The sequence below is a fragment of the Sarcophilus harrisii genome, chromosome 4, assembly GCF_902635505.1.
Source record: "Sarcophilus harrisii chromosome 4, mSarHar1.11, whole genome shotgun sequence".
NCBI lineage: Eukaryota > Metazoa > Chordata > Mammalia > Dasyuromorphia > Dasyuridae > Sarcophilus > Sarcophilus harrisii.
In genome coordinates, this window is record NC_045429.1 from 98,366,161 (window position 1) to 98,510,339 (window position 144,179).

General features: G+C 40.7%; 1 protein-coding gene across 1 annotated transcript; it reads right to left on the reverse strand.

The window, feature by feature from the left end:
- Positions 1–6,326: 6,326 nt before the first annotated feature.
- LRRN2 (leucine rich repeat neuronal 2) lies at positions 6,327–109,031 on the reverse strand. Its single transcript, XM_031937206.1, has 2 exons — positions 108,566–109,031; positions 6,327–10,273 (listed from the first exon to the last, which is right to left on the reverse strand). Exon 2 carries the CDS (start codon positions 9,989–9,991, stop codon positions 7,850–7,852), a length of 2,142 nt encoding a protein of 713 aa, XP_031793066.1. The 5' UTR covers positions 9,992–10,273; positions 108,566–109,031; the 3' UTR covers positions 6,327–7,849.
- Between the last annotated feature and the right edge of the window lie 35,148 nt (positions 109,032–144,179).

The following is a 144,179-nucleotide window of genomic DNA, read 5'->3' on the forward strand; positions in this document are numbered from 1 at the left end:
GTGAAGGGGTTGCCATTTTTCCAGTGGGGGAAATCATGGACCTTTGTAGTATTACAGAACTTTAAAAAATAGTTTTGAAAGAAGCCCTAAATTAAGAACCAAAGTAATAGTTTAACATTTTTCTTAAAGTCTTGTTCACGATTGCTTGAATTTGGCTAAGTTTGGATTTAGATAGAGGGAGGGAAGAAAAGGAAGACTTGAGATAGGTGGATCCTAGAAGGCCCCAGGAATGAACCCCGAGTCTGTGTGCCCTGTCTTTTTATACATATAATGGTGTTATTTAGTCAAAAGTCCCTGGGAATCTCAGGCCAAAGATGATCTTTCTCTTTTCCTTTTGGACCAGAGTGGAATTCCATCTGGGGCCCCATTTGCTTATGCCCCAAGGGGAATAAAGGGTGTCACATCCCAGGATTCATTCCAAAACAGTTTTATTAGGTGCTTAAAATAGATTCTGGCAGATGGTGTTTGGGAACTGAAGACTATGATGTAAAGATGAAGATGTCGTTCACGATGTTGTGTACATGGCAAAAGGGGAGAGAAGCACCATTTCTCTGAAGATGCATCTCCTAGCAGCACACATTCCCTGCAGTTGGACCAATAATTCACTGAAAAACAAAGATGGGGCAGGCAAGGGGTCTCTAGAAGAAATGAGGGGTAAACTCCCAGAGTTCAAGAGAAGTCATGTCTTTCTCTTATCTTCCATAGCAATGAGCACAATGCTGGGCACGTAGTTGGTATTCAACTAGTTGAATGGACTCTGGTCAGTGGTATTGAGAGCTATAAGGAATTAGTAGGGCTTGGAAGAGACTAATGGGATAACATTTTTAGGACTGGCTGGGCATCAATATTGCAGATGAAAACTCTGAGACTGTTTTTTTCCTCTTTCTCTCTCTCTCTCTCTCTCTCTCTCTCTCTCTCTCTCTCTCATTCTACCCCTAGCTTTGGAAAATTTTTTTGCTTAGATCCATCTCTAATAGCTTACTGTGACATGGACCCCCATGTTCTCAGAATCAATACCAGTAAATTCTACGATATTCCATCAAATTGTGAAGATCGGAGGCTCAAGCTAGCTAAATTCAGAGAGACTCATTACTAGGAGGCTGAGCAATAGCTGATCAACATTTTGGCCACAATAACTCAAAAAGACTAGTTACTAAGATGCAGAGGGGCTGCCATCTTCATTGGTAGAGGAATTATTTGTAATCATTTTCTGAAAAGAGGCAGCTTGGCATAGAGGGAAACATGCTGATTTTGAAATCAAAGGACTTAGGTTGGCTTTATTACTATTGTGTATCTTTGTTTGACTTAACCTCCCAGGACCTATTTTCTCATCCATAAAATGGAAGGGGGTGGACATCTTAAATCCCTTCCAACTCTGTGATCCTGTGAGGTATTGGAAAAATCTATCTATTCAATCCAGAGACAAAGAGAGTAACCTTCATTAATCAAATCACTATGTCTAGGATGTTTAGGGCTTCAGATATTTCCTACTCCCTGGAGGAATCCCTGATGGCTCTTCTCACCACAGGTAAGTCAGAATTAGAGTTATCACTTTCACACTGCAGGGGTGAGAGGTACAATGCTGTCTTGATCTGAAGAATTTATGTAAAAATTTTTCACCCTCACTTCACACCATAGAGGTAGTCTGAATTTTTTCTTTTTCTTTTATGGGATGTTTACAGTACCTTATTGTAAAATTTGGGCATATTTATATTAAATGATAAAATATGTTGATATTATATAATACTATCCATAAAATTTATGCATTTTTGAGTTTCTAAGCTTTTTCTCTGTTGTCTGCAGTTTCTGTAAAACCTCCCAAATTCCCATTTAATTTCTTATGCTGACTGTGATATATTTAAACCATGGTGGGAAAAGTCCCAATGTGGAAGAGATAATTGTAGTTGTGCCCCTGTGCTCTGTGATTGGAGCCAGCTTACTGGGATGCCCTTTTCCTTAATGGACTTTCATCCTAAATTCCCTCCCAATGATTCAGGTCCAAGGTCTTGGGACCTATTAAGGATTTCCTAAAGTGGTAGTCTAGAGAGTGATTAAAAATACAATTTCATCACAAAATGGAAGTGGTACATATGCTATTGTTCCCTTTAACCCTCTTCTAACACCTTTAGGCAGGGAGTAGTAGCAGAAGGGTTCTCAGAAATGAAGGAAGCAGCCATGATTATAGTAGAAAGGACTTAGAATTGAGGTGTGAGGAATGATGATTTTATTTATACTTCTGACTAGCAAGTCAATTCCCTTTTCTGTTTTCATATATAAAATTATGGAGTTAGGTTAGATGTGCTCTAAAACCTCTTCCAAATCTAATATTCTTTGATCCTATGAAGTGATCAGGGAAGCAAAACAGGGTAGCTTAAAAGTCATCACCTTTGATGCTTCAGAGGACTGTACAAAAAATTATTTTCAAAGAAAATAAGATTTGGCTCCTGAATGAACTTAGGCTAAGAGAAACTGAAGATATGTACTTCTAGGATATCTCTAGAACTAAAAGGCATTCCCCCCTCTTCTTGACCCTCTCCACCTCGCTGTAATCCCTTTCACCTACTCTCAGTATAAAGATCTCCCTCTGTTCTCTGTACCAACCTCTTTCCCATCTGCCCTGAAGCCCAACTTGTAATAAAGGAAAAGTCAGGATCTAGCCTGTGCCCTGACTTTTCCTTTATTACAAGTTGTGCTTCATCTCCCAGCTTTGAGAAGCAGGTGCTCATCCCCTTCCTGGTCTTTATGCCCCAGTAATTACTGGTGGCAGAAGTGCAACATGGTGCAGCAACCATCTTACATTTATATGGTGCTTTGATATTTGGAGGTTTCTCCTTGTTCATTAGAGATGTTTTAAAGAAAGCAGGGTAAGGAGCTAGAGTTCAGGTTGACTCTGTTAGTAACGGTGTGACTCTAGACAAATAACCCTAGCCTCTCTGAGACTCAGTTGCTTCATCTATTAAACAATAATACCACTTGTTTGAAAGCATCAAAGTAGACCAGATAGGTTTTATATCTAACTGAACCTCTTCAATTTCCAAATATGGAAACTAAGGGCCAAAGGGGAAAAGGGACTTACAGAAGGTCACATGGATAGGTAGTAGAGAAAACAAAATTTGAACCCACAAATGGACTCTAAATGATGTGCAGAAGTAGTTGTGACTCCTGTACTTTGAGACTGGAAACAACCTACTGGGATGCCCTCCCTTTTCTTTAATGGACTTTAATCCCAAATACCTGCCCAGGGTTAAGGTCTGGGGACCAGTTAGGTCACTTAGCACATTTCCTAGCACATAGTAGGCACTCTATAAATGCTGACTCTTTCCCTTCCTTTTCTTTCCCTTCTGCCTATCTTGGTGCTTATCCAATTCCTCACTCTTGAAGTCCCTCCTTGCTCCAATCTCTGTGATGCTATTAAATATTGACACCCATTTTGTGGTCTTCCTTTCTAGATTCAAGCTGCTTTCTTCCTCTTCACACAGTTCTACTTGTTTCTGGCCCAGATATGATTAAGATCAGTCTATGACTGTGTTCTCAGAGTTGGTGCTTCAAATTTCAGATTTTGATAGACAAGATAATAGTCTCAAAATGGTGTACTGGAAAGTGAGGATGAGGTGAAACTTCAGTTCTTGGAAAGCCATCCACTCTGAAGAGTAGTAGTTCTAATGTATTAAATACCAGGAAAGTCAGTGAGGGGCTTCTGAGAACTGAAATAAGAAACTCCCTAGAAGTTAGAGGCTGTAACTTTCTATAGCTTTAATGTTCCCATCAGTACCCCATATAGATACTGAGCTGGTCCAAATGTGGTAGAGATGGGTTTGAGCTCAATTGTATGATTTTGGCCTTAGTTTCCTCATGTGTAAAATAAGCCTAATATTGCTACTATCTACTTCATTACACAGATAGTGGCAGTGATGTGATGGGAAGGGCTCAGGTGGGATTGAAAGGCTATAATGTGGCTAGAAAGGTGGGGCTGGAAGGGATATTGGAAATGCAAGAATAGGGAAGTCTTTATTTAAACAGAACCCTTTCCCATCCCCTTCCAAATCCCCAATACAGTGAAGGATTTAATCAAGAACTAGGGCTTCATTGTAAATCTCTGAAAGATGTCTTTTGTTCTTCCTTATTATACCTTTAGTATGAATCCAGGCCGAGATTGAGCATTTTCTTTTCTTCTTATTGGTTGATGGTCTTTCTCTTTAGCTCTTGAGGATAGAATGGGATCCCAATAGGGTAGCGGTTGTGGGTTGTTTCCTGAAGGACTCCAATTAGTGGCTGAGATGCCCCTGATAAGAAGGCAGCAGCTATTTCTAGAAAAACTCTTCTAAAGTTCAAGCCTTGTGTTCAGGTCCTCCTGGCTTCAGGGCTGGTGCTCTATCCACTGAGCCATCTAGCTGTCCCTAATATTGAATTAGGCTTCTAATGGTAGACAGGTAGTTTGGTAGCCAGGAGATAAGATGGAGAGACTCCTCCAGTTCCTTTGGCTAGTGATTGAAAATAAAATGGGACAGAGAAACTTGGCTCCCAGCTCCACTGCTTCAGGCAGCTAGAAAGCAGGTAGAGACTAGTGGATAAAATGCAAACAGCCAATAAAGTTTCAGCATTCTTTCTTTAGGACCCTGGATATCTCATTCCTACTCCCATCAAAAAACCACAACAGTACCCCCACACAAACTTTCCTGGCTGAGCATCTTGGAAAAGCAGCCTGTGGAAAAGGTCATTCGAATCAATCATTCCGGGAAAGAGGCAGATTATGAACAATGGGGAAAAACAATCTGCCTTTTATCCCTTCTTTCCCAAATGCACATGGCACCTTGGTTGGTATTCTGAGATCCCATCTTTCTATGAAAGATACATGGGATCTTCAGCCATTCTGACACTCACGCCAGCTCACTGATTAGTTTACCCATGAGAAGTTATTGAGAGAATGGTTTTTGGAAGATGGGGTAGATGAATACTTTTCAGAATGTTTATGTTAATTATATTTTTTCCCTCTCTTCACCCCCAAATAACAGGATGGAGGAAAAGAGAGACTAGAAGACCTAGAGCTTCATCTGTTATGGTGGGATTTCTAGGATCCTTTTCTTTAGGTGCTAATTGCTCTATCTTCTTAGCTCTCTCTCTCTCTCTCTCTCTCTTTATGTATATATATATACATATACATATACATACATACATATATATATGTATATATATATATATATATATATGGTTAAGGCCTCAGGGAGGGGAAAGTGGGCAGGAAACAGCAACCAAAGAAACCCTTGCTTAGCTATGGGAGACCCCGCACTTCATGACCTTGTTTTAATGCTCCTGGTTCAACCACTGAGCAGGCTAGCCCCATAAATCTTACATTCTCCTATTTGTACCAATCCTAGATTGAACAAGTGGCCTTGGGACAGTGTTGGGATTGGATTAATGGGTTTTAAGAACTTTATAGCTGTTTTTTTTTTCTGAGGCAATTGGGATTAAGTGACTTGCCCAGGGTAACAGAGATAGAAGTGTTAAGTGTCTGAGACCAAATTTGAACTCAGGTCCTCCTGACTTCAGGGCTGGTGCTCTATATACTGTGTCACCTAGCTATCCCCCATAGCTTTTTTCAGGGCATCTAGGGTCTTCTTCCTCAGAAGGTTGGATTATTGATTCTCCTGACTGAGACCACTTGGTTGGGAGGGCTGTCATGTGGTGGAAAATCTCTGCTTTGTTCCTCCATTTTTCCCCCTCCCAGGAAAAAGTGATTAGGCCTGTTTCAATATTCTCCCCAGTCCTGGATCGCTTTTGGTCTTGGGATAAATATCCTTTCCTTCCATGGAAAGTTCTCATATAAAAAAAAATTAGCAAAAGAAAGGATGATGTCCCAAGGAAGCAAGGGGCAGTCTGTGCTTCAAAGCAAGGATGCAGAGACAGCCCCACAAGTTCAGAGGGGGAACCTTAAACATGCTCTGTTTATCAGTGTCTGCTTGTCCCCAATCCTTCTTAGATGATCCCCAGGCTATCTTATTGCCAGTAACAGAAAGCATGAAGGAAGGAAGAAGGGGGGGGGGCTCCTCCAGAGGATGATGGAGAGCAGTCTTAAACTCAACGCATATGTCTAGGGCTAAGATGGGAAGAAAGGAATAGTAGGGGGCCTAGGACCCCTGTTCAGTAGCCTATTTGTCCTCCCCAGGTTGCCCAAATGGGCTGGAAAGCTTGTTTATGAGAAATTTTCCCATGTGGTGCTGGAAACTTTAGATATCTGGAGAGATTCAATTTCAAGTTTTTTGTTTTTGTTTTTGTTTTTTTTTGTTTCAGGCTCAAGAATACCAGGGCCTCCCTTAACCCACTTGGGGAGAGAAGCAATATTCACAACCACCTCCTGCCCTGACACGGTCTTTTCACTGGGGTTCACAGCAGCCCCCTTCCCCTGCTTTATTGGCAATGCTCTTATAACAGTGGGTTATCAACAAATGTTCCTGTTCACATTTGGTCCTAAGAAGTCAATCAGATAAATAAAAAGCAAGTTGGGCTCATTACAAACAATACAGAAACTGAACAGAAAGAAAATTGCAGCAATTTTCTCATCCTACACCCTTCCCCTTGCCAAACTCCCATCCCATTAGCCACTCCTACCCCTCCCAGAGTCAAACTGCCAACTGTTTTAGGATTGCGAGCCTCCTCCAGGCTGGGAAGTGCTTCCCAAGCAGTGGTAGTTTGCATTTGCAATGTTATTTGCTTATCGGAGAAGAAAGGGTGACAATGTTGAATGGTGGAAATTTCCTGTTTCTCTCTTGCTCTGTTTCTCAGCTTTGTTTTCTTTCTCCCCATCTCTTCTTGGCCTGGGCCTTCCTTCTCCCTGTCTCATCCTTCAGGAGCTAAAAGCACCTTGTGCATCTCCCGGGATTCAGGGGGGTTTACTGGCAGGGGAGCAGAGGGGTTTAGAGTATCATATTTGGGAAACTGAAATGAAAAATCAATCCTTCTCCATTCCTTTCTCCCTATCTCATCTCAGACTTCTTTGTCCTGGTTTTGAAGTGGTGATTTCTGAACAGGGAATTAACTAGCTATACACTGCAATACAAAGGATTTTCTTTTCCCTCTCTTTCTCTTATCCTCTTTTCTTTCTTTCTTTCATCCTCCTTCCCTTCCTTTCTTTCTTCCTTCCTTCCTTCCTTCCCTTCTTCCTTCTTTCTTTCCTTCTCTTCTTCCCTTCCTTTTCCCTTTCCTTTTCCAAGTTAGAAGAGAGTGAATTGGAGAAATAGGAGAAAGTGTCATGTTTCTCCCCAAAGATACAAAACTGTTTCCAAAGTCAGCTCCAGAGTGACCTAGTCCTGCGGGCATCTGGGTGATAAAGGTTCCCCCACAGTACTACAGGGTAGTTCCTTCCTCTCCATGTCCCCCAGATGCAAGGTATTTCCTTGCCCTTCAGAGAAAGCTCCTGGGGGTGGAAGGAGACTAGCCCTAGCTAGGCTAGGAGGAGTAAGAGCAGGCAAGTGAAACTGTACAGAGGAGAAAAGAAAGGCTGGGCTCCCTTGGGGGGTTGGGGGAGGGCCCAGGGCCCAAGCTGAGTCGAAAGGGGCTCTCATATGAATGGGGTAACAGGCTGGGGTGGGGGTGGAGAAGGTTAATAGCCAGAGCACTTCCTGCTCTTGGGAAGTGTCCTCATGAAGGCAGCAGGGAGGTCCCGCAGAGGACCGGTGGCAGTGTTTTGAGGGGCAGGAGAATGTGAGGGGGTTCAGGCCGTCCATGTCCAGCTGCCAAGCCATAAGGGTGTGGGTCTGTGTCACCTTTACAGTGGGATGTCTGGTCCAGCCCTCTTCCCTTTTGATAAAAAATAGTCTTAGTTATTCCCCTACCCCCAAGAATAAGATGAACTTCAGGAATCATAGAGCATTACTGGTGAAACCATCTCCCCTTCTGCAAGTTCTGTGGGCTTCCTCCCTGGATTCCAGTGCTTGACAAAGGGGGGTGATACCACTCGGACAGAAGGGGCGCTCCGTCCCCATGGAGCCCAGGACGGAAGGAGAGGTTTTTCACCCACCCTCCCGCTTGGTTTAGTAGGGCAAAGGCCGCAGTGAATGGCCAGCCCAGCAGCTAGCAACAGGGCGGTGAGCCCCAAGGCGGCGAGAACTCCCACATGGCTCCCCAGAGCCCCGCGGTGGGGGCTGGCTTCCTTAGTCCTAGCCCAGGTGCAGGCCACCTGGGTGCGGGCATCAGCGAAAGCCAGCTGCAGGCAGGCCCAGTACTCGGTGGCCTGAAGGAGGCGGGTGATGTTGTAGCTGTGGGTGCCCCCAGGCAGGCGGGCCAGGGCGGTGGTCCCCGGCCCTCGGAGGGAGGAGGAGCTGGACCAGGTAAGGTTGGTGGAGATGGTGTTGGGCAGCGGCTCCCAGCGCAGCAGGATGTGGTAGGGGTGAACTTCCTGCACCCTCAGTTCCAGCTCCGGCTCCTGGGGACCGTCTCTGGAGAGAGAGCTGCCCACGGCCAGGCTGACCGACTTGGTGTCGGCCCCGACCAGGTTCTGGGCCACGCAGGTGTAGAGCCCGGCTTCGCCTTCAGTCACCTCTCGGATCTCCAGGGTGCCCTCCGGGTGCACCCGGTACCTGCCCCCTGCCCAGGCATTGGTCAGTCGCAGCCCAGCCGGAGTCACCCAGTATATTTCTGGCTCTGGCTCAGCCAGAGCCCGGCAGTGGAGGGCCAGGTTCCCCCCGCTGGCCACCTGAAGGCTTGGGGGGAAGCTCCGGGGAGAGATGAGCGGCAGGCAATGACTGGTCATCTCGCGGAAGGGCACGTCGCGGACGGGGCAGTGCTGGAGGTCGGGCGGCTCGGCGCACAAGGTGGACTGCGGTTCGATGAAGCGGACGTGGGTGCCCGTGGTGTTGGCCCAGCGGATGACGCAGTCGCAGCGAATAGGGTTGCCATGGAGACCGATTTCCTGGAGGTTGGGCAGGGATTCCACGGTCTGCTGGTGCAAGGCACTAAGGGCATTGTTGTTGAGCATGAGGGTTTCCATCTGGGGCAGGTGGCGGAAAGCGCGGGGGTGCACAAAGGAAAGCCGGGGGTTGTTGGTGATGTCCAACTTGGTGAGCTCGGGGAGGTTGACGAGGGCAAATTTGTCAATGGAGACCAGCTCCTCCATGTTGTTCAGCCCCAGCTCTTTGAGGTGCAACATGTTGGTGAAGTCACCGGCGCCCACTCTCTGCAGCGGGTTCTTGTTCAGGTCTAGGAATTTGAGTCCAGGTACATGCTCCAGTGCCCTTTTAGGCACACGGGCCAGTTTATTGTCGTAAAAAGAGAGGCTCTCCAGGCTCCGCAAGCCCTCCAGGGCGTAGTCCGAGATCTCCCGCAGGTTCATGCCCGCCAGCACCAGGCTGCGCAGGTTGCCCAGAGGGCGAAAATTCATGTCCAAGATGGCATCCACCTTGTTGCCCCCTATCATGAGGACCTCCAGGCTTGGAAGGACCTGGAACCACCGGCTGTCTACAGCCTGCAGCAGGTTGGAGTTGAGGTGAAGCCGCAGGAGGTTGCCCAGCCCCGTGAAAGCCCCGGGAGAGATTCGGCGAAGCTGGTTGTGGTTGAGATAGAGCTCTTGAAGGTTTGCCAGCCCCACGAAGCTGTTGTCCTCCAGCTGGGTCAGCTGGTTCTCTTCCAGGTGAAGGCTCAGTAGCTGGGGCAGGGCCCGAAGGCCAAAGTCACCGGCATCGGAAAAGCTGTTTTGGGACAGGTCTAGCTCGGTCAGGTTCGTCAGGTAGTCGAGCTCGTTTTGCTCCACCCGAGCAATATTGTTACTCTGCAGGAGAAGGGTCTGGGTGCCTCCAGGCAGTTCCGGGGGCACTGAGGATAAGAACAGGTCATTGCAATCCACGGTGGCAGCCTCCCGGTACACCGATCGGGGTGTGTACCAAGGCCGGATCTGGCAGGTGCACTGTGGCGGGCATGGGACCCTCCAGGGTACCACAGGCACAGCGGCGACGGCCCCTGCCACCCACGCCAGTAACAGGTAAACCAGAAGGAGCCACATGTTGGGACCTGGGGAAAGAAGCTTGTTTGCCTCTCTGCCGATGAGCTTCCTCTTCTGCTTTTGGCAGCTCGCTAATGGCCTGATCAGTGGCCCATTGGTGGGCCAGGGGACCTTTCCTCTAGGGGGGAATCATGCTATTCAAGGAGAGGCAGCCTGGTGGGGGGGAGGGGGAGGGTAGATGACACGCTGTCACTGAGGGAAGTTATTGTTCCTTGTCCTCTTCAGACCGAGCTCCAGTTCATTCATCACTGCCCCCTGTCAAGGGGCCACCTGTGGCCATCCCTGAAAGAGAAGAACAGAATCATTAGAAGGGGGCGTGGAGGCAGGAGTGATATCTTCAGTCATTATCCTTCTTGGACTTAACAGGCTTTGGAGCTAGGAATACCAGGCTCTAACGCAGGCTCACTCAGCCCAATCCTGGCTCTCCCCTCAGGGTGGTGAGTCTAAGGCTGGAAAAGGCTGAAAGTGGGAGGCTGAGTTCTTTGATCTCTGAGAGAAGAGATGGTACTATAAACACTAGCATGATAATCATCCCCAAGTTCCTGGAGAGCAGAAAAATGAAGACAAGTGGTTTCCCTGCTAGATTTCTCTCTCAGCTCTTGTCATGAGATGAATTGCAAGGAGACTCTGAGGTCACAACACTCTCACTTGGAGTGAGTTCTTGGGGAGGGGGCTGAATCTCAGAACTGGTTTGGGATCACAGTGTGTAGACCTGGAATGGACCTTAGAGATAATCCAGTTACAGGACCTGAGATCTAGAGTGAGAATAGTCCATCTAAATCCATGGAGGCAGAACTCCTTCATTTTTATAGATGAAGAAACTCAAATCAAGGTTACATAAGCAAAGGCAGAATCCAACCCAGGGCTTCTGACTGTTCTCACTGCTTTTCCTCAATTTTTTTTCCCTGAGGCAATTGGGGTTAAGTGACTTGCCCAGGGTCACACAGCTAGGAAGTATTAAGTGTCTGACTCAGGTCCTCCTGACTCCAGGGCTGGTGCTCTATCTACTGTGCCACCTAGCTGCCCCTCCTGGATTCTTTAGAAGGCAGCCTTCTTGAGTGACCTCCAAGTCCAGTCCATCTGCAGGTGCATAGGGAAGACTCCTGCCCAGGTGAGAGAGGGGAGGCCCGTTGTGCTCCTATTCTCTCTAGATTACCATTTACAGGCTGGTGGAACATGACAGCTGGAGACTTCCTAAAGCACAAATCTAACCATGTCACTCCCCCATGTAAGAAATACCTGTGTTTCTCTATTGCCCCTAGCCAAAATGTAAGTTCTTCAGCTGAGCACTGAAAGGCCCTATGAAATCTGCTTACAGATTTTATGTTTTAGATATAAAACCTGGAGAGCAACAACAGATACCTGGTCATGGACCAGAAACTGGTCATCGATTCTTATTCATTGTGCACCCATAAGTCTATATTTTAATTCTATTCCTCCATCATTCTCCATATGTGTGGAACTGAACTTTTTGTGCTAACTCCTCATTAGAATTTGCCATTTGTATGGTAGGGGTCTTAGCATGGGATAAGATCAGAGTGGGCTCTTTTTTTTGCTTTTTGGTTTGCTTTTTATTTATTTTGGTTTTTTATTGAAGCTCTTTATTTTCAAAACATATGCAAGGATAATTTTTTACGACTGACCCTTGAAAAACCCTGTGTTCCAATTTCCTCTCCTCTTTCCCCCACCCTCTCCTCTAGATGGCAAGCAATCCAATATATGTTGTATGTGGTAAATATATATGTAAATCCAATATAGGCATACATATTTATATAATTACCTTGCTGCACAATGAGATCAAAAAGGAAAGAAAATGAATAAGAAAACAAAATGCAAGTGAACAACAACAAAAAGAGAGAATACTATGTTGTGATCCACACTCAGTTCCCACAGTTCTCTCTCTGGATGCAGATGTCTCCCTTCCTCACAAGATCATTGGAACTGACCTGATGATCTCATTTTTGAGAAGAATCATGTCCATCAGAATTGATCATTGTATAATTTTGCTGTTGCCATATACAATGTTGATCTGATTTTTCTTGTGCAGCATGATAAATGTGGAAATATGTATAGAAAAATTGCACATATTTAACTTATAATGGATTGCCTGCTCTCTAGGGGAGGAAGTGGGGGAAGGGAGGAAGAAAAATTTAGAACATAAAGTTTTACAAGGATCAATGTTTTCTCTTTGTATGTATTTTGAAAATAAAAAACCATTATTAATTTTTTAAAAAAAGAAATAAAAGAATAAATATCCCCCCCCCCAAAAAAAAATCAGAGTGAGTTTAGCTTAGAGAAGGTAGGACTTGTAGTTTGAGATTCTGGGATTCATAACTCTTTAATCATTTTATACAAGTTAGCAAACTTTTCTCTTCCCTTGTAAATATTATTGCAAACTCACAGTTGCTGTGATTTGAGATGGGAGGAGTGATGGATATGTGGAGACACCAGGCATCCATGATGGCAGTCATGATTTAGAAGATAGTGGTAGAGTGTGGTTATTTATCAGGACTTTAGGCTTTTCATGAGCAGGATCTATCAAACTGGTAGGATTTGGACACAGGCCCAAGGCTGGCTCAGTAGGATCCAAGTTTTCTCTGAACTGTGGATTCAGCAGAATCCCATATTTCTTTCCCCCAAATTCTCGGGTTGCAGAAACAAGCACCCTTTGTGGGGTTGGGGCCCACCCTTCTGAAAGAAACCCTGGGTAATCTTGAGAAACTCTGAATCCATCTGTGTGTCCTAAGGATGTTAAGGCAAGACATAATACTCCCACCCTCCTGGAGTAAGTTGGACATGTTCCCAGAAAGAGAAGTACCTCAAGGACTTAAATTAGTGTTATTCTACTCTGGCTTAGAAAAATTGAAACAGGAGAGTTTTCCCCATGGTTCCCTCAATAGGAGCTACTTAAATTTTTTCCGCTCATGACCTCTTTTTGTTGAAGACACATTTTATGTGATTCTGCATGTATAACATAGATATACAAAACATTTTTCTGATAGTAAATCATAATTTCATGACTCCCACATTCAGTTATGATACCCCATATGGCATTGTGACCCACAGTTTAAGAAGCTGGGATGTAGATAACACCTTATTGTCTTCCTGGAGAGACTGGCTCAGAGCCCTGGATAACAGGGAGTGAGCAGGGTCTGAGCTCCCCCTCATGATGTCTGGTCTGACAGTCCTGCAACATGAGTAAATTGGGGCTGACCCAGGCAATAATCTTCAGGAGGTACCAAAGTTCTGGTTGAAATCCTCTGGGGTCAGTATTATGGGACTGAAAGCAGCATTAGGTTTTGAATTGGGAGGGATGAGTTTGAAATCCAACTCTGCTATGTAGTACCTGGATAGGTCACTTAATCCCCTTTGTCCTTTACTTCCTAATCTATAAAATATAAGTATTTAAAGGCTTACTGTTTAAGTGCGTGCTTACTATGTGCTAGGGATTGCCCTAGATGCTGAGGATGCTAAGAAAAAGGAAAAATAATGTGCATCCTCAAGGAACTTCTATGCTAATATTAAGTATATTTTAAAAAGAATATATATGTATATAGGATACAAATATAAAGCTAGAAAAGCTCTTAGAAACTCTCTAATTCAACTTACAAAGGAGTAAAGTGAGATTCAGTGAGGTCACAAAAGTCACAACTGGCAGATTTGGGGGTCAAATGCAAGGCTTTGGAGGGCATTTTTCCATGATATCATCTCTTTCCATTACAGCCTAGATTCTTTTAGGTGGGGGCTGGTGACAGACTCCAGAAGCAGGTAATTTGGCTCTTAGCACTGATAGAGAAGTTCTAATTCAAGCTCTAGCTATTTATTAGATCTGTGACTTTGGGCAAATACAAGAACTTCTTCCTGCCTCAGTTCCCCACCTCTAAAATAACAGTCCTTTTTCAGCCCTGTCCCATATAGGATCTCATTTGTTGCTCACACAACCCAAAGCACATTTGTGAAGAGGTTGGAAGATTAGAAGAGGTTCATTTACTATGTGACTCTGGATAAGTCACTTAACCCAGTCTGTTTCCTCATCTGTAAAAAGGGCTAGAGGAAAAAAAATGACAAATCATTTCAGTATCTGCCAAGAAAATCCCAAGTGGGGTCATTAAGAGATGTCCAAATGACTCAACAACAGATGAAGAAACTAAGAGATATAAGAAATAGAGATGTTGATCCAAGATCACACAGAGGCTGAGTTTCTGGAGACAAATCCAAGTGCTTTTTGCAGATGGTCCTGTTAGAGCCTTCATCAGTGTGGGAAACTCTTGATTAAAAGAAAAAAAAGCTCATTGCACTAATGAAGAAAAATAATTGTTCCATGACTCAGAGTCTTAAAGTTACCTGGCATGAGAGGGGAAGTGAGTCTTCTACAATCATATTAGTTATCCATCATTCAATCAACAAGCATTTCCTAAGGCCCTACTATGTGCTTAGCGCTAGATATAAGTATCAAGAATTAGTCTTGTTCAAGAACCTCAATCCCTATTCACAAAACGTTCATATTCTAATGGGAAAGACAAAGATACGTATAAATATAAATGGCATAAATATGAAGTAAAGACATAGAAATATATACAAAACAGTTAAATCCAAGATTGTAGGGGACGGGGCATTAGCCAGTACACAGCAGGGGCAGAGCAAGTTCCTTATCCACAAAAGAAGCATATTGCTTCTTATCCATTTCCACATCACAAGTTCATGCCTAATACCCTCCTTCTGCCTACCTCCTGGATACCTAGAGACTTCTACCATGACCCTTCCTGCCTTTCACCTCCCACTGCTTTTCCTATCCTATTTTCCTACCTCTATTTTCCAGAGCTTTACCTGGAGCTCTGGATCTGCTCTTCAAAATATCTTACAGATCTAAATTTTAGGACCTACTGAGATATCATTACTGCATGCTCCAAATTTGGTTCCTGCAGAGATGTGTGAATCACCTCTTAGCTTTTCCCCTGGGAGGTGGGAGATGAGAGTCTCCATCGCAGAGCTTAGAACCCTCAAGAAGTCAATCCGCCAGCCAGGCTGGCACATGGGAAGTGGCTCTAGCAGGGAGGTGACTGCTCCCTTTCATCACTATCAGAGAAGGGCATGTTTTCTCAAGATGACACCCTTCCCTCAGTGCAACCTTCCTTCTCCCTCTGCAGCTATTTCTGTAGGTGGTGAAAAAAACCCACAACAACCTCAACTTAAAATGAGCAGAGGTTTTATGTGGGCTGGTGTATGTACACATTCGGAGTAAATAAACATGAACCTGCATCCAGGCATATCTACTTAAGTGCACACACACACACACAGGCCAAGGATAGTTCAGGGATTAAGAGACTCTGGCACCTTCAATTTCTTCCAGTCTTAGGAGAAGATGGAGGTGGCATCTTTCTATAGTGGCAAGAATGCTGGATTTAGAATCAGAGGTTCTGATTTCAAATCCCAATGCTTCAACCTCAGTGGATCACAGATATAGAGCTGAGAAGGACCCTACTGACATTTAGTCCAACTCTGACATTTTGTAGATTAAGAAAAGGGCTCTAAAAAGTTAAGTGATTTATTCCTACAGTCACTGACAGAATCAGAATATAAATCCAGGCCTTCTAACTCCAAATCTAGGACTTTGGCTACTTTATTATGTTGCCTCTGTATCTGTATATTCTTGGACTCTAGGGCTTTGGCTACTGTATCATGTTGCTTCTGAATCTGTATATTCTTGGGTTCTAGGGGTTCAGCTACTGTATCATGTTGCCGCTTGAACAGGTCTATTTCCTCTTCCTGGACTAGATTATCTCTAAATTTGTCTACAGTTGTTTACCTCTCTTAGTCCTTCAGGGTTCAGCTCAGATTCTACAAGATCCTCAAAGCCTTCCCAGAGAAGAACACTGAATGTCAGAGCCAGAAGCAAGAATCTTCAATGACTCCCTATTACCTCTAGTATAAAATCCAAATGTCTTAACCTATTTTTAAAGCTCTTCATGGTCTGGCTTCTGCCTTCTTTTGCTGCCTTTGTCTATATTACTCCCCTTCATGTGTAGAGGACTGGACTAGATTATCTAGTCTACAGATTAAGATTACCTAAGATTACCTGTCTTTGTCTACAGTTTGAAATTCTGTCCTTAATCTCTTTTTTTTTTTTTTTAAATTTAATAGCCTTTTATTTACAGGATATATTTACATGGGTAACTTTACAGCATTAACAATTGCCAAACCTCTTGTTCCAATTTTTCACCTCTTACCCCCCCACCCCCTCCCCTAGATGGTAGGATGACCAGTAGATGTTAAATATATTAAAATATAAATTAGATACACAATAAGTATACATGTCTGTCCTTAATCTCAACCAGAGTCATCGGTTTGTATTTGACTCCTTGTACAGATATCAAAATCAAATAGAAACGTGGATCCTACTTCAGGATCCTTGTGGGCCACATATTGACTCAGAAAACCACATATTGCTACTCATCTAGGTTTTATTGTATTTTTATTTATTTTGTTAAATATTTCCCAATTCCATTTTAATCTGATTTGACAGCACTCAGGAGTACCATGGATTGCATGTTTGATAGTTCTGGTCTGTTGTTTCTCCAGCTCAAACAACTTTGATTTTGTCTTGGATAGCGAGAAGACCAGGGGAATACCAAAGTGTCCTGATAGAGAAGGTTGTCAGATCCCAGGAGAGGGACAGGGAGCTAGTGAAATGCCTTGTTGGTGGGAAGACTTGAAAAAATGACTGGAAGCATGGTTCAGATGTAATTCATAAAGGGGTTATGGTTTATGATGTGTTTCACATATATTTATCTCACATGAAAGGGAATAATACAGACTAAGGCAGCAAAGGAAGGGAGAAATCAGTCCACAAAGAGCTTTAAAACATAGATTAAGACATTTGGATTTTAGTCTAGAGGTAATAGGGAGTCACTGAAGATTCTTGCTCCTAGCTTTGACATTCAGTGTTCTCAGGGAAGGCTTTAAGGAACACATAGAACCTGAGCTAAACATTGAAGGATTAAGAGAAGTAAAGATGAGAAGGGAAAGCATTCCAAGCAAGAATCACTTCTCACAATGGCCTATAAACATCTAAACATAGGAAATTTCAGGTGCTGGGATGCCCATCCGAATCCCTTCTCCTCTCTTGCCCAAGCCTGCTATCTAAGGGAAAAACACACTATCCAGCTCTGGAGGCTTCAGAGCTTAAGTAACCCTGGAGAGCTGCCATTTTGTCTGAAGTTGAGAGAGGGCTAATGCCTCCAAGACTGCCTGGAGAAGCTCTGTATCTGTCACATTTTGATTATATCTTGGTTGTAGTCTGGCAATTGGCTCATTGTACCAGGGATGTCTCAGGGTTGATGGGAAGAAAAACGTAAAGTCCCCTAACAAGTAACAGGGCAAGAAGAGTAAGAACTAATGGGGCTTAAGAGGAGAGGTCCAAGATGGAAACCAGGAACGGGACTGGCCAAACAGAAGGCGTGTGTGTGTGTGTGTGTGTGTGTGTGTGTGTGTAACAGTCATTGCATTTATTCTGATTTGAAATTTTGCTTCTGATCTATAAGTAAGGAGCTAGTATGTGATCTAATTACCTCAAAGGGTCTGTAAACCTGGATGAGAAAAATATATATCATTATTTTTGTTAATTTTTAATTGAAATTTCATATCTCCTTCAATTAGGCAACTATATATGGGGGGGGGGCATAGATATCGTCAGACAGCCAAAAAGGAATATGACATAAAAATGTTAAAAAAACACTGATCTACAGCGATGGACAGAATCAGCCATACCCAGAAAAGGAACACTAGGAAATGAATGTGGACTACTTGCATTTTTGTTTTTCTTCCCAGTTTATTTTTACCTTCTGAATCAAATTCTCCCTGTGCAACAAGAGAACTGTTAGGTTCTACACATATATATTGTATCTAGGATATACTGTGACATATTTAACATGTATAAGACTGCCTGCCATTTAGGGGAGGGGCTGGAGGGAGGGAAGGGAAAAATCAGAACAGAAGTGAATGCAAAGGATAATGTTGTAAAAAATTACCCAGGCATATGTTCTGTCAATAAAAAGTTATAAAAAAAGAAAGAAACTCTGATCTAGGGGCAGCTAGATGGTGCAGTCAATGACCAGAGTGCTGGACTTTCAATCAGGATGACCTGAGTTCAAATTCTACCTCAAACGTTTACTAGTGATGTGACCATGGAGTAAGTCACTTAACCTTTCTTGGTGTCAGTTTTTTCATCTGTAAAATAGGGCATTAGTTGGACTGGGGTTACAGGGTTACAAGGATCAAATGAGATAATATTTGTAAATATTATCAGCACTTTGTGGTATATAAAGATTAATTATTTTTATTTTTACTGATAATTTAAGCACAACTCTTCTAGACTTTCTGGGAGCTAAGGAAACAGGAATGGAATGCTATTGAGAAATCAGACATTAGTCTATCCTCCTGGATGGACTGGATGGATACAGATGATCAAAACCCCAGAGATAAGTTCTGTGTGCAGATACTATGTGAATCATACATGTGATACCACCCCTAGCTAAAGATTAAATATTATTGCCTAAATAAGAGCTGGCTTTCTGACTCTTTGCTCTGCATCCTAGAGAACAGTAGTATTTCACATTAACATTTCATTTTTATGGTGAAAAATCTTAATCTGTAGTCTCTCATTGGATCCCCAATCAATTGATTAATTAAAAAGTTGGTGTGGTAGAATTTTTGCTCCCATTTTTATAGAATCCTGGAGCTGGAAAGAATATCAGATGTCACTTGGTCCAACTCATGCCAGAACATAAATCCCTCTACAAGATCCTAGAGTAATGGTCATCCAATATTTACTTAAAACCTCCAGTATTGGAGCCTCTCAACTTAGCCCACTCATTTTCAGAGTTTAACTAGAGTTATTCCAGATTCTCTTTGGATTTGAGAAAATCTCACAGATCAGCCAGCCCAAAGCCATGGTTTTTAGATGGTGAATGGGGAGATCTCAGGGCCATGAAGTAACTTGGAAGCTAGTAATTGGCAAGTGAAATATGTCAAGCCAGGTCTTCTGACTCCTCACATAATAGTCTTTCTCCTCTATCAATTCCTCTGAGTCAGAGTATTGTTTGTGTCTATCTGTGGCTTCATAATATCCCAATGCCCAATTTCCTAGACCCAGTAACATACCTAGGAGTTCTTAGACTGTGTATAATGGCCTTCTATTCTTTTTTATAAGAAGAATCCAAGAGCCGAAGGTAACAGGACAGGTTTTAGGAATAATAATTATATCCATTTAATGCTTGAAATTATAAGGCATTTTTCATATGCCACATAGATTATTTGGTTCTTACTACAAGCCTGGGATAGTACAGGCATTATTTTATATTTTACAGTTGAAAAACCAAGGGTTAATTAAAGTGCATTATTTGGTTTGTCAATGATCATGCCTCTAGTCAACTGTGGCTATTGTATTTGAAGCTGAGTATTCTAAGTCAGAAGTATTCTCTTCCTTTATATGATGAAACTTCTCTTGTTAACAAAAATAATTTCTCCTCCATGTGTCCTTGCCTCCTTCTCCTCTCAGGATCATAGATTTTAGAACCGAAGGGACCTTAGATGTATCCAGTCCAACTCCAACAATCAATGAAGCATCAATTAATTAATTAGCTAATTAATCAACAAGTATTTATTGAGCAGCTACTCAGTGCTCAGCTCAGTGAAAACCTTCTGGCTTTCACAGCCTCCACACCTTCCTTCCCTCCCTCCTTCTTGGTTGCAATATATCACATATCTATATCCTTCATCCAAATATATCTCATATATAATAGGATAAATAGGAAATAATTAACACAGAGAGAAAGCTCTGGAATTCGGAGGGGATGAGGAAGGGTCTTGTAGGAGGTAGACACGAGTCCCTTGTTAGACCATAAGATCCATGAGAGCAAGAGCCTGTATTATTCACCTTTGGTTTCCCTACTACATCTAGTACATAAGTCTCAATATTTTTTTTTTTTGCTGGTGGAATCAATGATATTCATTAGGCCAACTGCCAGATTTCTTGACGTCCACAGCTAATTTGTGAATCTATATAGCTGCTGAATAAACTGGCCAAGGAAAAGGAACTAAGAACAAGAGTCAACTAAGCAGCTCAGTGGATAGAACACCAGATCTGAAGTCAGGAAAACCTGAGTTCAAATTCAATCTCAGACACTTACTAGCAGGATGACCATGTCATCTCCCTATTCTAGCAGTTCTCCATCACCTCCAGAATTGAAGTCATTCAAACCCTGGCTTCTTCTTACCCTTCCAGTTTTCTTACACTCTATTCCTCTTCACATTCTTTTCTACTCAGAGATATTGGCCTCCTGGCTCTTCCTTGCACGAAGTATTCAATCTCCAGATTCCATGTATTTTTACTAATTGTCCTTGGAGTTTTCTCCTTCCTCCGCTCTGCCTCCTGGCTTCTTTCAAATTTCAGATAAAATCTCACCTTTTTTTCCTGTATTAGAATGTGAACTTAACAGTGGGACTGTCTTTTGCCTTTCTTTGTGTTTTTGGCACTTAGCACAGCACCCAGCACATGATAATAAATGCTTGTTGGCAGTACAGTAGGCGCTCAATAAATACTTGTTGCTAATGATTTCTATGATAAATGAATCAGCTCAAAGTTTCACTTTCTTCACATCTGGAAGCATATCAGAGCTCAGAGGGACTTAAGACATCACTGAGTGCAATCTCCTATTTTATAAAGCAAACTGAGGCCCAGAAAAAGAATTGCTACTTGCCCAAGGTCATACAGCTGACAGAACTAAAAACCCATCTCTTCTAAATTCTGGTTCAATATTCTTTCCATTAAGAATATATACTGAGTTATTAACAAATTGACTTAGAATACAAACTCCTTAAGAGTTTTGTTGTTGTTCAGTCATTTCAGTTAGGTCCAATTCTGTATGACTCATTTTTTTTTGGGGGGGGGTGTTCTTGGTAAAGCTACTGGAGTGATTTGCCATTTTCTTCTCTAGCTCATTTTACAGATGAGTAAACTGAGGCAAATAGAGTTAAGTGACTCCTCCAGAGTCACACAGCTACTGTGTCTGAGGCTGTATTTGAATTCAAAATTTCCTGTCTTCAGTTCAAGTACTTTATTTACTACCATCTAGTTGCTTAAGAGCAGGGATTATTTTTTAATCTTTTTTTATGTCTCCAGCACTTAGTGAAATTTCTAGCACATAGTAAATACTATGTAAATAAAATAAATGATCTTTGATTGCTTGATCAATGTGATCTGCATTTTTATTTTTGTCAAAACCTTTCTGATTTCCCTTCCAGCTTTATATGGCTTTATTTTTTATTTTTTAAATTCCAAGTGTGTAGGATAGTGCCTGGCACCATAGTAGGCACTTAATAATGCTTATTGATGAAGCTCCTAGGTTTTTCTCTGTTCTCACAACTGGACATTATAGCATTCCATATAGCATGACTCAGAAACTCAGCTAAAAAGAAGGATGAAAATCCTTAATTTACTAAGACTAATTGCAAGTCTTCCTAAGGTTTTAATTTGTCCTTTCCCGTTCCAAGCACTCCTAGCCCTCTCTCTGTGCTTTCTCCGCTAGCTCTGGGTAGACACAGCAGGTGAGGTGATCTTTGCAGTGTGGATTCTGCAACTCGGAGCCACCTTTCGCGTTCTGGGATCACCACAACATTCTTGGTGGGAGAATGACTCACCATTGCTACCACACCTTTGATCCCGGAGTCCAGGAAATGAATGTCCAGACAAACCCTCCCTCTCAATTCCAAGCTGCTGCAGTTCCTTCTGGAGCCGTGCCCAGAGCCATTCAACACAGATGCTTACTTGGCACTCTGAAAATGGCCCACTCACCCTCTAGTCTAGGCTGAGTGGCACAAGGATGCTTATGTTACTTATCTAATGTCCTGAAGGTGGGCAAGGGGTCAGCACTGGAACTCTGTTTTTCCTAAGTCTCAGCACTGTAAATCCTTGGAGGTCGGGGACCATGATGCTTCATGTAGCAAAGGCAGCTGAGTGGCACAGTAAATAGTGGGTTGGACAGGGAGTGGAGAGGTCTCAGTTCAAATCCTGCCTTGGACATTTATGAGCTGTATGACTGCCCAAGTCACTTAACTTCTCTAATTTAGCCTCAATTTCCTAGTCTATAAAATGGAGATAATATTAGTAACTAGTTCATAAGGGCATTGCAAGAATAAAGGAGATAACAGATGTAAAACACTTTGTAAACCTGAAAATATTGTATAAATGCATCAATAAAAATGAAATCAATATGAAATAAAATAAATATCAAAAATCAATATAAGACATCTTATATCAATATAAATAATACCAATAAAATATCATTAACAATAAGACATCTTATATCAATATAACTATCAATAGCAATAAGACATTTTGAAATCAGGAGATCTGGGTTGTAATCTCTACTTTGACATTTCATTCTGATGAATTTTGGTTTCCTCAATCTGTAAAATGAGGATTGATACCAATACTTTTGTTATTTAATTCCCAGGTCTTTTAATAAAGGACTTTGTAAACTTAAAAGTATTATATAAATGCAAATTATTTTTTATTTTTAAATTTTAATTTATTTTATTTTTGATTTTTATTAATACCAGATACCAATACTTTTTTTTTTTTACTTATCTCCCAGGACTTTGTAAATCTAAAAGCATTATATATATGCAAATTATTTTTTATTTTTAAATATTTATTTATTTTACTTTTGATTTCATGGACATCAAATACCAATACTTTTGTTACTTATATCCCAGGACTTTGTAAACCTAAAAGCATTATATATGCAAATTATTTTTTATTCTTAAATGTTTATTTATTTTAGTTTTGATTTCATGGACATCAGATACCAATACTTTCATTGCTTATATTCCAGGATTTTGCAAACCTAAAAGCATTATATATGCAAATTATTTTTTATTCTTAAATATTTATTTATTTTAGTTTTGATTTCATGGACATCAGATACCAATACTTTCATTACTTATATCCCAGGACTTTGCAAACCTTTATATATGTGGAAATTATTTTTTTAATGTTTAAATTTTCATTTATTTTATTTTTCATTTCATTGATAACATATACCAATACTTTTGTCACTTATCTCTTATTTTGTAAATCTAAAAGCATTTTATATGTGCAAACTATTTTTTATTTTTCAATTTTTATTTATTTCATTTTTGACTTCATGGATATCAGATACCAATACTCTTGTTACTTACATCCCAGACTTTGTAAACCTAAAAGCATTACATATGTAAATTATTTTTTATTTTTAAATATTTATTTATTTTAGTTTTGATTTCATGGACATCAGATACCAATATTTTCGTTACGTATATCCCAGGACTTTGCAAATCTAAAAACATTATATATGTGCAAATTATTATTATTATTATTTTTACTTTTTTGCTGAGGCAATTGGGATTAAGTGACTTGCCCAGGGTCTAACAGTTAGGAAGCTCTAAATGTCTGAGGTCAGATTTGAACTCCATTACTCCTGACTTCAGGGCTGATGCTCTATTTCCTGCACCACCTAGCTGCCCCACAAATTATTTTTTGTTTACATTTTTATTTATTTTATTTTTCATTTCCTTGATTCCAGATACCAATATGTGTGTAACATATCTCCCAGGACTTTGTAAACCTAAAAGCATCATATAAATGCAAATTATTTTTTTATTTTTAAATTTTTATTTATTTTATTTTTCATTTATGAAATAAAACAAGGATTTCCCTAACAAAATAGAAAAAGATACTGATTGCATATGAAACTGCAAATCTATCTATAAATGTAAATGAATAAGAGTCAATGAGTTGAACTGGATGGACTGATAGGCTTAGAGTTAGGAAGGCCTGCTTTCAACTCTCACCTCTCCCACTTACAATGGAAAAGGGATGCTTACATATCTCATAGGATCAAATATAGATCAAATGTATGAGAAGCATTTTGTAAAAAATCAAAGCGCGGTATGGATGTGAATTATTATTATTATTAATCAAATTCTGACTCTCTCTTTTTATTTTGCTGAGGCAATTGGGGTTAAGTGACTTGCCCAGGGTCACACAGCTAGGAAGGGTTAAGTGTCTGAGACGAGATTTGAACTCAGGTCTTCCTGACTTCAGGGCTGGTGCTCTCTCCACTGCGCTCCCTTAGCTGCCCCTTGGCTTTGTTTTTTTAAGCTACTGTCATTTGCTTTTTGCTACTTGTTTATTTATTTATTTGTTTTTTGCTACTGTTGTTATTTCTTTTCCCAGACTGCTGCACCCTTGGAAAACCCTCACAGAAGCTCTCCGGCGCTGCCCCTTTCACTTCCTCCCCCCTCCTCCCTTGGCCGGTTAAGGGCTGTCCTTGAATAAGGCATGAGAACACGGCTCCCGGGGAGCATCCCCGGGGAGCTGCCCGGGACCGGCGCCCTCCCCCCGCCCCCTGGCCCCGGCCCCCGCCTGGGGCCTGGTTCGGACAGGCAGAGCCTCGGACAGTGATGGATCACTCGGCCCTGGCAGTGTCTGTGCCCGGCTGCGAGCTGCGGAGACAGATGGGCCGCATAATTGAGTGCGGCATTGATAAACTCCAGCTACTTTGCCTGCAGATAAGCCTAAGGTGGGAGGGGGCGCATAGGAGGCGGGAGAAGTGACCCCGGCGGCCCGAGGGAGCAGGACCACCCGCCCAAGTCAAGTCTCCCGCGTAGAAGGGGACCGCCACACCTTTCCTTCTCCCCCGCTCCGCGCTACCCAGCCCTGGGAACAGGAACCCTAAATTCTGGGCCTGGCTTGGTCGCTAACTCCGGCGAGTCCGGGGGAGCCGTTGCCAGCCCGGTCTCCTTGTCCCCGGATTCACACAGCTTTTAGCGATGGAAGGGGCCGTCGAGAAGAAGCTAATGCTTTCATTTTATAGATGAGTGAGATAAGTCCGGAAAGATTAATTGACTAGGTCAATCATACAGCACTTTAAGATTTCCAAAGTGCATTAAATAGGCTTGTGAGATGGGGGATGCTATTATCCCCATTTTATAGATAAGGTAAACAAAGGCTCAGGGAAGTTAAATGTGCTCAGAGTCACACTTTGTGGTTGTTCAGTCGTGTCTAACTCTTTGTGACCCTATTTGGGGTTTTCTTGACAAAGATAACTAAAGTGATTTCTTTCTCCAGTTCACTTTACAGATAAGGAAACTGAGGCAAACAGGGTTAAGTGACTTGGTCAGGGTCACCTGAAGCCATATTTGAATTCAGGTCCTTTCTGACTTCAGGGCAGGTGCTCTATCCACTGCACCATGCAGCTGCCCCTCCCAGAGTTCTTTCCACTGAACTGCCTGGATAGTACAAATCCAAAGCAGGATTTGAACCCAGATCTTTGTGACATCAAGTCCAGTGTTCTGTCCACTGTCCTCAGATGATGTCCAAGCTGAAGAAGAACATTCCCACATTCCCCCTCACCCCCTTCCACTAGCAGAAGTGGGTAGGGGACATGCAAGAATGAAGTGATGCTAGGATCAAATGCAAGAGAGAGAGAAGGGGCAGGAAGGGAAGGAAAAGAAAAGGGAGGGAAAGGGAGGAAAGAAAAGAGGGAAAGAAGGAGGAAGGGAAGGGGAGAGAGAGAAAGAGAGGGAGAGACAGAGAAAGAGAGACAGAGAGGGAGGGAAAGAAAAATACATACAGAGACAAGGAGAGAGCGACACAGAGAGCAGAAAGAAAGACAGATAGACATACACACAACTACAAAGAGACAAAGAGAGACACAGACAGACACATACAAAGAGACAGATACACACACATATACAGAGACAGAGAAAGACAGAGAGAAGAGAGAGGGAGAGGGAAAGAAGGAGGAAGAGAGACAGAGAGAGACAGGCAGAGACTGAGAGACAGAGACAGAAAGATAGAGACCAAGATACACACACAGAGAGAGAGAGAGAGAGAGAGAGAGATTAAGGCAAGAGGAAAAGAGGGAGAGAAGAAGGGAGAGAGAAAGATAGAAAGAGACAGAGACAGAAAGGGAAAGAGAGACAGACAGACATACAGGGACAGAGAGGGGAAGACAGAGAGAGACAGAGACATACATAGAGGCAGAATCAGACAAAGACAGAATCAGACAGACAAACTGAGACCCACACAGAGAAAGAGAGAGACAGAGAGAGAAAAAGAGAGATGCACAGACAGGGAAAGAGAGAGACTGAGAGACAGACACATACATACACATACACAGAGACAGAGAGAGAAAAAGACAGAGACAGAGACAAAGAGAGAAGAAAGAGAAGAGGGAAGGAAGGAAGGAGACAGTCAGAGAAGTCAGAGACCAAGACACACACACACACACACACACACACACACACACACGGGGTTGGGGTGGGGAGATAATGTCAAGGAGGGATCTGGGGTTCTAAAATAAAATATAAAACCCCATAAAAGTGACTGAAGTGGAAGGGAGAACAGCATAGTCCTGGATTGAGATGAGGCATTTAAAGTACAAAAAAGAAAACCAAAATCATTCATTTCTATAGTGGTTTTTTTTTTTTTTTTAAGGTTTGTAAAATGTTTTCCTAATAGGAGCCCTGTGAGGCAGGAGTATAAGTAGTATTATTCCCACTTCAGAGATAAAATAAAGGAGCTGGGTCAGGCAATCTCTCAGGTCCTTTCCAATTTGGAAACGCTATGATTTATGAACCCTTAACCTCTCACCTACAATGTTTTTCCCTTTTCATCACATCTCATAACAAGGACATCGAGCTGCAATCTTCCTGTCTTGAAATGAGGGTTTTCCCAGAATCCCGGGCTAGACTTCAGGACTTGATAATCAATTAGTTCAGCAGGTCTCCGAGCAGAATTACACCAGGCCTAGGCTCCATTAATGAGGATCTTCGATAAACCTTCTTGGCGATTCTGGCTGACTTGGTTCGGGGCTTTTGTGTCTGGGAAATTCCTCTGTGTGTTCCAGTTCAGCGTCTTAGTCCAGACTTGGGCCTAGTTTTCCTGTGATTCTGAAGAGGGCAGCCTTCTTCGTCTGTGGTAGGTTAGATGCCTTCCTGCTTGCGGATGGTGGGTGGATAAACTCCTCTTCTGGCAGTAGCTCATACCTTGATATCTTATGATCCCTTTTAGACTTTTGATCTCTCACAGAGCCCTTTCTAAAAAGTCTAACGGCTATCTTGACCAGAGTTCTTATGTGCGTAGGGGGAGCATTCAGGTTTTCTCCCTTTCCTCTCGGCTCCAGATCTTCCTTTTTAAACAATGGAATCCCTGGAAGTTAGGTTAAAAATACTGTATAGTCTGGGCATGGAAAAAGGGGACAGGGGCAAGGTATAGATAGTGTGTCTATAGAAGCTGTTGTTTGTGGCATAGGGGTCCCCATAAAGATTTTAAGGACTTCTACAGGCTTTGATCTTTGAGAAATGTAAAATTCTTCTCTTGCTTTTTCTCAGCTCACAAAGCCTCTATCCTAGCTGAAGCCCTCATTACCTCTACTCTGGACCATTGAAATAACCTTCTAATTGATCTCCCTGGTTCTAGGCATCCTCCCTTCTTCAATCCATCTCTCAGCTGTCAAATGGATTATCCTAAGGCACAGATCTGACCATGTTACAGCTCTACTCAGAAATATTTAGTTATTCCTTATTGTATCTAGAATAAAATACAAGATCCTCAGTTTGGCAGTTAAAGCCTCCCATAATATGGCTCTACCTACCTTTCCCATTTTATTTCCTAGTCCTCATTATTCATGAATTCTGGGTTATAGTCAAACATTCAATCTCCTATTGTCCCCCGGGTCTAGAATGGCTCCCTGTCCACCTCTGCCCCAAGGGAATCAGTCCCTTTCACAAAATGATTTCCTCAGTTGATAGTTCTCTTACCTTCTTGAAATACTTCATATTTCTGTATTTAGGTTCTCTATTTATGTATATCTACATATATTGTATCCTCCCAAGAGAATGCAAGCACCTTGAGGGTAGTGACTATCCTATATTTTTATTTTCCTCTTAGATCCTAGCCTAATGGTTTATACCTAACAGGTTCTTGCTCAATCGTGGCTGAATTGCCAATGAATTTTTTTTTTTAGCTTTTTATTTTCAAAATACATGCATAGATAGTGCTCAACATTCACCCTTGCAAAACCTTGTGTTCCAAATTTTTTTCCTCCCTCCCCTCCACCCCGTCCTTTAGACAGTAGTATTCTAATATATATTAAACATGTACAATTCTTCTATACATATTTCCACAATTATCAAGCTGCACAAGAAAAATCAGATCAGGGGCAGGTAGGTGGTGCAGTGGCTAGAGCATCAGCCTTGAGGTCAGGAGGACCTGAGTTCAAATGTGATCTCAGACACTTAACACTTCCTAGCTGTGTGACCCTGGGCAAGTCACTTGACCCCAATTGCCTCAGCAAAAAAAGAAAAGAAAAATCAGATCAAAAAGGAACCCAAATGAGAAAGAAAATAAAAACAAGCAAACAACAACAAAAACTATGTTGTGATCCACAAATGCAGATGGCTCTATCCATCACAAATCCATCAGAACTATTACCAGTGAATTGAAAAAACTCTACCTGGGAGTACCCCAGGAGTGGGGGCGATCCCAATGGATTCAATCTCTTGCTTAAGGGAGCTCTTCTCTCCCAGGTGGAACACAGAATCAAGTCTCATAGATACCCCAAATCAGGCATTTAATGATAATAATACGGGAAGCAATGCTGAGAGTTTTAGCACGTAACAGAGGGAGCAAGGTCCTTGGGAGAATAGCCAATTTCCCTTTTCCTTCCTACCCTACTTCATTTAGGCCTCCAGCACAAGAGGACCCAGTGATTTCTAAGCATCGCCCTTTATCCTAGAGAAACGGAGACCTGGTAGGATGTGAGATGGAGTAGTAGGGTCTGTCCCCATGCTACAATATTCCTGTGCAGGGGACCCTTGGCTTGCTCGCATAGCAGCTAAACTGCTCTGCTGTCTGGCACCAAGCCTGCCTCATTATTTTTTAATTAGGAGCAGAAGATGCCTATAGGTAGCACACAAAGTCATTTTCTGTCTGATTATACTGCACCAATGGCAAGCTGCAGGAGCCGGGGAGCTTGCCTGCTTGGGTTAGGGAGGAGAGAAGGGAAAGCTGTCCCAGATCCTACTGCTTCTCCCTGTCAATGGCATTTGCTGATCATCTCTCAGATTTAAAAAAAAAAAAAAAAAAAAAAAAAGGGCAGAAATCACAGGTTTGGGCCAGGACCAAGATTCCTTGTCAGAAAGGGCCAGGGGCTGTTCCATGTCTTCCTTTGCAGAATTGGCCAGCAAACAGGCACGCTAGTCTAGTGGGAAGCACACTGCATTTGGAGTCGGACTACATTAATGGTGAGCTCCCTGAGAACGGAGATTACCCTTTGTTTTTCTTTATTTTTTTTAGCACTGAGCCTGGCACTAGCAGGTGCTTATTATACTACATTATATTATATATACCTAACATGGTCTTGAATCTCAGCTCTGCTACTTACTACTTGTGTAGCCTTGAGTATGACCTCATTTTTATGTGCCTCAGTTTACTCATTTGTATAATGAGATCTGGGCAACGTGATCTGGAAGGTCTCCGACTCCTAATTCTACTAGCAGGGGCTAAAGCCACAGCTGTTCTTCCTTTGGATAAAATGGCTTATGTTCCCACCCCCTCATTGACCTTTGGGGGAGCTTCCCTGTAAGCTAAGAGTGCCCATCTAAGCATGAACTGCTTGCTCCTGTTCAACTACCCTGTCCTGGAGGTCAGAGAGGGAAGATACTGAATGCAGGGTCCGTAACATTTCTGTGTCACGGAGACCGAAGTCTAAGGCCCCCCTTCTCACAATAATGTTTTTGAATGCATAAAATAAAAGGCACCGGTTATACTGAAATATAAATATGTTAAAATAAAATCATCAAAACATTTTTTAAAAACCAAGTTGGTGGCCACCAGATTAAGAACCCTTGCCTTAGAAGTTATTGTGTTCAACCCTCTTATTTGAAAGGGAAATTAGGCCAAAAAAAGATAAAATGATTCGCAAAGGGCCACAGAGATAAATAACACAGGTGAAATTTGAACTCAGGCTCAATGACTACCAAATCCAGTGGCAGTGAATGGTTAGCTGTGATACTAAAGACTCTGAGCATAACGTACATATGTACGGCCCAGAGCCGTGTGTGGGCTTGTGTGTGGGCCGAGTGTGACTTGTGAGGTGATGCTGGAAAAAGAGGAGGAAGAAAGAGGGACACCTGAAGCTTGAGGGACACTGTGACAAGGACTCTGAGTGGATAAGTGGCAATGAAACCTTTCTTGTCTTCTCCCCAGCGGCTTTTTCTATCACCACCTTGTCTGGAAGGCAATATCCAAATTTTCTCTTCCTCCTTTTTTTTTTTTGCCTATTCTTCTTTCTCCTCTCTCTCTTCTTTCTCTTTTTCTCCTCTTCCTCCTCCTCATTCTTCTCCTCTCTCTTCTGCCTCTCCCTCCTCCCTTTCTCTTCTTCCTCTTTTTTCTCCTTTTCTTCCTCCACTCTGTCCTCTTCCTCCTTCTTCTTTCCCCTTATTCTTCTCCTCTCTCTTCCCCCTCTTCTTTCTCCTTTTTTACCTTTTCTTCCCTTTCTCTCATTCCCCTTCCTCATTCATTTCCTTTCTCTTCCCTCTTTCTCTTTCTTTCCTTTTCCTCTTCCTCATTCTTCTCTTCTTTCCTCCCCCTCTTCTTTCTCCTCTTCTCTTTTTCTTCTCCTCCTTTCTTCTCTGCATCCTCTTCTTCCTTTCCTCTTTTTTCTCCTTTTCTCCCATTCCTCCTCCTTCACCTTTTCTTTATCTTTTTCTTTCTTTATCCCTTTCCCCTCTTCTTCCTCCTTATTCTTCTCCTCTCACCTCTGCTTTTTCTTTCTCCTTTTCTCACATTCACCTTCCTCATTCTTTTCCTTTCTCTTCCCTCTTTCTTTTTCTTTCTTCTTCTTCCTCCTCCTCATTCTTTTCTTCTTTCCTCCCCCTCTTCTTTCTCCTTTTATCTTCTTCCTTCTCTTCCTTTCTTCTCTGCATCTTCTTCCTTTTCTCCTTTTCTTCATCCTTTTCTCTCATTCCTCCTCCCCCTTTTCTTTCTCTTTTTTCTCTTCCCTCTCCTCATTCTCCTCTCACCTCTGATTTTTCTTCTTCCTTTTCTCTCATTCCTCTTCTTCATTATTGTCTTTTCTCTTCCCTCTTCCTCTTTCTTTCCTTCTCTTTCTCTTCCTCCTTCTCCTGCTCATTCTCTCTCCTCTGCTTCTTCCTCCTTTTCTCTAATTCCTTCTTATTCTTTTCCTCTTCTCACTCTTCTTCCTCTTTTTCTTTGCCCTTCCTGCTCCTCTTAATTTTTCTCCTCTCTCCTCTGCCTCTTCTTCCTCTTTTTCACCTTTCCCTCCTCTTTTTTCTCCCATTCTTCCTCCTTCCCTTTTCTTTCTCCTTTTCTTCTTTCTCTCTTTTTCCTACTTTTCCTCTAATTTCATTCCCTTTCCAAATGGAGCTAATATTTAGAGGCATTAAACTGTAGGCAGTCTGAGGGATGGAAATTGTTTGTCCATTAAACAGAGGCACCCACAAGAATGGGGAAGTTGAGGAACCCAGGGCAAGGAGAAGATGAGGAGCAATAGGTTTCCTGGGACAACAAGAAAATGGATCAGCAACAGGACAGGAGAGGAGCCAGGAAGGCAGAGCAGTTAAACACGAAGAAAGGCAAAACCTCTCCTAACGGAAAGGGAAAATGAAATCAGAATGAAAATTGATGAGGCGGAGAGAAGGGAAGACTCATTTCATCAGCAGGTTTGCCAGATGAAGCTCAGAGATAAATCATGAGGCGGAAGAAGGCTCTGTCTCTGTGCCTACCACGCTGCCTTCTCCCTCTGTCAGCTATCTCAAGGGCCGGCCCAGAGAGATAAATGGTTGCAGCTGAGGCCTATGAGTTCCCCCCTCCCCCCACTTACTGCAGTGAGCACAGTCTGTCAGCCCAGACCAGGCCAAGCTAGACCAGTCCAACGCTGGCCAACCCTAGTCCTCCACTCTTGCCAGCGTGAGACTCCATCTCCTTCTTCCTAGCTCTGGCCTTCTTTGGTCTTTGCCACGTCCTCCTCCAGCTCCTCCTCTATCCCAGCCCTTGATCCAGTCCACAGCAATATTCAGGACCTCCAAAACCACTGCTGCCATCTCTCTCCCCCAAGGCTTTCTTCCCCGGGGGTTTTGCCATTTAAAGGAAACTGTTCAAATAAATGGAGAAGAACCAGGAACCCAAGTCATCGCAAAGAGAAAAAGGGAAAGAGAGAGTTTGAAAGCCTGGATCTACCATCTCTTACTTGAGTAAGAAGTCATAGGTATTAGACCATGGGCCAGTCATACTCCTCAAATGCAAACTGGGAAGCTGGACACCATGACCTAAAGTCCCTTTCAGCCCTAAATCCATGCTCTTAAAAGATCTTGGGGTATGAAGAGGAGGAGGTGATGATGTGGAAAGAGCACTAAGTAGGGACCTGGGAAACTAACTTGAGACTCAGATCTGCCATTAACTATTTGAGTGATGCTAAAGTTTCCTCATCTATAAAATGGGATTACCTGACCAATTTGCATCTAAAGATTCCAGAGTAGAGGAGAGGTCCCATCTCAGCCATTTATGGTGGTTTTAATTAAAAATTATTATCTTTTGTATTTTGATCACTTTCCCTGTCTACTCCACTCTCCTCTCATCCTATGTACCAAAAAAATCAAGAGAAGAAAAAAAGATTTTCGTAAAACTGATATACTATGTCTGATAGTATGTACAATGTTCTATTATTGTAACTGCTGCAAAGAAGGAAGAAAAGTTTGGCCCCTTATTGTTAAGTGCAAAGTGGAGGAAGAGTGGTTGGGGTGCCCCCCATTTAACACCACTTGGGTAATATGAGAAGGTTGCCTATATGATCTCTAAAGGCTCTTTTTTATCACTGTTTAGGACAAACCAAGGATTCCAGATCCCTTTGAAGTCCATGCTTGCCAATCCCTCAGAAAACCTGGTTAGGGGGAGTTTCAGTTGAAACTAGAAAACTAGTTTCAGTTGAAACTAGAAAACTAGTTTCAGTTTTCAGTTCACCCAAATCTCAAATCCTGGCCAGGAGTGATTCTCTTCTTTACTTCTGGCTGGACTTGAAGCATGGATCTAACAGGGACCTTTCTCCCCTTCCCACCAGAGTTTGAGTCTGCTGAGTATGCTTGCTCAATTCTCCCTACCCCCCTCCTCGATGCTGCCTCCCTTTCCCCAGAACAACAACCTCTTCTTCTAGGTAGAGACATCTCTCAAAACAGAAAGGGGTTCTGAGCAGTCAGGGTCATAGATTCTAACTCAACTTGGCTAGATCTTACAGAACCCACCCCTTACCTCCCATGCAGCAGAGTGAATGCTCTGGAACTAGCCTTGCTTAGTTCAGGAAGGATGGAAATATTTCCATTTGTGATCAATAAGAGGCAAACAGCATAATTCAGTGGCTACAATGAGTACAAAGGAGTGTAGGTTAAATCAATATTTAGAAGCTTGAAAATTAAACTAATTAAGAGCCAACTTTAATGATTTTTACTGTCTGGGAATAAGATGACAAAAACTCAAGTATCTTTCTTGATGCTGGTCTGATAGTTTTAACTATTTGGAGAAAACAACCTCAAGTGAATCTTCAATTGTCTCTGTACTTAGCAACCAAATTAATTAATTTGCAAACTTTAAAGCCCTATATAAATGCTACTTACTATCATTATTATTGTTACTTTTGATTACCAGGGCTCTCTCCTCTACTCCTATATTAGGGAGGTGGGTATTTTACCCCTGGATCAAAATCTGGGAGCTGAAGTCAACAAAAGAGAAATTAATTACAGAGCAGGAAATGGGCTGGAGGAATCAGTGGTTTGAAAGAGAGCCAAAAGATGTAAGTTATAGTTCTGACTCTGACAGTTAATTCCATGTGTCACTTTAGGCAAGTCACTTCACCTTGCCGTGTCCTTATCTAGCAGATGAGGATAATAATGTCTGTCCTGCCTCCCTAGTGATGAGGATCAAATAAGATATAGTGGGAGTACCTAAGCAGGTATGTCCTGGGAGAAACCAGGCAAGTCCCTTCCCTTTGTTGTCCTTGATAAGGTAAGAGCTCTAGGACAATGTAGGAACGTGCTTTGATGGGGTCCTTTATTCTGGCATTGACTCAAGTTCCCAGTTTTGGAATTGCAGGAGCAAGGAGGATCAATATATTGATTAGAGATGTCCAAAGGGTTACACACAGTCAGACCTCCTTCCCCTAAAAAGAAGACTGCAGTCATTCACCTACTACAGGTAATCAAGCAGTCCCCAGGGAACCATGAACATTGAGGATCTCGTGCCAGATGGAAACAGAAAAGGAGGGAAGAATAGAACTCTTCTTGAGGGAGAAGACACTGGTAACTTCAGGAGAGACATTACTGGGGATTGGGGGAGAGACAGAGAAAGGGGAGAAAAGGAGGGAGGAGAATGAAAAAAAGAGAGGGAGAGGGAAAGAGAGGGAGAGATCAAGCCATCGCCAGATGGAGATGCAGAAAAAGAAAACTGTTTCCAGATACAGACAGAAAAGGGAAGAAAGATCAGCATCACAGGGAGTCATGACATAGACTAGAGGAACAGTCGGGAACCATTTCTCTGTAGACACTGTGTGTCACCAGTGCTGGGTGGGTCCCCATGGAAACTGGGGCTTACTAAAAGGTAAGGCTCCAATGACCCCCAGTTTTTTCCTCTTGATAACAGTCTGGAGCACAATATGGGTGCCTAGGGAAGGCAAAGACCTACTCGAGAGGCAACGGTCTTTAACTCTTCATGGGCTCAAGTGCCTAAGTGGTTGCACAGGAACTAAGGGCCTTTGTGGCTGTTCACTTGTATCTGACTCTACCTGGATCCTTCTTGGCAGACACATGGATGTTTGGCCATTTCCTTCTTCGCCGGATTAAAGAAAACCTGATTAAGTGACTTGCTCAGGGTCACCCAGCTAGCTAGTGTCTGGGACCATATCTGAACTCGGCTCTTCTCTGGGCCAGGCCCAGCACTCTGTCTACTAATCTATCTCCCAAAGGGCCTTTATTTAGAAAAGCACAATCTCCATTCTTATGTTCCCAGGAGAAAGCATGGGCGGGAGCATGAGCCGGAGAAATTTGTCAGAGACCCTCTGGTGAACGAGTTCATGTGAATTTAGGATTTTGATTCAAGGCTGCGGATGACAAATCTAATAATACCTAAAGTTCAGGAAAACGCAAATATTTTTAAAGCCAGATCCCTGTCAAAACAGACAGGCACCTGCTCTTTGGCTGGTAGTGTTCGAAGCTGCCTGGTGCACTGAGTATTTGCAAAGGAGATTTGTTCAGGGTCACAGAGTCTGTCTGTATCAGTGACGGGCCCCCACACTCAGATGAAAGTCACTTCTCTACCCATGAAGCCGAGAGCTGTTAAATAAGTCCTCGACACTGTTATTATCAGGATATTTTGTTTGCTGCTCACTCGTCCCATTCCCTTCACTGTTTGGGTTCCTGAGGGGAAAGAACAGGAAATAGGGAATATGTACCATTTCAGGTGATATAATAATAACTCCCATTTACATCATGGTTGTGGTGACCAAGCATTTTAAGTGCCCTTTGTCGTTCTATTCTTACACGCTCCCTTTTAAGCATCATCAATACCCACGTATTTATTAAGGACCTACTGTGTGCCAGACACTGTGCTAGGCTACCTAGCAACCCCTACTCTTCAAGAAATTTATACTCTAGTGGAGAGAATAAGTACAATCAATGTGTTACTGTCTCTTTTACAAATGAGGAAACTAAGGCTCACAATGCAAGTAAGATACAGAGGCAAGACTTAATCCTTCTTCTGGACCATGTGAATTTTGTGTATATAAACATATATAGAATGTGTATATCTATCTATATACATATATGTATATACATATATATGCATATGTAATGTGTATTTATATATACATATATAATGTGTATATGTATATATATAATGTGTGTACACACATATTTGATTGTGCAATCCAAACATATAATGTGTTTACACACATGTGTGTACATATACATGCATACACATGTGATGTATATATGTACATACATAATATGTATGTACATAGGCATGTATAATATGCATGTATAGGTACAATATAATGATGCATACATATATACACGTGTGTATATATGCACATATATAATGTGCATATTTGTATATATATAATCTATATGTATATATACATACAAATACATCTGTGATTACTTTAATATAATTAGTTTCCTTTATAGTCCTCTGTATTTTGTGTATCTTATTTTATTTTTATTTATATATATATTTTTTTTGAGGCATTGGGGTTAAGCAATTTGCCCAGTGTTACACAGATTATAAGTATCAAGCATCTTAGCCTAGATTTGAATTCAGATCCTCCTGACTCCAAAGTTGATGCTCTCCCCACTGTGCCACAGAGCCATCTGCTCTATTGCATGTATTTTAGAAACATTATTCTGAGAAGGGGTCCATGGGTTTCATCAGATTGCCCAAAAAGTTTATGATGCAAAAATAGCCAAGAATTCCTGCCTCGTATCTCTTTTCTTTCCTAATTCTTTTTCTTCTTGTTGTTCAGTCCTGTCTAACTCTTCCTGACCCTTTGGACCGATCTGTCCATGGGATTTTCTCAGCAAAGATACTAGAGCGGTTGGCCATTTCCTTCTCCAGCTAATCTTACAAATAAGGAAACTGAGGCAAACAGGATAAAGTGACTTGACCAGGATTACACAGCTAGTAATGGCCTGAGGCCAGATTGGAATCTTGGTCCTCTTGACTCCAGATTCAGCACTCTATCCACTGAGCCACCTAGCTATGTCCTTAAAAACAAAAACCAAAAACCTATTTTACTTAAGCTTCAGTTAAAACAAGTTTTGGTTTCTTCAAGCTGCCCTTTTCAGCTTTCAAAGCACTTTCACACATTCTAAAGATCACCACACATTTAGTGGCAGGAAGGCCATTAAAATCCATAGCTGAACTTCAGACTCACTCTCTAATAGGCATACACTATACTTTTACAAAGATGGGACCCTTCTGTAAGCCGCTGTCATCTCCACCAGTAAAACCAACCACAGCTGGGAAAGGTGACCCGCTGGGTTTCAGCTTTGAAATAGAAAAGAAAAGCAGAACAGGGTTGGGAGCCGAGGCAGGGATGCTTAGATGCTGCGTTCTTGCCTGAAAAAAACATGGCAACTGGCTACATGCAGAGGCCAGATCTGGACATCAATTGCACTATAGGGTTAAATGAAGAGTCCCCAAATATAGCTTATATAGAGACTGGAGTCTCAAGTATTTTTTCCTGGGTATGGGGATATGGGGATGTGTGTATGTGTGTGTGTGTGTGTGTGTGTGTGTGTGTGTGTAGTGTATGTATAAATAATATAGATATACACATAAATATATATATATATATACACACATACACATATACACACATATATATAGTGTATGTATATATATATATATTTATGTGTGTATCTATATTATACATATATATATTCTATATATCTTTTGTTGGGATTTTTTTGAACTCCATATATCTTTTTTTATTATTATAACTTTTTATTGACAGTACATATACATGGGTAATTTAATTTACAACATTATCCCTTGCACTCATTTCTGTTCCATTTTTTTCCTTCCCTCCCTCCACCCCCTTCCCTAGATGACAGGCAGTCTTACTCCATATATCTTTTAAAAAGCTCTCCCATTATTAATGTGGCACATTAGGGGTAGAACTACAGAATGAAGCATCTTGATATAGGGGAATTACAATGAATTTTGCCTTAGCTTGGTTGGTCATTTAACTTCCCTAAGTTTGTTTTCCTCTTTTATAAAATAAAGCACCTGGACTAAAATCTCTTACAGCTTCACAGCTAGGATCCTTTGACCCTATGAATCATGGATAGAGGGTACAGACGTAGATAAGGAATTCAGTTCCATTCATGTCAAGAATATACTTATGAAACAAAGCACTGTGCCAGATGTGCAAAGACAAAAACAAAACAGTAGCAGCCCCCCTGGGATAGATTACCTTGTTAGATAGCCCCAGTTAAGTGCCTGTAGTTTTATTTCTCTTTTTCCTAGTTGCTAGTAAAATCCTTTTTTGGCATTAGGGTAAGGTGGCTTCCCACCTCATTTTAACCTTAATTAGGTGAGAACATCTCTGAAAATTAATCAATCATAGGTGTTAAACTAAGTGCTTAAAACACTTGTGGGAGAATGTGTCATAGACTTTGGGGGCGGAAGGTGGTTTTGTGCCAACAATTTTTACTGTATCATCTTAGTAAATAATCTTTTTTAAAAGCTACTTTAGATTGGCTGGCTACATATATATACAGACATATAATACAGGTAATTATTCTCAACTGATAATATTTTGGGGAAGCACACCAGTGGGGGCTCAAGCCAATGGCACCAGAGAAAGATAGCGCTGACTCCTCATGGGAACCCTTAGAATTGTTAGAGGGAGATGTAGCCTTGTTTAGGGAGCGAAATCTTATCTGTAAGTGGGAAATTGGCATTCTTTGGAGTTTACAAGGACTACATGGGAATAAATCCAACCTCTATCCCTGATACATTAAGAAGGAGACCCAAGGGGGCAGATAGATGGCTCAGTGGATAGAGAACTGGCCCTGAAGTCAAGACGATCTGAGTTCAAATCCAGCCTCAGACACTTAATAGTTACTAGCTGTGTGATCCTAGGCAAGTCACTTAACCCCAATTGCCTCAGGACCAAAAAAAAGACCTCTAGGGTGTGGGAGATATGTGTTTTGAACACCTTCTTGCCTCCAGGTGGTACAGTGACCAGAATGAGGGACCTAAAGTCCTGGCATTCAAATTTGACTCCACACACTTACTATGTAATCCTGTCATCTGTAAAAATGAGCAGGAGAAGGAAATTGCAAGCTACTTCAGTATTTTTGTGAAGAAAACTCCAACTGGATTTATGAAGAACAGGACATGACTAATCAACTAAACAACAAGAGTCCCAGGGTATGGGATGTGAGTTCTGGAATCTTGAATGCATCCCCCCTGAGTTACATTTTTAATAGTAAAAGTCTTAAGCTCTTTTTTTTTAGTCCCGAGATCTCAATGGATCTTTGGATCCCCAATAGGAGTGACTGTGGTTGGGAGACCACGGTCAGTATTGGGTTTTCCTGAGAAGGACAGCCTTCCTTTGTCCTTGAAGCTGCTTGGAGTGCAGGAGAAAAGAATGGGATACACTAAACACTCCTTTCCAGCAGCTAGCAGTGTCTGAGCCCCACCTCAAGTCACTGTTTCCTTTCATTATCCCAATTCAGAAGATGGAGGTGCTGCGACCCACTAAATGTAGTGATGGAGTTTTTTAGCAGTAGATCTAACTCCACAATGCCTAGGATCAGGTCAGGGTGGGCCAAGGATGTTCCCTTTATCTTCTTTTTTTCCCCATCTCTGGATACAAAGGGAAGGGAACAGAAAGTAGGCAGCAAATAAAATCCCTATCGATCGTGAGATTGCTGGCATCTCAGGCCCAGCCTGTTCCCAGAGCTGTTCATCGTAAATAAATGTTCCTAATGATCCACTTGTACTTAATGCACAAGGCTCTGTCTTATGAAATTGAAATGGAGTAGGACGGCTGAGCAGAGTGCTACTGGGCCAGCCTGGAGAGGAAAACTTCACAACAGTTCTTGGGGTTCAGACTTAGACACTGGGCTAAGGTGACCAAAGTCCCAGGCACGGGGTCCCCCTGCTTCTTGCCTCACAGGCACCCAGTTTAGGATCTAACATTTCTAGAGCCATACTAATATTGACCAAATAGTATACTAGTAAGCCAGTGCCGTCTGCCCATCTTCCCTGTTACTCCCCCCACACTACTATAGCCCCTCAGGGTCACCATCACTAATATATTCCCATCTTCAGGGCCAGCCCTCTATTACCATCCCCATCTCTTCGACATACCACCGTCATCCCTGCCAATTATAGGATATTACACATTTCCAAAAGGTTCAGAGCTTTCCAGTTAATCTCTTCATTTTCTTTCAGCTGATGTGCTTGATTTCAACTCCATGAACATCATATTTCCCCAAATTTAAACTCATCATTTGAAATTTCATCATCATGGAGACTAATCCAGCTTTGACACTCAGGACTCTCAGTTGAGTGGAGCAATGAATTCCTCCCAAAGCCATCCTTAATAGAGGACTCTGAATTTTCCAGGTAACTCTCCATTTTCTAGTTTGGTTTTAACTCCACAAACACCAAACATCATGTTCCCTTACAGGATATTCTCAAGTGCACTCTCCTCCCCTTTTGGATGCTATCTTCTCCTATTGGATTATAAGCTCCTTGAGGGTAGGGACTACCTTACTTTTTCTCATTTGTATCCCCAGCACTTAGTACAGCACCTGGAACTTAGTAATAAATGTTTACTGACTACTGACCTTGCCATCACCATCTTTGTTACCACTGTTACTATTATCCTTACCATTATCATAATTATTATCGCCAATATTGCTGTAACTGTCACCATCATTATGATCACTACTGCCAACACCATTATTGCTTATTATCAACATAATCAATACTGTCACTATGATCCATTTTCATTATCATCATCATAATTATTAATATATATTACTACACAATTATTACAATATATTAGTACTATAGTAACACTACATTACAATTTATATTACCTTACCATGTAATTATTACTACATACTACTACATATAATTACTATTACTATATGTAATTACTATTGCTATATATAATTCATAGTTCCATTATTATCATCAGGATTACTGTCACTAATATGTATGGAAGAATTGCACATGTTTAACATATATTGAGTCTAGGGGAGGGTGTGGGGGAAAGGGAAGGAAAAATTTGGAATGCAAGGTTTTGCAAGGGTAAATACTGAAAATTATCTATGCAGATGTTTTAAAAATAAAAAGCTTTAGTAAATAATAAAAAAGAGATTTATTAAATGTAAAAAATTACAGTCACCAATACTTTTATCATTTTCTCTGTCATCACAATGATTACAGCTGTAGAACTGGAAGAAGCCTAGTCCAACCACTCCTTTTACAGATAAAGAAACTGAGGTGCTGAAAGAAATGACAAAGTTTTTCCAAGGCCACACAGAGAGTGTGGAGAGGGCAGTGACAGAGCCAGAATTTGCATCTTGGTCTTCTGGCTCTAAACCTACTGTTTATTCCTACTGTATCACAATAGGTGATCAATCACTCACTAGCTGTGTGACTCTTTTCCCTCACTTCACTCATTTGTAAAATGAGCTAGAGAAGGAAATAGCAAACCATTCTAGTATCCTCGCCATGAAAGCCCCCAAATGGGGTCACACACAGAGCCAGACAAAACCGAACAACAACCACCACATCTATGATGACTTAATTGTACGACTACCATCATCACTTTCAAAGCCATCACTAATACCACAATGCCCATCTATATTTGCTGATTTCTTCTTATTGGTACAGTGTTATGGCATGAGCAAAATGTGAAGTAGGATTCAGGATCTCTCCCACAAGGAATTAAAAAGAAGAGATAATATTAATTCTCCTTCAGGCCTAAAAGGAGAAAAAAACACATGGACATCTAAATAGAAAAATGCAAGATCACAGACTTAAAGATGTAATTCCTCTATGTGCAATGGAAAAAGAGAGGAGGGTTATAGACAGTAGCAAGGGGAGCTCAATGGAACCACCCTACCCTGGTGAGAGAACATTTTCCTCTGGTAAAGGAGCTAGCAAACTACTTTGCTTCTTAGCTATGAACTAAAAAGACTCAGACAACTGAGATTTATCCCAATCTGAGACTGTCGAAGAGTCCCAGGGTTGTCAGATGTTAAGGCTCAAAAATGTTAGTAATGAACCAATCTTTATTTTGGGAGTTACATGGAGTTAAATGCTAAGATCAAGAACGCCCACCTAGCAAGGGGGATAGAATGCTTGTAGATTACTCTCTCTCTAACAGGAGAAATACAGTCCAGTAGCAGCCTCACTAGTGCTCAAGCTGGAATCTCCAGGATTCTCTCCCAAGACTTTAGCCTCATGGAAGGAGTCTTTGAAGTGGAGAAGATCTGGAGAGGGGAGGGACTAGTAGGTCAGAACAAAAGAGAAGGCCCTGGCCTTCCACTCCCCCCAAACCTCCCTTTCACACCCTCAGTCTAATCTGTATGCTCTGTCACATCAAAGCTCAACCCGCCCAAGGGGAAGTGCCATGGTAACGATGTGGTCTTTAAACACAGGAGTTTGTGCAGCCATCAAAAAGCAGCATTAGGCAATTTAATTAAGGAGCTGGCAGCAGACAAACTTTGTAAGTTAAAGGCATTTTATTAAATTCCATTGTATTATGCAGCTTGGCCCACCAGGAATTGCTTCGGTGGGGGAGAACACAGAAGATGCTGCTGGGCTTTTATTCTTCTTTTTGCTTACTTGGTCTCTTTCTCATTCTCAGGGTACTGGGGGAGAAGAGGGATACAATAGGGAGAAAATTCCCTGCCAGAAACACTGGGTCCTTGACTATTTGATTACCCCAGCTGAGGACACAGGATACTGGAATGGAGTCCCCAAGAAGAATATGGGCCTCTGGGTGTAAAATAATCTCAGCAGCTCACTTGGAAGAATGATTCTTCTTTAAAGCTAAATTGGGCATTGTTCTCAAGTGATTTCTTTCTTTCGGGTCCATGATCACTCAAAACCCCTGGTTTTAGTTCCCAGTCAGGGTATCTTCTCCAGAGAAATATCCTCCCTGATTGATAACAAAACTCAGAATAGGATTATGAATTTAGAGGGTCTGACCCTTTTGCCAAATCCCCTTCTAAGGGGCATCAAGACAACAAGTATTTTAGGTACCTGCTATGGGACATCCCATGGGGATATGAAACAAAAGCCTCAGACTTTAAGGTGCTCACAACTAAATGGGGAAGGGAGAGAAGGGAGGAAAGACCTTAAACTTGCTGCCTTCCCTTTTTTTCTTCCCTCTTGGCCAGATGAGGAAGCTAAAGCCCAAATTAAGCACTCCCGTCATCACACAGGTGAGAAAAGAGTAGAACTGATCTTCATTCCTGACCCTAGGAGTTCTAACTCCTTAAGTGGCTAAGACTCTCAATCTGTCCACTTTTATGCACTCCTATGACAAATACCTAATTCAGACACTCATTGATTCTCCTTTGGACTACAGCATCTACTTAGGTAGGATGAGAAAAAAGAAAGAAGAAGGGAAAATAAAGAAAAAAGCAGGAAGAGAAGGAGAAAGGATAGTGAAAGGAATCTACTTAATTTGATCTCCCTTCTTTCCAGGCTTTCCCCTCCCCAATCCATCTCCTAAACAGCTGCCAAAATAATTTTCCTAATGAAGAGGTCTGAATGACCATGTTGTGCATTCCCTCTATTGATTATCTCCCATTTAGCCTGTCTGTATCTTGTCTGTACACAGTTTGCGTGTTGTCTCCCCCATTATGAGTTCCTTGGAGAGCAGGAACAGCCCTTTTGACCTCCTTTGTATTCCCTGCACTAAGCCCAATGCCTGATAGTGGATGTTAACCAAGTGCTCCAATGTCCTCTGCGGTTCTCTACTGTCTGGAAGATCAGACTCTTCAGTGTGCAACTGAAGGGATCAATGACTCCCACCCACATCATTCATCCATCCTAACGTGCTTAATTAACATCCTTCATCATCGATGGGGTCACTTTTTACAGAGACCTTTCTTAGTGCCCATAATAGTCTCTCTCCCGCTTCAAATGATCTATATTTACTCATCTCCCAGTAGATTGTAAGAACAACAAGAATAGCCACTACTGTTATGCCTTCCAAATTGCAGGGGTTAGAGATATGGTTGTCCCCAAGATCTGGAAAATCGGTGTCAAATTTTTTGCCCCTTCCTTTGTCTGAGAAAAAGTCAGAATTATTATGGTATTAGAAGATAAAATTTGTTGATATTATACAATACCATATATATATTTTGTGTATTTCTGAGTTTCTAAACATTTTCTGTGTTGTCTTTGTGTTGTGACTTCTGTGATATCTGCAAAGTTCCCTAAAAAAAGTCCTGTGTAATTTCTTATGCTAGTCCGTAATATAGCAAAATCGTGATAGGGAAAATGGTGACCTGGAAGGGACAACTATAATTTTTGTTATTTCTACCTCTTTCTTATAACAACGATTAGCATTTCTACCAGGCTTCAAGGTTTGCTACAGATATCATCTCATTTGACTCTCACAACCATCCTGCAAGGTAGGTGTTATTATTATTCGTATTTTACAGCTGAAGAAACTGAGGCAGTTAGAAGTTAAGTCATTTGTCCAACATCAGCTTGGAACTCATTTCTTCCCGACAGAATTCTATTGCCTCTATGTGCCAGGCACTTGGTAAGTTTTCACAAAAAAGGGCTAAAGACTATCCCTTTCCTCAAAGAGCCTATAATCTAATGGGGGAGACAACATATAAATGGATTTATACAAAGCAAGTTATATACAAGATAAATAGATAATTAATGAAGAGACTGCAATGGAATTAAGAGGGACTGAAATTAAGGCACTGGAATAAAAAGGTGCTCTATCTTCTGTACCACCTCTAAAAAGTATCTAGCACTTTAAAACTGGCAAAGTACTTTACATGTATTTTCTCATTTATTTATTCTATCACAGATATTTATTTATGCATCTCATCTCCCCCATCAGTTGAAAAATGCTTTAAAATCAGGGAGAGTGCCTTATTCATTTTTAGCATTCCCCCAAAGCTGCTAACCCATGCCTGATACACAGCAGGTGGGCAATGCATCTGTAGCCTGAAGACACGAATTTGAGTCTCTGCTCTGTTGTTTATTAGCTGGGTGACACTGGTCAGGTTGCTTCTCTCCTCTGGGTCTGTGGGAATCTGGGGGAGATAATTCCTAAATTCCTTGGCAACCCTGCATCTAGGATTAATTTTTTCCCCTATTCATTTTTTCTCTTCCTGCTTCCTTTCTCCCTTCTTTCCTTCCTCTTGTTCTATCTTCCATTCATGGTCTGCCTTCCCTTGTTGTCCTCCCCTCCTTTTCTTTTCTCCCAATTTCTTCCTTTCATTTCTTTACACACCCTCCCTCCATACACTCCGTCACCGCCTCCACCACCCCCAGACCCCCTATGGTTTCTTCCTTCTTCTGCCACAGATTTCTGGCTCTTGGTCTCCCAACATACTCTGCCTGAGCTGCCGTAGCCATGGCAACAACCCAGTTTACCTTCTTGGAGAAGGGGTGTGACAGGGGCTATTCTGTGAGTTAGGGGCAGAGCTGAGTGCAGGATAAATCGATTAGTGCCAACTTCTGGAGGAGGAGGCTGCCGAGGGAGGGAAAAGCAAATGAATTAACTCAGGATGCTCCTGACTCCCTCCCCCAACAAGCCTTCCAAAGTAGGGTTTAGGAGAACAGAGATGGGGTGGGTGGGTGGAGATGTTCAGCTCCTTTCCCCTCCTACAATGCTCTTGTGCCTTAGCCCTGTTCTTGTAAGACAGGGGCCAATAACCCAAAAGAGCATTTAGGGGGGCTGGGGAGTTGGTCCACCCGTTGTCTCCTGAGAGCACACATCAGGGAGGGGGAAAAGGGGGGTGTTTTGCGGATCTTAGCTACCCAAATGTTCATTTAGTCAAGCAGTCAGGGAGCAGCAGAGACCCCCGGGAGGGCAGAAGAATATCCCTGGCTCTGCTGAATACCCAGCTGGGGGCAGTTTAGAAGGAGAAAGAGCTTAGAGACCGTACTTTGCCAACAGTAATTCCTCTGGGTGCACAGCCTGCTTGATGCCAACTCATTTCCATAGCAGTTTTCCCAAAGAATCAACACGGGGAACATTCTCCCATCTAATAAAAATAATAATAATTAGCACTACTATAGCTTACATGCCTCTGGTGCCTTTCTCCCAGGCACTCAAAGACCTGGGGAAGGCCACAGATCTTTAGATTAATCAATCAATCAACAAATTCCTATTAATTTAAGTTTCTCCCATATGCCAGACACTGTGTTAAATGCTGAGGACACAAAAAAAGAGGCAAAAGTCCCTGCCCTGGAGGTGTTCGTAATCTAATGGGGGGAGGGGCGGAATGGAAACAAATATATACAAAGCAAACCATATTTAGGATAAATGGGAGATAATTAACAGAGGGAAGGCACTGGGATTAAGAGGAGATAAGGAAGGCATCCCATATAAAATGGGATTTTATCTGGGACATAAAGGAAGTCAGAATGGAAGAGGGAGAATTCCTCCCATCATTCTAGGCATGGGGAATGGTTACCCTGATGCCAGAGATCAGGAAGCATTGATGATGGGAGCATAAATTTAGAGCTGGCAGGGACATTTGGAGGTCATTTCCTCCAACCCCTTCATTTTACAGATAAGGAAACAGACATCCACAGCTGGTGGCATCTAAACCCAGGGCTTCCTATCTCCAAGTCCACTAGACTAAGCTGTCTTCCAATTATCTGAACTTTTGAGGGTGCAGAATAAGACATACATTTTTGAGCACTGTCACTATTCGATTATTTATTTATTTGCTTCACTGTGCATATTTGTTACAAGTCTTCTTTTTCAGTTTTTGTTTTTTTTTTGAGGCAATGAAGAAAGGGGGAACTAGAACAGTGTGGAAAGAAGGAAGGAAGGAAGGAAGGAAGGAAAGAAGGAAGGAAGGAAGGAAAGAAGGAAGGAAGGAAAGAAGGAAGGAAGAAAAGAAGGAAAGAAGGAAGGAAGTAAAGAAGGAAGGAAGGGAGGGAGGGAGGGAAGAAAGAAAGAAGGAAAAGAGGGAGGGAGGAAGAAAGGGAGGGAAGAAAGGAGGGAGGGAAGAAAGGAGGGAGGGAAGAAAGGAAGAAAGAAAAGATGCATCATCATTGAAGCTTTTTTATGTACAGAAGTGAACAGGAGGAATTATAGACAATCAGGACAATTCTGAAAATTACATGTTGAATTTGTTCTATACTTAAAAGAAAAAGCAAGCTATATATTAGAGAGATTCACAGTTTTGTATATAATCTGCTTTTTCTGTTCTATTTGGTATATGGGAAATGCTTTTATTTGGTGTTTAAGTTCAAAATAAAAAAAAAAATTTAAAGTAAAGAGGTTAAAAAAAAATCAATTGTATGGATTTGTCTCAGCTGGGGAGACTGTGGCCCTAAGTCCTCCCTTCTGTTTTTTCACTGAGGTGGGGAACTATGCATGTGGAAAAATGGATATAATATTGGACTAGGTTGATGTGCTGGCTAGTTTTGCTGAACCGCTTTTCCCCTCCTTTCTTTTTTATTCTTTGTTCAGGGATGGAGCTTTAGGAATGGGATAGGAAAGGGCTATATTAGGAAATGAAAGTAATGTAAAAAAGAAAGATACTGATAGAAATATAAAAGAAAAAAGCAACATGAGGTGTAAGACTGACTGGTCTCAGGTGCTGCCCCACCTGCAAGGAGGGTCAAAGCTGGGAGGAGAACCCTGCCTTTGAGACTCCCTTGCTTTGGGCTTCAGCTCCATCCTCCCCTTTTCTCTCCAAACCTGGGAGTGGTCACTGAAGCTGCTCAGTATGGATGTTCCCAACACATCAGTTTTCTGGGCTGTTGTTTCCCCACACTCAGCTGCCCTCTCTGACACCTCAAGGGACTACCCACCTCTCCTGCCAAAACCAGCAGGGACAGGGTCAAGCGGGGCTGGTTCTCCTGCAGTTATTGGCTGATGGCTTTCTCTGCTCACAGCCAGGAGTCATTATACACCAGATGTCTAGTTTAAACAAGTAATTAGGCAAGTCTATTAGGAAAAGCATGTGTTTCTTACCAAAGAGGAGTCCACACAAATTGGAAACTAATATGGCAGAAACTAGGCATTGATCCATACTTAACGCCGTATACCAAGATAAGGTCAAAATGGGTTCATGACCTAGGCATAAAGAATGAAATTATTAATAAATTAGAGGAACATAGGATAGTTTACCTCTCAGACCTGTGGAAGGGAAGGTTTTATGACCAAAGAGAACTAGAGATCATTACTGATCACAAAATAGAAAATTTCGATTATACCAAACTGAAAAGTTTTTGTACAAACAAAACTAATGCAGACAAGATTAGAAGGGAAGCAATAAACTGGGAAAATATTTTTACAGTCAAAGGTTCTGATAAAGGCCTCATTTCCAAAATATATAGAGAATTAACTCTAATTTATAAAAAATCAAGCCATTCTCCAATTGAAAAATGGTCAAAGGATATGAACAGACAATTCTCAGATGAAGAAATTGAAACTATTTCTAGTCATATGAAAAGATGCTCCAAGTCATTATTAATCAGAGAAATGCAAATTAAGACAACTCTAAGATACTACTACACACCTGTCAGATTGGCTAAGATGACAGGAAAAATAATGATGATTGTTGGAGGGGATGTGGAAAACTGGGACATTGATTCATTGTTGGTGGAGTTGTGAACGAATCCAACCATTTTGAGAGTAGTTTGGAACTATGCTCAAAAAGTTATCAAACTGTGCATACCCTTTGATCCAGCAGTGTTACTACTGGGATTATATCCCAAAGAGATTATAAAGAAGGGAAAGGACCTGTATGTGCACGAATGTTTGTGGCAGCCCTTTTGTAGTGGCTAGAAACTGGAAACTGAATGGATGTCCATCAGTTGGAGAATGGCTGAATAAATTGTGGTATATGAAAATTATGGAATATTACTGTTCTGTAAGAAATGACCAACAGGATGATTTCAGAAAGGCCTGAGAGACTTACAGGAACTGATGCTGAGTGAAATGAGCAGGACCAGGAGATCATTATATACTTCAACAACAATACTAGATGATGACTAGTCCTGATGGATCAGGCCATCCTCAGCAACAAGATCAACCAAATCATTTCTAATGGAGCAGTAATGAACTGAACTAACTATACCCAGAAAAAGAACTCTGGGAGATGACTAAAAACCATTACATTGAATTCCCAGTCCCTATATTTATGCACACCTGCATCTTTGATTTCCTTCACAAGCTAATTGTACAATAATTCAGAGTCTGATTCTTTTTGTACAGCAAAATAATGTTTTGGTCATGTATACTTATTGTGTATCTAAGTTATATTTTAATATATTTAACATCTACTGGTCATCCTGCCATTTAGGGGAGGGGGTGGGGGGGGGTAAGAGGTGAAAAATTGGAACAAGAGGTTTGGCAATTGTTAATGCTGTAAAGTTACCCATGTATATATCCTGTAAATTAAAGGCTATTAAATAAAAAAAAAAAAAACAAAGAGGAGTCCACATTTCAGAAGTTTTTTTGGGGAAAGAAATTCCCTGAGGATTAGCCCTTAAGGGGTAGCTGAGCGCCAGGGGACCCCCCTCACTACATCTACCTTCCATAACATCTCTACCCCCCAAGAAATCAGAAGGAAAACAGAACAGTTTCTGATGGAGCTCAGTGACTAACAGAATTGTCTGGTTCTAACCAGTTTCCAATTATTTACCATCACTGGAGATAAGGAAGAAACTGGATCACTGAAATTCACATATCATTTTAAAAATCTACTGACTGAATTTTAGCTTGGGGCTTCAAACTTCTCTCCAACAAAAAAGTGCTTTTAAAAGAACCGTGTGGATGGATGTGGGTTTTATATATATATATATATATATATTTTTTTTTTTTTTGCTTGATTTCTCCAGCTGCTACAAGCAATCTAATAGAGAAGCCATAGACTTACAATTCATTCCTCTGTCCTTCCCCCAGGTTCTCCACAGAGGAAATGCAGGAACCCTTATGCTTTATTCTTTCTCCTGTACAAATGACTATAGTTGGAAACTTTCTACAAGGCTGGCTTAATCTTTTTCGTTTTATTGATAAATTTTGCTTTTCCATCATCCAGATATATTCCCCCACTCCACTAAGCCTTCTTTAGTAACAAAGAAAAACAAATCAGCTCAGTGACCTGATGGGATGTATAACACTGCACATGTCTATTCCCTCACCAGACCTCTTTTCTCTGGCCAGACATTGGTCATTACCATTTCACTGTGTTGAGGCTGGTTTACTCTTTCAGTGCTGGGAAGATCTGTAAAACCTGGAGCCCAGCCTGATGAAGGGAATGGCAGGAGGTATATTTGGGAAGCCCCATTCCAGAAGCGGGAGGCTACAAGAAAGCCTTGGACCAGAATGAATAACTTCAACCCAGAAACAGTAATGAATCCCCAGCCTAGTCTCATTCCCACTACCCCCTGCCAATCATTCTAGCAAGATCTGATGGCTCTGCCCTATGATCTTAGTTGATTTACATTTATTAAGCATCTACCATGGGCAAGGCTGAGTGGTAAACCCTGGGGATAGAAAGATAGCAAAAGATAATCCCTACCTTTGAGGAGTTCACATTTTAAGGAGGAGACAAGATGCAAACAATGTAAAAACAAGCAATAAACAGAGTAAATTGGAAATAATCAACAGAGAGAAGGCACTACTTAAGGGAGATCAGAAAAGGCATTCTGAAGAAAATGAGATTTTTGCTGAACCTTGAAGGAAGTTTAGCCTGGAATACAAGGCAAGACCTTTTAAATATGGTTCTTTTCCAATCTTACCTGCAACTTCTCTTCATTTATAATCTAGCCAAATTAGATCAATCTCTGCCTCATCCAGCCCTTATGTACATCTTTGCCCTTGCTCTCACTGTCTCACTTGCTTAGAATGGATGCTCACATTGCCTTTCCTCTTCATCTCCATCCATTTGAGGTTTTATTTCCCCCTAATACTCAACTCAGATTATTAATTTTTTTTTTTTTTTTTTGCTGAGGCAATTGGGGTTAAGTGACTTGACCAGGTCACACAGCTTGGAAGTATTAAGTGTCTGAGACCAGATTTGAACTCAGGTCCTCCTGACTTCAGGGCTAGTGCTCTATCCACTGCACCATCTAGTTGCCCTGGTCCTCCTTTTCTTACCCTCCTTTAGCCTCCAGTGAAAATGATATCTCCTCATCAGATTTCTCACAGCCATTTGCCTGAACTTGCCTTTGCACTCACTGAACATTCCTTGTGCTAGTTATTTCTGTAAGTACCATTTCTATCCCATTAGGTTATCCCCAAAGATTGTTTATATCTATATCTATATGTATATATACACACATATGTATGTGTGTATACATACATACATTCACATACACATGTATATACAAATATATTTGCATATATCAGTGTAGTCTCTATGACAGTGTTTCATCCATATGTTTAATAGAACAGGATTTTAAAATTTTATTATTTCAAATTACTCCTTCACATGAACTCTGCACTCCATTATTATTCCATGAACATGTTCTTGCTTGTGCTCTTCCATCCCTATTTCCAGAATGTTCACCCTCCATCTCAGCCCCTATTTCATTGATTTTTCCTGGATCCACCAGCTGGGATGCTGAAATTGATCTTTCTTTCCTCTGAATTCTCATAGCAACTGATTGGTGCCTCTCTTAAAGCACAGTTTACTCTGTATTATATTTATTGATGTACTTGTCTTATCTTCCTTATTATACTATAGATTCCTGGATAGTTGACACTGTGTCTTATTTATTTCTGTACACCTTTCGGGCTGAGCACAGGCCTTATGTATAGAAGACCTTGGTCAAATGAATGAATTCCTCTAGGACCCTGAAGACTGTAAAGAAATCAAAACAAAGAAGTTTTTTCCTATGAGATAGGGAATGCAAGGAAGAAGGAGGCAGGGAGAATAATGAGATTGAAAGAAAACTAGATTTGTTGTCAGAGGTCTCTGGCTTTGTCTTCATCATATGTTTGATCTTGAATAAATTATTTAAGCTTTCTGGGTCTTGGTTTTTTCATGTCTAAAATGAGGATATTGAACTAATACCATAGTATGACTCCTAGTCCTCTGCTTCCCCATGTGCCATGATAATCCCAAGAGAAAGAGATTTTAAGGGTCTTGACTGACTTGAGAAATAGCCATAATTTACCCATCCCTATATGGTCTTTTCAAATTCTACTTATCTTTCAAGTCTTACTTGACAGTTGCCGGTCTAGGTGACTTAGCTCTGCCTTCCTGTTCCTCCCATAACACTTTCTGTTTGCTATTTTCCTTGATGAAGAAGGTCCCCATTGATGGAGTTCCCTTTATAATCTCTGGACATCCCTTCCTCCTTACACCAAATCAATTCATATCATTTAGGCTAAGATGACTCCCACTGAGGTACATATTAACTCCTCAAACCAGTGGGTCTGGAGGAATATGTAAGGCACTGGACACCAAAGACAAAATGAAAAATAATCCTTGTTCTCTAGGAGTATACAGTTTACATTTTAGGTAGGAGTAGTTATAGAGACTAGAACTATGATTTCATTGCTTCAGGGCACTCCTAGCTGAGGAACACTCTTCACTGACTCAGATTAGCATCCTTTTGGCAATGTATAGTTTTAAGGAATTGTCTAGAACACTGAGAGATTAATTAACACTCCCAGGGTTACATAACAAGTAGGGTGGGAGGTAAAATTTGCACCCAAGTATTCTTAGGCCAGTTTACTATCCCATTAGGATAGATAGTAAATGTCTCTCATTATTGGCATAATTACCTCCCAATTCATAGTCATGTTTAAAAGGCAAACATTTGACTATTCAATCAAAATTGATACTATTTTTATCTATGCAACTAAAAACAGAAAATTTATCTAAATGCAAAGAGAAAATAAAGCTATTTCCTTTTGTTGAAGGCAAAGTAGTTTACTTAGAAAACCCTGGGGATTCAGAAAAGAGACGAGTCAGGACAAATAACAATTTCAGTAAAACTGCATTCTACAAAATAAATTAAAAAAAACAAAACCAAAGAATTTCTGTATAAAAATAACAAAGGCACTATTAAAAAGGAAAGTCCATTTAACATAATTATAATACACATATTTGAAGATCAAGCTACCAAAGCCACAGATTTAATTGCAAAGTGCTCTTTATTGGAAAAAAAAGAGCAACTTCAATACCTGCAGATATATTCCATGCTCATGGCAAGGCCATTCTAATATAGTAAAAATGGCAATATTACTAAAGATGATTCATAGTTTAAATTCTATATCAATCAAAATATCAGATACTTTGTAGAGTCTGATAAGCTAATAACAAAATTCATTTGGAAGAAGAAAAGATCTAGAATATCAAGGGAAATAATGAAAAAGGGTAGGAATGATGGGAGAAATAGTACCTACAGGTCTTAAACTATATTATAAAGCAGCAGTCATCAAAATTATTTGATATTGGTTGAAAAAAATTGAGATCATTTTTTCCCTTTTGATCTGATTTTTCCTGAGCAGCATGATAAATGTGGAAATATATTTAGAAGAATTGCACTTGTTTAACGTATATTGGATTACTTGGTTGGGGGGGAGGTAGGGAAGGAGGGAGGAAAAAATTAGAACACAGGGTTTTATAAGGGTGAATGTGGAAAAATATGTTTGCATTTATTTTAAAAAATAAAAATCTCTTACTATTAAAAAAAAAAACTAAGATCAGTGGAACAATCTAGAAAGATTTGAAATAATGGAACTTAATACCAGTATTTGATACACCTCAAAATATAAATTACTTAGGAAAGGACTTCCTATTTGATAAGAGCTGTTAGGAAAAATGTAAAGCTGTCCGTTAGAAATTAAATTTAGAATGACATTTATATCATACTCCTCAATAAATTAAAAGTGGATATATGACCTGAATATTAAAGCTTATACTATAAAACAATTAGAAGAAAACAGATGATATACCTTTCACAGCAAAAACAAAGGCATAAAGGTCCTTAAAACAAAAAAGGGATAAAGACAATTACAAATGATAAAACAGGTGATTTTGATTACGCAAGATTTAAAAACTTCTAAAAGCAACATTAATGTATCAAAAATAAGAAGAGAAATGAATGGTCAAATGGGGGAAATTTTTTTTTATAAAATTTTTTAGTCTCCAAAATATACAGAGAATTCACATGTATATATACACATACATACTCACACATATATGCATACACATATCCACACATGCCCCCAGGCATATATATATATACACACACATATATATGTTGTGTAATACATATAAATATATCTATTATGTAGCTGTTCTATCCATCTCTATGTTAGTTGTCTATATATTTACACACACACACACACACACACTCTCTCTCTCTCCTTCCCTTCTTCCTTCCCCTGTCCTCTCTCTCTCTCATATATCTATTAGTTATATATACATACATCTCTTCCTCTTTCCCTCTCTTCTCTTCCCTCCCTCCCTATGCTTTCTGTCTCTTTTTGTCTCATATATATGTATATATTATAATAAGTATATCTATTACATATATTTGTTATATATCAGTTATATATGCATATATTCATACATATCTGTTAGTTGCTTATATTTATTTTTCTCTCTCTTTTCCTTCCCTCTCCCTCTTCCTCTCTGTCTTTTTCTGCCTACTATATACCCACATCTATATAAAGACATAGATATGCATAAGAATAAAAGATATTCCCTAATAGATAAATGAACTATTAACAAGCATATAAAAGAATGTCCCAGATCACTAATAATAAAAGTAATGTAAAAAATAACCCTGAGGTTTTACCTCATGGGCAGAAAATTGGCCAAGAAGCAAATGGTCAATGGTGGAAAATCATTAACCATTTGGAAAGCGATTTGGAATTATGCAAATAGCATAACTAAAATATCCATACCTTTTGACCCCAAGATTTCACTATTAGATGTATAACCCAAAGAGGCTATTAGGGATTAAAAATCCATACATCAAAATACTTATAGCAGTGATTTTTTTTTTTTTTTTTTTTGTGATAGCAAAGCAGAAAGGAAAATGGCTTTCAATTAGGGAATCTAAAGGAAAGAGAGCTGGCTCTGCTATTTACCACCCGTGTGATCTTAAACAGCTCATTTAACTTTTGGGGATAATTTTCTGACTCCTAGTTCTAAATCATATGATCCTAGTATTTCTACATGATTCCCTAGGAATACCATGAAGTCATCTGAGCTGAAATACACTGAGAGACACCAGGATAGGGGTTCAGGGGTGGGTGGGGAGCCGATAGAAGGATTATTCTGAAAGTAAAGATAGGAAAGTATGAAAGGGAAAAAAATTGTGATGGGGATGCATGCAGAGGGTGGATCTAGTTGGAGGCAGAAGTCTTGGGCAATGAGCCAAAGGGATATCTCAGCCCTGAAGCCAGTTTCATCTTTGGAAAACTCATCCTTCCCTCCACCCAGTCTGAGGGACCACAATGTGGTCAAGTCACTGCCACCGCTCTGAGAAATGCCTTGGTCATAGCTGAGATATCAAGAAGAAAACAACATGGCAGGAGTGCCAGAAATAATAAATAAAATCATGTGAGGACAAAGTGTAATGAAGGACTAAGGATACCTCAAGAGATCTGATTGTCTGCCCCTCTTTCCAGGGGAAAACTCTCTCACATAGCTGTCACATCTTTCCTAAAAAAAATCTCCAGGAAAGGAGACTCTAGAACTTGATTGCTATCTATTTAATGAACACCCACAAACTATCCAAAGTTTCTAGGTCATCACAAACTATGTTTAAGAATAGATTTCAGGGAAGCTTGGAAATAAAACTGGAAAGGCTAAAGATAAACTTAGAAAAGGAATTCTCCTTTTAATCCACTCAGTGAAGACAGAGCCCTGCGGTCTGAATGCCATCTCAGAAATTGGCTCTGGAACTAAGGAGATGATTAGATACTGCTCTTGCCCCATGGTAGATTGCATGGGCAGCCTTGGCCACCTGGAAGAATTGGAGGTTCGTGTGGGAGCAGGAGCAAGGGAGAAGAGAGGGCAGGGGGAGAAAGCCGTGAAGTTCCAGGTTCCCAAGTATCACTGGGTCCCAGAACCACAATAGGAAACTGGATTGGGGGATGAGAGTCACAGGATAAGGGAATGATAACAGAAGGGAATGGACCTAAGGGAGAACTCAGAAGTAGGGCAGTTAAGAAAGTTGGCTTGAGGATGTGTCCAGGTAAATCAGAGCATGTTGTCTGGCTCAGATTGGCAGGGTCAGGACAAGTACTCACCAAAGGGCCCAGTTGGTCAGGCAATGCTTGAGGGATCATAGAGATATCAAGGAGGCAGACAATAGCTCCAGAATGCAAATCTAAAGACATTGTCCAGACCACAGTGATTAGGTTCATGGGGAATGGCCCTTAGGCTTTCATAGGGACAGCCGGTCAGATGGTACACAATAAATACAGTATTGGATTTGAGTAAGATCTGAATTGAAATCTTGCATCACGGGTTTTCTAATTTTGTTTACTAGCAATTCACTTAGCCTCTCTCAGTTTTGAATTTTTTCATCTGTAATATGGGGATAACAATAGCACTCATCTTTCAGGATTGTGAGGATTAAATGAAGTAACATTTGTAAAGTGCTTTGCAAACCTTAAGGCACTATATAAATATTATCTATTATTATTATCAAAAGACTAGATAAAAATGCTTAATAATCAGAATTTGAGAGTCCAAATGGCTCTTCTATTTTCTATAAAAAGACTAAAATGTGACCTAAAAAAAACCCCCAAACCCTTAGATTGTAACTGAGTCTCAGATTCCTTAGCTATAAAATGGAGACATTTCCATTATCTGCTTCCTGAAGGAAAATATTTTATAAACCTTAAAGTTTTATAGGAATGAGAGATATAACTATTGTTTTTCCAAGGAAGGGCATTAATCTTTAACAATTCAGTTCTAATTCCGGCTGGGTCACTTAACTCTTGCGGCCAGAACTACAACTCGTGTGCTCTTATTGTGGTGATAAAATGGGGGGTTGTTGTTGTTATTGGTGGTGATTTGTGTTTCCGGGATTAAGGATTGAAAAAGATCCTGGAGGTGGGATAGGCTGCAGCAAAAAGACCAAGGAATAAGAACTGGAATGCCCAGTAAGTAGCACCGGTCAAACCAACACAGGACTAGTTTGTTTGAAGCAGAAGCTAGATGGTTTTAAAACTCCTTCTGTTCCACCTTTTGATGGGAATTGCATGTTTATTTTCAGGGATCCTCAAACTTTTTAAATAGGGGACCAGTTCACTGTCCCTCAGACTATTAGAGGGTCTGACTATAATAAAAACAAAAACTTTGTTTTGTAGCCTTTAAATAAAGAAACTTCATAGCCCTGGGTGAGGGGGATAAACATCCTCAGCTGCTGCATCTGGACCGCAGGTTGTAATTTGAGGAACCCTGTGATCATCAGACCTTAAAGGTTAGAGAAATCCTCTAATTTTCCAACTGAAGTCTAGAGAGGTTCACTTGCCTAGAGCCTATGACTGGTTAGAAGCCAAATAGGGATCAAAAGTCATTTCTAATCCCTAGATCCCTTCAGTAAAATTTTTTTGTTTGTTTTAAATAAAATTTCCTTTTTAAAAACTCCAATTTTGTGGTGATCAAAATTTAGAAAAGTTCCCCATCCCAGTGCCTCAGTTATTATGTCACCAGGGAAGGTATGGCTGTGACCATTATCTTGCCAGTTCTAGGGCTAGGGGAGAACGGGGGGGGGGGGGGGGGGGGGGGGGGGGGGGGGGGGGGGGGGGGGGGGGGGGGGGGGGGGGGAAGGTCAAATTCTAAAGGAATGGGGTCAAAGCCAGCATAGGAACTGAAAATCTTCCGGCCTAGATTGATCCCACAAGTCCAGAGGGTCAGGCAAGGAATCTGGACACTGGCTTTGGACTCTGGCAGTGAGGGCTTTCATGGTGAACTAATCCCAAAACTCAGCCAGGGACCTTATATTTGCCTCTAGTTAGGGCAGAAGCCAATCCACAAAAATGAATTGCTATGGGCTTTTTATCATTGAAAATGGGAAACTGTGGATAAAGCCAATGACCAAGCCAGCCAGACTGACCCTAGGGAGGAAAGGAGAAACTGTGGGCTAGTCAGAAAAGGCCTTGAAAAGCCTGGTCTGGTGGGACAAATATCCCACTTCCTCCAGGGAAGATTTCATGCCACATTGAATAAATAAAATACTTTGCAATTGCAAAAGACTCACTACACAGTATATTAGATACCACCGTGTTGTTAAGGGCGTCTGTCAGCCAAGATCAGAGTGACGGATGACTTATCAAAAGCCAAACTGACATTTCCAAATGAGATGTTTTGATAGAAATGCCATTCCGCAAGGCCTAAAAACCCCGATAGAACCGGAATGTAAATGAGGAGCATTTGTCACCTTTGTCTCACCTATTTAAAGGGTTCCTGCCTGATAACATGGCCCTTTCTGGGAGAGATGCAGGGGGAGAAGAAACAAGAGCCAAGTAAAAAGACCTGGGAAAAGGGCTGACCAGTTCCCAAGTATCTTGGAACCTGCAGAGTTTGAAAAGGAAAGAATGATTATCTCAGGATGAGCAGCATTGAGGAGGGGCTCAAAGGGAAGGAGGAGGACTCAAGATCCATTCATGGGTTTTGGCTTGATTTATTCTGTGGCTCAGTTTACCGGTCTGCCATAATATCCTACTCTAGTATGGATTTTGAGATATGGTTAAGATGTTCTCATAGAAAGTATTTCCATCTGGGTGGCTCTGATCAATTAGCTTGTATTCTTTGGAGAATTACTTAATTTTCTTATGGCCCCCAGTTTTGTATTTCCAACTGCCTACTGGACTTTTCAAAGTGAATGTCTTGTAGATACATTAAACACAACTCAGTTCTGACCATGTAATTCCCCTTCCCCTTCCATCCCCTGCTTATTCAATCTGTTGCCTCTATGATTAAATAAATACATAATTCTCTGTTAGCTTTTAAAGTCCTCCATAACCCGGCCCCTTCCTATCTTTACAATCTTCTTATAACTTCTCCACTCCCAGGTATTTCTCCCACATGGACCCTCCATCTCCAGATTGAGCATTTTTCTCTGGCTGTCCCTCAACCCTGCTATGTTTTCCCTCCTTATCTAGTCTCCTGGTTCCCAAGGCTTCCTTTAGGTCCCAACTAAAGTCCCACCTTCTACAAGAAGCCTTTCCCAAGCTCCGAAATGCTAGGGTCTTCTTTCTGTGGATAATCTCCAAAGAATCTTGTGTATATATCATGTTTGCATACAGTTGTTTGCATGTTATCTTCCTCATTATATCTTGAGAAGAGAGTCTTTCCTTCTTTGTCCTTTCCTTCTTCCATTCTTTCCCCTTTTTTCTTCCTCCCTCTTTCTTTTTTCTTTCCCTTCTTTCTCCTTCTCTCCCATCCCTTCCTTTATCCATCCCTTCCCCTTTTTCTTCCTCCCTCTTTTTTTTCTTTCCCTTCTTTCTTCTTCCTCCCTCTTTCCCTCCCTCCTTTTCTCCTTCCTTCCTATCCCCAGTGCCTGACTCTTTTCTGCCCTGCCTTCCTGTAATAGGGCAAATATAATACTTACCTCATTACCTCACAGAACTTTAATAAAGGCAAAATGCTGTGCTGTATTTTGCAGATAGTGGCCTGCCATCATTAGGTCACCTATTGGATAGTTTCCCAGTAGTAAAGCTAAAGGTTCTACTGAGCATCCATGTGCATTTTCCAGGGTTCTCTCTCCCAGTTCATGACACTCCATTTGTGACTGAGATCAAGGACGTGCCCCTCAGACATAAAGTTGTTCTACTCTGAGCAGACTAGCAGGGGAAACCATAATGGAAGAGAACCTATAGTCTTGGCTTTGCTAGATTTATACTCAAATTGAGGTAAGAAGTCAATGAGATACTAGCTAGACAATTTTGGAATGCAAATAGATAGTTTCAAATCAGTGATGAGGAACTACAGAAGAACACAGATGATGAGAATAACAATAGCTAGTGTTTATAAAGCATTTGGGAGAATGCCAGAATTCCAGGCCTGGAGTCAGGAAGGCTGATCTTCCTAAATTCAAATCCACTCTCAGACACTTCCTAGCTGGATGACCCTGGGTAAGTCACTTAACCATGTTTGCCTCAGTTTCCTCATCTGTCAAATGAGCTAGAGAAGGAAATAAATGGCAAACCATTCCAGTGTCTCAGCCAAGAAAAGCTCAAATGGAGTCTCAAAGGATCGGACACTGAACTACAACAAAATACAATGTTTTGAGGTTTGCAAAAACTAAGTATATGTTAATCTCATTTAATTCTCATAACAGTCCCAAGGTTGATGCTATTCTTCATTTTACAAATGAGGCAGACAGAGGTTAGGTCTTGCCCTAGAACCATACAGCTAATAAATATCTGAAGTAACATTTGAGCTAAGGAAGAAGAGCATTATTCTGTGCAATGAAGAGAAGAAGTGGGAGCAGAATTGGATCAAAAATTCTTTCAAGGCAGCTAGTCTAGCTCATGCCCTACTCTAGGCTGGAAAGGGGGGGGGGTAGAAATCAAGCTGAGGCTTTTTTTTTTGCCAACTGGGAAATAACACACAGTTTGAACAGAGGATTGTGTCCATGGTGACAGTAAGTGAAAGGAAAGGGGGAAATCTTGTCAGGGAACATCCAGCTGTATCTTTTCCTCCCTGCTATTCGCTGAAGGGCACAGGCAGGACAAAAATCAGGGACGATGGGGAAGGTGGACACGGGAAAGCTCTTTGGATCCCTGGAACATCATCCCCCCTCTCTGGGCAAATACCAATTAAAGGCTCCCACCGAACAGAAATATGATTGGCAAAGAGCCTGGGGTGGGATGCAGAGAAGGCTTAAATACCAACAACTCTTCCACTGACATTGGACTTTGTTCTCCTCAAAAATCAACAGAGCAGCCAGGCTAGGAATACTGGGATCAAGAGAAAGTACTTTCTTTATCTAATGTGTATAGGTGTCCATATGTATATGTGTGTAGTTAAATATTCACATATTCAAATATTCATATATTCAATAAATATATGTAAACATGTATAAACATACTAGGGAGACGGCTAAGTGCCAGGAGAGAGCCCTGGGCCTGTAATTGAGAAAGAAATTAATTCAAGACTAGTTTTAGACACTTGCTAGCTATGAGACCACCAGGAAGTCATTTTATCTGTTTGCCTCAGTTTCTTTAGCTATAAAATAGGCTCCAAAAGTTGTGGTGAGAATGAGGTAATAATTGTTCTGGGCTTACACAGTGCCTGGCAAATAGGAGGCACTATATGAATATTAGCTATTATTATTGGCTATTTTATACACACACATGGAGTGCACATATAAATGTGGGTGTGTATGTCCACATACATTAGAAGAGACATGGATAAACTTTCATTTAGTTCTGATGCCAGACAGGCAGGGGAAGGATTACTGTGTTTGTCAGAGAAGACCCAGAAAGTTTAAGTGAGTACCTAAGATCACAAAGCTAATTAATATTCTGGGATTCGATCCCAGGTCTTCCAACTGTGAGTTGGGTGCCCTTCCCATGGTGCCCCGATGCTTGTCACATCAAGCAGATGAGGCTTCTGCCCCCACTCTGGGACCTCTCCCTCTCTGGGGGCTGAGCCCCCAGCTGGAGGCTATTTACTGGGCTTCAATCCCTGCCTCCTGCCTCCTGGGTCCTAGTTTTTTACGGAATAATCACAATTTGCTAGGCACTGGGAAGGAGCAGGGTTGAAACAAGATGCCCAAATAGTGCCCAGTTCTATGATAAACCCAGCTCCTTACCGAAAATGGGAAGGGACACAGAGGGGAAAAAGAGACTTGAATGCGGAAGCTCATTCTCTCTCTAGAGCTGGGAGCTGATTTTACAGATGAGGAAACTGAGTCCCAGGGAGGCTACTAATTTGCCCAATTTCACAAAGGTGGTAAAGTATGAGAGGTGAGATTTGAACATTGGTCCTCTGAGCTAATAATTATTTTCTTTCTCCACTACTCCAGTAACTTTAGGTTAAATGCCTTGGTATTTCCTAGTCATATAATTGTGGATAAATCACTTAAGGAAAAAAAAACTCAGCCTCAGTTTCTTATTTATAATATATTATTATATTATTATTATATAATGTATATATTATTATTACATAATGTATATATCATTATTATATAATGTATATATTATTATTATTATATAATGTATATAATAATATACATACTACCATCTTGCTGGATTATTGGGAGGACAATCAGTAGTGATGATGATTGGAGTCGGGAAGATTTCAGTTAAAATCATATCTCCGACCCTAGCTGTGCGATGCTGGGCAGATTATTTAACCTTCAGGCTCAGTTTTTTCTTCTGTACAATGGGGATAATGATAGCCCCTACTTCACAGGGTGGCTGTGTGGTCCACATGAAATAATATTTGCAAAGTGCTTTGAAAACCTTAAGAGACAGGAAGAGTGAATTGTCCCTGATAGCTTTTTCCTTTCCCCCAGCTCCTGGAAGTCCCAGGACCCTCCTGGGAGAGCCCGAGCAGCAAAACTCACCATTATTGAGGAAGCTTGGCTTTTGCCTCCTACTTCCTGCTTCGTCTGCTTGACTGCTTACACAGCTGGGAAGGGAGGGGAGTCAACAGCTTTATTCCTTCCGGTAAGATGGAGAGCCCTCATCTGCCCTTACCATCTGCCCTGCCGTCCCACAGCACTGGCATCTGACCCACTTATATAACCTGGGGACTCCTGAGCCTTGCCATCTGTCCTACTGCAGCCTCTAGCATTTCCAGGCTTTTCCATCCATCCTATAGCTGAATTTTCTTTTAAGTCATCTTCCCCAATTAGAACATAAGCTCCTTGAGGGCAGGAACTTCTTGACTTTTTCTGTTTGTTGTATCTCCAGTGCTTATCTTATTAAGAACTCAACACACGCTTTCAAATTCATTTTTGTTATTAATAAACTATGAAGTGCCATATATATATGTGAGCTATTATCAAGTTCAGTCAAAAAGCAAAAAAATTATTGGAAAAAATGAGAGAGGCTTCTATTTTTCTCTCTCCACAACACAAGAAACAATATCCTTGCCAAGGGAAGGAGGGGAGAAGGTGGGAAAGGATGGATGAAAATGTGAAGAGTAGAAGGAGGAGAGAGGGAAGAGGCAGGGGAAAGATCCCTGGAATGAAGGAGACAGACTAGCTACAGACTCCAGCTCCTGCCCCCAGAGAGTGAGCAGGGAGAGGTAACCGGCTGTGACAGAGGAGAGAGCTGGCAGTCAATTCCATTCAATAAAACTTTGATTGCATATAAGCCTTGCAAATGGGCAGCTCCCCACCGAGACCAGAGCTCTCCATCTCCCACCTGCCCAGCCTGGGGCTGCAAGCCAACTCTCCTGCCTCCTCAGCTCCCGGCCAAACTAGGCCAGGCTCTTCCCTCTGACCCCCGGCAGCAAAAGGTTAACACCCCTGGGCAGGTGAGGGCCGGGGGCAGGTGGGAGGGAGGGAGATATGGAATCACTTAGCCCTTATTAGTCCAAATTAAAATCAGGAGTGAGATGACAATTACAATTTGCAGTGGGCTAATTGTTTTCCCTCTGAAGCCGATCCGCTTCGCAGATTGGGGAAATTAATTGTTGACAGTCCCAGGTGGGTTGGCTTTGAACCTGTCGGGGAAAGGCAGCTTCTGCCCCACCCCCACTTTCTCTTTCTCCGACTTCCATATCCCTATTTTCTCACCCAAATCTTCCCAGGCTTGGGAAGTCGGGCTTGGGAGCATGTGAAAGCTTCTCTTGGTAAAGATGGGAGCTTGGGGTCCTGGAACCGGGGCCAAGGTTGGTAGAAGGGCAGATGTGACTGCTCAGGAACTGTTCTCAAAGCGGGTCCCCCTGAGCAACAGCTGGAGGGACCCCAATTTATTCTCGGCCCAGGACCTGACCTCAGATCCGGGGAGAGAAGCCATCTGATTGGGTGATAGTAGACTCCCAGGCAGATTCCCATTTCAAGCAGCATTTGAGGCTTTTTCATGCTGTACCTCCCCAGACTTGGCTGAACAAAGCTGACCAGATTCCCAGAGCTAGATCTTTAGATCTTTATACCAAGAGCGTGAGTGAGAGAAAAAGGGGACCAGACCCCCTCCTTCCATTCTCTGCTTGGTCCCTGGGCCTGGCTCCCACTCCCACTGAGGGTTGGGCTAGGAACAAACTATGGCACAACTTGAAGGATTTCCTTGATAAGAGGGGTGACAAATTTTGGGGTGACTTATGTCCTTTTCAAGAGTTCTTCAAAATCATCCCAGATTTTTTTCCCCGGAGGCAATTGGGGTTAAGTGATTTGTCCCGGGGCACACAGATAGTAAATATTAAGTGTCTGAGACCAAATTTGAACCCGGGTCCTCTTGACGTCAAGATTTTTAATCTGGCTGAGAGAATACAGTCCTGCTCAGAGGCAGGGGAATGAGTAAAAAAATAATATCCAACATTGCTGCTATATTTTAAAGTTTATGAAGTATTTTCTTCTCAAGGATATTATAAAGTGGGCAGTACAAGTTTTATCCATTTTACAGATAAAGAAATTGAGGTGCTGAAGGATTTGCACTTATAACTATGTCTCTAATGTTTCTATTTACCCATAAATTTGAAATCTTCCCCTCCTCCCTCCCTTCACTATCCATCTCTTTCTCCCTCCCTCAACTTAGCTGCCTTTTGCCTGTATCCAGGTGTGACTCAGGTGCTGAGTGCCAGGTGATACCTCCATCCCGCAGGTGTTTGCTCCTCTCCTCTATGGGATACTGGCAACTCCCCAAGCAGTTCGCAGCAGGGGAAATTTCTCATGACATCTTTAATTAGTGAGACAATTGAGAAAGGGGAGAGGGTAGGATTACAGAAGCAATGCTTGGTGCTTCTTCACAGCCGGTTGAACATAAGGTGCTGAGCCCAGAGAATGACTGAGAGAAAAGACAGGCTTGGATATTAGGGTCCTCTCCTATTCCCCTTCCCATCATCACCATCCCTTGCTGTGAGCTCGACCCCTCACCTGGCCTATCCTGTGCCCCACGGTCCAATCTATTTCCAAGAGCACATTGGGCTTACTCCCACCTTAAAGATAACAGAGTTGGGGGCAAGGTAAAGGAATAAATAGAAAAGTTAAAAGCTTAAAACATCAGCTTATTAAAATGCCTCCTAACCTCTGGAGGAGGTTAAGGAGATGAGAAAGATCCTCCTGGACCAGAGGAAGGATGCTCTTGTCTCAGCCTTTAGGTGGTAAGGCAATTCTTCTCTCTGGCAGAGAATGGTTTTGGCATTTAGCAGTGGTAGTAGTTTGCCATGCTGTGCTGGCTTGGAGAGCCATGGTGACCTCGGGAGACCAGGATCCCACCCTGTAAGTCAGGAGGGACGACCACTTCTGGAACATGTGATCAATGCATCATTCAAAAAAAATATGAGACATTCAAAGGACCAAATGGGAAATTGTGGGAGCCTGTCTTGTAGGGAACCCCAAGGCTGAGCCAGCTGAGTTGGTGCCCAGCTCCTCAGGATGCAGATTTCCCTCTGGTGCTTTTGCTCAATTGTTTCTAACCATCTGCTTTGGCTGCTTTGGTAGATAGAACAGGGTAGCTAAGCATGGAAGGGTTTGAGTCCCAGGGGGGGCTAATTCCTGAGCCCATCCTTGGGGGTAGGGGTCACAAATAGCTCTGCACAGGACAGTTCTCCAGGTACCTGGGGAAAGAGAATGCCCCAAGGCAGTGAAAGGGGATGGAGGGGATAGGGACCAAGGTTGTCCGCAGGTGCTTCGAGTCAGTCAACTTTTCCTTTCTCAAGTCAGCTAGAAGATGGGACCCATTACCAGCCCGACGGGGTTAAGGGTGGGATTGCTTCTGGTGGAACAAAAAAGCTTCATTTACACAAACTGGAGCTCAGGAGATAATGAGAAGCAGAGGTGGAGGCTTTATAGCTGTGGGCTAGCCCGCCTCCAGTGCCAGCTCTGAACTGTTAGGGCAGCAACAATTCCACACTCCACTCACTCCCAGCCCATCAAGCTGAAAGGGAAAAAAAAGGCCCTCTCCCCTACAAAAACCCCACAAAACCTCCTCAGCCTCCAGCCTTGAACACTTTCTGCAGAACCTAATGAGCCCCCAACAAACCTCTGGCAAACTGCTAACAAACCTCGGGCCAAAACTGAACAGGCTGATATAAACAGCCCCCCAAAGCAGGCACATATTTTAGCAGCCAGAGTCCTGGGTGTGCACATGGAGGGTGGTGAGAACTGTAGGATAGGTCAGAATCCAAACCTAAAGAGTTCCATCCTTTCCATAAAGAGAACATAGCCTGGCTCTCAGTAACTGGAGGGTAAAAGTGGGGGAAGGAAGAGAGAAGAGAGTCCTTCAATACTGTCCTCTTCAGTTGACTGTACATCTGACTCATTTTTATAGTAATGATAATTAATTGCTAAGTATTCTTGGTAGATAAAGGGATTTTCATACTTTTTATCTTGACCATTGTCTTCTGATTTCCCTGGGTTATAAAACCACATTTTTGGAGCACAGTCACAATGCCCCCAGGCACTGAGCATCCCTGAGGGGAACCCTTGTAAAAAGTCAGCTGGAGACAGCAAAGACCTTGCTTTCATCCTCATTTCTCCTAAAATCCCCTTAGTCCTTCTTTCTCTTTTCTTTAGTTATTCAAATTTTTAAAAATGAGGAGTGTGTGTTTGTGTGTGTGTGTGGGGGGATGTTTCCTTTTAACCAAGTACAATAAAGTAGAAATTCAGAATTGTAAGGAATTCATGGAGTTCTATTCCAATGCACAAATCCTCTCTACATTACCCCATTTATGGATGTCCAATATCTCCTTAAACAGCCATGAGAGCTCTCTACTTTTTGATTCATGGTTGGGTAATCCTAATTAATAGAAAAATGCTTGTTTATATTAAGACAATCTAGAATGATGAATTTCTAGATTGCTGGACGTAGATTCGGGAGACCTTTGATATTTAAGAGGTGACTTCTGAGTGTAAGGGGAAATCTCAATGACTAAGTTATAGACAGGTTGTGATCTTGCCTCATGATGGGAAATCCCATTCAGGTAAAAGTCACAGGCTTGTGACATATTGAGCCCCATAATTTCCACTCATCTGAACCAGTTCAGCTCTGTGGAACAGCATGGAGGAAGGTTGCTTTCTCTTTATGCATGGCAGTCCTTAATATACCTGAAGAGATCTGTTATTATCATTTCTGATCCTTAATCTTTAAAATCCCTTCCAGTTCTAAATTTTTATGATTGTTTCTCCCTTAGATGTTACTTCCCCAAGATATGGTAGGTGCTTAATATTCAACACTTAATTGACTGAAAAAATTTCATTTCCAGACTATGTTTTTACCTTCCCTTGTATGTCCAGTTATTAATGTATTTCCTGGTATACAGTAAGTATATTTTAAATATTTTCTCACTGATAGACTGACCCTATACCATCCTGGTTATTCTTCTCTGAGTTCACTCTGGCTTGTCAATGTCCTCTTAAAAATGAAGTGTCCAAAATTTAAAACATTACTATAGATAACCTCTATCCTAATTCTGGTTCTGTCAGTAACTAGCCATGTACTCTTAGATAAAGCACTTCCCCTTTTCTGAGTTTCATTTTCCTTTTGAAATAGATGGGGAAGTCATGGGATAGAAAATGCCATCTGCATTAAGAGAGAGAACTATGGAGATTGAATGTGGATAGAAGCATGGTATTTTCACCTTTTTTGGCTTGTTTGCTTTTTCTTTCTCATGGCTTTTTCTCTTTTGGTCTGATTTTTCTTACACAACATGACAAATATGGAAATATATTTAAAAGTATTATAGATTTATAACCTATATCAGATTGCTTGCCCTCTTAGTGAAGAGGGAGAGTGGGTGGAAGAAAAATTTGGAACACAAAGTCTTATAAAAATGAAGGTTGAAAACTACCTTTACACATGCTTGGAAAAAAATTGGAAAAATAAGTACTATCAAGAAAAAAATTGAGAAAGTCAGTCTAGACAAGTTCTGAGGGCTCAACAGACAAATGCACCATGGGTTCCTTTGATTTTTGGACTGCCTTCTCTTTTAGGTTGTCTGTACATATTACAGTTTGACTTAATTGGCACAAATAATAGGAAATGGCCAGCATTTCCTACTGGGTTGGACAGCGCCATGGGCTGGAAGCATCCCTGACAGCTCAAGGTTGATATGCTTTTTCTCCTAACTCTGATCACCATCCTTTCATGATCATGATCCTTTCAATGGACCAAGTATCTCTCCCTCATAATACAACTGGAGAAAAACCTAGCCCAGTCCATGCTGCTGCTTATGCCGGAGGCACACTCCCCATGATGAGACTCTGGACTCGCATTCCCCATTACTGTTGACCCATTTGCCATTAACAGTAACCATTAACCTATGAGCCCTGGAGAGTAAAGGATGATAGCATATTCTCAAACAGACCTTGGACAGAAACTATAGGGAAAAGTCCCATCTATTTTGAGAGCCCAAGCTTGAGTATCAGAGCTCTTGGGCTACAATGTGCGTTAGAGGCACTTCCCTACCCTGCTTCAGAAACTCCCAGGGCTCATCAGCTATGGCCAGAGGCTGCTGGCCCGTGTGCTGGGTGCAATAAAGTTTTTATGGGTGGAACTGAGCAACATTCACAAGTTGGAGCCCAAGCAAATGGTTGTAAAATCTTTCTCTCTCCAGCCCCCACACCAGTTCTCATTCACTTTATGGCGCTCATTTGCTGGTGTGGGTATCTTTCTCCCTTGCAGTTCTGTTTCTGGATCTCCCTCCATCTTCCATCCTACTATCAAACTAATCTCTCAGACACACAGATCCTGTCACGTTGCTCATTTCTCTACTCAAAATCACACATTATTTCCCGACAAAAGTTCAAATTCTTCATCCTGGCATTCAAGGCCTTACCAGATCTGAATTTGCCAGCCTTTATCTCATCATATCACCCTTCAAGTACATAACATCCCAGTCCAACTGTCCCTTTATTGATGGGATGGGTCCTCTCTCTTGGCTTTTTGTTTATGCTGCCATGGATGCTTTCTCATTTCTTTTATCAATTTCTCTATCCATTTTTGGAAGGTCCCTCCATCATTAAACTCAGTTTGAGTTAAATAGCTCATGTCTGTAGAACACTTAGGTTTGCAAAGCACTTCAGATACATTATCTCATTTAATAATAATAATTAACATTTATCTAGCACTTACTATGTGTCGGGCTAAATGCTTTATAAATATCTTATTTGATCTTCACAACTCTGAGATGTAGGCGTTGTTATAATGCCCATGTTAATAGTGTAATATGACAGCCATCAAAGGCAACAGAATCTTGGGCTGCACCATGGCAAGTATGTTCCTAACAAAAAAGAGAACCCCCTCTATATACTGGTAAGAGGTATCTGGAGTACTGCACTCCTTTCTAGTGAATAGAATTCTGGATTTAGAGTCAGGAAGACATGACTTCAAATTTCACCTCAGGGTTGTTATGAGGATCATATGAGGTAATGCTTTTAAAGCACTTGGCACAGTGCCTGGTACATAGTAGGCACTATATAAATGCTAGCTATTATTATTAATTATCATCATTACTATCTATGTGACCCTATACACATCACTTAGCCTTTTTCTATGTTTTCTCACCAACAGTAATAATTATAGATTATCTCATTATAGTAAATCAACAATACTATGTTAACTTCTTTTTTTCTGTTTTTCCCGTGTTCTAATTTTTTCCTCTCAATATGATTCATAAAGAAATGTGCATTAAAATAAAATTTAAACTCAAAAATATTATAGCATTATATTATTTACATAAGAATAGCATCTATCTTCCAGGGTTGTTGGGAAGATCAAATAAAATAATATTTGTAAATAGAACTTTGCAAAACTTAAAGGTGCTATATAAATAAATGTAGAAGAGAGATTAGATTTCTTGTTCTTGACTCTACTGGACAGGATTGATTGGTTGTGATCCTTCATTTTCAAAAAGGACCAGAATGATATCACTGTTAGATTCCAGTTAAAGTGAATCCCACTGTAGCTGACCAGACCAATTTGTATTGGACAGGATTTGGAGTAAAGGACAGAAGTTGCTAAGAAACAAATTTAGCTTGAGGTAAAGAAAAGCCTTGGAATGCACTGATTTAGGCTATCAAACTATAGCTTCTGCATGGATTTTCTCTTCCAGGAAGATCCTCAACTACAGGCTGCAAGACCACTTCCTGGAGATGCTAAAGAGGCATATTATTGACTGGCTGTGTAAAGGTTGAACTAAATGTTGATGTTGTCCTCTGTGATCTTTTCCAACTGTAAGATTCTATTATTAGGAATATTTCCCTTGCCTCTTGGGAATAGGGATTCCTCCCCCCCCCCCCCTTGGTATCCTCTGTACTTAGCACAATGTCTGCTACACACTAAGTGGTTAATTTTTACTGACACTCGTTACTTTTTATCACTCTTTTGCACTTATTATGTATTATTTTATATAATTCTTATTTGTAGACTTGAGATCCCAATTCTAGTGTAAATTTCTCATGGTCCACATTTCATCTAAGCTTTGTAACTTCTTCAGGACTCTGGGCATATCACTTCACTCTGTTTACCCCATTTTCCTCAATTGTAAAAAGAGCCAGAGAAGGAAATGATAAACCGCTCTAATGTCTGTCTATCAATAAAATCCCAAATGGGATCATGAAAAGTGGGAAAGGGCTGAAAAACTACTAAACACCAACAGGGCTTAGCACAATGCTATATTCAAAGTAGGTGCTAAATATTTGTTTAATTTTTCTATCTTTTCATTCTATTGTCTCTCAATTTCTTCTTTTTGTCTCTCTTCTCCGGTTTTCTTTCTTTATTCCTTTCTTTATACTCTCTCTGTCTCTCTCCTTGTTACCTTTCAACTAATTCCCTTAATTCAATTAACGGATTTATGAACCACCTATTATATACAAAGTACTTTACCTGTGCTTTAGGAGATAAAATATTAAAATTACAGTTTTTGACCTCAAGTAATTTACTATCTATTAAAAGGGAGAGGTCATGCAAATGTTTACATAAGTTAGAATGTGATTAAGATCATAAGAAATTCCTATTTAGTGTTCATTAAGAAAAAGAAGTTCTGTATTTTCATCCTATTATTTTCCTCTTCCTTTTAAAGAATCTGTTTGCCACTCCACCTCTGCCTTGGTTTGTCTTTCTCTGTATCTTTCGCCCCTCTGGCTTTTTATCTCTTTCTATCTCTCTTTCTCTGTGTCTCTGCCTCTGCCTCTGTCTGTCTGTCTCTCTCTCTCTCTGTGTCTGTCTTTCCTCCCTTCCCTTCCCTCTTTTTTTCCTTCCTCCTTCTCTCTGTCCTTCTCTTCCTCTCTGCCTGTTTCTCTTCCTTTTTCTTCCTTTGCTGTACATTTTCTTTTCTCAAGATTCTTCCCTGTGTTTTTTCCGTCCCTTTTTCTGTTTTTCTTTTTCTATATTTCTCTTTACATCCTTTAAAAAATTTTTCCCCTCTTCTCTACCTATCTCTATTTCCCCCACTATCTCTCCTTTTCTCTAAATCTCTTTCCCTCTCAGTCTGTCTCTTTCTATTTCTCTCCCTGAATCTCTTTTCCTTTCTGTCCTTTTCTGTCTCGTCTCTGTCCATTTTTCTATTTCTTCTCTGTTTCCCTCTCTCTATAATCTCTGTCCTCCTCTAATGTTTTCTCTTTTTTCCTTTCTCTGTCTCTTTCTCTATCTCTACCTCTCCATCATTCTATGTTTTCCATAGCTCTCTATCATTCAAGTCACTCCTTGCCTTTTGCCCTTTGAAGTATCTCTGTCACTATGGAAACAAGTTCCCTGGTTGAAATCAGATTCTGCGACATCGACAATTGCTCCATCAAAGTTGATTCAGACTCTGGTAAGAGGCAGTGAAAGGTCCCAGAGGAGAGCAACTTTAACCCTATTTGTAGCATAAATACAGTCACCAATACACCCTATTGTAAACCTTTATGACCTGCATTCATGCCCTGCCTTCCCAATTTATTATTGGGGTGATCCAGGGCAAATCATTCAACTTTGCTGAGTCTCAGTTTCCTTATGTGGAAAATGGGGATAACAATACTTGTATTATATATACCAATTATATATCAGATTATATATATTAATTATGTTACATATACTATATTATATGTACTAATTATATAATGACAATATATTTTTATATATAAACTTGCATATTATATTATAACCTGTAAAGGTTTACTATGAAAAAAACATAAAGTGTTAAGTATATGTGAGTGGTCTAAAGGACACTATCAGAGAAATCAATGAATGGGAAGGAAAAAAAAATTGGGGATGATCATCTAGCCAGAGAGGAAGATGAACTGTGTGTTCCACTGTCTTCTGCCCAGTGTCGAGAGATTTAAAGGAGGATCCCAGTGTATTGCTGTTTTCCCCCATTTACCCTCCTTCTGTGCTCAATTGATAGCAAGATCCAGACCAGAGTGGAACTGGAGAGGCAGGATGGGTCACCTGCAATGTGTATCTTTAGGAAGGTGTACCTAAGCCAATATTATTACTGATGTTATTATACATGGAGAACCACAGTTATGGGTGTTTTTCTAAAGCTCAATTCAATGCTCCCTGTTTTATCCCTTCCCCTTTATTGGTAAGCTCAGTTTGAATTAAAATAGCTTATATTGAACACAGTGAGATTTGCAAAATCCCTTAGATACATTATCTTAATAATAATGATAATAATTACACAGCACTTACTATATGTTGGGCACTGGGCTAAGGGTCTGCCACGTATGTCAGGATCTGTTTGAGTGGTATCCAAAGTCAAACGACGCTGACTCATAACTCAAGATATCCATAAATATTTCCTGGTATTCCCGGGAAAAGACAGAATGAAAAAGAACTCTTGAACTAATAAAATGTCAATTCTCATTGGAGCAGATAATCCCAAACAATGGATAATCCAAAAGTCATTTATATTTGGTTTTGGAATGCATCACAGGATTATTTTTACAGCATACTTGCTTTCCTAATCCTATTTAGTTCAGGTTGACATTAAATCAACTTTGTATTTATTGATTTAAGTATTAGCAAGGCTGTTAGAGAAGTGGTATGGGTCTGCTTGACTCGTAATACTTCCAAATCAAAGGAAAATTTGGATTTGGAGACCTAGAACTCCTGGGTGTTATAACAAATAGATGGCTGGACCTGAATCTGACCTCAGGCTGAGACCTGAGTTTGACTCCTGCATCAGACATTTACTAGTTGTCTGACCTTAGGCAGTTTCCCTCCCTCAGACTCAGTTTCCCCCATCTGTAAAATGGGTGCAATAATGGCATCCATCTCTTAAGGTAGGTTATGAGGATAAATTGAAATCAAATTTGTAAAAGTGTTTAAAGAGTTCATTCTCTATTAACCCCAGCCATGATTGTCCCCACCCAGAGTAAATGAATTAATGTCTGCAAAGGAACTTGAAAATTTTGCCTGCATATGGCAACCAACATCACTCGTCTCTGGTTCAGCTAGTTGTCTGTTCTCCTGGAGCTTCTGTGGGAACAACGGAGACATTCCAGCTCTTTGACTGTGAGCCTTCTCTCTTTCACTACATAGTTTTTACTGGGGTTCAGATTCTAAACTAACACTTTTGTTCACTCTTTCTAAATCCCAGCTTCTCCATGATCCAGCTGTTTTGTCTAGGTAAGCCACAGCCAACTCTGGTTCTTGTTCCCCTTCTCTCTCTACATCTGCCTTCTTACCTCATCTCCTTTCCTACTTCTTTCTCTAACTTTGAGTCTCTCTTGATTTCTGCCTTTAATCTCTTCCCCTGATTCCATCTCTTTCCTTTCTCTTATTTTCTAGATCTATTTTTCTATTCTCTTTCTCTTCTCATCATTTATCTGTCTTTGAATCTTTTCTTATCTTCTTTCTCTCACTTCTTTCATTTCCTCACTTTATGTTCATCTCTCTCTCTCTTCACTTTTTAATTCTTTCTTTTTTTTCTTTTTCTTTCTGCCTTTTTTCATCTTCCCTTCTCTCTTCCAAGATTAGTATCTATTGGAAGCTAGGTGGCCAGAATACTGGAATGAATCAAAACCCGAATTCAAATGCAGACTCAGAAATTTCTTAGCTGTGTAACTCTGAACAGGCCAAGTGACCTTTCTCAGGATCATTTTCTTCATCTACAAAATAGAGATAATAGCAGCACAGAATTCTCAGAATTGCCATAAGAATAAAACAAGGTAATATTTGTAAAGTATTTTGCAAACTTTAAAGCCCTACATAATTTTTATATAGTTATCTATATAATTAATATACATATGTAACATATATCTACATATCTAATACAACTTAATATATTCTATAATGTGTATTACATAATACAACAGTATTATGTTCAGTTATTATTGTTCAGTCATTTTTTTTCCAGTCATGTCCAACTTTTCATGACCAGATTTGGGGTTTTCTTGGCAGAAATACTGGAGTGTTTTGCCATTTATTTCTCCAGCTCATTTTACAGATAAAGAAACCAAGACAAGCACAGTTAAGGGATTTTCTTAGGGCCACACAGCTAGTAAAGTGTCTGAGAGCAGATTTGAACTCTTTCTTTACTGTAGACTGAGCACTCTATCTACTGTGCTACATATATCCTATATAATATATATAACATATATATATATACATAATAGGTAAAATGTTATATATACACATAATATAATAAAATAATATAGCATAGGTAACATTACATTATATACAATAACATATTATATAACTAATAATATATATGTACATATAACTTTAATCCTAGTTATTCTTATACATATGCAAATACATATATACATATATAAATACAGATTTTTCAGTTCTTCTACCTACATTCTCACTGGTGCTGTAGGTCCTTTTACTTCCCTTTGGGATTAAATTAGGGTGATTATCTATCACAACATAATCTTTGACTTTAGGCTAGAGGCAAGAGTCAGATCCAAATGAGCAGGCTGGCAGTAGTCAAACTTGGGGTCCGGTGTGACACCTACCAACATAAGCCTGTCGCTCATAATTTCCTTTTCTGTTGTCTTTCTATGGCTTAAATTGTACTCTTTAGTATAGCCTAAGCTTGGACTCAGAGCAATCTACAAATAGTGCATAGGATTCAGAGCTTGAAGTGGCCTTGGAGCCCATCTAGTTCTCTCAACACCTTTTTAAATCAGGAAACTGATTTTAAGGTTACACAAGTAGGAAATAGCGCAGATAGACTGAAAGCCAGAGATAAAGTTCTCTGTTGCCTATGAGAGTAACTCAGAAAGGGATGTTTGTCTGGGAAATTTTTGATGAGTTTAGTTATTGACATAATCCATTTGGGTGATATGCCCCTGTTCCTGAGCCCACTGGGTGACAAAGGTGAGGGTTAAGTTGGTAAATGTCCATATGTGAATTTGTGAGTAGAGCATTAAAGTATGGCCTAATTGGGGGGCTTTTTAATTGGTTGAGACTGTTGTGTATATGAGTGTGTGTTTTAAATGGACAAATGGACCTGTAATAGATTACTGCCCAGGAGGTGAAAGAGGTAGAGGCAACCCAATTCAAAGTACCCGTGGGTAAAGAAGTAAGTAGCCTTTCCAGCTAAGAGGTACATGTGGAGAAGTGATTTCAGTCATACCTTTCCTAGCTGAAGGTGGTAAATAGATTATATCAGCAAGTTTAAGGGTTGCCAGTTCTGTTTAGGTGGGAGGGTTTTTTCCACAGTAAAATCCTTTGCACTCCTTTTCTTTATTTTTGAATGTGCCCTATAAATAAACCTGAGGGAAAAAGCACTCTTGAACTTGAGATCATGTGGAATCAAGAGACAGGGAAGAAAAGGGTGGTGGCAATTGTCTGGGAAGAGCAGGGTGAATCCCAGAGCTGTGCAGAATACTGTTCTTTAGAAGGCTCAGGGCACTGATCCAAAAACAGAAGGAACCGTTGGGCAGGTGTGCAGTCTTTCAGAATAGATCTGGTCTTTGTGTGCCTAGAAAAGTCCAGTAGAGTCCAGATAAGCCATCCCATACCATCTATTATAACATTATTTTATATTGGAGGCAGTGAGGAGATACAGTGGATAGATTTCTGGTCAACTTTAGATACTTATTAGCAGCGTGACCCTAAACCAGTCACCTAATCTCCTGTCTTAGTTTCCCCAACTGTAAAATGAAAATAATCATAACTACCTCCCAGAGTTGTTTGAGAAATAAATGAGATCTTTGTAAAAGGTGCCTGGCACATAGTAGGTATTAAAAATGTTTATTCACTTCCCGTTTATATAATATATTATATGTAATATAATATATTATATTTTTTATGGAATTTATGATTTCATTAGTGGAGGGAGCTCTTTGTAGCTCTTTGCACTTCCTCAAACAAGGCAGGGTAGCAGTTTCCTGAGCGATTTATACTTCTAGAGAGCTGCCAAGGGTGTTGGAAGATTAAATTAACTTGCCCATAGTCATAGTTGTGTCAAAGGCAGGACCTGACTATTCAGGAAGGAGGGGAGTGTACAGGGAGCAGGAGTGGAGGAACTTCTGAAGCCTTAAAGAGGAGCTATACAGACACGGTGGGCAATGATACCAGGTGGGCACAGGTGAGGAATGAAAAGGTCGGAGCCGCCAGCATGCTCCTCGCAGAGACCTATCATCACATAGCAAGATGAACACGAGTGACCTCTGACTGTGGTAGGTAAACCTCAGCATGCTCGATGGCTCAGAGCTTCCATTAACTGAGAAATCGAGCATCCTCTAATTAGATCACTACTCCCCTGACCTCTGAGCCGATTCTGCTCTAGCGGGCTTAAACCTCAGATTGTGGACTCCGGCTGAGGCATCAGAAGCTTCCCATTAACTGAGGAGAAATCAGCATCCTATGCTCCACTGAGCAGGATCTGACTCGACCCTCGCCCTCTCATCAGTGCACCACGCTTAAGCTGGATCAGTAGGCCCCAGGCTAGATGGGCTTCTGCTCTGTCTTCAGAGAATGCTAGGGAGACTTGACCGCTCGACTCCAGAGATCTGCGGAACCTGTCCTTCCCCGAAACGAGGTAGAGTCATAGCAATCAAAGCATCTCTAATGCTTACTGGAGAGGAATTTGTCTGGATGGTCCAAGATCAGCACTCTACAAGGACAACTACTGCTTCAGAGGTGACGCTATTGAGTGAGGCATCGGCAGAACTGAGGATAAAGATGAAACTGGATAACAGTAGTTCTGAGGTAACCTAACTCAGCCAGAATGCTAACGAGAAACTTTTTGATCTCAGCCATGAAGCGAACAACAGGAGATCTGTCAAAGCCCTGTCACCTTCCCCGCGGTGAAAAACAGGTAGAGTCATAGCAAATCAAAGAAGCAACTCTCTATTTTACCGGAGGAATTTGCTCTGGGGAGTGGTCCAAGATCAAGCAATCTACAAAGGACAAGTATTCAGTAGGTGCCTATTGTGTGCAAGGCATCGGGGATGAATCAGAGATAAAGAATGAAACTACGGGATAACAGAAATAGTTTGAGGTAACCATAAAAATCAGCCCAGAAGTTGAACTGAGCAAATTTTGTCTCAGATGAAGGGAAAACAAAAGGGGGGGGGGCTGTTATAATAGACCTCATTTATAATAATAAACATTAATAATAAGAACAAATAACTCATTTATACGGAGTTTAAGTTTCCTAGGTGCTCTATATCCATGATCTCATTTGACCTTCAAAACAGCTCTTGAGAGCAAGGGGGTGTTAGTTATCCCCATTTCAGAAGAGAGAGGGAAAACAGGTTGAAAAGGGTTAAGTGACTTACTTACTAAACTAGTTAAATATCTAAGCCTGAATTTGATTCCAAGTTTCCCCCACAATCAAGTCAATGAGCATTTTTAAGGACTAACCCAAGGACAGTCCCTGTTCTCCAAGACTTACATACTTATTTTTTCCTCATTTTTAAATTTAAACATTTTTTTCAATTATCATTTTTTTCTTCCTACTCTCCATGCAAACAAAAAGGAAATAAAAACCCTTCATAACAAATTTCCACATTAGTTATGTCCAAAAATATATCTAATGGGACAAAAAATGTAAATAACTAGGTAATTATAAGAAATATATGTTCAGAATCAGTCATATCTGACTTTATGACCTCATCTGGGGTTTTCTTAGCAAAGACACTGGAATTGTTTGCTGTTTTCTTCTCCAACTCATTTTATAGATGAGGAAACTGAGACAAAAATCCTTTATTTTAGGATAAAGTGACTTGCCCAGGGTCGCACAGCTAGTATCTGAGGGTACATTTGAATCCAGATCTTCCTGACTCCAGGCATGACACTCTATCCACTGAGCCACCTAGCTGCTGTGTATGTGTACACATATACATATATATACACATACAAATACACAATACATATATGCAATATGTAATCTATTGTATTGTGCATATATACAATTATGTATATATATGTACAAGATCTAAGTAAATCTGAAAGGGGAAGAAGGAAATATCAGCTGCTGGTGGGGGACACAGTGGGACACAGTGGGACACCTGATAAAGACCTTCCTCAGTAGGTTGGCTTTGAGCCGAGCTTTGGAGGAAGTCAAGAAAACCAAGGTGAGTCGAAAGAATATTTTCATGTTAGGGGGAAAGCCCACAAATGCAAAGGCCAGGTGGTGGGAAATGAAACATCTTGTTCAAGAAATTACAAATAGGACAATGTCCATGATTTTAGCATGTGTGGAAGGGGGTAACATATAAGATGACCAAACATCTAGGAAGGAGCCAAGTTACTAAAAACTTTAACTGCTCCAAAGAGGGCTTTTATTCTATCTGGAGATAATAAGGAGCCCCTGGAGGTTGATGGGCAGGGCTGTGACAAAATCAGACCAACACTTTAGAAAAATAACCCATAGCTGAATGGAGGAGGGATAAGTGGGGAGATAATGAGAATAGAGTAAAGGAGAACGTTTTGTTTTTCATTGTATTCCTTAGGTAAGCAGAGGCATCGTGGTTATTGTGGTGGTCTTGGAACCACAAGAAAACCTGGGTTCTAGGTGTGTCTCTGACATAAGCTGCCTGTGTGGTCTGGGACAAGTCATCTAACTCCTCATTGCTCTAGGAACCTTCCTAAAACTGTAAATTGTGAAGTTGCTGATCTGCACTGGGAAAGAAAATTCCCTAAATTAACTAAATCACAGGTCTAGCTCTTTTCTTCTTCAACACCTCCCCCCACCCAGCTCCTGGCTTTCTTTCCCAGATGGGAAGCAGGTTCATTTGAATCAGTCCTTGTACCAAGTCACCCCCTTTTAGACTTGTCTCTAGGATAACCACTGGGCCCAATAGATGCTTTGGGAAAGAGGTGTAGCCCAAGTTATAAAAAGAAATCCCTTATTGGCTCCTTGGGACCCCCATGATATACCTCCCTAATGCAAGGGTCCTAGTCAGCACGGTGGCTCAGGTGGGTTGTCAGCCTGGAGATCCTTCTTTCTATACATTGTTGGTTTGGTACAGAGGTTTCCAGTCTTTTTTCAATGCTCTCACCCCCAACTTGGCTTCATTATATTTCCTATTCAATAGGAAAGAATTAAATTCTAGAATTTGCCATGCATAAGCACATAATAAATAAAATAAAGAGATTAACCGGATTCTCTTTTAAGCGCTCATGGAAGCACTAGGCTATATAAATCAATTTAGGCAAAGTTTTATAACTTTGTTGACTGTAAATCAATTTTAAAAAACTAAATCAAAACGATTCTCATATTCCCTTGATAAGTTTCTCTTTGGGAAAGGGCAGCCTAATGTATACTCCAGCCTGCTGCTGATCTAGGTCTACCATCTTGTTCTGCCTTCCCTCAGCTCTTTACCTTTCTGCACATTGTCACCCCCGAGGCTGGAAGGGACTGTCCCATATAAATGTCTATTAGAAGGGTCCAATGCCAGGAAACCTGGCTGTGGAGCTGAAGAAACACAGTTCAAGTTTAGAACTGCCCCTTTCTACTTGAATTATTTTGGTCCACCTATAAAATGAGAAGGTCGGACTAGCTGATTTCTAAGGTCATCACTGCTGAACTTTCAATTGGGTGAAATCTTTACATCCTTCAAGGCTTAGCTTAAGTGCTATGACCTTCCCTGACTTTCCCAAATGAAGCTCTCTACTTGTGCTCAGTTTCTGTGTATGTCTTTGTCTCTCTGCTTGTCTCTCACTGTGTCTCTGTGTGTGTCTTAGTCTCTGTTTCTTAATCTCTGTCTTTGTCTCTATCTCTCTGTTTCTCTCTCTCTCTGTGTCTCTCATTCTGTCTCTCTTTGTGTGTCTGTCTCTGTGTCTCTGTATATCTGTCTGTTTCTCTCTCTTTCTCTCTCTCTCTCCATAACATATTCTATAGCTTTCAGATATTTACATACAATACCTTATTCTCTCCCAGCTAGACTATAAGCAATAGGGGCTTTTTCATTAATTGACTTAAAACTGCAAAAAGGGCAGGTTTTCCCAGGACAGGAAGTATTTGGAAAAAATGTCTACTAGAAACCTCACCAAGAAACTACCTATCTGAATCCCCACTGGCGCCATTGCTGGCAGTCTCCCTTTTCTCTCCCTTTATCAATAAAATCACAGGTTCATTCTCTGTCTCAATTCTGTCTCTAAAATCAGCTGGATGTCATAGTAGATAGATCAGTCTATTTAAGGATAAGGATAAAAGTTCAAATTCTGCTTTGGACATTTGCTAGCCAAGTATGAATTGGGGCTAGTCAGTTAACATTTATTAACCTCAATAGTCTTCATTTGTTAAATGAGTACAATGATAACACTTAACTCACAGATTGTTCTAAGGAGCTATTGAGGCAATATATACACACATACTATATTTATACACACACTATATATATATATACATATTTATACACATATATATGTATATATATATAGAGAGAGAGCATTTTGTAAACCTTGAAGCACTATAGATGTTAGCCATTATCATTAATATTACTAATATTATTCTACCTCCACTACATTACTATATTCATCCCCTCTTCTCTCCTCTCCTCTTCCCAGTTTTCATCACCTCTCATCTGGATGCCCACGTGGTCTGATTCTAACTTTTTGCTTTTCCAAGCTGTCCCTCACACAGATATGAAAGTTATCCTTCTAGGTCTGATCACATCACTCCCCTGCTTAAAACGCTTCACTAGCTCCCCATTACCCAAAGGATAAGTTAGACTCTTCCTCTGGGCAGCCCAGTGCTTCCTAGCTACCTTGCCAGCCTTATTTCCATGGAGTCCTGCCAAACTAGAATACCAGTTATCTCTGCTTTCTGCCTGTGCATTATGTACCTGGCTGCCTTCCTTCTCATTGCTGTCTATTGGAATTCTTCTCTTCTTCCAAGTCCCAGACTATATGCCATCTCCTTCTGTGAAGTCTCCTCCCATCCTCCCCGTTAGACTGATATCTCCCTTTTCAAATTTTCTTTATAATACCTTGTGTCTAAATTTCTCCAATGTTCTGATCCCATTTTACCTTGTATTAGTTATTTGTCCATGCCTTAAATCCTCCTCATCATATTGTAAGCAGCTGGTAGACACAGATTATAGTATCTTGGGATCAGGAAATTTAGGAGTCATTAAATCCAGCATATTCACTTTACAGATGAAGAAAGGCAGACAGAGTCTAAGTGATTTCCCTAGGATCAGCAAATAAGTGCCTGATGTAGGATTTGAAGCCACTTCTTCCTAACTGCAAGAAGTCCTAACCCTATACCATATTGCTTTTATATTGTTTTTGGTCTTTGAATTTCCAGTACCTAGTGTGATGAACATAGTAGGTGCCTCATAATTGTTGGTTAAACATAATTGGACATCTGGAGGTTCAAGACTGGGATTAACTCTCTCTGTAGGCATCTACATTCTCTCATATTTTGGAGCATGCTAGGAGAAAATCCAAAGAATGGTTCCCTTCCAATCACTTAATCTCACTTGGCTCTCAACACTTTTAGAGGGAGAATTCCCAACAGCTCTTCCAATCTCCCTTAATGAAGTCTTGCTCCCCCCACTCAGAGATAATGGATCTACTTCTTGCCTCTCATAGTTGGACCAACATGTCTGGGATAAGATTTGGAAAGAAAGGAAGGTCTGGAAAGACTTCTAGTGTATATTTTGACAAAATAAACTATGTAAATTAAATATAAATTATATTCAAATAAGCATATATCAATTTGGAATCAATTGCTTTGGGCATTTTGGAAAATAAGACTGCAGTCCTGACACATTATTACAATGAATTCAGTTCAAGGATTTATTAAATTATTTCTACTCAGATATTAAAGCTATAAAGACAAAAGCAGACCTAGTTCCTGCCCTTGAGAAGCATACAATCTAGTAGACAGCATGGTGAAGGCACACATTAGGAACTGAGAAGACTTGGATTTAAATTATTAGTTCTGCAACCTTAGACAAGTCAATTAACTTTTCCAGGGCCTATTTCTTCATTTGAAATATAGGGGATGGGGCTAATTGGCTTCAAAATCTTTTCCAGCTACTCTAAATTGTGACAATCCAATGCATATTATGATATCTACAGCACAAATTTTTAATCTACGTTTAAAAGAGATATAGGGGAGTGACGTGTGATTGATTGGAGAAGAGAAAAGAGGCTTCATTGAAAACCCAAGATGTGAACTGGGTTTTAAAGAAAACATTCACTTCTAGCTCTTGTCTGAGTTAGCAGTTGCTTCTTGTCTGAAGCAGAAGGGTTAATTGACTGGCTCAGGGTCATCCAACCAGCAAGTATCTGAAGCTTTCTAACTCCAACTCCCAGCATGATATCACATTGTTTATTGTTTTATGTCTTTGCATCCTCAGCACCTCCTGGTCTCAGAAGGCTTTATTGAGAATTAGTAAAGCTATTGGAAGTTCTCCCACTACAAGTGTTCAGAGCCAAGTGAGATTCTGTGATTGGAAGGGAACCATTATTTGGACTCCCTCTTAGGCGCTTCCCAATTTTCTAGACAAAACTGGGGACACAGACAATTGGATGTGGAATATTTCTGCCTGATTAGGATGTATCATTTCAAGTCAAAACTAACATAAGGGTAACTTATGCTGGCAAACATGATAAGTGAAAAAGTTAATGAATAACAAAGTACTGTGTAAAATGTAAAATACTATATAAATGTGAGTTATCATTACTACTACTAATATCGTTAACATTAAAGGACAAAAATTAGACTTGTGATTTTATTGGCATAGAGCTCAGCTTCTTAAACTGTGGTTTGTGATTCCATATGATCTCAATGAAGTCTCATAACTGAATGTGGGGATTATGGAATTGTGATTTATTATCAGAAAATGTTTGATTTGTAAGCCTACCTTATATTCCTACCCAGGGTCATGTAAATTTTTTTGGAGGGATGAAAAGAGGTTATGAGTGAAAAAAATTAAGAAGCCCTGGATTAGAGAACTTCCAGATAAGGAAACTCCCTTTATAAATATAAGTCAACACTTTCTTATAATCTTAGCAACTTGCCTAGACTTAGACTGAAATAATTAACAACCTGCCCAAGGTCACATGGCTAGTATATGTTAGAGATGGGAACTAAACCCAGTCTTCCTGAGTTTGAAGCTAATTGTATATGCTGATACTAAATAAGCCTTTAGTTTAGTCAGATCCCTTAAGATATTTACTAACCCAAATGCCCAGACTAATGATCCTCCCCCCAACCCTCAAGGTTTGAGAAAAAACTATTCCACTTCCATCATTATAAGACCTTAAGGATCAATTATGAGTAAACCTCTGTTTCTCCTAATCTCTATGATTTTGCATTGCTCTACACGTAGGAGAAAATTCCCTCCCTCAGCTATCACTCTGCTCTCATATCTATCCATTTCAATCTTACTCCTTACAAAGAGTCCCTATTCTATTCTTCCTTTGCCCACTGTGTCATCTGATAACTCAGTTGTATCATCAATGGTCTCTCCTTCACCCTGGACTTCTTATCACATTCCTTCCACCTTCTTGCACTTTGGAAATCTGGATTTCCCCCAGAAGACACTTAATTCCAGGCCATCTTCTCCAATACTAAATGTACCTTTTCTTATTCTCTTCATGACTTCCACTCCACACCGCACACAACATTAGTCTAAGAAAATTTCTTTGTTCCTCATTTCCACTTTATAGAACTGCCATTTATCTATCCCATCCCCTCCAAATTTTTATTATAAATATCTATAATACCTGTGCCTTCCTCCTCAAGGTCAATTGCTCTCCTTTCTCAATAAATTTGGTAACTAAGTGGCTTACAGTCTTTTTCCGTAGTTTAACTCTGCTCTCATACTTGGGGTCTTCAATATAATGTTGAAGGTCTGTCAAAAACCTGGCATCCTAATTCATTCATCTCTTCAATTCCCATCACCTGCACCAAAAGAAAGTGCGGAAGAGGACAGATATTAGATTGACTAGCAAACTGAAGGTCTACAGAGCCATTGTATTGACCTTGCTGTTATATGCTTGTGAAACCTGGACAGTCTACCAGCACTATGTCAGAAAACTGAATTGCTTCCAACTGAATTGTCTTAGGAAGATTCTGAAGATCAGCAGGACAAGATACTAGATGCTGAGGTCTAATCTTAAACTAAACTGCCAAGTGTTCCAACTCTACTGCAGTGAGCACAGCTCTGTTGGGTTGGTCACATCACTAGAATGCCAAATGTACACTTGCCAAAAAGATTATTTTATGAAGAACTCACACAGGGCAAGCTCACAAGTTGGTCAGAAGAAGCAATGCAAGAACATTCTCAAGATTTCTCTTAACTTTAGAATTGATTATATGACATGGGAGATACTGGCACAGTATGACAATTGGATCTGCCTCAAATGTTACCTAACCTCAACAGGATCCTCACTAGAACAGGGCAAACTTTTTTCTTCCTTGATTGCCTTCCTATCACACTACTCACAACTGTTCCAAACCTTCTGTCTCTCCATAAGCCTACTATAGCAGCCCCTCTTCTCTCCTCAGAAAAGGGATTCACCTATAAAATAGAGACTAACCATTAGGAGCTTCCTTGCTTCCCATAGTTTATACCTCAGAATTCTTCAACATATCCTTTATTCTCTCCTCCTTTCCTTCAGGAAAAGGTTTGGTTGATCTTGACAAGGTTAACCCAACTACTGGTGTCCTTGTTTCTATCTTCTCCCATCTCCTCCAAGAGTCTGTCCTTTGAATCATTCTTTACTTCTTATCTTAATTCTCTTTTTATCTACTAATTCACTCCCTGCTACCTATAAACATACCAGATTCTCTCTTATTCTTAAAGAACCTCTACTTGATCCTGTCATCCTTTGAACTATTAGCCTGTATTTTTCTCTTTTTCCTAGTCACATTATCCTTAACCATGGTTAAGGTTAACCTTAGGTTAACACCATGGTTAGCTTTTTCCTCTATGTACTCTTTAGGTGGTCTCTTCAGCTCCCATGAGTTCTAGTACATCTATGCAGGTAACTTTTAAACTATAAATCTAAGCTTCTCCTTTTCCCTGAGCTCCAGGTCTTCATCCCCACTTAACTATTGAATAGCTTTATCCAGGTATCTTAAACAGAAATTAGCCAAAGGGAACTCATTACATTTCCCCCTAAAGTTGCTACTTCTACAAACTGAGGACAATCTGTTTTATTTTTGTCTTTGCATATCCAATCCCCAGCAGAGTTCCTGGAATACAATAAATATTTAATAAATGCTATTGAAGTAAATTGAAAGCTGAGGACAGGTGATCTTATAGAAAGCCCTCTGTCTCCCTAATTATTAGTGCTCTCTAATCCCCTCAAATTATCTTCTTTTTATCTTCCACACAATTTCCCCCATAGAATGTAAACCCCTTGAGGGAAGGACTTATTTTTCATTTTTGTCCTTGAATTCTTAGCATTTAGCACAGCGACTTTGTTCATAAGAAATGCATAATAAATTCTTATTGAATTGAATTATAAACCCCAGTGCTGGCTATTGAGAAGTACAAGATGCACTCAAAGAATTTAATTTTAGTTGGAGAAACAGGGCATATACCAAGCATGGAAGGCAGTAAATGTTAACAGCATACTAGAAGTGGTACGTTTAATAAGGGCTATAGCAATTCAGAAATAAGTAATTGCTGAATTGGGGACTCTCAGAACACTTCTTAGAAGTGGCAGGAACTGATTAGGGTATTATTTTTGTTGCTGTTCATCCTTCATTTTTGAAGAGGACCATCAGGTCTTAAAGAAAAGAAAAGACTTAAGTGAAGAGAAAGGAGGACATGGCATCCCAGGCAAGGAAAAACAGAAGCACAAGATGGGGAACATGCCAGTCTAGCATCAATGAAGGGTTTGTGTAAGACAATGGAAGGAGAAAAGTAAGGATGGAAGTTCACATTGGCCATGTTGACCCTCAAGGACTAACTGAGCCCTAGACCCACGTATCTATTTAGTACTGCCATGGGTATCTCAAATTTAGCATGTCCAAAACCAAGCTTGTTATTTGTTCTCCTATACTTGCTCCTCCTTCTTGAATTCACTAGATGGTGTACAAAATAGAATTCTGGACCTGACGTCAGGAAGTTTTCAAATTGGGTAGTGGACATTTACTGGCTATGTGACCTTGGAAGTCATTTAACTAATATCTGTCGCCATTTCCTCATCTGTAAAAATAAGGATACTAATAGCACCTACTAACTGGGATGGTTGTATGAGTAAAATGAAAATGCTGTGAACTATAAAGTACTATATAAATGCTATGGTGATGATTGTTGTTGTCTGTGATACGGCCATTTAACCAACTTCTGTATCCAAAACCTTGGGATTTTAGCTTCCTCCCTTTGCTGCAAATTTCACACTTAGCTGGTTACCAGATCCTTTTGAGTCCTAATCCAGCCCTCACATTCATTCTTGCCCCATTTTTCTACCACCACTTGCCTGTCTTAGTAGAGAACAAATGCTGAACTTTTTCAGGCCTTCCTTATAATAAATGTTCATTGACACAATCAAATTATAATATCAAGCTTGACTACAAAGAAAAGATGTGATTTTTTTTTTTTTTTTTGCAAAAGTGAGGGACAGGGTGCTCTAAATGTATAACACTATATATCATGTCAGACTTTCTCAGCATGTTCATTAGTTTTGCTTTTTTTAGTCTTTTTTATTCTTTGTTATTAAAGATGACTCCCTGAAAAGATTGGAAAGAAAAAGATATAAAAATTTTATTTAAAAAGGTAAAAAAATGTTTTTCAACTAAATCAACGTGTGTTGAATTGAATCCTACCTTTAGTTTCTCCCCCTTCCAAGCTGTTTCTCAGATAATTAGCAAAACAACTAGCAAAATTACAAAGAAATCTGACCATGCCTTTGCTCAAAAATCTTCAGTGGTTTACCATTTTCTTCTGGGTAAAGTTCAAGCTTCATTGTCTGGCATTCAAGACTCCAACCTGGCATGACCCTGCCCACCTTTTCAGGTTTTACTCATTCACACAGTCAATGCTTCTGCCAAAATGAGTAAATGACCCTAAAATCACACTGTGGTGTGTAATTATATTTTTTGTCTTTCTCTTTCTCAATTTCAATGCCTGGAATCAATCAACAATACATTAACATATTTATTAAGTGCTCAATATATGCTAGACACTATGCAAAGTACAGGGGATACAAAAACAAAGAAAGAATTTTTTGCCCTCAAAAAATTTACATTTTATTCAGAGGAGAATTGTACATATATAGAGGTACAAAGAAAATAGATATAAGGGGAAGGCAAATCATTTAACCCTGTTGTCTCAGTTTCCTCACCTGTAAAATGAGCTAGAGAAGGAAACAGCAAACCATTCTAGTATCTTTGTAAAGAAAATCCTAAATGAGATCAGGAAGAGTTGGACACAACTGCAACAACTGAACAAAAATATTTCAGAGGAGGAACCAGCAGCAAAGGAAAAAAATAAGGAAAGGCTTCTTAAAGAATATTTGAGCTGAATTTTGAAAGGAATGTGATTCTAAGAAGTGATAGTTATGAGGGACTATGTTCTAGGCACTGGGGACAATTAATACAAAAGCATGGAGACTAGAGATAGAGTAGTATGTATGAAAAATAGTAAGAAGGCCAATTTGACTGCACTACAGTTTATGTGAAGGAGAGTTATGTGTAAAAACGCTGGAAAAGTAGATTGAGGCCAGATCATGTAGGGTTTTCAATAGTAAATGGAGAGATAGGGAGGGAGTAATGGGAGTTTGAGTGGTATGGAAAAAACATGATCAGTTGGGGAATAAGTTGTATTATATGAATGTAACAGAATTTTACTGTGCCATTATAAGAAATGATAAGCAGGTTGATTTCAGAAAAAAACTTGGAAAGACTTACATGAATTGATGTTGAGTGAAGTGAGCAGAATGAGGAAAACACTGTACACAATAAAAGCATCATTGTACAATGATCAACATTGATAGACTTAGCTCTTCTTAGCCATACAGTGACCTGAGGCAATTCCAATACATTTGTGATGGAAAATGCCATCTACAAACAGAGAAAGAACTAAGGAAATTGAATGCAGATTGAATCATACTATTTTCACTTTTTTTCTTGTTTTTCCCTTTTTATTCTGAATCTTCTTTCACAACATGACTAATATGGAAATATGTTTAAAGTGACTGTACATGTATAATCTATATCAGATTACTTGTCTTGGGGAGGGGGAAGGAAAAGGAGGGAGGGGGAAAATTTGGAACTTAAAAGTCTTTCAAAAATGAATGTTGAAAATTATTTTTACATGTATTTGAAAAAAATAAGATAATGTTAAAAAAAAAAAAAAAAACATGGTCAGATCTGAGCTTTAGGAATATCACTTTGGCAGCTATATGGAGAATGGATTGTAGACTTGAGGTGGAAAGACTTATTAAGAGACAGCCATAATAGTACAGGAAAGAATTAATGAACATTCACAGTGGTTGTGTGAGTGAGGAAAGAGTTGTATATAGGCGGTCTTGTGCAAATATAGAAATAAGATCTGACAACTGACCAGTTACACAGTATGAGGGAGCATGAGGATTACACTGAAATTATTAACTTTGGTGAATGGAAGAATGATAGTCCCCTCAGAAAATGGGGGATTTGGGAAAAGGGGTAGAGTTTAGATCTGTTTTAAGCATTTTAAGTTTGAGATGTATACAGGACATCCAGTTTGAAATGTGCAATAAACAATTGCAAATGCCCTCCTGAGGCTTAGGAGAAAGACAAAGACGAGTTTTGGTTTTAGTATTAAGAGAACTCTGGACTGAGGTCACTGAGAGGGAAAGTGGAGAGAGTAAAGTTTGGAATATGACATGAGGAGCCAGCAAAGGATACTGAGAAGGAAAGGTCAGATTGGTAGGAGAACCACAGCAGAGCAGAATAATGAAAATGGAGAGGAGAGAGATTCCAGAGGGATGGAATAGTCAACAATGTGAAATGTGACAAGACATTGGATGAAGATTGAGAAAAGGCCATCAGATTTTTGAGTTAACAGATCATTGGTTACTTTGGAGAGAAGAATTATAATTGAGTGATGAGGTTGGCAGCCAGACTACAAAGGACTGAAGTGAAGTGAAGGAGTGAAAGAGGAAGTGGAGGTAATTAGGATAGACAACATTTTCTAAGGTGTACTGAAAAAAGGTGGAAGATAAATAGGATAATAATGTAAGGAAATGGTATGGTCTAGTGAGGAGTCTAGAAAGGATTTTTTCAGAATGGGGCAGGCTTGGTCATATTTATAGGAAGCAAAGTGATAAGGGAATAGATAATAGGAGGTTGGAGATTTGAGAAAGGTGACAGCTGAGGAGCAATCTGAAAATGAGATCAAGAATATTGCAGAAGGGCTAGCTTTGGAAGGCACAAGGACCATTTTTTCATCAAAAGGAAAAGAAAAGAGGGTCTGTGGAAGGACCCTTCTTTTCCATCTTCACCTGTTTAACCAAGTTTTTAAAGTTCAGCTCAAATGCCAACTCATCCTTGATTCCTCTACTCAGTAATACTTTCCCCCCTGGACATTATAATGCATTTTTTTTTGCACAACACATTGCATTTTTTTTTGGTAATTCTCTACTGCAATGATCAATTAATTTTGTGTATTATACCTATTTGCATATGAGTTTCATCATCTACCAGACTACATAACCTTGAGAGAAAAATCTAGGTGTTATTTAAAGTTTTCATCTCATCTTACACAAAGCACTGTGTTTAACTGACTTAGTATATGTATTAATTGATTTAATAATAATAATATTTAACATTATATATAGTGCTTTAAGCTTTGCAAAACATTTTCCCTGTGTTCTCATTTGATCCTCACAATAACCTTGGAAGGTAGGTACTATTTATTATCCCCATTTTACAGGAAACTGAGGTAAACAAAGGTTAAGTAGCATGTTCAGGGGCAGACAGCCAATCTGAGGCAGGATTCAGACTCATGGTTCCCAGTGCAAACACTCTCTTCAATGTGCTACCCAGCTGTCTGATGATCCAGAGAGCTCTTCCAGATCCATATGGGTCTCACTTATGTCTGGGAATAAATGAGACCTGGAATGAATCTGACTCTGGGAGGATGAATATACTGATGTGCATGTCAACTTTGATGCTCCTTATTCTCTTCCCCAGATTCTCTGCAGCAGTTTTAATATATTGTAAGGCATCTTACCCTGTCACCTGGCATAACCTGGGCCTCTAGACAAGCCCAGTGTGTCCGTCAAAAGGAATCACTGGCCACTTACTCTGTACCTAGCCCTGAGGAGGATGCTGAAGGCATCCTGGCCCTAGGAAGTGCTCCCTCAGCCAAACTGATTGAGGCATTCAAACCCCTCATACCATATCCCTCAACAGTAAGGCTTCCAGGAATTAAAACAGAAATGATTTTTAATTACCCACTCCTTTGAATTTTCTATTTCAGAGTTCCCTTCCATTGCTGTGCATATTCACCAATATTTGATATCTCTTCTGCATAAATATGGCTGCTATTGGTAACTTGAGTGATATCTACTTTGAATAATTAGTGATTTTTCTATAGCTGGGTTAAGGAAAGGGATAGAATTTTTAATTCACTTGGGTTGGGGGGCCAGAATGCAGGTTAAGAAGCACAAGCTAAGACATCACCAGGTTACTAAGTGGCTAATGTAGGAGGAAGCATCCTCATGAAGATATAATGTTACAAAAAGGAAGTGAAGGAAGTGTCTCTCAATATGATGCTCTTGAAACCATCTTAATTCTTACCCTAGGGCAAATGCCTGACTGACCCACCCTAATTACATCTCTCTGGCATTCTGCCCTGACTGATCAAATACCTAGAAATTTCCCTTAGAAAAATGTAGTGGATCAAGAAGAGGTATGGGAAAGGGAGAAGGAAAGTAAAGGGAAAAGATACATCAAAAGCTGGAAGAGGTGTGTGGGGGGAATTAAGTAATTAATAAACATTTATTAAATTCCTATTCTGTGCTAGGTGTTGAGGCTATAAAGAAAAAAAAGTAAAATAATTCTTGTTCTTAGGGAACTTATATTCTATTGGAGAGAGAAAATATACACAATTAATTAAAATAAATTCAAGGTAATTTTTTAGGAGGAGGACACTAGCAGTTCGGAGAGGGGTTAAGAAAAGTTTCTGTGGAAAGTACCTATCATCAGTTTCTTTTTCTAGAGCTGACAGCTTTTATTTATATAGTATATCAAGATTTGCAAAACACTTTTTATACATTTTCTTGTTTGATGCTCACAAAAACTCTGGCAGGGGGAGGTACTGGAGATAAGTACAATCACCCATATTCTTTACAAATACACTGAAATGTTAGTCAAGAGGAAACTTCCAGCATGAGAAAACCCTTCCCCAATACAGATCAGAACCCGGCCCACTCACCAATGCAGATCCCAATCATTTGCTATATGTTTTAGTAGATAATTCCAGGGAACTGACTAAGGATCACAAAGGCCACACTGATAGCAAGTGGAAGAAGCAGCAGGATTTGTGAATCCAAATTCTCTTGAATCTAAGCTCATCATTCCATCTGCTATACAACACTGTGAGCAGCATTTATAAGGGATTGTAGGAGCAAGGCAACTAGCATTGTGCCAGCTCATTATCACAGCCACATGGACAACAAGCTAGGTCTTCAGTTTTTCCCCCCATTAGAGATATATTTTTTAACCTGAGCACCTTGCATATTAAATCATCTTATCCACCTTCACCCTCCTCCCCATCCCTCCAATACACAACCACCTCCACCTTTTCCAGGGCAGTTTGGTCTCCAAGGTGACACATGATATTACAGAAAGAAGGTAAAAGTGATGCTGTCTTGGGAGGAGGCAGAGGGAGAATAAACAGCTAAGGCTGCCATTCTGGTGGTGTCCACTTTATCCTTCCTATGTGAGGCAATATAGCTGCTTTCTGCTCCAAGATAGACATCTGTCTGCTAGCAGGAAGGGATAGCCAGATCTCTCCCTGCTCCCTTCCTCCCTCCCACTTCTCATATTACAGCAGTACTCCAGGAGGTTCTTCCTTGTTTTATTTCTCTCTTGAGCATCAGGTGGCAGCCAGTGCTTAGCATTAGGCACCTGTCCAGAGGATGATGCCCTCTGATGGAAGACTGCATAGGTCACACGCTATGGAAACTAGCAAACTATGGAAAAAAGATGCTACCTTATTTCCATCTATCCCTGGCTCCTGTGGCTTTCCTGATGCACTGCTGGCTCTGCTTTCCCAGACAGGATACATTCTAATTTGTCCTCTGGCCTAGGGAGGAAAGAAAGGAATATGGAAAGCTCTCTTGGCAAATGGAAAAGGGGTTCAGAGCATCTCCAGTGATGTTCCCTTACCAGGTTGGGATGTCTAGCTACCTACCCACTTCACACCAGCTACAGAGCTCTCAACTCCCCACTCATTCCCAGTCTGAGAGAGATGAAAGGACAACTTGGGGGGGAGGGGAATAGAGGACATGGAAAAGAACTTATGAGCTTTTAGTCTATCCTTCTACTCCTACTCCACCCCAAATCTCCAAAGATAAGATTTAGTCTTGTTTCTCAGCATTTTCTCCAGGTTTTCTGACCTTTTGAGAGTGAAGATATTTTCTCCAGCTTTCAATTATCAATGTATGGATAAAGCACAGCAAACATTTAATCTAGTGTCATCTTCCCCCTTCTCCCATCCCTAACATCCAGCCTCCTTCAGGGTCACCTCCTCTCACCATCAGCTGCTGTGTATTCAAGTACGCACCACCATTTTAATTCTGGCCCTTCTGATACAGACCAAAGCACCTAATACTGTGTCTTATACATAGATGATAATCAATAAACCTTTTTTTTTTTGAAAGAAAAGCACCAAACATTGTATCTTACCCATAGATGATAATCAATAAATCTTTGTTGAAAGAAAAGAATGAATGAAGGCCAATTTCTGATCAATGAATAAGAAAATCCCTCAATGACTTCTTGAGGCTGATAGTTTTTCCTTCTTTGCATCATCCATTATTTGGTGAAGACCTCTGCCACTGATTTCTTGCTAGAGCATTGATCTGAGTTCAAATCCTACTTTTTGATGCTTATTAACTGTGTAACTTTGGGTGAATCACTTAATATTTCTCAGCCTTGCCTGTTTTCTTAACTATAAAATAATAATAATGATGATAATGGAATAATCCCTTCTCATGGTTGTGAGAATTAAATGAGATAATACATGTAAAGCATTTTGCAAACCTATACTGGTTATCCATTTGGAAAACAAAGTGTTGACCAAATACAAGGGCCCTCTGAGACAGAGGCAAACAGCACAATGAAGGGAAGTCCTGTACAAGAAGACTTTATCATGACAATGATGGTTCCCATGAGCCCTACTGCCCTAGTAGAAAAAAAAGTTCAAGGGTTGAGTATCTACCAGAGAAAGGTGTCCCTTAAAACTGAGCTTCTTAAACTTTTTCTCAAGAAATTTTTATGTGACCCCATGTACAAAGATATATGAAATAGTATACAAGAAAAATATTTTCTGATTACAAATTATAATTTTGGGACCTCCACTATTATTTCAGTTATGAGAACACATATGGGGTCACAATGCACAGCTTAAGAAGCTGCACCTTAGAACACGGTAAAATATGTTTACCATCCTCTTCGTCTTTGATTTTCTCCAAGATCCAGCCTCCACTTCCCTCCCATGATGCTATATAGAGCAGATAATTTGCAGGGTTTGTCCAATTCTCCATTTTCATTGTGTTCCATTCTGCCTGGGCTGGTTGAGTGAGTTGAATGTCCTCAGTGCCTTAAAAGGCAGACCGAGTTAGGGACCCAAGGAGCAGCAGAGGAGGCTTCAGGTGGCTTGAAGTCAAGAATAAAGCTAGCTAAAGGTGCATTTATGCCTGTGCTCTGCATTCTTGTCCACCTCAGTCTAATTTCCTGAAGTATCCTCACTATACCCCTATGCTGGGGACTCTTCCCACCTCCAGATTTTCAGCACTTTTAAAAATATTATCTTCTTCCCTTAGAATGTATGCTCTTTGAAAGTAAAGACTGAATTGTGTCCTTATAGCTTTTCCCCCCAGTTCAAACATTTATTAAATGCCTACTATATTCACTGTTCTTGTAATACAAAAATGAAACAAGATAGTTCCTGCTTTTAAGGAATTTATAAGCTAAGGATTTCAGACAAAAACTGCACAATAAACATATATCATATAGAAAACATCCAAAGAAACATAAAAGTGTGATTATTCTGATTATTCCTTATATCCTTATCCCAAGAATGCAGCACAGTACTTGGCACATAAAGAAAAAACATTAAAAATATTCTGCCAATCTCTTTTTGTCTGTCTGTTCATCCATCCATCTATCTCTTCCCGGTGGCTACATCAAGGGAGGGATGGCCAAGGTGGAGAAAAGTTGTTTTATTTTCTGCAGTTAGTAGGAAGGTTAATGGGGGATAGATGAAGGGTGGGAGGGAACTAGTAAGCTCCCTCTACTCTTGCCCCTCTCCTAAAGCTTAATACTCTTCCCACCCCCTGCCATCCGCCCTGATTCCCCAGCTCAGGCTGCCAAGCTCTGCAAATCACCACACATGCCAATAAGTCATTAGAAACCGGAGCTGCAAATGTGGGGTTGCCATGGAGACCGACACTGGGAGCTGGCAAGCCCCAGCAGGCTGGGCCGGCGGGCTCAGGTGTGCAGTACCTAGAGCTGAGGCAGGCTATGGTGCCGTGCAAGGGAGAGATAAAGTGGAGCCCACCAGACTGCCAGTCTTATCTGTGGGCTGGCGCCAGGCAGAGTGGGCATGGGGGGACGCTGCCACCCCCCCTCTTCTGCGTCGTTCCTCCTTCCCCGCCTCTGCCCATCATCGGCTTGTTAGACTTGATAAATGTCAGCTCAGGCTCTAGGAGCCAGCGGGGGATGGGAAGGTGGCACGAAGCCCAAAGCCATCGTGCCAGCTTCTCTCCTGTCGCAGGGACCTCAGAGGAGGCTGTTTCCATAATGTCAGTCTATGCAATCCATTCTATGCCTCTACTGCAGAGGAAGTCTTGAGGATGGGTCTGGATGCCCACCCTGGGGGTGAAGGGAGGAGAGAATGGGATAAGACTGAGGAACGGCGAGTCTGAGAAGCAGAGCTGGGCTCTATGGGCATCTCAGGTGACGGTACCTTAATGGACCTCAGAGAGATAAGAAATCGGAAAGACACTGCACCAGGAGTCCGTGGTTACTGGGTTCTGTTTCTATCTCTGATACTAACTGGCCATGTAAACCCTGAGCAAATAAGTTTGCCTCCTCTGGCCTCAGTTTACTTATGTGTAAAATAATTGGATCAGAAGAGATGATCTTTAAAGTTCTTTCAGGTGCTTCCATTTGATTTCCTTGTCTTTTTCTCCTGAAGCTAATTCGGTAGTCAGGGTCTTTGGTGGGAGCACGGGGTGACAAAGAAGTGAGAATACAGATTTAGATTGTTCTGCTTGGGGTGGAGAGGTGAGATAGGGATTTTATATGATCCAGAAAAGGAGGATATAGGGCTTGGAGTCAGGAAGAACTGCCTTTGAATCTGCCTGAGGCGGTACTTACCTGTGTGAGCCTGGGCAAGTCACTTAGCAACTCTGGCTCCCTAAAGAAGAACTAGGATGTCCCTCCCTGCTCTCAGTCTGTGATCTCATGATCTTTTATGTCTGTGCTTCCTCTTGTGTGTGTGTGTGTGTGTGTGTGTGTGTGTGTGAGAGAGAGAGAGAGAGAGAATGTGTGTGTGGGTGTGTATGTCTGTGTGTGTGTGTGGAAGTACACATGTGAGTGTGTGTCTGAGACAAAGAATATGTGTATGTGAATGTCTGAGAAAATGTGTGCATATGAGAGAAGGAACATGTGTGAGAGACAATGCATGTGAGAAAATGTGTGCACGGGAATGTGTCTGTGTGAGAGAGCATATGTGTGTGTGGGTATCTGAGAAAGAGTATGTGTGAGAGAATATGTGTGCATGTGCATGTGTGTGAGAGAGAATGTGTGTGAGTGTCTGTGTGTGAGTATATGTGTATGTGAGTGTGAGAATGTATGACTTTGTATGTATGACTGTGAGAGAGAGAATTGTCTGAGAGAATGTGTGAGAGAATATATGGATATACATGTGACAGAATATTTGTGTGTGGTGTATGTGTGTGCGTATGTGTGTGTGTGTGAGAGAGAGAGAGAGAGAGAGAGAGAGAGAGAGAGAGAAAAGGAATAAAGGGAGAGAAAAAGCTGTTTCCCTGTCAGACCAAGAATGCCCTCAGCCTAAGGATTGTCTCTGGATCCTTTTTTCCTCCAAAATCTGAGAATGACTGACAGACTGATAACTGCAGCAGATATTCCACCTTTTTCTCTCATCATCTGGCGCAAAAATATATACACACACACACACACACACACACACACACATATATATATATATATATGTATACATATACATATATATACTCACACACACAGAAAAAAAGGGGGTGGCAGAGTCCCCTGTGCCCATTCTGCCTAACGCCAGCCCACAAATAAAGCTGCAGGTCTATATACATATAATTTCATTTTATTTTCACAGTCTTGCAGAGTAGGTGGTATTATTATCCTCATTTTTAAAGATTAGGAAACAGGTTAAATGACTTGTTCTTAAACATAAGAGACAGGATTTGAACTCAGGACTTCCTGGCTCCAGGTCACTCTGTGCACAGAGATTTTACCCAATCCTAATTTTGGACTTGAGAGAAGATACCTCTAAATTTGAAAAAGAAAAGATGAAATTTGATTGAGGTTTGAGAATAGTATTTTTACAAGTCCTTTCCCATGCATCATGACCATCTCTGTAATAATATAGCTTCACTATTCCTTTTCCTCCAAATGGGACCAATTGAGCACCCACCCTGGAGTCCTGTGCTCCTTATTGATAAACCTCAATTCTAAGCAAAAAGAACTTTAGCCATCTCCTTAACACCTCTGCCTCCCAATTTCTACCTCTTATTCTGGAAACAATAATCAAATTAATACTACTCTTTCTGGAAAGCCCATACATGCTTATCTGTATATATTTGTTTGCTGTCTCCCCATTAGATTGTGATGTCACTGAGAGCAAGAACTTTTTATATTCCCAGCACTTAGCATAGTGCCTGGCACATAGTAGATACTTAATAAATGCTTATTGATTGATTGACATGTGGCTCGATCATCTTATGACTTTGGTCACCAAAGTTCTGCTCTCTGACCTCCACTCTTCAAAATACATTATCTTTTTCAATTCTAATTCTAATATGAACATGAGCTTCTTGAAGGGAGGTATTATTTCAATTTTATATTTAACTCTCCAGAGCTTAGCATAGTGCCTGGCACATAGTAGATACTTAATAAATGCTTATTGATTGATTGACATGTGGCTCGATCATCTTATGACTTTGGTCACCAAAGTTCTGCTCTCTGACCTCCACTCTTCAAAATACATTATCTTTTTCAATTCTAATTCTAATATGAACATGAGCTTCTTGAAGGGAGGTATTATTTCAATTTTATATTTAACTCTCCAGAGCTTAGCATAGTGCCTGGTACATAGTAAGCACTTAGTAGATGCTCATTTAATTCATTCCTTCAGCCAGCATACTCTTAGTCTTGAATATAGAAGATGCTCTTAGCACCATTTTCCTGGAAAGCAGCAACAGACTGAGAAAAGACAGGAGATTTAGGTTCTATCCACAGCTCCAGTTATATGAACTGAAGCAAAGTAAGTTCCTTTCTATGGACTTTCTCAGATCCATACATAGATCAGCTAAAATAGAGAGGATATTCAGCCTGGAGAATGGAAGACTTATATGAAGCACAATTCTGTTCAAATATATGAAGGACTGTCACATGGAAGAGAAATTAGTTGACTTTAGCTTGGCCCTAAAGGGTAGAAAGAAAAGCAATGGATGATAACTATTAATTGACTGATTGCTGCGAGGAAAGACATTTTCATCTTTATACAAGAAAACTTTCCTAACAACAGAATCAACGAATCGATAAACATTTATCAAGTCCCTACTATGTACTAAGTGGTGGAGAAACAAAAATGGGAGATAGACAGTCCCTGACCTCAAGGAGCTCACAATCTACTAGGATTGACTAAAAGTGGAAATGTCTGTTCCATGAGGTCACAGGATTATTGATATGGCGTTGGAAGGGACTTCAGAGGTCATCTGGTCTAATTTTTCATTTTACAGTTGAGGAAGCTGAGGCATAGAGAAATGAACAAAGTCAACAGATAGGCAGATTCAGGATATAAACCTAGATGATTTGTTTCCAAATCCAATATTGCTAGTGAGTTCTCTATCACTGAAGGTGTTTAAGAGAAGGCTGGAGTAGATGAGATCTCTCTGTTTGTGTTTGCTGCCTTCTCTATATAAGGCAAAATAAGAGATAGGGCTCATTAAGAAAAGCTATGGGGACAATAAGCCCCTTTGCCTCCTATCTGCTTGACGACTCTGACTTTCTCCAGATACCCCAAGAGACAAATGCTCTACTGTACCCTCGGCTCAGCCAACTCCTAGACACCTGTCTGGATCCAGAGGAAGGGAGTGATCTGGAGCCAAAGGTGGCAAAGTCAGTCTGGTCTCTGACTGAACCTCCCCATCCCAGCCCCAAGGACAGCCCAAGTCCATGAGCTGGAGTTGCTAGCACTGATTCCCCCATGACAAGGAAGGGGTTTGCCCTTCATGGGTGAAGAGGTCTATTCATTCTCAGTGAATTCATTTCTAGTTCATTTAAAATCGAACTGTCTGACTGGCCCTGGGACTTAACGGCCAAGGAGGAACTCTGTGGAAGTGACAGGAAAGGAGATAGGGTGAGAGAGAAGGAGTGTGGCTATTTGGCATCAAAATGCTTCCCCAGGGAGCTCTGGAGGTCTGGAGCCCGAAGAGGTGAGCTTTGGCTCAAGGGGAGAGAGAGGCGTGGAGCAGACAGCAACCCATTAAGGTAGCAATAGAGATGGTCCTAAAGGAGAATTATGGAAATGATTAGAGTGCTGGAAAATGGGACTGAGAAAGAGAGGTTAAAAGAACAGGAATCATTTGGTCTGGCAAAAAGAAATGCGGGAGAGGTGGGGGTGGCGATTAATAAGCTCTCTGGGTCTCTGAAGGGTTATTCTACAAAGGGCAATGGCTGGCTCTCCAACTCCTCGGAGGGCAGAAGAAGACCCCTCAACCTTCTGTGACGCAGTCCCACCCAGTCCATCCAGCCTTAATCATTACAAATAATGTAACTGCCACTCACACATATGCTGCTTTAAGGCTGACAAAGCACTTTTTACATACATTATCTCATTTGATGCTTAAATTCCCTGAGTTCCCCAACACGGACCCTCTGCTCTGCTGAACCCGTCTCCTGATTGTTCTTCACACAGATCATACCCATGCTTCCCTCCAGCCTTTGTTCCTGCTCTTTCCTCACCTCAAGTACCCTTCTAGCTTTTCTTTGACTATCCAAGTTCTCCTTCAAGGTTTATGTCCTTCATGATGCTTTCTCTGATACTCTAACCCACACTGATCTCTCCCTTCTCTGAATTCTGGGAACGTCTATACTATGCTATACTATAATCATATGTATTATTTGGCTGCAGTCTCACATAAGTAAAGATTTTCTCTTTCCTACCACTTCATAAATCCCTCAAGACATGACCTATGACTTATAGTTTTGTATCCCCACCAGAGCACTGATGCAGACAAAAGAAATCATGGCTTTCTCTTTTGCAGGACTGTAGTATCCTCCCAAATTGGATTCTTCCTGAGTGTGATTTCAGAAGAATGTAAGTTGTTTGAGGGCAGGACTGCTCTGCATTTTTGTCTTTGTATCCTCAGCCCCTAACATAGTATCTAGCATGTAGCAAGTGCTTAAATATGTTGAAATGAATTGAGGAAATAATCTCATTTTCAAGGTCAGAGTGCATTTTTCTGTACATCACCAATATAGGAATTTGGTTTTTTGGCTATTAAATGTTCACAACAGGTTTTTTCCCCCCCTTTATGTAGAAGTTGGGGCTGGGAGGACAGGTGGGAGAAAAAGAAGGCAGATTTTCATTTATTTAAAAATTTTTTAATTAAAGAGGATTTCAAAGATCTTAGAGAACAAGAGTCCTCAATCTCCATAACACACCTGGAGATGAATGAGGAAGCAGTCCTATTTAGAGGCAAGGGAACAAGCAATTATTAAGCATCTACTATATGGCAGTCACAATGCTGAATTCTTTGTAAGTATTTTATTTCATCCTCACAATAACTCTGGGAGATTAAATGCTATTAGTATTCCCATTTTACAATCAAGGAAACTGAGGAAAAGAGAGGCTAAGTGGTTAAGCTGAGGGTCACTGAGCTAACAAGCATTTAAGGCTGGATTTGAACTCAGTTGGGAGTCCAGAGTTCTGGTCCACTGTATCAATTTGCTGCTTCAGCTCTCATCCAGTTCTAGGATTCTAGACTTTTCTCCTTGATGGCAATGGACAAGATCCCACAGGGGCCAGTGGAGACTCAAACTTAGAGTGCCTTCCGATGATTAAATTCTATGTACAGAAGCCAGAAGGGCTGAAAAACCCTCAATGGCTAACTCCAGCACTCCCTGGCATTGGACACCCCCCGCAACGGTCACCCTCCTGTGAACATTCTCACCTCCTCCGCTCTTTTAGACCAAAATTTTTCGCTTTTATCACTCCCCTCTGAAAGCTCATTTTGAGAACCACTTTAAAGAAACATAACCTTTCCTGTTGGCTGCCTTTCTTCCCTTTTCCTCCTTTCTCTCCTACCCCCCCTTTTTTTTGTCTTGAAAGCATCAGATTAGACAGACCTACTGGTCCTGTGGGACCTAAGGAAAAGCGAGATGCCTAACAATTTCTGCCCTTTTCTCTTCATAATATTCTTCCTGAAGGATTTGACTTTTGAGACATGTGTAAAAATGAAAAAATTCCACTTCTTTGCCCCAAGACAATGAGCCTGGTATTTTGTTGAGCCTGAAACCCAAAGTGACCCCCAACCCTTACAAATTTGTCCCCAAGTTATTTATCTGTATTTGGTCTTATGCTCTGAGAATGTGTCTGGTTTGTATGAACTTTCCGTCCTGCTCTCAGTTTCTGTATATGTAGAAGGAAAAGGTTGGATGAGATGGTCTCTAATGCTAAAATTCCATAACTCGATGATCTCTCACATGCACCCAAAGGGGTTTGGGTAAAATAAGAGGAAAAATTCTCTCAACTAAGCTTGTAAATTTCTGGACTAGGTGACAGAAGGAATTTATAGCATCTTCCACTCCATAGACCTCCAAGAAGGAGAAAGACAATTATCTGCCTCTAAGGAGTAAGCTTCCTCCTGGAGAAAGGGAGAAGAGAGATGATGACCTTCAGATGGCCCTATCTCCTCAAGGACTCTTAGGCTCAGTCTGGAGTATAGTGGGGAGAATGTAAAATTCAGAATCAGTGCCTTAACTCCTATAACACTGGAGTGTCAGGACTTGAGAGATATTTGTTCAGTGCCTTAATTCCTATGGCATTGTAGAGTCAGGGCTTAAGAGATATTTGTTGTTGCATTCAGTCATGTCAGTCATGTCTGAATTCGTGACCCCATTTGGGGATTTTCTTGGCAAAGACATCAGAGTGGTTTGCCATTTCCTTCTGCAACTGGTTTTACTGATGAGGAAATTGAGGTAAATGGGCTTAAGTGACTTGCCTACTGTCCCTCAAGTAGTAGGTATCTGAGGCTGGATTTTCATTCAGATTTCCTGACTCTGGGCCAGGACCCTTCCACCAAATTCACCAGATAGCTCTCCACTAATCTCAACCTGTTCTTCCTCCAGGAACTTGCTTCAAGCCTATCAAACTGGGGAGGGAGAAGAAAACCTCAAGTCCAAAGTCCAAATTTAATTCAAAGAGTAAACCTTCTAAATGGCTGCTTCTCTGCTGATCCTGTTAGAATGTCAGCAGCCAGTGGACAGGGGTTATGGTATGTCTGGCTTTGGTACAGTACTCATTTGTTTTTTAAGCTGGTTAGAACACTATGCTAATGAGACCAAGGTCACAATTTCCATCCCTATAGGAACCAGATTTTTTTTTTTTTTTTTGCACAGATAAAAAACTGCTTCATGACCAAAGATCATGCCCCAAGTCAGCCCATTAGTGTATGGATGGCTTAGGCCCACCCATCACTGCCATGGGGGGGAAAAACAGCTCAAAGCTCACATCCTACTGATGGCAAATGGAAGGAGAAAAATATCATCAACTGTATATGAAAAACAATTTGTCATACACGGTGGGGCAGGCTGTGAGCACTCAGTTAATATTCCACAACTTTAATAAGCTATGAGGAGCAAAATAGAACCAAACAAGGAAGCAAGAAGCATTTATTAAACCCTTGCTGTTTACCAGGCACTGTGTTCATTGCTGGGGAAATAAAGCTAAAGCTAGAAGCATTCCAGCTCTCAGAAAGTCTGGTACCGATTTTATTTGTTCTCTGTCATAGAGGCTGTCTTTCACCCCTTCTCTGCCTCCTCCCCCTTTTCTTTTTGACTTCTCTAACTTTTTGTTAAATCTTATTTCCTTATTTGTATTATTTGGCCCCTTACTTCCCCCCACCAACTTCAGTTTTGCTCTTTCTATCTCTTCCTCAGTCGGGGCATAATGAGGAGAGTCCTGGGCCTGCAGTCAGGAATTCAGATCTAGCTTCATTCAGATACTTACTAAGTTTGTGATCCTAAGCAAGTTACCTCTATCTGCCTCAGTTTCCTCATCTGTAAAATGGGGACAATATTCCTGCCTCATGAGTTATTGTAAGGGCAAAAAAGATAATATTCATAAAGCACTCAGCTTGACACATAATAGGAGCTTAATAAATGTATATTTCCTTCATTCTTCACTATTGTTTTTCTTTCCCTCCCCCTTCCCTCAGCTTCTTTTTAAAAATCTATTTCTCTACTTTAGAATTAGGAAATCATAGACTCTCAAGATGAAAAGGACCCTTAGAAGTTATTTAGTGTAACTTCTACATGAGCAAGGTCTCTTCTGTACAATGATGAGAGCACCAGATCCGAGTTCAAATCCAGCTTCCAACACTTACCACCTGTGTGATCCAGGGCAAGTCATTTAACTTCTGCCTACCATCAGTTTTCTTAACTGTAAAATGGAAATAATAATAATACTCACCTCCCAGGTATTGTTGTGAAGATAAAATGAGGTATTCGTAAAATGCTTTGCAAATCTTAAAACATTATATAAATGATACCTATGATTAATTCTTGGGCCACTAGGTGACACAGTGGAAAAGGCACTGGGCTTGAAATTAGGAAGTCCTGAATTCAAATCCAGCCTCACCTATCTATGTATCTATCTATATCTATATCTACATCTACATCTACATCTACATCTACATCTACATCTACATCTATATCTATATCTATATCTATATCTATATCTATATATATTAGCTGTGTGAACCTGGGCAAGTCACTTCACCCTGTTTCCCTGAGTTTCCTCATCTGTAAAATGAACTGAAGAAGGAAATGGCAAAACCACTTCCAGTGTCTCTGCCAAGAAAACCCCAAATGGGTTATGAAGAGTCAGACGTGACTGGACCACAAAAATCATTAGCTTTTATGGTGTTCCAAACAGATAGATACGCAGCTTCCAATTTAAGACTTATAGCAATGGAGAACAACTCTACTCTTCCACAGTTCTACCCATTGGGGCAGTTTTTTCTTTCAGTAAAATCTGTCCCTCTGTACTGTCTCTCCCCCTCTCCCCCAAATCCTAATGTCCGAGACCAAACAAATCCCTTTTCTTCTCCACAACCACTGGGATGGGGAAGGGTCTGACTCTCTTGTCTGTGTCAGAAATGGAAGGAGCTGGAGATATTTAGCCAGGAGAAGACTCAAAGGAATATGTGAGGTAGCTGTCTTCAGTTAAGGACCATTCCAGGGCAAGGGGGATTAGACTTACTCAAACTAAGAACAATGAAGCATATTTAGACTTGATGGCAAGAAAAACAATTAACTCTGTCCAAAAAAAAAAAAAAAAAAAATCTGGCTGCTGCCTCTGGAGATTAGCTTTTCCATCCTTGAAAGTCTTCAAGCAAAAGCTGATGACCGCTTGTTAGGGAGGTTATAGTGGAGATTCCTTTCAGATCTGGGCTGGACTAGGTGGATTCCCAGTGTGGAGACGGGCAGTATCTATCACCACCATCATTCTCGCTAGTCTGGCTGCTGGAGTTCTAGGTCTTACTTGGTTTCCCCTTTTACCTTTTTTCTGCAGAAAGTTGGGAAGCATAATACTCTCCCTTGTTCTGAGCTAGTGGGCAGGGGTATCCTCCATAGGTCCCTCTGGAAGTTAATACCAGCATGCAGGAGGGGATTGTATGCAGGGCATTGGGGTTCCCTTTGCCTATGGACAATACCATGCCTGTACCAGGAAAAGCTATAGGTGAGTAAGTAACCTGCTTTTATGCCCAGGAGCATTAGTTAGTAAAATGATGGAAGGAGAGGAACAGAATTGGGTATGCAAGCCTTAATCCGTACTGCTAGAAGTGGCCTTTTCAAGTGATCTCTACTTCTAAAATGTCTCACAACAATTCTTAAATTCTCTGATTCTGTTTACACCTCTTCTATCCCATTTATCACATTTTCAATTGTATTTAGTTACCTACATATCCTTGTCTTCCTACTAGATCTTACATATGCTGTAGGGCAGAAATCAAGCCTTATTTATCTTTTTGTCCACAGGGACCATCTTGCACACAGTGGGCCTGCATGATTTGATAAACAAATGAATGGTGCATGTTACCTCCAAGTTAGCGCTAGAATGGGTAAACATTGACTTGTCTCGTCCACTATCTTCCCTACCTTGCCTTGCTCATAATTTACTCAGGTGTCAACCTCTCTAGGAACCTTCTCTGATTCCTAGGCAGCTGAAAGAACTTAGTCACTCAAATAAATATTTATTGAGTTCCTACAGTGTCCCATCAGTATCCTGGGTGCTCTGGAAGACACAGAAAATAATAGCACACAGTCTTTGACCTTGAAGAGCTAAATCTGGGTGGCAAGGCACAGATATGAAGAAATAAATAATAAAACAAGTTAACTAATAACAGGAAACAGCAGCCATCACAAGGTAGCATGTTTCTTAAGTGCCTAATGACATCTAATACCATGAGTTCAGAGGAGAAAGCAATGGCTAAGGGCTGGAGGGAACAGGGTGGTTTTAGACAGAAGGTGTGGCTGGATGGCTACCAATTCTGGCGCATATCATACCAGGGCTCTATCCATATCCAGATAAGCCACCCTCTGGACCAGCCCTCCTACAGCTACCTGAAACTCTCCCTCTTACACACCTCACTCCTTTCTCCTCAATTCTGAATCAGAAAGCCTTCAGTGGAGTCTACATTTTAAATTAAAAAAATTTTTTTAGAGTGAAAGGATCCTGTAGTTCTTGCCTATCCTCCCCACTTCTGATTTTGAGGAAAAGAGGTAAAAAGATTGGTTCCTAGTTACCTAGTAGCAAAGCTTCTGAAGGGGACAATTTTTCTGAGATCTCTCAGGTTGCGCAGCGACTAGTCCCCTGTCAAAAAACAACCCAGATGTTGTAATAAGAACCATGTTCTATCTTTTTTTCCAATGCTTTCTCTCTCCTTCTCCTGGGAGTCTTAAGAGGTTTCTGGGCATAACAGGAGTTGCCCAGAAGCCCAGATACTGGCATGGAACTGCCTGGGAGAAGGAAGCAGATGGAAAGAGGGGCCAAAAATGAATTTAAAAAAGCCAATGAATTGTGTTTGTTTCCAAATGAAGCAAGTTGCAGAAGCTGGAGGTAAGTAGCAGAGATGGAGCAGAAAGAGTGCAGGGAAATACAGGGTCTTTCTAATAAAGGAGAGTCGGCAAAGTCAACAGTCAGGATGTTTGGGGAAGCATCATTTCCATGACTGGTCTGTGGTTCAGGCTGCATTTTGCAGAAGAGAAAGGATGAAGGAGAACTCCGGAGCAGAGATAAAGTAAGTAAAGCTTCAGGGAAAGGGAAGAGATATTAACCAGTGAGGTGGAAGGGAGAAAGAGAAAGAAGAGGCAAAAGGATAGAGAAAAACAAAGGTACAGAATGGAGATGGGAGAAAGAAGACAGATCAGGAGACTGAGAAATGAAAAGTACTGTTTCCAACCTGAATGAACTTTACCCAAGCTGTAATCTGAGTTTTCTTATTCATTTAGGGTCCTCTTCAATCCATAGGGATAGAAAGGATGCTGAGACAGAGGTTTTCAGGGGCCCAAAGCTCAGTAATTCTTAATACTTAAGACACAGAGATCCAAATCCCCATTTCTGTCCTCAGAAGGATTATAGCTTCAAAGAACTAAACGCCCACCTCACTTGGCATCCTAGCCTAGGCTAAAGTCTCCTCCTCCAAGCCAGGAAATAGAGAAGTCCTTTCCCCTTCAGCAGTTAGCAGTTTTCTTCCAGGGGCTGACAGGCCTAAGACTTGCAGATATCCAGAACTTGATGGTAGCTGGTCTGATGCTACCATCTCACTCCTGGATTCTGCCAGCTGAGGCTGGCATTCCTGCTTCTGTTCCTCTCCCTCCATGTGTTTACTGATCAAGCCTCCTGGGCATGAAAGCAGGTCAGATTACTCATTTGTGACTTTTCCTGGTATGGGCACAGTACTGCCCATAGGCAAAAGGAACCCCAGTGCCCTGTGTACAGCCCCCATCCCCAATGTGGACATTAACTTCCAAAGGGACCTGTGAGAGTTGATCTTTGCTCATTAGTTCAGGAAAAGGGGAGGCAAGACGGCGGCAAGAAGATAAAAGGGGAGACTGAGCCTGACACAGGACCCAGGAACCTGGAGGAGTCTCAGTGTGTGCAGGCTAGTGAGGATGATGGTGGTGAGAGATGTTGTCCATCTCTATATTAGGAAAAGGTGGCGGTTACACTGACCTCGCCCTTTGGGGTTCTCAGGTGGGGAGATGTGCCCATCCATGTAAGGGACACATTCATCTCAGGGAAATGAGAGCTGTGCTCAGGTCCCCTTCCCCCTCCTCCTCACTCCTTCCCGACCCTGCCAGCCACCCAATTAGAAGCTGCGTTGGCTCCAACAGATGGGAACTGCTGCAGCAGGCAGCCTGAGGAACAGAGCATAAAGCCCAGCTGACAGTCTCCTTGCTTATTTTGGTCCAGGGAGGATGGGTAGGAGCAGAGGCAGAAGGAAGAATTGGGGTCACAATCCACTCAGGCCCTGTCCCTTGGACTTTCCAACCCCCAGTACTTGGCTCCCTCTCAGTCCAGCCTGAACCGGGGCTCCTCCCAACAGAGCTAGCTCCTCTCCCTCCAAGTGAGGAAGTCAGAAGACGCCCTCTCTCATAGGGCAGATGGACCACCTGTAGCTGGCTTGCTTCCCATCTCCCTAGCGTCTGGGTGCAAGAATACCCAGCTCCGGAGGGTGGTGCTTTGCTGGTTGGCATCTGGCCTCTATGCCCTCCTGCAAAGGAAGGGCCCCTCGTCGGAGAAGAAGGGCCTCTCCCAGGCCATACACACAGCGCATCTCCCCCACCACCCCCAACCCCATCTCCTGGGGCTGCCCCATGTCGGAAGGGGGAACCTCTCTCTAGGCAGCCCAGGGCAGATACCAATACAAAGGCCATTTTGCTTCTTTCCACGGGCATTGAGAACCAGGACAGTTGAAAGCCCAAAAGACGCCTCCCAGTGTGGTCCATTTCTGCTGTTTCAAGCTCCCTCATTATTCCCCTAGGTGCCCCCTTAATGCCTTCAAATGTCCAGATAGACCTCTCCAACCAAGCAACAGTTTGTGGAGGTTTCAGACTTCAGAGGGTTAATTAATCCGAGAGACAAGCGATCTCCCCCACCCCACCCCCGGCGCAATCTCCTCGCCAAGCCCCCAGTCAATGTCTGTGCAGCCAGGAGCCTGCTTTTTATTCCTCTCCTGCCACCAGCTTCTCTTTTCCCTCTCCCCCTCCCCCCTCCCGAGTCATCCTTCCTCCTCCAAGCACCATCCCCAGCTGCCCATCAGCACCCCAGTCCGCAGGGGCCCGGATCCCGGAGGGTGAGGGGCACGGGCACTCCCAGCTCCCCTACCCCCGGAGGTCTCGGCCGTCTCAGCCCCCGAATCCGAGTCCTGCGATCCCGCCCTACAGCTAGCTCCCCGGCTGCGCTTGCCCGCAGCTAGCCCCAGCTGGAGCTGCAAGATGCCGAGCCCCCGGCCGCCCCCCGCCCTCGCCCTCGCCCAGCGGCGGCAGCGGCAGCAGCGCAGCGCCCCAGCCGGGCGGACTCACCCTGGGAACGCCGCCGCGCTGGCTCGGGGCAGCGCCGTCATCCGCCCGTCTGCCGCCCGCCACGGGCACGCACGCACATCGGCTGCAGCCCGCAGCTCCAGGCTGGGGATCGGGCTCCGCTCGGCGCCCCCGCCCCCGCCCGCTTTGCATCCAGCCACGAGGACGTGGGGCTGTGGTCCCGGCCCCAGCTCGGGGACGGAGTTTGCTCGGGAGCAGGGTCTGGGGGCGGGCTGGGGGGAGGTAGTGAGAGCAACGGCAGAATAACAACCCCTGCTCGTCCTGGCCGCCCGCTCCCCTCGCCCTCCTCGGGGCTTCCCGCTCCTCCCGATCCCTCCAACCCGAGGGCTCGGCTCCTCCTTCGCACTCCTCGTCTGGAGGCAGGCGGGACAGCGACTGTGGCTCGCTCGCTCTGCTCGCGGCTCATTTGTAATTGCACGCAGCAGGCCCTCTGCGCTCCCCGCGCGCCCCCCGCCCCCCACTTCCCCACCTCGTTCTCAACCTCCCCAGCCCCGTTGTCTCCCCTCCTCCCAGCCTGCGTGTTTCACCACCCACCGCCCGCACCGCCTCTGTCATTTTAACTCCTCAGATGCCAGATCCCCCCCAATACACACACACACACACACACACACACACACACTCACACACACACACTCACACACACACACACTCACACACACTACAGATGGATGGTGATGGGCCTTGATGCTGCCAGTCAATATCTCAACAAACATTTATTAGGTGTCTACCCTGCTCTGGGAACTGGAGATGCAAAGACCAAAGGAAGAATAGGTTTTGCCCTCAAGGAGCTTGCGTTGTCCAGTGAAAATAAATGAGATTGCATACTATGTTCCGATGCTTTGAGGAGAGGGCAGCCCTACAGACCCCTGGTGTAGTAATTAAACCTTATTTAGAAGACCCTTGAAAATTCTAAAAGCACCTTCTCCCATAACAATTCCCTGAGGTAGGCAAGTAAAATTATCTCCATTTAACAGAAATTAAAGGAGAGAGAGACAGACAGAGACAGAGACAGAGAGACGGAGAGAGACAGAGACAGAGAGACAGAGAGAGACAGAGACAGAGAGACAGAAAGTCAGAGAGAGAGAGAGACACAGACAAGACAGAGACAGAGAGAGACACAGAGACAAACACAGAGAGAGAGAGAGAGAGAAGTGAAAGAAAGAGAGAGAGAAGTGAGTTTCCCAGATATACATGGTATTGAAGCCAGGATCTGAATTCAGACTAACTCTGTTTTAACCACTTTTGATGTTGATGAAAAGCACTTTCCCCAGTGAAAGAACCTGTCTGGATGCTGGGTCTAGAGCCATAAATAGAATGGACCTTAAAAGTCATCTAGTTCAACCTCAGCATGTCACAAATGAGATCACTGAGATCAAGAGAAGTAACTTGTCCACGTTCACACAGATAATAAGTAGCCAGAATCCAAATCTTTAAGGCAAGTCACCTTCTTCCAGCAAATAGCTTCTTGTTCAGCCATTTCAGTTATGTCCTACTCTTCATGACCCCATTTCAGGTTTTCTTGGCAAAGATATTGCAGCAGTTTTGCCATTTCCTTTTCCGGCTCATTTTACAGATGAGGAAACTGAGGCAAACAGGGTTAAAGGACTTGTCCAATATCATATGGCTATTCAGGTTATATTTGTACTGAGAAAGGTGAATTTTCCCCGACTTGACTCGGTCCACTTGGCCACTTCGCTGCCCCAATCCCTTTTTATGAGCTGCCACAAACCCCTAGAATCCAGAAAGGGCCAAGCTGGTCAATAGAAGGCCCGGGGCCCAACAGAGGAAGCCCAGAGCCTGATGTTATCATTGTTATTTTCACTAGCACATCAAAATAACACCTTTGTTCTGCTTCCACTCTACTCTCCACCCCCTTGGTCCTTCACACCACTGACAGAATAATCTTCCTTATGTATAGATCTAACCATCCCACTCTCTAGTCAATAACTGTCAGTGCTTCCTTCTCCATTGCCTGCCCAGTAGGCATCTCTCTCCCTGGCATTCTAGGCCCTCCTCCATCTGACAACGTATCACCTTTCCAGCCTTATTTCATAAGACTTTCCTATGCACATACCATGCTCCGGTCAAACTAAACTTCCCTTTGTCCTCTGAAAGGGTCTTGCTCTTTCTCTCTGCCTTTGTTCAGACCATTCTTAGCAGAGTCACGGAGCTACTTTTGGTACACCTTCCCTATTCTTCTTTAACTGCTGAATCCCTTTCAATCCTTTAAAATACAACTCAAATGTTTTCTCCTTCATGAAGCTTTTCATTGTGTTTCCAGCTGATAACTTCTCATACCACTGTGCTTACTGCCTCCAGTACACATATGAATTGTTTCTTGTTATAATAAACTGCTGTAAATGGGTCATTAGGGCAGTTAGGTGGTACAGAAGATAGAGTGCTGGGTCAGGAGTCAGGAAGGCCTGAGTTCAAATCCAGCCTCAGATACTTACTAGCTGTATGATTCTGTCTCAGTTTCCTCCTCTGTAAAATGAATTGGAGAAGGAAATGGCAAACTACAATAGCATAAGAAAACTCCAAAGTGCATGGGGAAGAGTTGGACAGGACTGAAATCATTAAACAACAACAAATGTATCATTCTCCTTACCAGGCTGTAAACCCCATAAAGTCAGGGGCCATGTCATATCAATCTTTGTCTCACAACTCTCTACATATCTCCTTACTCTCCCTCTAAACCTGCCTAGAACTTAATAAATTATTGTCAAATTTATTAATTTTATAGTTATCCAGATGGGCAGATGGGAGGTAATGAGGATAGTGATCACAGAATTGGAAGAAAGGGATGAATTAATGAATTTATTATATATTGCCTAGTATTGAAGTTGTTTAAGTGTGTCATCTCTTCAACTAGCTTATAAACCCTTTTAGGGGGAAATTTATTTCTTTTATCACTTAGGATACCAAACATAGTGTTAGGAATATAGTGGGTCTAAGTAAATATTTGATGAGTGAGTGAATAAATGAATTGAAGAATGAAAAAAGAGAGTGAAACATTTTCCAAGTCCCTGCCTCATCCCTCAGATTCCATAGGAAGACATTGAACAATAGTGAAGGACCAGAAGAGAAAGTGGAAGCATATTCTCAAATAGTCTGAAATTCTGGAAAGCCATTCAGAGTCACATCCTCCTCCTGGGGGAAAAAGTAGACTCTATTGACCATGCTCTTCTAAGCTTTAAGGTAATTAAGTCTAGGATTTGATGGCCTTGCTATTGACTTATCTGCCCCAAAATTCAACCTCCAGGTTCAGAAATGCAGTACTGAGATTATCTTCATGGACCTACTCTTTTACTAGACAATAAAGAAGCCTCTCACCTGAGTCTCAGGAGAGAGAAACTGAGGTTATATACAGTAGCTATAGAAATGAGTTTCAGTTCAAGTTCCAGATTAACCCTGGATTTATGGATCAGGTCTTGGGATCACAGGACCAGAGATTTTGAGCTCAAAGTGATCTGAGATAAAATTCTAACCTAAGTTTTCTTCCCTCCAGGTACAGCAAAGCATGTAATCTCTTGATCTTCAGATTCTTCTTCTGTAAAATGTAAAAAACTCATATATAAATATGAGTTATTATTATTGTGCATTGGAACAAATCACAAAACAAGACAGACTAGATGGCATAGTTTGTGCCTTGTCTGCAATTAGTTTCATAAGTAAAATATGGGTGATACTCGAATAATGTTATAAGTGGAGACAGGAAGATATGGGTTCAAATGTGGCCTCAGATATTTACTAGTTGTATAACCCTTGACAAGTTAATTAATCTCTATGTGCTTCAGTTTCCTCATATGTAAAATGGGAATAATAATAATTGTAGTACTTCACAGGGTTGTTGTGAGGATAAAGATGAAATAATATTTGTAAAGCATTTTGCAAACTTTAAAGCATTTTATTATTGTTGTTGTTAGCATATTACCATGAATAAAATTGGCCCATAGGTATACATAAGTTCTAAGGGAATGAAAAGAGAATTGCAATAGGAGTTAGAAAACTACAATTTTGTACAGTGGATGAAACGCTGGATCTGGAGGCAGAATAGGTTGAGTTCGAATCCAGAATTAGATATTTACCAGCTTTGTGACCTAAGAAAGTCACTTAAACATTGTCTGCCTCAGTTTCCTAATCTGTAAAATAGGGATAATCATAGCATCTCTTCTTTTGTGAGACATCAAATGAGATGATAAGGGAATTCTCTCTCTAAGGGAATGCTAGACGGAATGGAATCAAGCAAACAAACAAGAGTTTAAGGCTTACAATATTGGCATTGTGCTAAGCACTGGGGATACAAAGAAAGACAAAAACAATTCTTGCCTTCAGAAAGTTTACATTCTGCTAGGGAGATATGTCATGCATATAAATAGATACACACAAAGAAAAAATAGAGCAATAGGAGTCAGATTGGGACTTATCAGGGAAGGCTTTCTGTAATGACAACAATGGGTGGTTCTCTTTACTAGGCTGTAAGCTTCATAAAGTCCGGGGCACATCTCATCTAACCTTTGTCTCACCCCCTGCACCTGCTTTGCACTTGATAAATGATTGTCAAGTTTGCTGATTTTATAGTAATCCACATGGGAGGTAATGGGGATGGTAGTCATAGAAATGAGAAGAAAAGGATTTAATATGAAGTTTGAAAGAAGGGAGAGAAAGAGCGTGGGCTTTGTTTCTTCCCCCTCAATAAGTCATAGTCTCCTGTAGGGACCTCATCCCTGACCCTCTCACCTTGATCATTTTAAATCCTAAAGTAGCTATGGAGGCTTTTTTTTTTTTTTTTAATCATTAGAGCTCAAAAGACTTTTCCCTCTATAACCTCATTAATCCTCACAGATTGTCTACTGAAGTGATATATGATATATGTCTCTGGGATTCTCTCTCTCTCTCTCTCTCTCTCTCTCTCTCTCTCTCTCTCTCTCTCTCTCTCTCTCTCTCTGTCTCTTTCTCTCTCCCATTCTCTCTCTCTCTCTCTCTCTCTCTCTCTCTCTCTCTCTCTCTCTCTCTCTCACATACACACACACACACGTCTCTTCCACCTTCAAAATGACAAATCCTTTTTTCCCACTCCACATTACCACTCTATTGACCATAGTCCTCCAATCAGATTCTATTCATTTTTGCACATCCCATTTAAGAAACTGCTCATATGACAAAGAAGCTGGGAATCCAAACATCCTAATATTGTCATATCTTATTCTTCATTGTTTCAGTTCCCCACTTTTTCCTCCCCATTGTAATCCTCACCACCACCACCATTATTATCATAGCTCATATTTATACAATTCTTCACAGCTTTGCTTTCATCCTTTGGATTCACAAAAACAGATTTTTAGCTAGAAGGGACCTCAAGAGACCATGTGATTCATCCCTTCTTAGGCAGTGAAGGTATTAACAATAATAATAATTACTGATATTTATTTAGTTTTAAGGTTTACCAAGTACTTTACATATTTATTTCTTATGACCTTCATTATAGTCTTGTGAGGTTAGTGCTATCAGCGCTGGCAGAAGTATTAATTATCATTATTTTAAAAATCCAACCCAGAATCTATCTGACCCACTTAGAAAATACTCTTTGCTATGGTCCCAGATTTGCCTCTGGTGTTTTTGTTTTGTTAATACTGTTACTGAGCACTAGAAATTTATTAGACTCCATTTACACAGAGTGAAAATTGGAACCAAGCACTGCTTAAGTGACTTGGTTAAGGTAAAGAAGTCAGTAAACAATTGGTAATAGTAATAGCTAGCATTTATTTGGGGTTTTGAGGTTTGCAAAATACTTAATATCATCTCATTTGATTCTCACAACAGCCCAAGAAGAGGTGCCATGATTATCCCTACAGATTTTACAGAGTAGGAAACTGAGGCAGGCAGCAATTAGATGGCTTTCCTGGGATCCCATAGCTGGTAAATGTCCAAGACTGGATTCGAACTTAACTCTTCCTGCCCCCAGATCCAGTGCTTTATCCACTGCACTAAAGTGTAGTTTCCTAACTTCTATTGCAATTCTCTTCTCTTTCTACATTATCCCTCGAGAATAGGAGGGGAGTGGAATGCAGCAATGTGGCATTAGAGCAATACTGAATTTAAGATCCAAAGACTTGAGTTCAAGTCTTTTCACTTCCCTGACACAAGGTCCTGCCTAGGTCATTTAGCTGTTTTGAGATGAGAATCCTCGTCAGTAAAACGGAGTTAATCCGTCTACACCCAATCTATAGGGTTGTTGTGAGGAAAGCATTTTGTAAAGTGCTGTGTGAAAGTGAGTTACTGTTACATCTTCCCTATAGTTTAGATTGAAGAAACTTGAGATCCAAAGATGTTCAAAGATCTCTTTTAGATAGCATGGTCTTAGAGCCAGAATGATGAACAAAATTTTCTTTTTCTTAGATTTTCTCCACCACGTAGGTGCCAGATTTTCTAAGAAGATAACAATATCAGTAATAATTAAAAGATTTAGGTAGCATTAAGATTTGAAAAGTGTTTTACAAATACTCCATAATGATTCTAAGAGGTAGCATCTATTCTTATTTCCATTTCACAAATGAGGAAACTGAGCCTGATAAAGTTTAGGTGATTGCCCCAGGACTAGTGCCCACCTAGTGTCTGAGGTCATATCTGAATTTAGCTCATTGAATTAGCCCATTTATAGCAATCTCTGTTTTTAAATCTTGATCAAGGGTCATCTCCTAAAAGAAACTCTCCAATTGACTTCTTTGGATTCCAATTTCTCCTCTCTACTTATTCTGAAAAATGATACGTGTCATTTGCATATCACTCTAAGGTTTAAATACCTTCTCACAGGCTTGTAAAAAACGATAGTGAAAGTATTATAATTCCCATTTTACAGATGAGAAAAACTAGGTACTCTAGAAAGAACACTGAATCTGATATTATAGGGATCATGGATACTTACCGCCTGGCTGGCCTTAGGAAATCATTTAGCATTTGGAATACAAGGTTTGGCAAGAGTGAGTGTTGAAAATTATCCATGCATATATATATATTTAAAGCTTTTTATTTTCAAAACATATGCATGGATAATTTTTCAACATTCACCCTTGCAGAATCTTGTGTTCCAATTTTCTCTCCCTTCCCCCAACCCCTCCCCTAGATAGCAAGTAATCCAATATATGTTAAACATGGTAGTAATATATGTTAAAGCCAATTTATGCACACAGATTTATACAATTATCTCATGCATATATTTTGAAAATAAAAAACTTTAATTAAAAAACAAAAAAAATTTAACTTTCCTGGACCTCAGTTTCCTCAGTTGTAAAAATGAGGTGGTTCGATCACACGACCTCAGTTCTAGATTGCAGGACTAGGGATTTACCCAGAGTGTCACAGGGAGGAAATGTTAAGCCAACTACTTGAGCCCGGGGCTCGTGATTCCAAATCTAATCTTCTTTCCACTAACCCACGCTGCCTCTTTGATGCTATGAATTCTGTGCCATTCTATATTAATTTTCAGTAACTATTATTCTAATTTTACACATGAGGTTGCATGAGAATCACTCTGAATTCATTTCATATGTAGTTGCTTAGACCAGAGGCTCCCCGGGGTAATGACCTTGTCTTAATCATCTTTGAATCCCCCAACAGCCTAGCAGAGTGCCCTACATCTAGGTACTGAATAAATCTGATTTGAATTTAATCCAGTCTTTCTTCTTCTGCATGCTTTCTTCTTCTCCCTCCTCCCCAAAGTGTCCAGGGCACGGGCTTCCACATGGAGTGCTATATGGTAGACCAAAGACCTCCCTGGTTTAGAGAGACAAATTGACTGGGGCCCTCCGGCTCTCTGTGACCTTGTTTTAGGCTCTGCCCTAATTCTGTGGATTGGGCGCCCGAGAGTTGTGGGGAGAATTCAATGAAAACAATTGAACCTTGATGACCTCCCTGGGGCTCCAACTTTGTCAATATTTATCACACTCTCCCTTTGTAGGGACAGAGCAAATAGAAAGCCCTGACAAGGTTTAGAAGGAATTCCTTTAACAGGTACAATCCCGAGAGCTTAGAAAGGAAAAGGTGGTGAGCTGGAGCCCAGTTCTATTCCTGGGGCGACTAAGAGGTGCAGTGGATAGAGGAATCAGGCTTCCTGAGTTCAAATCTGGCCTCAGACACTTACTAGTTGTATGATCCTGGGCCAGTCATTTAATTCTGTTCGCCTCATCTGTAAATGAGTCGGAGAAGGAAATGGCAAATCATTCTACTATCTTTGCCAAGAAAACCCCAAATGGGGCCATGAAGAGGCAAACATAATTAAACAACAACAAAATTTTCCTTTCTTATAGTGGAGGTGGAGGGAGCTTTCATAGAAATCATCCCGTTTGCCCCTTCCCCTTCTTCTCTTTCCCCCCCCCCCCCCCCCCCCCGTAGGCAATGGTCGATGCCTATAATTCTACTAACATGAAGGCTGAAGTGCGAGAGTTCTGAGTGCAGGAGGGCTCAAGTTCATCAGGTGCTCACACTAATATGGTGAGCCCCACATTTAGAGACCTCCAGGCTGTCTACGGAGATCAAGGTCTGTATGTGACTCAGGCTGTGAAGGCAGATCTAACACCGTTAGTCATTATTATTATTGTTATTATCACCACCATTTATTTACTAGCTTTTTCACTTTTTTTTTGATAACTCATACAGGGCAACTGTGCACAAGTACTCAGAAAACACAATACAAGGACACTCTCAAGGTCTCTCTTAAGAACTTCAGAATTGATTGTATGACATGGGAGACACTGGCACAGGACTGTTCAGCATGGTATGCCTGCATCAGAGAAGGTGCTATGTTCTATGTGCAAAGCAGAAGTGAATTAGCCCAGAAGAAACTTGAGATGTGCAGAAGCCACTCCAAATGTTCCTAAGGACTATTTGTGATCGACCTGTGGCAGAGCATTTTGAGCTCATATTGGTCTCAACAGCTGGACACACTGTAACTCAATTCTAACATAGTGATGTCATTTTGGTCTTCTTTAAGAACAAAGGACAACAATCAACCAATCAACTAACTAGCTTCTTCACCTTAACCAAGTCACTCCAATTACCTTATAATAACAGTAGCAGTAATAGTAGTAGTAGCAGCATAGCAGCAGTAGCAGCAGCAGCAGCAGCAACAACAGCTGCAGCAATAGTAGTAGCAATAGTAGTAGTAGCAGCAGCAATAACTTTAGTAATAGTAGCAATAACAGTAGTAGTCGTAGTAGTAGTAACAGTAGTAGTAGTAGCAGCAGCAGCAGCAATAATTGTAGTAGTAGTAGTAGAATAACAGTAGTAGTAGTAGCAGCAGCAGTAGCAGTAGTTAGGAGTAAGAGTAGTAGTGGTAGAATAACAGTAGTAATAGTATCAGTAACAGTAATAGTAATAGTAGCAGCAGCAGTAACAGTAGTAGTAATTGTAGTAGTAGCAGCAGTAATAATTGTAGTAGTAGTAGCAGTAACAGTAGTAGTAGTAGCAATAAATGTAATAGTAGTAGTAGTAGTAACAGTAGTAGTTGTAGAACAACAGTAGTAGTAGTAATAGCATTAACAGTAATAGTAATTGTAGCAGCAGTGGTAATAATAGTAGTAGTAGATGACAGTAGTAGTAGTAATAGCATTAACAGTAATAGTAATTGTAGCGGCAACAGTAATAGTAGTAGTAGTAGTAACAGTAGTAGTAGAATGACAGTAGTAACTATAGTAGTAGCAGCAGCAACAGCAGTAACAGTAGCAGTAGTAATAGCAGCAGCTGCAATAGTAGTAATAGCAACAATAGCAGTAGCAGTAGTAGTAATACTAATAGTAGTAGCAGCAGCAATAATAGTAGTAGTAGTAGTAGTAGTAGTAGTAGTAGTAGTAGTAGTAGTAGTAGCAATAATAGTAAGAGCAGTAGTAGTGGTAGCAGCAACAGCAGTAGTAACAGTAATAGTGGCAGTAGCAGTAATAGTAGCAGTAGCAACAGCAGCAGCAACAGCAGCAGCAACAGCAGCAGCAGTAGTAGTAGGAAGTATTAGGAAGAGGAGGAGGAGGAAAAGAAGAAGGAGGAAGAGGAGTAATTGTTGTTGTTCGTCCTTCTTTCTCGAAGATGACCAAGACATTGGGGACATGATGCCATGACATACAAGTGAATGGCTATATAATAAGTGTCCAGTGCTCTGTGCTTGGACAGACACAAACAGAATAAAACAAGAAACATCAGGTAACTTGCTGATGCTACACTTCCAACCTGCGTGACATAGGGAGATTCAATCTCCAAAAAATGAAAACAAATAAATAAAAAATAAAAACCACCCCCAAACAGCTGGAAAAAGCATTTGAAAGTGGAAAGAACAAAGATCTGGGCTAGAGCATGAATTCAGTCATTAGCCATGGGAGCTTTGAGGCAAATTATTTGACCTTGCTTGGGCTTGTTTTCCCATTTATAAAATGAAAGATTTAGACTATAGGGAAAGAGGTTCTGTCCCCATCCTGAAACCCTCAGTGAAGGAACAAAAAATGCCAGAAGCACATCCTCATATGTTACTACATTGCTCCTCTTGTCATCTAAAACTATTTTCTCACGTTTCAGTCTGAGGGGAAATGAAGACCAGCTGGTCATTATGCTCTGTATGTTCTCAAGTCATTTTAGTCATGTCTAATTCTTCATGACCCCACTTGGGGTTTTCTTGGCCTAGATACTGGAGTGCTTTGCCATCTTCTCTAGCTCATTTTACAGATGAGGAAACTGAGGCAGAAGGGTGAAGTAACTTGTCCAGGGTCACACAGTAGTAAGTGTGTGAGGTAATATTTGAACCCAAGAATTTATGAGTCTTCCCATCTTTAAGTCTGTACCACCTAGTTATCCTTATGCTCTTTATAAATACTTCAGTTATTAAATATCCTTTTTGGAGATGGGTAGGTCCGAGCTCTCAGGCTTGAATCAGGAGTTCAAATCCAGCCTCAGACATTTCTAGCTCTGTGACTCTAATCATTTATCTTCTGTTTGCTTCAGTTGCCTCATCTGTAAAAAGGGGATAACAATAGCACTTGTCCAGAAAGGTTGTTGTGAGGATCAAATGAGATCATATTTGTTAAAAGTGTTTGGTACATGTGTATTTTGTGAATGCCTATTCCCTTCCTTTCTCTTTTAATCTTTTCTTCCAGTTCAATAAATGTCATTCAACTTAAAACAACTCAGCTAGCATTTATGAAGTATCTACTATTAAAAATTACTGTTATAAAATTCATGGGATGCCTAGAGGGTACAGTGGATAGACTGCTAGAGTTAGGAAAACTCATTTTCCTGAGTTCAAATATGGTCTCAGAAAGATTGTTGACTGTGGGACCCTGGGCAAGTCATTTCACCCTGTTTGCCTCAGTTTCTTTTCCTGCAAAATGAACTGGAGAAAGAAAATGGGAAATCACTCCAGTATCTTTGCCAAGAAAACCCAAGAAGAGTCAGACATGATTGAAATTACTGAACAATAGCAAAATTGTAAGCTTCTCAAGGACAGGGATTATATCGGTGCTTAGTATACAGTGCCTGGCACATAGTACGTGCTTAATGCATGTTTCTTGATCAATTAATTGATAATCACAATAATTTATTGATAATTATTGATTTGGTATAATGTGGTAGTTACTAGGGATACAAATGTCAAAGTGAGATAGTCCCTGCCCTCAAGGAGCTTATATTCCACTGGGTAATACATGTACCTAAATTAGTAAATAAAAGATATATACAAAGTAAATAGTGTGAGTTGGGGACAACCGTAGGGAGAGTAACTAGCAACCAGTAAATAAGAATAGACTTCCTGTGGGACGTGATCCTTGAGCTGGGTCCTGAAAGAAGCTAGGTTTTCTATGATGTGGTAGTAAGGACAGAGGGTATGTCAAGCATGAAGAACTGTCTGTGCAAAGGCATGAGATGGAAATAGAATAGTGTAGGGAATAGCAAATCGGAACAATTAGATGGAGTACAGAGTTCATAAAGGAAAATGATGTGCAAAAAATTAAAGATTAATTTTGAACTATCTTAAAAGCCATACGTACAATCTGAATTGTATCCTACAGGCAAGAAAGGGCCCCTAGAGTTGCTTGTACATGGGAACGGTATGATTTCTGCTTTAGAAATATCAGTTTGGCATCTGTGGGGAAGAAAAAAAGAAAGACAGGTGTTGCCCTTGCAGAGCTTACGTTCTACTAGGGGAAGGCAACACCTAAAACAGAGAATAGGAAGGGGGGGGGGGGGGGGGGCCGGGAATACCTTGTGTACTTCCACAAAATGGAAGCTCTGGAGAAATCCACCAGTAGGAGAAAGGAGCCATAGAGGAACGAGATGACTTTCCGAGAGCTTTTACAGAGGTTAACCCAAGATCAAATAACTGAGTGAAGTTCATACACACCAGAAACAATTAGGAATTGTACCTTGAGTAAATATGATGTGGGCCACTGGGAAACAGGATGCTTGAGTTCCAACTCTACTGTGTGATACAGAGAGAATCCCTTGACCTCTCTGGGACTTGGTTTGGTTAGACAAGGTGATTACTAAGATGCATTCCATCTCTGTGAAACTACAGTCGTTTGATTCAATGAGCTGACTTGCCAGGGAGATGGAATCCACGCTGGGTACCCTGGGTCAGGAGCTGAGCCTCCCCCACCTCACCCCCGCCCTCCCACCTCCCATCTTGGAGATGATCTCTCCGCACATTAAGCAGGGTGGCTGAAGCGGATGACTAATGTATGTCATTTTCAAGATGCTATCTCTGCACAGGAAAGTACATTCAGATCCAGGTTTTAATTGTATGTGATTTTAGCTGAGATGGCGTTAATTTATTTCCTCTGCTATTTCAGCGGTTCTTCCTCTTTCATCATGGTGAAATTATCTGGAATGTATCTTCCCACCCCCCACCCCCGTAAGGACAAAGCTGATGGTGCTCCTTTCCTCCTGCCTGGGCTTTTAATGTTTGGGGTGGGGGGGTTGGCAGATGCCCTTACAATGGAGGTTTCTGGGACCTTCCCATCATTCATCTACCCTACCCTATCCTTTCCCCTTTCCTTCCACTCCCACAACCAGATTTAACAAAGGTGGGGGGAGAAAATGTAATTTTTGCCCCTTCATGTTTTTAGTTTTCTTTTTGCCTCTTCCTTTGATTCTACAGTTCACCACCATTCAGAGAGTAGCCCTTTAGCCCAAGGGAAGAACATTTGCCTGAAGTAGGATTCATCCTGACCAAGCCCAGAGGGTACTTCTTCTCATACTCTCCCCTGGTATTTATACATCTTTTAAGGTTTGCAAAGCACTTTTTGCATATTATCTCATTTGATCCCCATAGAAACCATATGAGGTTACTTTTGTTATCCCCATTTTGTAGATGAAGAAATTGAGTCTGAGAGAAATAAATGACTTGTCTGGGACTCAGAATAATAAGTGCCTAACAGGATTTGAACTCGGTCTTCTTGACTCTTAAATCTAACATTTTATTCACTTAACTGCCCTAAAGTAAGACAAATTGTTAAATAAGGAAATCATTCTTAAAATTAGTAGTGGTCCTTAAGATTTGGTGGCTAAGCAGATGGTCTTTCATCTTCTTTAATGTCATTTCTGCTGATAAAATCTTATCAGTTTCTGGCGGTGAAACATTCGACAGGGCCAAGGACATTGAAGATCCAGAAAAGAAAGTTTTTCCCATCAATGACATTAAAGAAGATGTAAGACCATCTGCTTAGTCATGGAACCCTGAGGACCATAGGACTTTTCCAACTGACTTTTAACTGAAACCTTTTTTACATCTTGTCTCCCCCATTAGAATGTAAGCTCTTTGAAGGCAAGCAATGTCTTCCTTTTCTTTATGTATTCCCATGCTTATCACAGGGCTTTGCAGGTAGTAAATGCTTAACAAATGCTTTTTTTATTCAATCATTCATTCAGCCATTTGAAGATTCACAAGCTCCTTAAATGTCTAATCTCAACCTCTCAATGAATGGCAGTAATTGAAGCTTGCTCATCATCATATAGTTAGTTATTACTTCTGCAAAGAAAATCTTCCTTCCCAGTTAACTCCCAATGCATCACTGATGTTCAGCCTCCAATTGGTGACTTCAACTAAGAATTTAGTGCTAGAAGGTTCCTTGGAGGTCATTTAGAAAGAAAAAACCTTCATTTGACAGATGAAGAAACTGAGGGCAGAGCTAGAATTTGACTCAGATCCTCTTATTTCAGATAAATTGCTTCTTCTGCTATTGCCTACATCCTTTGTTCTCTTGATTTCCTCTTACCTGGTCAGAAAACCTGGTGCTGATGCAGTGCTCAGAACATAGTAGGTCTGAGTAAATATTTGTAAAATGAATGCTAGAATGAATGAAGGTCTAGAAGTCAGCTAGAATGTTCCCTAGCCAGGTGAGGTCAAGGCTTTATGAACAAGGACTGATGACTGAAAGTCCTTGGTGGACAATTTTGTATATTTGATTGTATTCTTCATACACAGGGCTTTGATTTACCAGCAGGTTATTACAGTTTGGAAATCATTCTCGGCAGCCCATTTTTCCAGCAGCGGTTAGTAGTTTATTGGAGGCTGGCATCGCTCTGCTGATTAAAATTTGCTTCTAAGCTCTCCCCAGATTGCTTTGACTGGCTTTGGGGTGTTGCTTGCTTTTTCTTTCAATTGACATTGGCCAATTCCCAGCTGTGCCAGCTGCAGGATCTGTCTCTGTGACAGCCACAAGTTTCTTTTAATTCAACAACTTCCTCTCTAGATCAATTCCCAGCTTGCTCTAACCTGGCTTCAAACATTAACTAGATGACTCTGGATGAGTCACTTAACTATTATCTACTTTAGTTTCTTTGTCCCATAAAATGGAAATAACAATAATAGCTACCTCCTAGGTTTGTTATGGGGATAAAATGAAATAATATTTCTAAAGGACCACATAAATCTAAATATTGTCTTTCCTCTTCCTTTTTTCTTCTTTTCCTCTTCCACCTCCTTTTCCTCCTTTTCTTCCTCCTTCTCCTCTTCCTCCCCTTTCTTCTCTTCCTCCTCCTCTTTCTCCCCTTTCTTCTATTTCTCCTTTCCCTTCTCCTCCTCCTCCTTCCCCTTCTCTTTCTCCCTCTCCTTCTCATTCTTCTCCTCCTTCTCTTTTCTCCTCTTCCTCTTTTTTCTCCTCTTCCTTCTTCTCTTTCTCCTCCTCTTTCCCTTTCTCCCCTCCTCCTTCCCTTTCTCTTCCTCCCCCTTCTCTTCATCATTATTGTTGTTGTTGTTCAGTCATATCTAACTATATGTGACCTTATTTAGGGTTTTCTTGGTAGAGATACTAGAATGGTTTTGCCATTTCTTTCTCCAATTCATTTTATATATAAGGAAACTGAGGCAAACAGGATTAAGTGACTTAATACAGTCGAATAAATAGTAAATGTCTGAGACCAGATTTGAATTCAGGTACTCCTGAATCCAGGGTCCACATTCTATCCACTGTGCCACCTGGCTGTTCCTGGGATAAAGATTTAAATAAATGTATTTCTTGACCTTGTTAAATAAACTGTCAAACAGAAGAAACCTCAGATCCAAAGGGGGAACCTGAAATGAACCAAAATCCAATCACAATTTACACAAATTATGAGTGCATTTATTTGCCTGAGAGGAAACATGTAAGCAGAACAATGTAAGTTGTGACATGTTCAAGGCCAGTTGGAAAGACTAAAATATTTATACAATTTCTGAACCCAGAAAGGATAAAAGATGGGTGAGGTTGGGCAGGTGCTAGACAGAAAGTCCCAGGAAACAAGGGAAATGAGGAGTTTCTAGTGGCAGGGTTGAGACCCTTTAATACACAAATCAGAAAGCATTCTTGGTGATAAGCAGTTTGTGGTTCAAGGCTTGATATAGTTCAAAGTGATATCTCCAAAAACAGAATATTCCAAGAGCCCTATAACCAAAGTTAGGAGAATCTATGGAGATAAAGTTGTCTCCAAAAAAACATAAAACAGTATGTATTCATCCTCTCAAACCTGTAGTCAGGAAAGTCTTTGAAGATAGGTACATTGCTTGAAGGTCCATAAGCCACCAAATGACTCAGGGTCTGCTTTAAAGCTGGTATGAACTGAATTGACTTTAGAGTTGCTGATTTTCTGCATATCCAGCTAGATTTACTCTCAATTACTGCAAAGGGTTATTGGTATGTTAGCCAATACAGCCAATCCTTATAGAGTACTTTTGATTACTTGGGTAACTGGGGGAGGGGGGGAATAAAGCAAATCAGGATGTCCATTTTTATGCCTTTTTTTTCTTTAATTTTCTTTTTTATTTCTTAATAGTAATTTCCCCCAATTACATGTAAAGATAGTTTTCAACAATCCTTTTTGTATATTTTGAGTTCCAGTTTTCCCCCTCTCTTTGTTCCATCCTCCCTCCTCAAGATAACAAGTAATCTGATATAGGTTATATATGTGTAATCTTTTTTAAAAACGTATTTCCATTTTAGTTATATTGTGAAAGAAAATCAGAACAAAAGGGAAAAACATGACAGAGGAAAAAAAAACAAAAAAAGTGAAAATAGTATGTTTCCATAGTTTTTTCTCTGGATGTAAATGGCATTTTCCATCACAAGTCTGCTGGAATTGCCTTGGATCTCTATATTGCTTAGAAGAGCTAAATCTGTCATAGTTGATCATTAAACAATGTTGCTGTTATTGTGTACAAAATTCTGGTTCTGATCACTTCACTCAGCATTAATTCATGTAATTCTTTCCAGGCTTTTCTGAAATCAGCCTACTCATATTGTTTTATAGAATAATAATATTCTATTTCATTCATATACCATAACTTATTCAGCCATCCCCCAACTGATGAGCAGATATTCAATTTCTAGTTCTTTGCCACCATAGAAAGAGTTGCTACAAACATTTTTGTACATATGGATCCTTTCCCCTCTTTTTTGATTTCTTTGGGATACAGACCTAGTAGAGACACTGCTGGATCAAAGGGTGCAAACAGTTTTATAGCCTTTGGGACATAGTTCCAAACTGATGAGCATCCAATAATAAAGGCAGAAGAGGAAAGAATAAGCACCCATATCGCCCCTACTATGTGCCAGGCACTGTGCTAAGCACTTCACAAATATTATCTCGTTTGATCTCCACTCAACCATCCCGGGGAGATAAGTGCTATTATTAGCTTCTGTTATACAATTGAAGAAACTGAGGTAGACAGAGATGTAGTGTCTTGCCTAGAGTCATACAACTAGTGAGTGTCTGAGGCTGGATTTGAACTCATTTCCTTGACTTCAGTGCTTTATCTCTTGAAGTCACATAAGCAGAAAATAAGTGTGCCACAAAATAAAATGAGTTGAAAGGAAAGGAAAGATATAGACAGTGTCATAAGAAAATTTGAGGGAGCTGAGAAAGGATCAAGATAGATTTCTTCAAGGAAACATTGATTGGGATGGACCTTCATGGAAAAGAGAATTTTCCAGGCTGAGAAGAGGAAAGAGTGAATTCTAGACATGTGATGGCCTGTGTGAATGCAAATAAGCAGAAGAGAGAAGGGTGAGAAGAGGGAATAATTATTAGTCCAGTTCGTCTGAAACAGAGTGTGTGAAAAAGGGGATAAATTTGGATAAGCCTAGAAAAGTAGGTTGGAGGCATATTGTGGAGGGCCTTAAATGCCAGACAAAGGAAGTTATATTTTATCCTATAGGCAATAGAAAGCCACTAGGGGTTTAGATAAATTAATGCAGGCCTCATGAATTTATCTGAACCTTCCTACTTATATTTCAGCCTGTACCACCTTTGGGTTATCGATTTTTGTAAACTCAACGTGTGCCGTGTGAAGTAGGACTGTATTCCTTTTTATTTGTGCTAAATCTGCTTCTCTTAACCTTCAAGATTTTTTTTTTCCTATTGAAATCCTATCCAGCCTTCAAACCAAAGTTCCATTCTGCTTCTCCCAAGAAACCTCTTCTATATTCCCTTAATGGCCCAGACCCAAAGCTAGATGGGATCTCCCTTGCCCCTCCACTGTAGAAGTGTTTCATTTGCACATTTCATTTAGCATATCTTTGCTAAGCACCTACATTGAAAAAGCCCTATGGAAGAAGTCAGGGTTCCAACGAGGAGTAAAAGTCTTGTTTCTTACCCTCTAAGACCTTATCACATATTCTTAAATACAAGGAAATTTTTTTGAGGTAGGGAGGCACTGGCAGCTGGGGAGTCAGTCCCTATACAGGGAGTGAAGTTTAAGCTGAGTTTGAAAGGAAACTGAGGATTCTAGTAATTTAATTTCATTTAGCAAATCTTTGCTGAGCACTTACATTGAAAAAACCCTATGTAAGAAGTCACAGTTCCAACAAGGAATAATCCATGTTTCTTGCCCTCTAAGACCTTATTACATATACATAAATATAAGGAAATTTTGGGGGGTTGGGAAGAGAATGGAGGTATTGGTAGCTGGGGAGTCAGGAATGGTTCTATATAGGAAGTTTAAGCTGAGTTTGAAAGGAAATTGAGGATTCTAGTAATATTATTATTATTATTATTATTAATAATAACAGCTAACATTTATATTGGGATATCTAGGTGGCACAGTGCTGGGCCTGGGATCAGGAAGGTCTGAGTTCAAATGCAACTGCAGATACTTGGGCAAGCTATTTAACCTTATTTGCTTCTTCCCTTATCTATAGAATGAGCAGGAGAAGGAAATGACAAACCATTCCAGTATCTTTGCCAAGAAAACCCTAAATGAAGTCATGAAGAGTTGGACATGACTGAAAATGATTGACTAACAATAAAACATGTCTATAGTGCTGAATGTGCACCATGCACTGTGCTAAGTGCTTTACCAATATTATTTTTTGACTGTCAGAACAGCCCCTGAAAGGTATCCAGATGTTAAGGAGCTGGGAAGTGTCTTGAGGCTAGATTTGAATTCAGATCTCACTAACAGTCCCAGTGCTATGTCCCCTAGCTCCCTTTTAAGTGGGGAAGGTGAGGATGGAGTGCATTTTGGCATTGGGAATAACTATGCAAAGAGAGAGAGATTAGAGTTAGAATGCTTTGTGTCCTCTAGGTATCTCAAACTCAATATGTACAAAACAAAATTCATTCTTTTTTCCCTCCTCTCTTCACAGGCATCATTATGCTCCAACTCACCCAGGCTGAAAACTTCAGTGTTACTCTCAGCTCCTATTACCTCACACATTCACCAGTTGCCAAATCTTGTCATTTCTTCCTACACAAAATCTGTCATGTGTGCTGTGTCTCCACTCACCAGCCATCACTCTCACTACCTAGAATATTGCAATAGTCCCTGAATGGTCTTCCTGCTTTGTGTCTCCCTTCTTTAATACAAAGTCAATTTCCTAAATCATAGATCTAACCTTGTCCCTTCCCCTCTAAATTCAGCAAACTATAAGATTCCCTACTACCCTCATGATGAAATGTAGAGTCCTTTGTTGGGTGTTTAAAGCTTTTTACATGTTCCTATTTATGTATTCCTTTTTATACGTATATTTCCAGTCCTCTTACTTTAATCCCCTCTCAATTTCTGTGTTGTAGATGTAATAGAGGGTTGTGAGTGGAAAAAAATTTAAGAAGCTCTAGTGTAAAGCATGAGTTAGAGAGGAAGAGAAATTTCATACAAGGAGGACAACCAGGAAACATTTGCAGGTGTCTTGGTAAGAGGCAAGGAGAGCCTGAACTGGAGTGGTCACCATTTGAGTGGGGAGAAGAGGCTGCAGAAGTGAGATGTGAAGATAGAATCCACAAGACTTCTCAACTGATTGGATGTGAGGCTGCTAAATTGGACAAGTGTGTGCTGTAGACACAGCTCTAAAGCTAGCACACTCTCAGTTAAGGCTCAATTTGGGGAGGAAATGAGACACTGGTGAGTCAGTAAACGTTTAACAAAGGAGAATTACTTTGCTCAAACACAGCAAGGGTATGGAGCAAGGATACACTAGTACTTTATCTTCAATTTTGATATATTCAGCCTCCTTGCCTCCTCATGGATGAAAAACTCAGACTCTCTTCTCCTCGAACTCCCAGCAGCCAGCAAGACTCCAGAGTGGAAACTGGACCAGATTAAAATGTTACTGGAAAACGTTTAACAAAATAAATAAAAATGCAATATGACATAAACAATAGCAATTGGTGGTTTCCCAAGTCAATATACATCCCTCAGGGATCTGTTTCTATTTGAGTTACTGTGAGACTTTTAAAGTATCTGGACCAGAAAGCTGCCTTAGGAAAGATGAGAGAAAAGAAGTTGGGTTAGGAAAATGTTGGTTCTATCATGGAGTGCTGGGTTTAAAGACTTGAAGACTTATTTAATCTTGCCTGGGGAATACCATTTTCAGACTTAGTTTTCTCTTCTGTAAAATGGGAATGATAAGAATATCTATCTCACAGGGTGTACGGATTGAATGAAATAGTATATGTAGAATACTTTGCAAACCTTAAAAAGATACTAGGATGACCAGAAGTTTGATAAACTAAAGATATTTTGAAAAAGAGAATCATTAAAAGGGAAAGACAATGAGTACCATTTTGGGCAGCTAGAGGCACAGTGGATAGAGAGCTGTGCCTGGAATCAAAAACACTCATCATCATGAGTTCAAAGTTGGACTCAGATGCTTAGTAACTGTGTGATCGTGGGCAAGTCACTGTTTGCTTCAGTTTCCTCATCTATAAAATGAGCTGAAGAAAAAAAATGGTGAAGCAGTCTGGTATCTAGTGAACAGTCTGGTGAATTCCAGTATCTTTGCCAAGAAAACCTTAAATGGAGTAGTGAAAAGTTGGAACATAATTGAAAAAATTATTGAGCAACAACAATTGGTCAAGTATTGCTTGCTCTAGCAGGGTTCCTCAAACTATACACGGGCCAGATTCAGCAGCTGAGGATGTTTATCCCCCTCACCCAGAGCTATGAAGTTTCTTTATTTAAAGGCTCACAAAACAAAGTTTTTGTTTTTACTCTAGTCCGGCTCTCCAACAGTCTGAGGGACAGTGAACTAGCCCCCTATTTAAAAAGTTTGAGGACCCCTGCTAGAGAAAGTTCAAAATTGGGTAGAAGAAAAAAAGAAAGGTTCTCACCAGACTGGTCTCTTAGAATCTCTTTGCTACTCCCCTTAGGGGAGGAGCTAATTGGGATTTGGGGATAGAATCTGCACCAAGGTAAATCAGGCATGGATTAATAATAATAAAAATGTTCTAGTCTTTAGACTCATGGATTTAGAACTGCAGGGGATTTGAGAGGTCATCTATTCTGGCCTCTTCATTTTACTGATAAGATGAGGGATCAGAGAGGCATTAAGTGACATGTTTAATGTCATACAATATAAAATTAACTGAATTTGGTTAGTTCTAAAAGTAGAAACATATATCTAGACTTTACCCTTCTCTCCAACATCACCATCTGTTTATTGGATGTTTCCAAACTGGTTGTCCCAGAGTCAGTCTTGAATTCAACATGTCCAAAACAGAATATGTTGTTTTTCCTTCAAACCCCACCTATTTCTGTTACAGGTACCGTTATTCTTCTTGTTGCCCAGGCTCATAAATTGTCATTATCTTCTTATTCTGACTCTCCTTCACCCATTATAAACTTCTTAAAAGAAGAAATCATGTTCTTATTCAGCTTCATACAATACTTCATCCAGTGTTTTATATACAGTAAGTGGTTTGTAAATATTTCTTGGCTAAATGAACAAATGAATGGATAATACTTATTCTAGTGTTCCAAGATATAGTAGATAAGTTTCAGAGAGAATGAGGGTGATGATTTTGTGCAAATTTCCCTCACTTATATCTAATTCATGCACTACTCAAAACATCATCAGTGATGTCATTGGTCTTCTTTAAAAATGATGCACAAAGAACAATCATTCAGGAGCAACAAACACACCTCATATGTCCATTCTTTAAAATCCAGCTTCAAATATGTGTCTTTACTGAACTCCCTCCTGACTCTGAACTTTTCTGGCTGTTATTATCCACTCCATTTACAAAGTGCTTCATATATGTTATGCTCCCTCATTAATTCCTCTTTTACAAGTGATAGAGGATAGGGGATAGAAAACAGAGAAGTTGCTACAGGTACCCCACATTATTTGATTCTGCTTCCTCTGCCCCATACCAGCTTAGTTGACAAAAACATAAATGGAGGTAAGTAACAGATGCAGCAAGGTGTTAATGTGTTAAAGAAGTGCAAAGATGTATTTGTTCTCTGCTCCCCCTTTATGAAGTGTGAAGAAGTTCTCCTTGATGAAATAAAAGAACAGCTAGCACTAAGCTGGCTGAGGAGAAACCACTCCTCCTCCCTTTAAAAAGTAGAACACATTCTCTAGAGAGACATAGAGAATTGAGGTAGGAGAGTTTTGTTTAGTGGGCTCTCTGGCAGCAAAGAAGAGAGCCAGTAATGGAGAAGGGCATAGCTCTTTGCTATATATATATCGTATGCAAAACAAGCTCTCCTTGTGCTTTCACCAGAAAATAGCAGGGGTCTGAGATTACTCTATTTTCCCTTAGCCCAAAGACTATGATACTACTTGACCAGTAGGAGATTTTGCACCCAGCAAGAAAAACCCAGTCAAGGCGTGTTAACAACAGACAAGAGAACCAGCTATGGCTTAAAGAGAAAATTATCCCTGGCATCTGGAAATGAGAGCTAGAGCCTGAGGGTACATCTGAGTAATCTGCCCAGAAGAAAATCCTGCAAGTAGAGGAGAAAGGCAACTAGAAGAGAAGGGATATCAGGGATCATTTGTATTTGAAGTGTCAAGCTATGTATATTCTTTATCACCAGTATAGTCTACATACAGGATCTTTCTTCCTACTGAGGACATGTACATTTGTAGAAAAATGTACTCCAAGTTTATGGGGGAAGTGTTTTGTAGCTATTACCATCTCAGTAAATGCCTTTGCTTTGAGCTAATTGAATCTAATGGTTGGTTATTGATGGTAAACTTTTGGTAGGGCTCATTCTAGGAAAGCAAACCAGTAGAATACCCTAAAAGTGATGAATGGCAACAAGTGGCTCTTTCTTCTGAGTTCACGATGTAGAAGGAAATAGAAGGGGTTTCTGATTTGTGCAGCCATAAGAAACACCAGCCAGCAGCAGAGGCAGCAGGACCGATGGAAATGGCTTACAGGCAAGCCCAGATAAATTCCTGGGACAAGCTTGATTGCTACAGGAGCCAGGACAATTATTGTAAGATCATGCTGAGATGGCAGCAGCAGTGGCTAGAAGCCAGGATAAAGAAAGAGAAAACTGGAGCAAGGAAATATCCCAAGAGAAGGCTGGTGAGCATGAGAGTCCACAGAGAGAACAACTGACACCGTACTTGCCCCAAGACCAGAGGGAACAGAAGTTTGAGATAGACACTTGACTAGTTGATGCTATGAGTTCTGGGGGAACCGGATGACTGAAACTCTAAGCTGTTGTTATTGTTATTATTGTTGTCCTTTGTCCTTCATTCTTGAGGGGATGCCATGGCATGCAAGTGACTTGGATTTAAGTAAGGGAAAGCTAGGCAAAGCAACAGTCTTACTTTCTCCTCTGAAGCCATTGGGACCAGTGGCAAGATACAGAGCAGGATGACTGGAGATGGCCCCAGATGCAGTGGGAGAACTTGGCTTTTAGACTAAGTTTTTCAACAGATCTCAGTTTGATTGAGACAATGCACAGTCCAGTGATTAAAGCTAGTAAGAGTTGAGGCAGAGAATTTTTACCTAGTAAAAAATATGATTTGCCCTCAGGACTGAAACAGTGACCAAGGGAGGCTTGATCTGAGACCTATTGTTGATGAGAGCGAGAGTGATTTGGGTTTAGGGCATGGTCCTTAAGAAAGAAATCTAGCCAGTAAACCCCAAAATATCTTGAGGGGTTTTCAGATGTCAAAATTTGTTATTCCTTTGGGCAGAGCACCCATAAGTAAGGGTGGGATAACCTATGTGGTCAGAGGGAATGGAAGGGAAAGAAGAAAGCAAAGAAAAGAATAAGAACATAATCTCTGCTCTCAAGATGCTTTTAATTGAAAATGGAATTCTATTCAATAAATACTTATTATACATCTGCTATGTGCAGAGCACTGGTGGAGAGAGAATAATAAGACACAGCCTTAGTCGAGGAGAGAAGAGAAATATACAAATACTCACAATTTCCAGATCCCTCAGTTGCTTGAGCTTTCCTCAAATTATCTTGCACTCACTTTTCTATTCATCCTTGCTTCCTAAATTTGGAACACAAGCTTTCTGAGGGTAAGCATTGTTTTGGCTTGTACTGAGAAACTTGTACTGTGTTTGACATACAATAGGTGCTGGATTTAAGGCAGGCTACATTAAATGCCCATCTTCCTTCTCTAAGAAATGTAGTCCTTTGCTTTTTTTTTTTTTTTTAATATCTACTTGCCATGTCATTATTTAACTGAAAGTGCTGCCTCCAAAGTTACTAGTGATCTCTTAATTGCCAAATCTGATGGTCTTTTCTCCATCCCCTGGGCCTCTTTTTTCTGTCTCCACAATCTCTCTCCATGACCTCATCAGCTCCCATGGGTTTAATTATCATCTCTACAGAGAGGACTCCTAGATCTGTAGAGCCAGCCCTGATCTGTCTCTTAAGTTCCAAATATTTTTCCTCCAGTTGCATTTTGGAGATGTTGAATTGAAGCTATCTCAAACTTAACATGCCTAAAACCTGGCCAAAACAGTTGTTGTGTCCGACTTTCTGTGACCCCATTTGGGGTTTTCCTGGCAGAGATGTTGGAGGATTGCCATTTCCTTCTCCAGCTCATTTTAATTCCCTTTGCAGCTCTATCTCCCATTATGCACTCTGACTTCCCATACCAAAACATTCTCCTTTGCTTACCACTCCCCTGTATGTCTTGTCTGTTCTTATTTTATTATCATTATTATAATAAGCCATGTGAGTTTGTATTAGTTCACAGATAAGAATATTAGTTCCATTATCCTCCTTCTTAAATATCTTATTCAGTGCCTTGCATCCTACTTTCCACAAAGTTCATAGTAGTGGGTAAAATGTATTGAGACTCATTGCAGTCTGTATTTGCAAAATCAATAACACCTGGTGAGAGTCCACTCTGCTATGTACTGGGAATATAAATACAAAATTGAAACAATTCTGGCCCACAAAGGATTAATATTCTACTAAAAGCAGATGACATATATAGGGGAGTGGTAACTAGAGAAAGGGTGTGTTGGTCTGGGAAGTCATAGGAATGGTAAATAGAGATGCACTGGTTAACAATAATGAGGGGATGAGTGGACTCCAGCAAAAGACCATCTCCCTGGTAGCAGCCCAGTATCTGAATGGGCCCCAGTGAGGAACAAACCGATCCTATAGAATTATCTCGTACTGACAAAATTATCGTGTATTGAGATATCTTGTACTGATCCCTGCTGATACGTTATACAATCTGGAGGTTAAGCTATAGATGTCAACTTCCAACACTATCTTGAATAACTGGGTGACTAAAGCCACCTGATTTACTAACAATCAACACAGCACACCTTGCTGGGGGTCTCTTCCCATCAAAGGTCCCATTTCTCCCCTTGTTAATTTTAAGTTTATTAGGAACTTTGCCAGTTTGCTAGGCACCCTACTAAAGTTTTGCCCCCCCTTGACTTAGAGATGGTTTGAGTCTGTGAATTCTTTCCAGATGAGTCTCCACCTTCGTTACTTTTTGTTCTTCATCAAAACCACCCAAAGAAACTTATTCCATGGCATCATCATGTATTCCCAAAGTCTATATGGCATAGTGATAGTACAGAAGAATGCTGGGAAGATTAGGATGCATATGAATAAGGGAACTTTGAATAAGAGAACTACAGTAAGTCAATCAACCATACAACACATCAATTTGTCCTGAATGACTTTTGGATAATCAGTGATTCTTGGTTCTATACCGGAAAATCATGTTCTCACAGATCCCTTGACAGTAAAAGATAAGGAAAAGACAGCCTTCATTTGTCCAGTGGGTTTTTACTAGTTTGCATGTATGACTTCAGGAGATTTTTGGAACCTCTGCCATTTATAAAAATAGCTTATGCAAAAGGCAATTGTTTTGGAGAGATTTGGTTAATCTGGATGATCTCACAATGTTTCAGCAATACAATATATAAAAACATAGACTATTGCCCATAGATAAATTGTCAAAGGACACCTACCAGGAAGTATTAAAGAAATCACAAACTATCAACAACTCTATGAAAAAAATGTTCCAAATCACTAATAATAAGAGAAATGAGAATTTAAAGGATTCTAAGTTTCACTTTATAACTTTTAGATCATAAAAAATGAACCAAGATAAAAAATTTAACTATGTGTGGGATTAGGGAGAGGAATGGCACACAAATGTGGAGCTGTAAATTGATGTAACTACTCTGGAAAACAATTTAAAATTATATTAGAAAAGTAACCAAAATGCATATCCACAGTGATACAGCTATTACTTATATGCTCTACAGAGACCAAAGGGAAAGGGAAAAGTCCCATTTTTACACACAAATTCATACAACACTTTTTGAAGGAGCCAAAAAACAGAAACATAATAGTTGCTTTTTTATTTGGGAATGGCCAAGCAAATTGTGTATTAATGTAACAAAACATTATTATACCATGAGAATTGACAGAGAAACTTGAGGGGGCGGGGAATAGAAGCAAGAGAGCAATGTACCTAATGACAATAACATAAAAAGTTTAGAACTCTGATTAATGTAGTGACCAATTGTAACTTCAGAGGCTTAATAGTGAATTATATCTCTCTGCTGGTGGACTCTACATTCATAATGAAGTTTACATTGCTAAATATGGTCAATATTTTGGAACTCTCCCCTTCCATCTCTGCCTCCCAGCTTCTCTGGCTTCCTTGAAGACTTAGTTAAAGTCCTATCTTCTACAAGATATCTTTCCTAGAACCCCTTAATCTTAGTGTCTTCTTTCTGAGATGATTTCTGTATATATCATGTTTATACATAGTTATTTACATATTTTCTCCTTTATACTTTGAACAAGGACTGTCTTCTGCCTTTCTTTTTATATCCGGCACATGGTAGGCTCTTAAAAATACTTATTATTATTATTTGTTTATTTGTTTCTTTTGAATATTTCTTCTTTTATTATTTTCTTCCTGGTTATACATGTACATTAATTTTTTTTAATATACATTTCTTTATGAATCATGTTGGGAGAGAAAAATCAGAACAAAGAGAAAAAAAAAAAACCATGAGAGAAAAAAAAAAAAAAACAAAAGAAAAAGGAAAAAAAATGAATATGGCTTATATTGATTTACATTCATTTTCCATAGTTCTCTCTCTGAATGCAGATGGCATTTTCTAGCCAAAGTTTATTGGAATTGCTTTGGATTACTGAAATGCTGAGAAGAACCAAGTCCTTCACAGTTAATCATCACACAATCTTGCTATTATTTACAGAGTTCTGCTTGTTTCATTCAGCATCAGTTTGTGTAAATCTTTCCAGGCTTTTCTAAAATCAGCTTGTTTATCATTTTTTATAGAATAAAACTATTCTATTATTTTCATATACTGTAACTTATTCAGCCATTCCATAGTTGATAAGTACCCACCACTAATTTTTCAATTCTTTCTATCACAAAAAGAACTGCAATAAATATTTTTACACATGTGGGTCCTTTTTCCTCCTATGATTTTCTTGGGATACAGACCCAGTAGTAATGCTTATTATTTTTGATTCATTACTAGGGAAGTGGGAGAAGTCTTTGGGATGTGATAATGATATATATATTTTAAACCATTATCAAACTATTGTTTAAAAGAAGACATTGAAATAACATCTGTCAATCAATAAACATTTATTAAGCACCTATTCTGAGTCAGACACTGTGTCAAATGTTAGATTAGCTAGAAGCTACTGGCTTCAAGCTGTCAATTGACAAGTGCTAGCACTGGAGAGTCCATCATGAATGTAGATCACATAGCATCTCAGCAGGGAATGAGTAATGATCATCCCCTAGCTGTGTTATCAGTAACACAAGACATTTCCCTGGTTTGGTGGCTATAATCTATCAGATATTTGAGAAGGAATAGACCTTAATCACAAAGCCTCCTCTCAATCTTATCCATTGGCAGATGATTGAGAAGAACCATAAAGAGAAGAATAGAAAAGGCCAATTTGGAAACCTGGCTCTCTGGACATTTTATGGAGGTGATTTTGCAAGAAGGTATATTCAAGGACTTGGTTGGCTGTCCCACAAATTCTCAAATGTTGCTTTTGCCCATCCAAGAAAGCTTTTCTATTATACTAATTTCTCAGCAGTCTGTACTCCTCCGGGCTCTCCCATCATGCCCTAGAAAGCTCTTCTATCTTGGAAGATCATTCTAGCCTTAGAATCAGATGCTGAAGAACCTTTGCTCTGAAACCCTTCTTTCTCTGATTGGATGGCTCCTCCTAGAACCTCTTCATTTTTCATCAGGTAGTGCTCCTCTAGACTTCTCCAGCCCCTCAATTCCTTTTAAACTTCCTTTTATAAGTTGTGTTCCTCATTTAAATGAAAACTCATGGGGGCAGGAACTGTCTTTCTTTTATTCACGTATTTGTATTTACAGAATTTAGTACATGACAAGCATTTAATAATACTTGTTGAATTGATCCACTATTAGGAGCCAGCCTGATCATTTGGGGACAGTTGTACCAGGGGAGTAATGGTCATCAGAGGTTTATAATATTTGCCACTAAAGATTTAATCTTCATTCTATCCACAAAGTGGAGTTCTTAGCCATGAAGTGGTCTGCCACTGATGAAATTCTAGATTATATTTATATAGAGTTTCATTTGAAGTACAAATGAACAACAATTCACCAAGTATATCCTGACAATGGTTTTCGTTGTTGTATCTGACAAGCATGTATTCCCAGATCCTATGACAGAAGAGGATAAGAAAAAAACAGTCTTCATCTGTCCATTGGGTTTTTACCAATTTGTGCACATGCCTCCAGGAAATTTCTGGACCTTTGCCACTTTTAAATGGTTCATGGAAAAGGCAAGTGGAGACATGAACTATTTGGAAATGTTCCTAAATTGTTCACCATTAATTAGCAATGGTCAACTATGGGTTTGGCATATATTACTTGCCAAAGAGAACCAAATTGGATTCTTATAATGAAATGCAAGCGTCCTTTTTCTTAAAGATCCCATGATCCCTATGGAGATTTTAATAGACTGTAAACTTGAGTCAGCAATGAGCTGTGTCAGCCAAGAAAGCCAATGCCATCTCGGTCTAAGAACATTGAGTGAAAATTGCAAAGTAGCAAATTTAGGTTAGAAGTCAAGAAAGATTTCCTAACAACTAGAGTTGTTCCTAAAGTGAAATGAGCTGCCTTTAGAAATGGTGGTCTCTCCTTCGCTGTAGGGGAAGTCATCCATAGGTTGGATGATTTCACTCTTAGATAATCTTTCCAATAGTATATAAAGTAGCCTCTCAGACCAAATAAGAAACTATATCCTGGAAATTTGAATATTTTCTTTGACATTCAATATTGATAATAGTCTCCTCTGGCCCCCCATTTCAGGCAATCCCTAACCTTTTCCTCATTTTACTTTCTACTCTCCAGCCAGTAGCTTTGTTTCTATAAGCATGGCATTCCACCTCTTTGCCCCTTCATACTTTTCCCCTCTACTTCTGGAACTCTTCTAGACTAAGGCTTTTTAAACTTTTTTCACTTGTGATCCTCTTCTACCCTAGAAAGGCTAGTCTCCCCATTCTCATCCCCATCCCAAGTCTGTTTACTTTTCTTTGTTTGAAGTGTTTATTTTGTCTTATTAAATAGTCTTAACCACAACTATTTTGCTAGTCTGGATGTACTTATGGGAATGCAGCTGGGAGAAGGTAATTAAAGGGGGAAAATCTCCTAGAGGAAAGAGAAAGAAATTTAATGTTGAGGTGTTTTGCCAGAGTGTTGTCTCTGGTTGATAACTTGGAGCTAATGATAGAGTAGAGTAATAGAATTATAGATCCTTTTGTTATAGATTCCCAGAACAGAGTCTATACAATGAGTCAATATGAGAGGGCAAATACAAGTGACCTTTTTACTGAACTAGTCCATCACTGTTAAATTCACAATATACTAGCCAGGTAAGTAATACAAATGTTTTGAATCTCCTATCTCCTCTTTCATCCCCTTGACAAAGCAAGAAAAACAAAACCTCTGTTACAAACATGAATAGTCAAACAAAACAAATCCCACACATTGTTTATGTTTAAAACATATGTACATGTAGACGTATGTATGTGTACACAAATATATATGTGTACACACTTATAGCTGCACTTACTCTATCACATCTCTATCAGGAGGTTGATAGGATGTTTCTTCTTCATTCTTATGGGATTGTGGTTGGTTATTGTATTGATCAGGGCTCCCAAGTTTTTCAAAATTGTTTTTTAAAAAATAACATCGTTGCTATTGAATAAATTTTTCTTTCTGGTTCTCTCACTCTGCATTAATTGACAGAAGTCTTCTCGAGTTTCTTGGAAATTGCTCCATTCATCACTTTTCATTTCACAATAGCATTCTATTACATGCAATAAACTATAACTTGTTCATTCTCCAAATGATGGGTACCTCCTTGGTTTCCAATTCTCTGCTACCACAAAAAGAGCTGCTATAAATATTTTTTTATGTATAGGTCATTTTCCTTTTTCTTCGATCTCTTTGAAGAATAGACCTAGAAGTAGTGTCCTTAGGTCAAAGAATGTATATAAGTTAATAGCTCTGGGGGGCATAGACATAGCTCCAAATTGTTTTCCAGATTAGCTGGTCTAGCTCACAGTTCTACTAACAGTGTCCTAACCTGTTCATATTCCCTACAGTACTTGCCATTTTCCTTTTTTGTCAACTTTGTTAACTTGATGGGTATAAGGTGGAACCCCAGAGTTGTTTTAATTTGCATTTCTTTAATTTTTTAGTGATTTGGAGTATTTTTCTTCTTATGGCTATTGTGATCTTGGAATTCTCAACATTTTTTTTAAAGCTTTTTATTTTCAAACCAGATTTCCCCCTCCTTCTCCCCACCCCTTTCCCTAGATAGCAAGCAATCCAATGTATGTTATACGTATTAAAATATCTGTTAAATCCAATATGTGTAAATATATTTATGTAAATTTCTTGTTGCACAAGAAAAATCAGATCAACAAAAAGAGTGAGAATATTATGTTGTGATACACACTCAGTTCCCACAGTCCTTTCTCCTCGTGTAGATGGCTCTCTCTGTCACAAAATCATTGGAAGTAGTATCAATCATCTCATTGCCCAACTTCTTTCAAGGTTCAGTGCAGAGGCTAACTTCTATGAAAAACCTTTCCAGATGCCTCTTATTGTATTTATTCCTCCCTCCTCAAGTACTGTGTTTATTCATCTGGATAAATAGGAGTCAGTGTGGTTCCATAGAAAGGAACTATGTTGTATTGGAAGTCAGAGGTATTGAGTTTGAATCTTAACTCTGTCAACTTACCTGTGTGACCCAGGGAAGTAATTTAATCTAGCTGGGTTTCAGTTTCTTCATCTATAAATTAGGAGTAGGACTAGACTTCTGAGTTCTCTTCTGGCTCTCAATCTCTCAAGTCTATCTATTGATCTATGTATCTATTATATCTATGTATGTGTGTATGTCTATACACATATATACACATACATAGATATAATAGATACATAGATATTGACTCAATATACATGTATCCATCTCTGTAGTTATCGATTTATGCATCTATGTTTGTGTGTATGTATACATGTATCTATCTAGATATCTATCTATTTATGGATCTATTGTTCTATGTATCTTATCTATTGATCCTTTGATCTAACTATAGCTTAATTGATTTATCTATCTGTCTATCTTATCATTTTTACCCCACCTCTAGCAGAATATAAACTTATTGAGGGCAAGGACTCTAGAATCAAATGCAAAATTCTCTGTTTGACATTTAAACCCTTTCATAAGCTAGCCCCTTCCTACCTTTCCAGTCTTCTTATATCTTATTCTCTGATATATATTCTTTGATCCAGTGAAAGTGAATTTCTTGCCATTGCAGAAACAAGGCCCCCCATCTTTATCCCGGCTCTGGACTTTTCTCCTGGTTGTTCCCCTTGCCTGGAATGTTCTTGCTCCTCATCTTTGCCTAGTGTCTTCCCTGGATTCCTTCTAAACTGAAAGGTCGTCTCCTATAGGAAATCTTTCCCAATCCCTCTTAATTCCACTGTTTTCCTTCTTTTAATTACTTTTTACCTTTCCTCTATATAGCTTATTTGTGAATATGTTTGCTTGTTGTTTCATCCATTAGGTTGTGAGCCCCTTGTCTCACCCATTAGGGGGAAGGGCTGTCTTTTGACTTTTTTTCTGGTATCTCCAGAGCTTGGTAGTGAGTGCCTGGCACATAGTAGGCACTTGTCTTGATTGTGTCTTGATTGACTTTTCCCCCCCCACCTTTGCATCCCAAGCACCTAGCTCATATCTTGGTTTTTAATAAATGCTTATTGAATTCAATTTAATGGAGTTGTATCAGGGAACAATAGAAGTCAGTTCCAGTGATAGATTTCCTATGGTCAAATGCCAAAGCTAAGGTACAGACACTAAGTGAGATGGACTAGGTTGAGTGATGGTGAGGCTGTCACCTATAAGATGGAACCCTAACACCCAAGAAAACCCCAACCCCTGAGTTATCACTTTCTTTCCTCTAATCATATATCACCATTGCCCTTTTTCTCCCCTTTGCCACCAGGGAAAAAGCTGCTCAGGCAGCAGCAGTACAAATTTGCTCTAATAAACTCACAGCTAGGGAACTGTGTCAGGTAAACTTAATTCAATCTGATTCAACAAATATATATTAAGTGCTTGTTACGTATAAGGCTTTGTGATGAGCACTGAGGGCACAAAAATGACATATAACCATTTCCCTACCCTCAAGAATCTCAAATTCTTTTTTATTTTATTTTGAACTTAAGAAATAAAATAAGCATTTCTATTATATAGTCGAATAGGAAAAAAAATGATTGTACATGAAACTGCAAATTTGTTATGAACAACTTGCTATTCCTTTTAGTAGCTCAAATTCTAACAGGGAAGTCAAGACATTCACACAAGTAGCTACAATATATTGGGATGGAATGAGTGCATAGGAAATATTCAACAGATAAGATGAGAGATTGGGGAAGAAGGGATCACTTTGGGCAGAGGGCATTTGGGGAGGCTTAATGGAGGAGGGATCTCCTGAGAGAAAGGAGAGAAGGAATCCCATCAATGAAGATAAATCCATCCCATGTATGGGGGCTAATTTGCAATGATTACAATAGCTAGCATATTTATAAAGCCTTAAGACTTACCATATATCATCTCAGTGGATCTTCCCAATAACCCTGTGACATAGGTGCTATGATTATGAGTTAGTTAGAAAGTACAGTAAATAGAATGTAGACTTGGAGTCAGGGAGACCTAAGTTATTAACTAGCTGTGTGATCCTGGGTACTCATTTAATGTCTCTCAGCCGCAATTCCTTTGTTCATAAAAATAGGATAGTAATGGCACCTGCTTCAGATGGTTATTGTAGGGATTAAATGAGATAATGTATATAAATCTTATAAATGTCAGCTGTATTTTACTGTGTGGAAACTGAGGCTAAAAGGGATTAAATGATGTGCCCATAATCACAGAGCTAATAAGTAAGGATTTAAACTCAGCTCCAGTACCCTAATCATTGCTCCATCCAGCTGAGTATAAAAGCATACAGGAGGAATGATGACGTGGGAAATAGTGAATAGTCCAGTTTGACTCAACTTGAGGGGTAACAATGGGAGAAATGGGGATGGAGTACGGTGGAAAAAGACTGGGAAGACAGAGAGCTTAAAGCCTTATGTTACCGCAGGGACCTAAGGAAATTTTAGTTATGGCTTTCAGAGACAGGGAACCTTCTCTTCTGGTATTAGTCCCTCTCTCCTGCATGTTGTTTCAAATATCCAAGGATGGATTTGAACTCAGGTCCTCCTGATTCTAGTTTGCCAGGCTATCCCTTGCATCACCTAGCTGCTTCTCAAACATGGGTGAGTGAAATGGGGTCTCTCCTTGATGGCCCTGGTCTTCAAGGTCTCCTAGAATGAGGCCCTGGCTTTCAGGAAGCCCATACGGTATACATAGTGGGAGGGCTGGGGGGATGGTGGAGTAGAGGGAGTCATTGTTCCTCTGGCTACTTTATTTCTTTGGTTTGTGACTGTTTGACAACAGCTGTAAAAATGGCTTATAAATTAGATGCGGGATTGTAAAATGCAGAAATGGCCTCAGTGGGGAATAAGCAGGAAGAACAGCTTCCCCAGCCTCCTCAGACAGAAGGTCAAAGCCGGTTGCCCTCCTGCAGGAGACAGCAGTAGGGCAAGATTATGTCTTTGTGTGTGCACTGAGGAGAGGGTGGGTGGGTGGAGAACCTGAGTTTTGCCTGCTGTCCCTGGCTGCATCCGAGCAGGAGAATTCACCCCACTCCTCCTCCGAGGCTTTTCAATCGGGGAAATGTTTATATCCTTTCAGTGAAGTCCAAATTACAAGCAGGCAACTGGAGCCTGGGGAAAATAAACTCAGGGATACAAGATAGGCAACTTTTTTCTTCTTCTTTTAAAGGTTGATTTATATCAGCCTCCTGAAGTGAGAAGAAAATGCATCCAGAGATGGAGAGAGGAGTTTGGGGGGAGGGAAGTGAAGGTAAAGGGGAACTAACTCACAGGAAGCTGGGGCACAGCAAATGCTCATTCCTTCTAGAAGGCGATGTTTTGTGGAGAAAAAGGATTGTATTTGGAGTCAAGAGCCCTGGATTTGAATTCCAGTCCTGTTGTATACTACTTGTATGACCATAGGCAAACCAACTGACCTCTCTGGACCTATTCCCTCATTTATGAAAATGAGAGGTTGTATATATGATGTTTAAGGTCTCTCTTAGTTCTCAATTCTATGATTTTATGAATGCTGGACAAATCTTATCCTCCTGCGTCTATTTCCTTCTTTGTATAATGGGTAGAATTGTCCCAAGTCCCAATTCTTATTAATAGGTAGTTAGGATAGAACACTGTCTCTGGACTCAGGAAAACCTGAGTTCAAATCCAGACTCAGACACTTCCTGGCTTTGTGACCCTGGGAAAGTCGCTTGCTCCTGTTTGCCTTAGTTTCCTCATCTGTAAAATGAGTTGAAGAAGGAAATGGCAAAATCACTCCAGGATCTTTGCCAAGAAAACCCCAAAATGGGGTCACAAAGAGTTGGATTGACTGAAATGACTGAACAGTTGGACTCTGTCACTAATTAGCAGGGTGACTTTTTTATACCTCAGTATCCTCATCTGTACAATGAAGAGTTTGATTTAAATGATCTCCAAGTTTCCTTCCATCTTCGATTCTATGATTAAGATTTGCTTAATCATAAGGCTGGTTCTAATGAGAAGAGAGCAGTAGTACAAGAGCTACAAGTACTCCCTGAGAACATCCTCATTCTCACAGAAGATGATGTGTTTAACCTTATCAAATGTCTCCCCTCAACCTCCACAAAGATGTGGGTTTGTGAATCAAGTAGAATGTTTGATTAGACCATCATGAAGATCCTACAAGCTCTCA

Excerpts from the sequence above, each read along its gene's own strand:
- LRRN2 (XM_031937206.1), bottom strand. The coding sequence starts at position 9,991 with ATGTGGCTCCTTCTGGTTTACCTGTTACTGGCGTGGGTGGCAGGGGCC.